We start from the raw sequence: 144,179 nt of genomic DNA on the forward strand, positions 1-144,179 counted from the left end.
ATTGCCAGTAATCCCGGATTTAACGTGAATCCTCATTAAGAATCTTCTAAATAATGTTTCCTGTAAAATAAGAAAATAAAGCATAATTGTGATCGTGCTTGCCCTGCAGTAATTTATTATTTTCATTATTGAAATTATTCGGAAGGCCATAAAATAAAAATAATTATACTACAGTTCTAAAAGAGATAAAAATGTACCTTCCATAATAATATGCTTCTTTTTTTTCAAGTACAGAAAATAAAATTAATAATATCAAAATATTTCTAAATAATATATATATATATATATATATATATATATATATAGCAGTCAGTTCAGGTGAGGTGAAGACAATTTAAGGATACAAATATGTTGAAGTGCCACTTCTTTCTTATGGAAATTTTGCATTTTTTGTGGAGCTAAACATGCCAAATAAGAAATACAAGACAAATTATTCAGTATTTTTTAAATATATATACATATATTATATTTATATATAATATAATTTTCAAAAATAATTAAATTTAATTGGAATATTTTATAAATTTTCACTGAATACGGTGCTCCCAACCTACCCAAAGACTATGACAAATGGACATTGAGAATATTTGGAAAAATTTGCTATTGCCAAATTCCATCACATAAAGAGAGTTTTGGGATTTTTTAACCAAGAAAAGGGAAAAGGGGAAGGTGGATTTTCTCTCTCTCTCTCTTTTTTTTTTTTTTTTTTTCTGGTTCATTCGATTCTAAAATTTCTTTGGTGTTAAGGGTCTGACGCATCAAACCGAAAGGCAGCCAAGGTGGTGCTATAGGAAAACGATGGGAATCTTCTTCAAAATCAATACCATTATTCCACTCAAACCTCAACCCAAGAACCCATCAATTCTCTCCCACTGCGATCCACCAATATTCACTAATAACAACAAAAAAAACAATAATTGAGAAAACAAATCTCGTAAATCTGCGATTTCCTTCCCATACTAGCAAGAAAAAAAACACAAGCAGATAATTAAAAACAAAAAAAACACACTTGGAAGAACTAAAGATTGGAGATGCTTTGCTTGAGTTGTGGATCCACATAAAATAACAGCTTCAAAATTTGCCCATTTGCATACAAAAGCTAGCTGCATCAAACCCACTTGCATATATATAATTCTACACTTAACATTTTATATATATTGATAGAATTAAGCGGGCGGAATCTTTTTCCATTCTGGGCTGCAGGTGCCTCTACAAAGCAGCAACAGTCTCGCCTTTGGTGGAGACTTCTGATGCGGTGTTGGAGGTTGCAACTTCTTTCTTAGATGCTAATGAGCACTTCTCTTTCCTCTCGTCTTGGTTCATTTGCTGTTGCCTGCACTCTAGACTGCAGAAAGCACTATCCCCTCTAAGCCAAACAACAATTAACAAAATCTTGATTAGAAACATATTTAGCGCATGAAAGAGGGAGAGGAGAGGGGAGGGGAAGGGAAGATGAATTATTAATTTTATGTTTATAAGTTATTAGATTCAAGAGTTCTTGATTATCTGAAAGAAATCTTCAAAGTTGAAAGGACTTGAAATTGATATTGAGGAAGGTTAGGTACCTATACATGTAGATGTCACGGCCAGGGACCAATCGGCGCTTGCAGAGGGAGCAAGACCTCAAGAAGTGAGCAGTCCCCAAGAAATCAGCGGAAACCCTTCTATGGGTTCCTGGTGAAACGTTGGCGGCCAAGAACCGCTGATCTAGCTGGCCACCAAATCCCGCCATCTGTTTATGGGCGATGTGAGGATCAGACGACGGTGGAGTTGATTCACAGTCTAGATCAAAGGTGATCTCTGACATGCTTGTTGTTCTCTTCATTGGACCCCTCGGTCTCTTCCCCAACAACATCTTTACGCAGCTCTCCTTCCTTTACAGCAGCTTCAGCCACTCCTTTCTTCCTTGATTGTTTTTCTTGCCAGTGAGGAAGGGGAAATTAATCTTGAGAGAGCGAGAGGAGGTGGGTGGAGAAGTGAAGGAGAAGTGGAGATTGGGAAAATAAAGGAAGAGCCAGAAACCGAGGAGTAAATCTGAGCCGTTCATTTAATTGGTAGCTTTTATTAATTTTTTTAATGTGGCAAATCCACGTCAAAACATTTTCTATTAATTTCTTTCTTTTTGGTGAATGGGGGAGGAGAGCTTTGGATACTCTCTCTTCTCCAGTGACAGCAGTCAAAATCTAATGAGGTTCATTGGCCACTCCAATGCTACCACGTCAAGGAAATAAGATTTTTATTTTTATTTTTTTGCCCCCTTGGTTGGGTAAGTTGGTATTTGTGGAGTTAAGAAAGGAGATGTACAGTTGGAACAATTCTGGTTTTGTTTAATATCTCCTTGTCACCACCACCACCACCATCATGCACATTGCTCATTGTTCTTTTGTGCCTGTCCTTCTTATGCTTACGCTTTTTTACGTTTGCACATTGACAAAAAAATTGAAGTAAATAGTGTGAGAATGTCAGCATTTTAATTTTATATTTTGAAGTAAATATTTATTTATTAAATTATATCTTTAATTATTCAAATTTATTCTTCTACTCAACATCTCTTGACTTGCTAATCAAACTCGCCTTTTCAAGATGGAGAGTAACAAGCAAACAATAATAGGAATTAAGAGTCTTAACTTTTTTTAAAAGTAGAAAATAATAGATAATTAAATAAGTTAAATTTTAATATTTTCTGAAAATTAAAATCTATAAGTTAAGTAATTTCCAACCAAACAAAACCTAAGAATTTCTATAAATGAGTTGCGTATTAATTTACTATAGAATTTTAGACGATATCTCTTCTATCTTCCTATTGTTTTACCCCCTCTCTCTCTCTCTCTCTCTATTTTGAATTAATAATCATAACCAACTATCAAATCTTTTATTCACTACTAAATACATATGTCACGACCCAAAATTTTGTTTCGCGATCGGTGTATAATTTAAGTATTCTTAAATCATGCAACCCTTATCAGAGTATCTTGAAAAAAATATATTGTCACTTACTAACCTCAAAAATAGATAAAATCCAAATAAATAAAACACTGAATAAACAACATAAATATCCCATAAGTAAACTGTAGAGTCTCTACAGATTTCAAATAAAAACTTAAATTGTTCAATAAATTAGACTAATTATTAGTCTGAGGAAACATGAATTTGGGCATATCATGAGAACAAATCAAATATTGTTCCTCTCTAGAAGATGGAATGAATATTTGGATCAGCTACAAAATTCTACTGATCTGAAACAGATAACAGACAGAGAAAATGTAGTTTGAGTTAATGCTCAGTGGATGATAATTATAACACACGACGGAATAGGAATAGGCGGACGCTAGATTAATTTCACAATAAATTTTCTATTTAATAAAATCATGTTCATGCTATCAAAATCATTAATAAAATAATTTCATAAAACATATATATATAAAAGAAATTCATTCAATAAAATTTTATGGTACAGTACACCAGGGTAATGATACCCCAAATCATCAAAAGCCAAATGATAAACGCGCTACCAGATATTAGATACCTTCCTCTTCCTTTACAGATATCAATGCATATGATACTAATACAATCCACAAATTACAATGATGCATGACTCAACAATGCAACCTAATATCATAATAGTCTACACGGTGGGGCCAGATAACAGATACAGATACTTGGCACAGTACCAATTCAAAATAGAAAATCAATTTGTACAAATCAATCAAAATCAACAAAAAAATTTGAGATAGCAAATAATAACTGATAGTGTAGTTCCAACAGTTTATTTCAATAATTTCAGAAAGTCAATAAGATCAAATCAATCTCAAATCAATTCAGTGTAACACATCGATAAAATTTATAGTAAGATATCAATCAATATAAAGACATTAAAGGCCTGTTTCCGAAATTCTAATGGCTCTAATGCAGAGATAATTAACAAAATCAATTATTTAATCAAAATCGGAATAAAATTCAATAATAAAATAAAACTCTAGAAAATCATATGTAAAATAATTATTAAAATATTGATTTAAAATTTCATTTAATAACAAATTTGATGCTAAAAATTTTTAAAAGAGACTAAAACGGTGCTATATACTATAATTATCACTCACCTGAAACCTCCAAGATAATAGTTGTATTTAATGAAAGAGAGACAATTTTAGCTAACAGATTGAATATTTGAATCTCCTTAAAAATAGAATCCAAGGTGATTAATAGAGAAGTAAGAATTTACGGATTCTCTGTGCACATCAGATTATAAATCGTAAATTTATATATATATATATATATACACACATATAACAATAATGAAAGATGATGAAAATACCTGTTGAGAGTATTTGGTAGAAAAAGGAGGTGATAAACAGACATTGAGAGTAAAGTTTAACAGAAATAGATGATTAGTATATATATATTTCAAGAGTTCTATTAAGTATAGAATGAGATAAGAGTTATCATTGAACTGGGTTGTTCATATTATAGATATATATTTAATTTCAAAAATAATATATAAATAAATAAGCAGGTCATCCAATAAAATATTTCTCTTTTTTTAGATAAATATATTAAATTATTGTTAATTAATTAAAATAAATATATAATAAATAGATAAAATATTGTGTTTCCACAACATATCTAATCAACTACAATAGAATCTCAAAAAGAGGCATAATTGAAATTAAACAACCCCACAATTTTGGCTTGCATAGAACAAATCCATATAAGCGAAAGAGATAATTACACATAATTTGAAGACCTTACAAAAATCAATTTTACATTGGAAACCCATCAAGAAAGATTCATAGACATCTATGTTTGGTCGAGGATGATTCAACCAAAAGGGATGATAAGATCCTAAAGGATTGCAAGACCTTTGTGGCAGTTGAGATGGTGATGGGGGTGGAGTGTTGTTGCATTAGTCGACCATAGGAAAGAATCACAAGAGCTTTATTAGAGCATCGCTTATTAGTGAGAATAATTTGAAATTAGGGAGAGTTGGTAGTTGGGCAAGAAGAACCGAGAAATTTTTAGTTTATTTTAATATGAATTTATATAAGTAATTGAATTGTTTTATACATTAAAATGATTGGTCAAATTAATGTTACGATTCAATAATTTATATTTTGTCATTTCATTTTGTATATTTTCAGTGCGTGACATTTAGCCTAATTCATTTTTTAACACTTCCTCTTTAAATACAACCACATGATTATCACATGTAATTAATTTGCATTTAACCTTAGATAAATTGAAATGTATAGCTTTATAAGTAACTGAAACCCACAACTCAATTAGACTCATTTTCTAATTTGTTGGATTTATGAGGAAGAGGGGTGGTGAGTAGATAGGGTTTACAAATGGAGGGGAGAGAAAGATGATATTTTAAATAAGAGTATTTTAAACTATAGTATTTTTAATGATTAACGACTATATATTTTAAATATGACAAAATTACAAATTAGTTGATAGAATCATAAACATAATAATTAATATAATTTTTATAATAATGGGAACTTTCTCTAGTGGGTGTTTTGAAATTTAACATTGATGTGGCTTGGAGAAGTGGCAATGCGAAAGCTGTGGAAGCGGTTGTCATGAGAAATCATCACGGAAGTATGATAGATGGTTCAGCCAAAGAGTTTTACTGCTCTTCTCCTTTGGTTGGAGAAGCTAGAGCAATGCTTTGAAGCAATTGGTTTAACTTGTGATATGGGTGCTAATTCAATTATCTTGGAGTAAGACTCTCCTATTCTTCTTTCACCAATGATGAATGATCATATATGCCCTGCTTGGGAGATCAAAGCAACAGTTGATGTAATAGCCGCTTTAATGATCATATATGATTTAATGATCATATATGATTTCGATTGCGAGCAATATAAGAAGAGGAGGCAATGACTAGCACCCTTTGAGCTGTGAACCTTCTATCATACAATGTTGAAGATATCTTCTAGTAGCGGCTATAAGGGAAAGAAACGAACTGGTGACTCTCTCCTTATGTGATTTGTAAAATTATTAATCAAGCATGTTAGTATCAAATATTTTATTTCAGTCGGCATTTTAAAAAAGAAAATAATAATTGGAATGGGACCAAATTTCCACAGTAGAAAAAAAAATAGTGATGAGAGTATCAACAACAGATTTTCGTCCGTCATCACTGATACTTCTTTTTTTAATGCATATCATTTAGGTGGTTGGGTGAATCCCATCCATTACAAATCATAGTATATGCAGGTCATAATAACTGTTGATACAATTTTTGAGGGTAATTGTGACAATGGCGACTGAAAGAAAAGAGCTCTTGAAAATCACAAAGGTTGCCCAGAGGCCAAAACTGAAAATCCAAACAAGTAGAAAATTAACCGAAGACAACACTTGTAATGAAATAAAAACCAGTGATTGGAATGACGACAAGCCTTAATTAGCAAAATGGAGTCCATAGAGCTTAGGTGTAATGTTATAATGAGTGGTGACTTGTGTGGTCCAGCTGAGGCCAACATTGCTTTGTCGTCTTCACCATTTGTTGAATTGAAGTATATAGCTTTATATGTGAACTGAAATATATATCTTTAAAAGCGATTAAGGCTCTGTTTGTTCATGAAAAAAAATTTTTTCGAAAATATTTTTAATATTTTTTGATGTTTAGAGCACTTGGAAAAATAAATTAGCAAAAAATATTTTTCTGATCAAAGGAAAATTAAGTCATTTTTAAGAAAAATAACTTCTATTTTTTAAAAGAGTACGTCATTTTTCGTATTTTATATTTTGAAAATCTTATAAAAATGTGAATATATTTATATATACATAAATTAAATAAATATTATTAATTTAACATTACAACCAAACAACAAAAAATATTTTCTATGGAAAATATTTTCCACATACAAATCATTTTCCGTGAAACAAATGGGGCCTAAAATCCACAACTCAATTAGATTCATTTTTCAATTTGTTGGATTTATGAGGAAGAGGGGTGAGAAGGTAGGGTTTACGGATTCAAGAAATGGAGGGGAGAGAAAGATGATACTGTAAATAAGTATTTTAAACTATAGCATTTTTAATGATTAATGACTATGTATTTTAAATTTGAAAGAATTACAAATTAGTTGATAGAATCATAAACATAATAATTAATATAGTTTTTATAATAATGGAAACCTCCTCTAGTAGGTGTTTTGAAATTTAACAATGATGTAACTTGGAGAAGTGATGATGCGAAAGCTGTGAAAGCGATTGCTGTGAGAAATCATCACGGAAGTATGATTGATGGCTTAGCCAAAGATTTTTACTACTCTTCTCCTTTGGTTGGAGGAGCTAGAGCAATGTTTAAAGCAATTGGACTAGCTGGTGATATGGGTGCTAATTCAATCATCTTGGAGTCAGACTCGTCTATTCTTCTTTCATCTACGAAGAATGATCATATATGCATGGGAGATCAAAGCAATAGTAGATGCAATAGCCACTTTAATGCCTATGTTCTCTAATGTGTCATTTTCATTAGTTAATAGAAAAGCTAATGCTTTAGTTGACTTTGTGGCAAAGCTTAAAATGAACTAGGTTTTGCCTTGTAATTGGCTTACGAATATACTCCTAGAACCACGTATGGGGGTAGATTAGGTTTTGTACGCAGCGTAGTTTAAGCCACATTGGTAGATCTAGTGAGAAATTATTTTGTTCTGACCAAATTATTTAGGATGTGAATTGAGCAGATGCAAACAGTACTTCATGTTCCATTAAAATGGCAGTGGCCAAAACTACTATATCCGTATCTGTATGCATTAGCATCCCTGCAAAAGATATGCTTCCTCCAATCGAGAACTCAAGCACTTTCACAAATTCAGACTCTATTATACATCTCATCAAATAGAATCAGTAAATTCAAAATTTTACAGCCAATAATCAATGTAAAAAATTGGGAAGAAGCAGCCATTTTCAGAAGCTATAATACTAAACACCAATGAGTGAATCTTGCTGCGACATGCAGTCATTTTCTAAAGCTAGCAAAAGCTACGTGTGCGTCAATTATTTTGGGGGGTTGGGGCTGAGAACCTCCTCTGGTCTGCCCACTTGTAGTCTAATATATATATATACCAACTAGTTACGTAATTATAATTGTAACAACCCAAAATTTTTAAATTATAAATAAAATAAAAAGGAAATATTATGTTATTAATATTATAGGATTTATTTGAATTGATTTTAAAACAAAGGAAGATAATAATAAAAATTAAATTAATAATAAATAATTTAATTTAAATTAATTTATTAAATGAGAATAAAATAATTAAAATTTCCTAGATTATATTATTTTTATCATTACTAGAATTTTATTAAACTTTAACATAATAAAATAATTTTGGACCTAATTGTAAACCTCTAAGAAGTTGAGGGACTAATAGTATAATTAGAAATTAAAAAAAAAGAAGACCCAAAAACGCCCCCCCCCCCCCCCCCCACAAAGCTCTCCTTATCTCTGCCCGACTCCCTCTTTCTCCCTCCCTTTTTCCTTCATTTTCGGCCACCACTCACGTCAACCATCACCGGCCAAGGTTACAACTACCTCCCTCAGCCGCTTCAGCACCTACCGACCCTTCCCCATCTGTTATGAATGCCGGCATAGCCTTCCACCGCCGCGAGAAAGGAGGAAGAGAGAGGTGGGAGCTTGTGCAAGGCCGCAACTTCCAAGCTTCGCCCCGACATCGTCTAGCGGTTGTTTTCGACAAGGCAAGGCCCATTCAACTCCTGGCATAGCAAGCTTCAAAACCCGACCAGCCTTGCCTCCAATGGTGGCCGGAGAGAGGAGATCCGGCAAGGAAAAGTTGAGAGAAAATGAAATGGGTTTCGCCGATTTCTGGCCACTTTTCCAGCTATCCGACCATTGGATCGGAAATCCGAGACCACTGATAGATTCAGGGTAACAAAATCTTCAAGATAGGACCTGTCCCGCTCCGATCGGACACCGTTTGAAAAAGGCAATAATCGGACGGTCCTGATCGCTTGGTGAGATTTTCAAATTTTTTCGATTTCCAAAATTTAAAAATAATTTTATGATAATTATTAACAAAATTTAGACTTAATTTAGGTGCAATCGGATCAATGATAGCTCACCGGCGCCGGAACCGCATTCTCAATCAGATCCGGCTGACCGACGGCCCGTCTCAGAACGTGATCGATATTATAGTCAATCCTAACATTTTCAGACGTTCTGGACGCGTTCCAGATGTCAGAATTGGCATAGGTAAACCCGAATTCTAAGTTGCACATTTTCGGCTGATACCGATTTAGAATAAAAAAAATACATAAAATATTCATGGATGATTAGAAAATTACAATTCCTTTTGCGATAGCTTTATAACTTTATTAAGGACTACAGAACCAAATTTTAGAATTTGTAGAGCTTGTTTGAATGGATTTTTACAAAATGTCAATCATAGGGACTAAAACATAATTTTTCAAATTCATGACTATTGTCTGATTTGGAGGGCCCATATGATGTTGATGAGATGTGATTGTGGAAATTGAGAATTTAGAAGTGTTATTTGAGCCTTTTTACATGTTGGGTAGGTCCTAGGTATAGGGGAAACTCTGTCGGATTTTCGGCACGACTTAGGGCATCTTTGGTCTTTTAGAAACTTGTATTGAGTCAAAAATATTAAACAATTGTAATGGAATTGTCAGGTGAGCCGGGACAGCCTTTCTCCTCTACGCAGCCGCCGCAGTGACCTTAGTTACGTCTGTGAGTAAAATATTAATTTTAATTGTAATTTCGATATTATTATATGTTCAAACATGCCCATGCATCACTTATAAATATGTATCTATGTAATTAAACACTAGGCACGTTTTATATTGCATTCATAATTGTTGAAGTGTCATGGATGTTATTTGTGGTAATTTGGAGCAGTGTGTGTGTGTGTGCGTAGCATGTGTGTGGTATAATATTGGATATGGACAGGACGAGTAGACACGGCTTGAGAGACACTCGCTGGGACTCGGTCCTTCGAGATAGACACAGCTTGAGAGACACTCACTGGAACCCCGCATTTAGTTTATTAAGCAAAAGTCCAGCTTGAGAGACACTCGCTGGCAGATGTTAGATTAAGAGGGCTATATAGGTGATCAGCTCTCATGTATGTATTGCTTGACAGTGTTGGGTGTGTGAATGCTCCAAATTGCCTTTTTGCTATTATGATGTGAATTGTATGAAAATTATGATGATGTTGCATTTCATTCCATATGGTGTATTAGTTTTAGATAGCTATAGAAATCATACTTAAAATTGGTATTTTACTCTCTGAGTCAAACGCTCACTTATGTTCACCATATTTTTTCAGGCTACAGGAGGAGACCTTTTTCAGAATAACCTGTTCCTTTTCTCGTAAGTTATGAAAAAAAATTACTTAACTGTATTATTATTATTATCTAAATTTATAATTTAGAACTCCACATGTACTAGTAGTAGCATTAATCATGTCAGAAACTGCATGAATTTAAATTTTTATATTAACAAATGAAAATTTTTTTATGAGTTTTAAATAGTTTGTAAATGATGTAACAGGATTGAGGTGGGCTCCCCTAATTTTAGTTTCTGATAATTACTGGGTGAAGTTGGTCAGAAATAAAATTATAATAGTTTAATTTAAATTATTTTATATGCATATTGAGCCTAAATTGTTGGCCTTGTCATGGGTTTGAGAACAGTAAAACTTACTACGGGCCTCGGAGGCTTTATGCCGGCCCAGATCCTAGTGTCGATCCGACCCATAGGTTGGGTCATGATAATAATCATTATGCACATGCCTTTGCCTGCTTATTCCCTTGCAAAACAAGTATTTTTATGACATAATTATCTCTTACAATTACAAACACTCCTATCTTAAGTGAATTTTCAATTTTCCATGTCTTTGTTTGCTATTACATTAATTCATGATTTTAAAATTAGAATTATGACTAAATTGATTTGTTGAGCTGATAAATTAATTAATGAAATTTTAAATCAATCTAAATTTATCATTGAATTACATAAGAAAGTGATTTAGTGTGACTCGGTTGATAAGCAATCAAATCAGATGATATATATATATATATATATATATATATATATATATATATATATATATATATATATATATATATATTCTTGCACAGTAATTAAGTAGAAGAATATGGGCAATGATGTGGAAAGATGATGATCTAGCTAGCCCTCCATTATAAGATATATGTAAAATCGCAAGTTACATTTTTAAAGTGCTTGCTTCTTTAATTTTGAAGATATGGAGAATATACTATAAAATACAGTAAAAATATATGCATGCATATGACTTTATTACAGTGGAAATTAAATAAATCAGGATATTTTGCTTCGAAATGTAGCATATAAATCAGCATCCATCTGGTGTTGAAGATAAGAATAAAAAATATCAATGAGATTATTCCCAGCTACTTTGATAGCTTTAGATTATTTTTCCTTCTTCTGATTGATTTGATCCAATCTTGATTAACCTGACTTAGAATAATGTTTTACTGCAGCAACTAATAGTACAGTTTCCAAGCACATTCCCTCCACGGTGAGCTAAGAAAGAGAAGAAGAGCAGTGGAAGATGACGTATAAATAAACAAAAGAAACTCAACTTGGTTTTAATTTTTAAAGCACAATGCAATCTAGGAGTTGCAAAGTGCATCAATTTGATAGGGTTAACGTTAATTATTTGATTAAGAATAGCTAGCCAGAGGGCATGTGAAGAGCTAATTTAATATCAATTTGTACCAAAACAAAGAAGAGGTAGCTGCTAACCGAGTCACCTGTGGAAATTGATTGGGCAGCTCAGCACTAAAGATTTCAAAGATCACATGCATATATATATAAGTTTTCCTTTGGTTTTGAGCCTTCTACAAAAGAAATCATACATTAGGATTGATTCAAACGTCAAGATATACTTTCTAAAGGTGCAGAATTTTGTATGACATCAATATGTGCCAAAGCCTTTGGCTCCATGCATTGCTACCCAATTCTTAACTTTATTAATTAGTCTTTGGCCCATTAATTAATTATGAGAGTTTGATCTCATTGCTTACTTAATCTTAATTTTAGTAACAATTAAGAAGTAACTCTTTAATTATATTATTGAAGAAAATTTTATATATATCATCTCTTTTTTCTCTATAAAATAATAAATTATATCCATTATTTTTTAAATTTGACATCACATAACTTTATAATAATTAAGGCTACTTTTTTTTGGTGATTTTTTTTTGCTTTATTTTATCTCTGTAACGTGTGAGCGATATTACTATTTTATCAATTAATTCTGATTAAAACTCAAACTCAATAATTTTTTAATTTGACACTTTTTTATTTTATCCGTCATCAATGCTGATTCTTACCAATTTTCTAACTTTAGTCCCAATGATATCAACAAATCAAACTGAGTATACTTAACGAATGGCCTTAATTTGTCAGCTTCTAAGTATCTCTACCATTTTCAAAGTATCTTTATTGATATTAGTCACTAATTCATTAGCCTGGGGAAAAAAATGAGTTACAAAAGCTTGAAATTAGGTGTTTCCAGCTTGGAAAGAAGGGATTCCCTTTTCTATTGTCTATTTTCCTGATGTTAATTATACTTCTCTTCGCTGCTGTGCCATTTGTGTAGCTTATTCGATGTTGATAATGACGAAGACATCAATTGACAATGCAAGCAATTTCTTTAAAATTAGGCCTACTGAATTCTGGACCCCTTGTAATCATCAACCCCTTCCAAAATTACTGGAACCCACACATAACAAGTGAACAGCTCATTTGATTAGTCCCTTAAATATCTCTTATCAATTGCTATGCAACTGTTCTCTAATATCTCTCTCTCTCTCTCTCTCTCTCTCTCTCTCTCTCTCTCTCTCTCTCTCTATATATATATATATATATATATATATATATGAACACAATAGTCTATAAGTCTTCATTACTAATAATAATTAGTCAATATAATAGTATTCAAAAGCATTGGTTGGGAGGTAAGTATTTCCACATCAGGTTGCTTAAACAACAACAGTGACTATAGTAAGAGCTTGGCACATTGGCGTCCACCGCCATCAGAAGCTAAATATATCCATGAATCTGAACCCACAATCCCCAGTATTTAATATATTATTTTTTGTTGTTTAAAAAAATTAGAAAAAATCCTGATGTCAGAGGATAGTGATCCTCCAAATCAAAATTGATTCATGTATCACAGTATATATGAAAATTGAATTTGCGTTGTAATGATTGAAGTTGGGCACTAAAGAAGGGCATGGACAAAACTATCGATGCCTGCAAAAAGGCCACACTGTCACCTTCCTCTTCCGTGGACTCCACTTAATTCTGTTTCTCCAATCCCATTTGTTGGGTGAAAAGGTTACAGCACATACTTGCGCATCATTTACAACTTCACTAATTTCAATGTCTTCTTTTTTCCTCTTTTTCTTACAAATTAATAATAAATGTTTGCTTCTCTTCTTCCTCGACGTTTGCTTCTCAGTGATTATTCGCCCTCTTAAGAGTCCAGCAAGCCCAACCAAAAGTTGCCCCGCCCATACACCTGTAATTGGGCCGACGAAGCAAAGCTCCTGTAATCGTCTATCGTTGCTCCCCGACATCTACACTTAACGTCATGATAAATAATGAATTGATGGGTTGGATGCGTGTCCACAAAAGCTAGTGAGAGGCCCATTTGATGAGGTGACATGGTTCAACTGAGCAGACTGATTAGTTTGGATGAAATCAATGTTCTTTTGGACAATCATTAAATTTGCAAATATTAGGGTAGCTCACTGGCAAAGATTGAAGACTTGGAAAACCTGCCATTTCGCTTTGTCAATCCCAAATCAAGAAAATAATTCAAAATTCAACCTAAGAATTTCTATTTACCATGCTTAGTTTTTGTTAAGCTAAAGATAGGTACAAATTTAACAAGAGGAACTGTTCTCTTACTCATAATTTCCGGGGCTAATGTCGGGCCATGACCCTTGCTCTTCCAGAAAGTTTTCACATTCCAAATACTGATGGGTCATCGTCTCCCATGTGGTGTCACCAGCTCCTTTATTTTCATGTATTGTAGGCCCAAGTTGAGATGATTCTTAGGCCAATTTTCAGCTTACGTTACTCAACTCCGAGTCTCATGCATTCGGAAGACAAATTTATTCCCTTACCATTATGTCTGATTGTGTAACATATCCCCAGTAGGCTAATTGAATTGTCTGACTTGCAGCCTATTTCCACTCAAAGAGAGGAAAGCGAAGTAATCAACAATAATAATAATAATAATAAATATTTGTATAATTCTTTAAAATTAACAAATTAAAATAATTAAATAAGATAAAAAATAATTTAATTTATTATTAATATTTTTTATAAAAATAAAATTATTTAATATTTTTTTAATTATCATAAAAAATTCACATATGGCAAATAAAAATAAATGGAAAAGTAATTACTTACAGATCTGTATTTGAGTTCTCACTCTGCGTGAGTTCTAGAAGAAACAATAAATAAGAAGAGTAGGCTTTTACCGTACCCTATTAATATTGATTTCGGGTCTCAACTCGCAACTTTCAAATCGCACATGACAGATGAGTGATGACAGCATATAGAAACATAGGCTGGATTACAGCTGATCCACTCTTTACTTTCCTAATCCGCTAATCGCAATTCCTAAGCAATCCATGTGAGCACCGACATCTCCAGCTATAATCAATTAGTACAGTGTTCTTTCTCCTACACTAGTTCCCATCCCCCACTTCTACTTTTCTACTGGTCCTCCAACCATAATGCGCCACGCAGAATTAGCAGTATTTAGTTCAATGTACTAGTTTCAAGACCGCGTAGATACACCTTCACCTGAACATTTCTCCACTCGCTATCACCGCTTTAGCTTTATTTTTGCCTTAACTTCCTATTGCTTCACTCCTATCTTCTCCTACTATTTCCCTATCAGTTTCATCATTTCCCATTTCCTTTGCTCCATTTTGTTTCAATCTCCATCTCCCCCTCTATTTATCTAGCACAAGTCTCTGTAATTCTCTGATACCAAAATCCCAATGGCTCGATCACTGTTTTTGCTCGCCCTCTGCACTCTTCCGGCACTTGTGAGCGCCGCTCGCCCCCAAAGAAACCCATTTGAAGTGGAGGGTCGTGTGTTCTGTGACACTTGCCGCGCTGGTTTCGAGACCCCCAAAACCACCTACATCGCTGGTATAAATCCGTCTCTTTCTCCTTAATCTCTTTCTTTTTAATGGATTTGTGCATTTTCTTGTCCACATCTGCAGCTTGATTGGTAGATCTGCTCACATGTCTTTACTTATACAGTGAACTTGAAGTGATAAAATTATTGTGGGAAGATTCTTAAATGATTTGCATATTTTGTTGTTTGGTATAGGTGCTAAGGTTAAAGTGGAATGCAAGGACAGGAAGACCATGGATCTTGTATACAGCAAGGAAGGAACAACCGATTCAACAGGAACATATAAAATCTATGTTGATGAGGATCATCAGGATCAGCTGTGCGATGCTATGCTAGTTAGCAGCCCCATCAAGGACTGCAAATCACCATCATCAGGGCGTGATCGTGCACGTGTTATCTTGACCAGTTACAATGGCATTGCATCAAACAAACGTTTCGCCAATGCTATGGGTTTCATGAAGGAGGAGGCCATGTCTGGTTGCGCTGAGCTTCTCAGGCAATACCAGGAGTATGAAGATTAGATTTTTAGCTTGGAGTTCCTCTGAGCCTGGTTGATTAATGATTGCTGGGGCTATTCTGTTTATCTATAATTACTTAGTGTCATTATTATCATAATCCGGATTCATATGTTGTTTTGAGTGTTTAGAGGACTATAATTTTTTCTGTTAATGGACTCTTATAATGTATTGGCTTTGAATGAATGAATGAATATGTTATGGGGGCTTTGAGCATTCTAGACATACATACTTGGGTGTTCTCAACGAGGAATAAATCAGAAACTCAGCCTTTACTTCTATCATTTTATGGTCTTGTAGAAACTCAATTTTTTGCCAAGATCAAAATTATAAGAACTGACAATGGATTAAAATTTAATATGCCTCAATTTTATGCTTCTAAAGGCATAATTCATCAAACTATTTGCGTGGAAACATCTCAATAAAATGCAATAGTGGAGAGAAAGCACCAATGCATCTTGAATGTGGCTAGAGCTTTACTTTTTTCAAGTTTTTCTACCCAAATTTTTTTTGCTAAGGAGAAATGAAAGTGGAACTGAAATCTTGATCTTTCATTAATCAATCATCTGTTATATATGTTATATATAAGTTAGTAACTAACAGAAGCTAACTTGAAAACTAACTAACAGAATCTAAAATTAATTAACAGAATAAGCTAAACTTCAACTCTTTCACTTTACGTCAGCTCAGCTCTCCTTTATGGTTCTTCTTTACATCCGATAATATCCTCCCGCAAGCTAGAGAATGCATGTCTATCATTCCCAGCTTGAAACAATAGGCAGAGGCTTTGTGAAGATGTCGGCAATTTGAGCTGCTGAAGAGATAGGTAAGAGCTTGATGATGCCTGACTGACTTTTCTCCCTAACAATGTGACAATCAAGCTCAATGTGCTTGATTCTCTCATGGAAGGTAGGATTGGCGGCTATATGTAAGGCAGATTGTTTATCACAATAAACCAAGGCTGGTTTCTTATAAGCAACTTGAAAATCATCAAATAAAAATGTTAACCATTGAAGCTCACAAGTCACAGAAGCAAGAGCACAATACTCAGCTTCAGAATATGACCGCGACACAGTGCTCTGCTTCTTTGATTTCTAGGAAATTAAAGAATCACCTAAGTAAATGTAGAAGCCAGTGACTAATCTCCTAGTATCAACACAACCTGCCCAATCAGAGTCACTAAAGCTTTTTAATTGAAGAGAAGAAGTAGCCGGAAAAATGAGCCTTTGCCTGGAGAATTCTTAATGTATTTGAGCACTTGATGGGCTGCCTGTTGATGAACAGAGGTGGGATGTGCAAGAAATTGACTGAGTTATTGTACAGCAAATGCCAAATCTAGTCTAGTAGTGGTTAAGTACAAGAGCTGCTAATTAACCTTCTATAAGCTGTACTATCAGAGAGAGATTCACCTATGTTGTCACGACCCAACCTATGGGCCGGACCGGCACTAGGACCTGGGCCAGCCTAAAGCCCCCGAGGCCCGTAGTAAGCCTTAACTATTCATTTACCCAACTCTAAGGCCCATTGGGCCCAAATTCAAGAAAACAAACGGACAGAGTCCGGCCATAAAATGGACTTTCCAACGGGGAGTTTTCGACTCACCAGACCTGTAAACACAATAAACCATCCATTGGGGAGCTCAGCTCACCCTCCACATACTCATCAACATAATAATAAATGGGAGCTCAGCTCCCTCATCCAATCCATCAAAACAGACTTAAAATATTAAGTTTACAGGTCCAACATGAATATAATATTACAGACCAAATTCAAATAATTACTGCTAACACATGCGGAAATTCTAGGAGTAAATAAAATTACACAAATATCAATAAACAACTGCAGTATAAAAGCGAGTTAACCTAATAAATATCCTCCTGTGGCCTGTAAAAATTTTTGAACAGGAGTGAGCGTTCGACTCAGAGAGTAAAATATCAATCTTAACTATACTCTCTATAACTATCTCAACTAATGCACTCGTAGAGTGAAATGCAACATAAACAACATTTTCACATCATAAGATCAAAAGGTAATTTGGAGCACTCACACACCTGTAGTATCAATCATAACATATGGGAGTGATCCCTATACGACTCTCTTAAATCCAACCCAGTGCCAATAATTACTCAAGCTCGGACTTCCACTTAATAACCAAATCGAGGGTACCAAATAATTACTCAAGCCGTGACTACCCCTCGAAGGATCGGGTCCCAGCGAATTACTCAAGCCGTGACTACCCCGTCCTATCCCTAGTCCACACCACATCACATGCACGCCAACGCACGCACACTGCTCCAAATTACCACAACAACATCCATGGCATATTAATGCTATGAATGCAACATAAATCGTGCCTAGAGTTTAACTAAATAAATATATGCATATAAGTGATGCATGGGCATGCCGAACATATAATAATATCGAAATTACAATTAAAATTAATATTTTACTCACAGACTTTGACAAAGTGGTCACCGAGGCGGCGGAGGAAGAAGGCTGTCCCGGCTCACCTGACAATTTTTATTACAATAATTTAATAAATTTGACTCAATACAAACAAAGAAAAATTCCAATACGTCCTAAGTCGTGATGAAAATCCGACAGAGTCTCCCCTATACCTAGGACCTACCCATGCTACAAAAGGGCTAAAAACACACTTCTATATCCACAATCCATATATCATCAACTCAATCACATCACACAGCCCCTCCTGGGCCTATCAAATCAATCATTCATCACAATATGTAAAATTTCAATTTAGTCCTTATAATTGATCATTTTTGCAAAACCGCTCAAATAAGCTCTAAAAATTATAAAACTCGCCCGCATGTCCTTAGAAATATTACTAAGCTATTGCAAAAAGAATCGTAATTTTCTAAACTACGAATATTTTATGGATTTTCAATCCTATTTAAGCACTAGAAAATTATGAAAAAGAAAGGTTCGGTTTACCTTTGCCGATTCTCGACTTGAACGCGCTCGGGATGCCCGACAATGGTGGGGTAGCCAAAACCTCGATCCAATTCGAGACTTTTCCGATAGCCGTCTGTTCGCCGGAAATTCACGCATCCCACAACCGCCGAATTTCCGCGAATTGAGGATACCTACACGAAGCCCAATAATAATATATAAAAATCGTGGTGTTACATTCTTCCTCCTTACGTAAAAATTCGCCTCGAATTTTACACAAGGCGTAATAAAGCACATGATTATACATTGAGCAGATAAGGGTACTTGCTACGCATGTCCCGTTCTAACTCCAGTGCACTCTTCCACCGATCGACTCCTCCACAAAACCTTAACCATAGGGATCTGCTTTGATCTCACTGTCTCACTTGGTAGTCCACTATGGCTACAGTCGCTCCTCAAATGTCAAGTTCTCTTTAGCTCTATCACATCCTCCGCAAAGACATGAGAAGGATCGGGAATGTATTTCGAGCATGGAGATGTGAAACACGGGATGAACGTGAGAGAGGTTGGGTGGTAGCTCCAACCGGTAGGCAATCGCTCCAACTCTATCAAGAACCTCAAAAGGGCCAATATACCGATGTGCCAACTTGACCTTCTTTCCAAATCTCATGACTCCATACATTGGAGAAACCTTCAGGAATACATAGTAGCCCACTGCAAACTCCACATCCATCCGTCTGGGGTCTGCATAACTTTTCTCGCCATCAAAGTCAAGCTGCTCCTCGATTAAAGGAAGTATCTCAGAAGTGTACTGCACTAGGTTTACATCATGCACCGTCGCTTACCCCATGTCTGTCCAACATAGAGGAGACCTACACTATCTTCCATATCTTGCCTCATAGGGCGCGATTCCTATGCTGGAGTGATAACTGTTGTAGTAGTCAAACTCCAACAAAGCTAGCTGATCATCCCATTGACCTCCAAAATCCAAAACACTCATGCGAAGCATGTCTTCCAGTGTTTATATTGTCCTTTCGGACTGTCCGTCTGTCTGAGGGTGGAAAGCCGTACTAAAGTTCAACTGTGTGCCAAGTGCCTCCTGCAACTTTCTCCAAAATCGAGAAGTGAACTGGGGCCCTCTGTCAGATATTATGAAAGCGGAACTCCATGCAATCTGACTCTATCTCGAATGTAGAGCCGGACATACTGTGCCACAGAGTATGTAGTCTTTACAGGTAAGAAGTGAGCTGATTTGGTCAAGCGGTCTACAATTACCCATATCGAATCATATCCTCGCGTGGTACGAGGCAACCCAGTCACAAAATCCATAGTGATCATTTTCCACTTCCATTCTGGGATAGGGAGCTCTTGCAACTTCCCTGATGGTCTCTAGTGTTCAAACTTCACCTTCTGACAAGTCAAGCACTTGGACACAAAGTCTGCTATGTCTCTCTTCATGCCATTCCACCAATAGCTATCTTTCACATCATGGTACATCTTGGTGGAACCTGGGTGGACACTGTACAGTGTGTAGTGTGCCTCTCGCATGATTTCATTCCTGAGGTTGTCCACATCGGGCACACATATCCTAGAACCTTGCACTAGGGCACCATCATTGGCAAATCCGAACTCACCACCTTCACCTTGCTGTACTCTTTCTATAATCTTCATCAATTGTTGGTCTCTGTGCTGGGAAACTCTAACTCTGTCCCTCAAGTCTGGCCTCACTGAAAAGTGAGCCAACAATACCCCCTCATCTGAAAGATCTAGGATAAACCTTGATCCATCAACTCATGTACCTCCTGAATCAACAGTCTCTTCTCTGCTGAAATGTGCGCCAAACTGCCAGAAGATTTTCTGCTTAAAGCATCTGCTACTACATTGGCCTTCCCAGGGTGGTACTGGATGGGGCAATCATAGTCTTCCAGAAGCTCCATCCATCTCCTCTGTCTCAAGTTTAAATCCCTCTGTTGGAAGATGTACTTCAAACTCTTATGGTCGGTGTATATCTCGCACACTTCACCATACAGGTAGTGTCTCCAGATTTTTAGTGCAAAGACTACAGCCGCCATTTCCAAATCATGGGTGGGATAGTTCTGCTCATGCCTCTTCAGCTGCCTTGAAGCATAAGCCACTACTTTTCCATTCCGCATCAAAACACACCCTAGGCCAACTCTAGAGGCATCACAGTACACGGTGTATCCTTCACCGCTCATAGGTAGTGTTAACACAGGGGCAGTGGTTAGACACTCCTTATCCTCATCATTATAACTGACTCTAACCAGCTCTCTTCCTGTCCTTAGCAGCTTATCCACAACCCTTGTCCTATTTTGGGTATTGTTGGTATCATTTCAACTCTTTGTACTTATTCCTTAATTTTAGTCCTATCTCATCCTTACACCTTTTCCTTCAAAGATGTCTATCCCATCATCAACTTTAACTTTCTTTTTATTTCTTAGTCTTATCTTGAATACTAGTTTCATTACTTCAAGAATTCTAACCCTATGATTTACTCCTACCAGCACATTCTTCACCTTATGTAACACTTATAATTACCCATAGAAAATTTTTTTTTTCTTGTATCCCCTTTTTTCCAACTTAACTATCAGAACATTATCATTCCCTATCAGCCTTAGTAGGAAATTGCTTATCCTGGATGAATATGAACCCCATAAACTATAAGTTCCATCTGAACTAACACGGCTGTAGGAAATATGTCATGCCTTAATTCCAAACAAGATACTTCACGTGTTCATTCTCCTTAATATAATCATATATACTGCCCATAGCTTTCTAAACTTCAACCTCAAATTACCCATCAGCAACAATTTCATCTATTGAATCTCAACCATAAATAGTACTTCCTCCAACTCATAGTTTAAAAGCGTTTGCAAGCCTTAGTAGCTAACTCAATTTAACTCCTGTCATTACTCTGTTCATCCTTTCATACTTAATACTAGGTATGCACTTACTGTCATTCTCATATCAGGAAATTATATATGAATTTGTGCCTACTAAACTCTCAATAACTAGGTCTCCTTGACTCAGTTTTTGTTCCTTATATAACCTTCTAGAACCAAAAGCACAAGCTAAACTTGAAAAGAAAGAAAATATCCTCTTATATTCAACTACACCCGATTGTCATATTATAATGTTTCACCTAAGTTTCTTGGTCTTTATCTCCAAATTTCATCATCTCCTAGCACAATTATGCTCTACCTATAAGTTATCATCTGCATAAACCCTTTACCGTACAATTTTCCTTCTTGACATAATATTTTATAATTTATTATTATTATTATTATTATTTTCCATGTTTACTCAATTCCAAAACTTAAGATTTCGGGCACCCAAACCCGTCATCCAATTCAAAGGATTTACATCCATCGTGATCTGATTATATATGATTCCTATAATGGAACTTGTATCCTTTCCAGGATACCCGAGCCAACTACTCTCTACCACACTCTACAGTCCCATCTGGGACACTATTCCATAAGTCATCATTATCAGTAATAACCTTCGATCCATTCTGAAAAGATAGGACTATATCCTAACTTGCTGCAACAAAGGTACTACATCTACCACCTTGCCAGAACCATGTCAAGTTAATGACTATTTTATCATATCATAGCTCTATAAATCATCAATTCATAGTTTCGACCTTCTCTAGATAGTAGAGTTGTACTTTATTCCATACTGATACACACAAGGTATACTATTCTCACTCTATAAGTGTCACCTTTACTTTGCAACTAGTCCGAAACCTCTGGTCTGATGGCAACTCTTGATGAAACTCTAGCTCATGCTGGGGTAACTGAGTCACTGACTCTAGTTATCACCCAACTGTGACCTTTCAATATTCTAACTCTAAACTCTTAGCCAGAGTTCCCAAGTCCCCTGCAAAGATCGAACTCTGTTCTGGCATAACTGTACCAAAACAGAAGCCATCTCAAACACCCTCATTATGGAGCACCACGGGGATGCACGCAGCTCTACACAATAATCTCATGTCGGTACTGTAATCTGCAGCTTACAGAGCAGACATCGAGAATATTGTATAGTTATTACGATACGTCCTGACAGACTAGGTCTCATAATTTCTTATCTCTCCTGAATCTTCTATTATCACAAACTTATTCTGACTGGGTCATCTACTGATGACTGCCAGTAGTGGTATCCTCATCCTTATCTAGGGCAACTGTACTTTTAAGACTCACTTTTATGTACTCGTGTCTTACACGAAATGGGCACACCATTTAAACCCATACTGACAAAAATATAACATTTCTTGGAGTACGTATCCTCATGATAGATCTCACATGTCTACTAACTCTATTTCACATTTCTGTACTCCACGAAAATCAAGACACTAAGCGAGGTAATCTTATATTCCCGAGGTATAACGTAGAATCTAGAAACAAAGAATTACAGGAAAAGACGAAACAGAATCCTATACTCCGCATGTGACTCCTAGTAGACTCTTCCCAACACTTAGATAATTTTTCCCTATGAATCTGGAGCCTAAGCTCTGATACCACATTTGTCACGACCCAACCTATGGGCCGGACCGGCACAAGGACCTGGGCCAGCCTAAAGCCCCCGAGGCTCGTAGTAAGCCTTAACTATTCATTTACCCAACTCTAAGGCCCATTGGGCCCAAATTCAAGAAAACAAACGGACAGAGTCCGGCCATAAAATGGACTTTCCAACGGGGAGTTTTCGACTCACCCGACCTGTAAACACAATAAACCATCCATTGGGGAGCTCAGCTCACCCTCCACATACTCATCAACATAATAATAAATGGGAGCTCAACTCCCTCATCCAATCCATCAAAACAGACTTAAAATATTAAGTTTACAGGTCCAACATGAATATAATATTACAGACCAAATTCAAATAATTACTGCTAACACATGCAGAAATTCTAGGAGTAAATAAAATTACACAAATATCAATAAACAACCTGCGAAGTATAAAAGCAGGTTAACCTGAATAAATATCCTTCGTGGCTGTAAAATTTTTGAACAGGAGTGAGCGTTCGACTCAGAGAGTAAAATATCAATCTTAACTATAATCTCTATAACTATCTGAACTAATGCACCCTGTAGAGTGAAATGCAACATAAACAATATTTTCACATCTTAACATCAAAAAGGTAATTTGGAGCACTCACACACCCTGTAGTATCAATCATAACATATGGGAGCTGATCCCTATCTGACTCTCTTAAATCCAACTGGTGCGGTAATTACTCAAGCTCGGACTTCCACTTAATAACCAAATCGAGGGTCCCAGCGAATTACTCAAGCCGTGACTACCCCTCGAAGGAACGGGTCCCAGCGAATTACTCAAGCCGTGACTACCCCGTCCTATCCATAGTCCACACCACATCACACGCACGCCAACGCACGCACACTGCTCCAAATTACCACAACAACATCCATGGCATATTAACAGTTATGAATGCAACATAAATCGTTCCTAGAGTTTAACTAAATAAATATATGCATATAAGTGATGCATGGGCATGCTGAACATATAATAATATCGAAATTACAATTAAAATTAATATTTTACTCACAGACTTGATGATTGGTCACCGAGGCGAAGGAAGAAGGCTGTCCCGGCTCACCTGACAATTTTTATTACAATCATTTAATAAATTTGACTCAATACAAACAAAGAAAAAGACCAATACGTCCTAAGTCATGCCGAAAATCCGACAGAGTCTCCCCTATACCTAGGACCTACCCAACCTACAAAAGGGCTCAAAACACACTTCTATATCCACAATCCATATATCCACAACTCAATCACATCACACAGCCCCTCCTGGGCCCATCAAATCAATCATTCATCACAATATGTAAAATTTCAATTTAGTCCTTATAATTGATCATTTTTGCAAAAACTGCTCAAATAAGCTCTAAAAATTATAAAACTCTGCCCCGCGGTCCTTAGAAATATTACTAAGCTATTGCAAAAAGAATCATAATTTTCTAAACTACCACGAATATTTTATGGATTTTCAATCCTATTTAAGCACTAGAAAATTATGAAAAAGAAAGGTTCGGGTTTACCTTTGCCGATTCCGACTTCGGGAACGCGCTCGGGATGCCTGACAATGGTGGGGTAGCCAAAACCTCGATCCAATTCGGAGACTTTTTCGATAGCTGGTCTGTCTGGCCGGAAATTCACAGATCCGGACAACTGTCGAATTTCCGCGAATTGAGGATACCTACACGAAGCCCAATAATAATATATAAAAAATCAGGGGTGTTACATTTGTTGCTGAAGTTTAGTTGAAGCATCCATTGGTGATTTTGCTGGCTTAGAAGCTAAGAGTCCAGCATCAGATAAAATCTCTAAGGCATACTTTCTTTGATTCACAACAATGCCCTTAGATGATCTTGCAATTTCTAAACCCAAGAAGAACTTTAGATTGCCCAAGTCTTTTATGTGAAAAGAGTCATTAAGAAACTATTTAACAAAGTCAATTTCTACCATATCATCTCCGGCTAGAATGACATTATCCACGTATACTAAAAGAGCAGTAAAAGAAGTGGATGTCTTCTTAACAAACAAAGAATAATCTAACTTTGATTGTGTGTAACCAATAGACACCAAGGCTGTTGAAAGTTTAGAAAACCACTGCCTGCTAGCCTGTTTTAAACCATATAGAGACTTGAGTAATTTGCACACTTGGTTAGGTTTAGAAGAGGAAAACCCTTGAGGCAAAACCATATACACCTCTTCATGCAAATCTCCATGCAAGAATGCATTATTCACATCCAATTGTTTAAGGAACCAATTGTGCATAGCAGTAAGAGCAAGCAAGAGTCTTACTGTTGTTATTTTTACTACAGGTGAAAAGGTGTCGAAGTAGTCAATACCGTCAGTTTGATTATAGCCCTTTGCAACTAATCTTGCCTTGTAATGTTCAATAGAACCATCTACTTTGTGTTTGATTTTATAGACCCATTTACAACCAATGGGAACCTTGCCACTTGGTAAATATGTGAGCACCCAAGTTTTGTTTTGCTCTAAAGTAAATATCTCAGCTTGCATAGCTTATTTCCAACAATCAAACTTTATAGCTTAGGAATAAGACTTTGGTTTAATTGAAGTGGTGATGGAAAGAACAAATGTCACGACCCAAAATTCTGAACCGTGACCGGCGCATAATTTAAGTATTCTTAAATCATGCAAGCCTTATCAGAGTATCTTGAATAAATATATTATCACTTACTAATCTCAAAAATAGACAAAATCCAAATAAACAAAATGCTGAATAAACATTATAAATATCCCATAGGTAAACTGCGGAGTCTCTACAGATTTTAATAAAAACTTAAACTGTTCAATAAACTAAACTAATTATTAGCCCGAGAAAACATGAATTCGGGTATACCATGAAAACAAATCAAAGTTGTCCCTCTCTAGAGAATGGACTGAATATTTGGATCAGCTGCAGAATTCTACCGATCCAAAGATAAATGCATGAGAAAATATGGTTTGAGCTAGATGCTCATGAATGATAATTATAGCACACAACGGAATAGAATGCAGACGCTTGATTAATTTCACAATAAATTTTCTATTCAATAAAATCATGCTCATGCTGTCAAAATCATTAATAAAATAACTTCACAAAACATATATATAAAAGAAATTCATTCAATAAAAATTTTATGGTACAGTGCACCAGGGTGATGATACCCCACATCACCAAAGGTCAGATGGTAAGCGCGCTACCAGATATCAGATACCTTCCTCCTCCTTCACAGATATCAATGCATATGATACTAATGCAAATCATAAACTGCAATGATGCATGACTCGACAATGCAACCTAATACCGTGATAGTCCACACGGCGGGGCCAGATAACAGAAACAGATACTGGGCACAGGTACCAATTCAAAATAGAAAATCAATTTGTACGAATCAATCAAAATCAATAAAAAATTTCAGATAGCAAATAATAACTGATAGTGCAATTCCAATAGTGTATTTCAATAGTTTCAGAGAGTCAATAAAATCAAATCAATCTCAAATCAATTCAATAAAATCAAATCAATCTCAAATCAATTCAGTAACACATCGGTAAATTTTATAATCAAATATCAATCAATATAAATACATTAAAGGCCTGTTCCCAGAATCCTAATGGGTCTAATGCAGAGATAGTTGACAAAATCAATTATTTAATCAAAATCGAGATAAAATTCAATAATAAAATAAAACTCTAGAAAATCACATATAAAATCATTGTTAAAATATTGATTTAAAATTTCAGTTAATAACAAACTTAATGCTAAGAAATTTTTAAAGGGACAAAAACGGTGCCATGTACTATAATTACCACTCACCTGGAACCTCCAAAATAATAGCTAGATTCAATAAAAGAGAGATAATTTCAACTGACAGAATGAATATTTGAATCTCCTACATACCTAAAATATAAAGAAAATATCAAATAATAATAAAATATAATAACTTTTATTTATATATATATATATATATATATATAAACGTGAACTGGGACGCTTCCAAAACTTCAATTGTTATGTGAACAGGGACGCTTCCAAAAATAAATAAATATATATATATATATAATAATTAATTATTATCTAATAATAATTATGATCAATCCAATTTAATATCAATGGTCGAAAATAAATTGTTTTAGAGTAGTTGTAACAGATCAAAAAAATAAAATAAAATTAGATTCACCCATTATTGAATAAAGAATGAGAATTCTTACATTGAAAACAGAATCGAATGTAATGAATAAGAAGTAAAAATTTAGGGATTCTCTGTTGAGAGTATTTGATAGAAAAAGGAGATGACAAACAGGTTTTGAGAGCAAAGTTTAGCAGAAGAGATGATTAGGATATATATATATTTCAAGAGTTCTATTAGGTGTAGAATGGAAATAGAGTTATTATTGAATTGGGTTGTTCAAATTGCAGATATATATTTAATTTCAAATATATATATATATATATATATATATATATATATATATATATATATATATATATATATATATATCTAAAAATAAATAAGCAGACCATCTAATAAAATATATATATATTTTTATGAATATATTAAATTATTGTTAGCTAATTAAAATAAAATAATAATAAATGTATATGGGTTTTCACATACTTCCCCCCTTAAAAAAAATTCGGTCCCCGAATTTGAATAGACAAAAATTCTAACCTGAAGAATCAAATAAGTGAGGATATTTGGCTCGCATTTCAGATTCTGCCTCCCATGTGGCCTCACTACTTGAGTGATTATGCCACAAGACTTTGACCAAAGCCACTTCCTTAGACCGGAGTTTCCTAATTTGTCGATCTAAAATCTTTACTGGTTGCTCTTCATATGACATATCATCCCTAAATTGCATGGTTTGAGGTTGTAAAACATGAGATAGATCTGGTACATACTTCCTAAGCATAGAAATATGGAAAACTGGATGTACATGTGCAAAACCAGGTGGAAGGGCTAAACGGTAAGCAACTGCTCCAATTCTCTCCAAAATTTCAAATGGACCAACAAAACGAGGGCTAAGCTTCCCTTTCTTCCCAAACCTCATGATTCCTTTCATAGGGGAAACTCTCAGAAATACATGATCACCAATCATAAATTCTACATCTTTACGCTTAGGATCAGCATAACTTCTCTGTCGACTTTGAGCAGTCAAAAGTCGATCACGAATTAGTTGAACCTTCTCTGAAGTTAATTGTATCAACTCTGGTCTAGTAAGCCTTCTTTCTCCAACTTCATCCCAACAAACCGGTGACCTACACTTTCGACCATATAATGCCTCATATGGAGCCATCTCTATTCTTGCCTGATAACTGTTATTATAAGCAAACTCCACTAAAGGCAAATGATGATCCCAATCGCCACCAAAATCCATAACGCATGCACGAAGCATGTCCTCTAATACCTGTATGGTCCTTTCTGACTGTCCATCCGTCTGAGGGTGAAAAGCAGTACTAAAGTCTACTCGTGTTCCTAAAGCTTCTTGGAATTTCTTCCAAAATCGAGAAGTAAACTAAGTACCACGATCGAGACAATGGAAACTGGAACTCCATGAAGACTAACAATCTTGTTTATGTACAACTGTGCAAGTTTAGCAAAGTCATATGTAGTCTTCACAGGAAGGAAATGAGCAGATTTTGTCAATCTGTCCACTATCACCCAGATTGCATTGTAACCACCTCGTGTACTAGGTAAACCCACAACAAAGTCCATGGCAATATGCTCCCACTTCCACTCAGGAATAGGCAACGGCTGAAGTAACCCAGATGGTCTTTGATGTTCTGCCTTAACTTGCTGACAAGTCAAACATTTAGCAACAAAGTCTGCAACATCCCTCTTCATGCCACCCCACCAATAATGCTCCCTTAAATCATGGTACATCTTAGTTGAACCTGGGTGTACTGTGTAAGCAGAATGGTGTGCCTCCTCCATAATTTCTCTTCTCAACTCATCAACATTGGGGACACAAAGTCTAGTGCCATAACGAAGAGCTCCATCATCATTCAACATGAATCCTTGAGCTTGGCCTTGATGAATATTATCTATAATCTCACACAGCTGAGAATCCCTCTTTTGAGCAGCCTTAATTCGATCAATCAAGATAGGCCTAACTCAAAAATGTGCTAAGAGTGATCCAGCTATGATTTCAAACTCTACTCCCTGATCTAGCAACTCATGTAATTCACCAATCAAAGGCCTCATCTTGGTAGATATATGGGCTAAACTACCAGAAGACTTCCTGCTTAGAGCATCAGCCACTACATTAGCTTTTCCAGGGTGATACTGTATGGTGCAATCATAATCCTTCAGCAATTCTACCCATCTTCTTTGCCTAAGATTAAGTTCACGTTGGTCAAAAATGTATTTGAGACTTTTGTGGTCAGTGAAGATTTCACAAGTCTCACCATACAGATAGTGCCTCCAGATTTTCAAGCAAAAATTACTGCAGCCATTTCCAAATCATGAGTTGGATAATTCTGCTCGTGTCTTTTCAACTGACGAGAAGCATATGCAATAACCCGTCCATGCTGCATCAAAACACATCCTAAACCAATCCTAGAAGCATCACAATATACTGCATAACCCCCTGATCCAGATGGAAGGGTTAACACTGGTGCTGTAGTTAAACGAGTCTTAAGCTCCTGAAAACTTTTTTCACAAGCCTCAGACCACTGAAATTTCACATTCTTCTGTGTCAACTTAGTTAAAGGTGCTGCAATACGAGAGAAGTCTTGAACAAACCGTCTATAATATCCTGCTAAACCCAAGAAACTACGAATCTCTGACACAATTGTGGGTCTAGGCCAATGAAGCACTGCCTCAACTTTCTTCTTATCAACGCACACCCCATCCTTAGATACTGTATGGCCTAGGAAAGCCACACTATCTAACCAAAACTCACATTTTGAGAACTTGACATATAGCTTGTGTTCTCGTAAGGTCTGAAGGACAATTCTCAAATGCTGTTCATGCTTTTCCTTACTCTTTTAGTACACTAGAATATCATCGATGAACACTATAACAAATTGATCTAAGAAAGGCTTGAAAACTCTGTTCATGGGATCCATAAAAAGCTGCCGGAGCATTGGTAAGACCAAAAGACATTACAAAAAAATTCATAATGTCCATACCTAGTCCTAAAGGCCGTCTTGAGTATGTCTTCTTTCTTGACCCTCAATTGATGATACCCAGATCAAATATCAATCTTGGAAAAATACATTGCACCTTGAAGTTGGTTAAACAGGTCATCTATGCGTGGAATAGGATACTTATTACGTACAGTTACCTTATTCAATTGCCTATAATCAATGCAGATTCTCAAAGACCCATCCTTCTTTCGTACAAATAACACAGGAGCACCCCATGGAGAAACACTAGGGCGAATAAACCCCTTATCTAGTAGGTCCTGTAGTTGCTCCTTTAACTCCTTAAGTTCTACAGGTGCCATACGATAAGGTGGCATAGATATGGGCTCAGTTCCAGGAACTAAGTCTATACCAAACTCTACCTCTCGCTCCGGGGGTAAACCTGATAAATCTTCTGGAAATACATCAGGAAACTCCTTAAACACTGTAACATTCTCCAAACCTACACCTTCTACCTGAACATCTCTAACATAAGCTAGATACCCTTAACACCTCTTTCGTAATAATCGTCTAGCACTCACTATAGAGATAAGATTACTAGAGACCATACTGCGATCTCCCTGAAATTGAATTTCTGCCTCCCTAGGAATTTTAAAGAGTACAACTTTATTATGACAATCAAATGAAACGTGATAAGTGGCTAACCAATCCATGCCTAAAATCACATCAAACTCAAACATATCCAAAGAAACAAGATCTGCAGCTAATTCCGCATCTCCAATGTGAACTATACATCCCCTATACACCATATCAGTGCCTATTGCATTCCTCATAGGTGTTGATACAGATAAAGGATACTCTAACAAAGTAGGTGGTGTACTAAATATCATGGAAAAGTGTGGAGAAACAAAGGAATGGTTGTGCCCCAGTCTTAGCCATAGGCGTCTATTCAGATGTCTGATTAATAGTTTGAGGGGGTACCTCCCTTGTTGGATCAAGGTTTGCACCATTAAGACCCTTGGCCTTAGTTCTCCTCTTACGTCTAATAGACCCAGGCACCTATTTATTTTAATAAACAAGCATTAAATTTGAAAATGTGAGCCAAATTAAGACAGGTGAAAAAGTACGAAGGACGCAGATATCTGAAGCAATGATAAACTGAAAAGACGTTAAGGATCCTATACTCCGCAAGTTTACTAGACCTCAACCGAGCTCTGATACCAACTTTGTCACGACCCAAAATTCTGAACCGTGACCGGCGCATAATTTAAGTATTCTTAAATCATGCAAGCCTTATCAGAGTATCTTCAATAAATATATTGTCACTTACTAATCTCAAAAATAGACAAAATCCAAATAAACAAAATGCTGAATAAACATTATAAATATCCCATAGGTAAACTGCGGAGTCTCTACAGATTTCAATAAAAACTTAAACTGTTCAATAAACTAAACTAATTATTAGCCCGAGAAAACATGAATTCGGGCATACCATGAAAACAAATCAAAGTTGTCCCTCTCCAGAGAATGGACTGAATATTTGGATCAGCTGCAGAATTCTACTGATCTGAAACAGATAACAGACAGAGAAAATATGGTTTGAGCTAGATGCTCAGTGAATGATAATTATAGCACACAACGGAATAGGAACAGACAAACGCTTGATTAATTTCACAATAAATTTTCTATTCAATAAAATCATGCTCATGCTGTCAAAATCATTAATAAAATAACTTCACAAAACATATATATAAAAGAAATTCATTCAATAAAAATTTTATGGTGCAGTGCACCAGGGTGATGATACCCCACATCACCAAAGGTCAGATGGTAAGCGCGCTACCAGATATCAGATACCTTCCTCCTCCTTCACAGATATCAATGCATATGATACTAATGCAAATCATAAACTGCAATGATGCATGACTCGACAATACAACCTAATACCGTGATAGTCCACACGGCGGGGCCAGATAACAGAAACAGATACTGGGCACAGGTACCAATTCAAAATAGAAAATCAATTTGTACGAATCAATCAAAATCAATAAAAAATTTCAGATAGCAAATAATAACTGATAGTGCAATTCCAATAGTGTATTTCAATAGTTTCAAAGAGTCAATAAAATCAAATCAATCTTAAATCAATTTCAAATCAATTCAGTAACACATCGGTAAATTTTATAGTTAAATATCAATCAATATAAATACATTAAAGGCCTGTTCCCAGAATCCTAATGGATCTAATGCAGAGATAGTTGGCAAAATCAATTATTTAATCAAAATCGAGATAAAATTCAATAATAAAATAAAACTCTAGAAAATCACATATAAAATCATTGTTAAAATATTGATTTAAAATTTCATTTAATAACAAACTTAATGCTAAGAAATTTTTAAAGGGACAAAAACGGTGCCATGTACTATAATTACCACTCACCTGGAACCTCCAAAATAATAGCTAGATTCAATAAAAGAGAGATAATTTCAGCTGACAGAATGAATATTTGAATCTCCTACATACCTAAAATATAAAGAAAATATCAAATAATAATAAAATATAATAACTTTTATTTATATATATATATATATTTGTGGCGGATTGGATTTGTGGTGGAGGACAGGACGCGGATTGGATTTGTGTTGGAGGACAGGACGAGGTGCATGTGGATGAACAGTTATATATATATATATATATATAATAATAATAATAATAATAATAATAATAATAATAATCAATTATTATCTAATAATAATTATGATCAATCCAATTTAATACCAATGGTCGAAAATAAATTGTTTTAGAGTAGTTGTAACAGATCAAAAAAATAAAATAAAATTAGATTCACCCATTATTGAATAAGGAATGAGAATTCTTACCTTGAAAACAGAATCGAATGTAATGAATAAGAAGTAAAATTTTAGGGATTCTCTGTTGAGAGTATTTGATAGATAAAGGAGATGACAAACAGGTTTTGAGAGCAAAGTTTAGCAGAAGAGATGATTATGGTATATATATATTTCAAGAGTTCTATTAAGTGTAGAATGGAAATAGAGTTATTATTGAATTGGGTTGTTCAAATTGCAGATATATATTTAATTTCAAATATATATATCTAAAAATAAATAAGCAGACCATCTAATAAAATATATATATATTTTTATAAATATATTAAATTATTGTTAGCTAATTAAAATAAAATAATAATAAATGTATATGGGTTTTCACAACAAAATTTTTATATGATGGAGATAAAGAAGTATAAGAAAAAAAATTGGAAAGGGGATAAAGAATACTTGGATTTTTAGCAGCTAAAGTCGAAGAGGATAAGTTGCAATGGTAGTCTTAGAGATAGGAAGGCTTCCTTCTCGTTCTGCAAGATTGTCTATGAACAATAGATGGAGTAGATGACTGTGATGAAGATGGTTGTAAGGAATTAGCAAGAGGATCAGTAAAATCATAATGGGGAAGAGTGCTATTTTGAGGCATAGGTTTTGGAAAAAAAAAAAGATAAAGAATGAGGTTGTGAATGAAATGGAAAAACCGATTCATGAAAAATCACATTTCGAGAAATGAAAATCTCTCTAGAATGAAGATCAAACAAATGTATCCTTTAGTGCCACTCTTAAAACCAAGAAACACACATTTCTTTGCTCTGGGGTCAAATTTTGATCTTTGTGCAGTAATAGTGGAGGCAAAACATAATGAGCCAAAAACTTTAAGGTTATCAAGATCAGGAATGGTGTGGTAAAGTACGTCATATGGAGATTGATTTTGATGAACAGGAGTGGGAAGTCTGTTGATCAAATAAACTGAATGCAAGATAGCATAAGACCAAAAAATTTTGGGTAAAAAAGCTTGAAAAAGTAAAGCGATAGCTACATTCAAGATGTGTTGGTGCTTTCTCTCCACTATTGCATTTTGCTGAGGTGTTTCTACGCTAGTAGTTTGATGAATTATGCCTTTAGAAGCATAAAATTGAGACATATTAAATTCTAATCCATTGTCAGTTCTTATAACTTTGATCTTGGCAGAAAATTGGGTTTCTACAAAAGCATAAAATGATTGAAGTAAAGACTGAGTTTCTGATTTATTCTTCATTAAGAACACCCATGTATGTCTAGAATGGTCATCTACAACTGTAAGAAAATATCTATGGCCATGAATGGCTGTTGCAGAGAAGGGACCCTAGATATCTACATGTAGAAGATCAAAAACTGCTGTAGTTTTGGATTTACTGATTGAAAAATGTAATTTTTTTTGCTTAGCAAGATGACAAACATCACAAACCTATTCTAAAATTGATGTAACAAAAGGATTTTTATTCTGGATGATATGTAATATAGCTTGTGATGGATGTCCAAGTCTGTAGTGCCAAAGATTGAAAGAAGGTTGAGATTCTTGGAGAATGGAAGAATTGCAGAGGTATTTATTATAGCAGATGGAAAGAGGACAGGTGTGGCAGGTTCTACCATTACATACAAACCATCTTTAACTTCAGCTAAACCAATCCTCTTCAAGGTATTCAGATCCTGGATGAGACACTTATCATATTGAAAAATTAGAGAACAATGTAAGGTAGAAGTGAGTTTGGTAACAGATATAAGGTTGAATTTAAACTCAGGAATATAAAGGACATCTGTTAAAACAAGAGAAAGAGAAAAATGAATTGTGCCAGAAAAGTTAGCTAAAATTTGACTACCATCTAGTAATTTTACAGTTATTGGTTTAATCATTTTGTAAGTAGTAAAACAAGAAAGAGAAAATGTGATGTGGTCTGTGGCTCCTGTGTCCAAGATCCATAGATTAGGATTTAAGGAACACACAAAACTAAAATGAATACCTAAGGGCTGGGCCATAGTGGAATTGAATACTGGATTGGTGCTTATTTGATTGGTGAGATGCGAGGGTTTGAGAGAATCTGGTTGTTGAATTAAAGCCAACAAACATTGACATTGCTCATGAGTAAAAGCAAAACCTGAGTTTTCAAGACTTCATTGTGGTAAAGGTTGAGTAGCAGATTTTTCATTGGAATCAAAACCTTTAGAATCTTCAGTCTGATAAGAGGAAATATTGTTGATAACAGCACCAGATGAATTCTTAAATTTGAATCCAGGTGGAAATCCATGTTTTCTATAGCATGTTTCCTCTGTATGCCTTGGTCTGCCACGATATGTGCAAACCTTATTATCATTCTGAGAACTAGATTTCCTGTTATTCACTGATTCAACAGCAGTACCTTTCCCAAACACATTCTTTTGAAAATTACTTTGCTGTGTAAGCACATTATTCTGAAAATTATTCGTTATGTTCACCAAAATTTTAGGTTCAATAAGTAATCCAGAATTCAGTTGCCTTTCTTGTTGAATCACTAAGGAAAACACCTTATTAATTGAAGGTAGAGACTCTAGCAACATAATCTGTGATTTGACTGTAGTAAACTGATCATTCAGTCCTTTTAGAAACCTAATGACATAATCATTGTGTCTATAGGTTTTGACAGTAGTAAGAGCACCACAGGAACAATGAGTGGGGCAAGAACATTGTGGAATTGGCCTGAAATTCTCTAATTCATCCCATATAATCTTTAATTGAGTGGAATAATCTGTGACAGAAAGATCACCTTGTTTAAAGGCATAAATTTCTTCTTGAAGATCAAGTATGCAAAAAATATCTCCTTGAGAGAATCTGTCTTGGAGATCCTTCCAAACTTCTATAGCAGTATCAATCCACAAGATGCTTTGTGCAATAGAATGTGATAAAGAATGAGTTATCCAAGATAATACCATAGTGTTGCATCTTTCCCAAGCTGAGTGTCACACCCTACTCCTTGTAAGATGTAACATGATCCCGTAGTATACCTAATAAATTACTGTACTTCACCTACCAATAATCTATTAAATATATTATAAGGAATTTTGGTAAAACAAATACATTTAACAATCTGGCGTGGTGATAAAAATTTAAAATTTAATTCTTTTCAAATCTAATATCTGTCATAAATCTTTTTAGGATTAATTAAGCATTTTTAAACTCTTGCGGATTTTTACAAAAATTTCGGCAAAGTGCCAGCTAAACTTTAAAAAAAATAGTTCTTCAAACCTGCAGAAAAACACTTCCAATGAATATAAAATCTACAACTCCATTTAATCAACACAACCAAGCCCAATCCACATTTCAATATAATCAAATTGAAGTTGAACTAAATCAAACACTGAAATATCTCATTCTCATAAATTCAATTTCCAAAATAAAGAAAATAATTTATCATTCATAAAACTTAGAAAAAAATTTAAATACTTACATTCATTGAAGTGACAAAATTAATATTTACATTCATTGGAGTACTAAAATTTGTATTACAAAGCTTTATGAGTAAATAAATTTCAAGATAATATTATAAAAGAGTTTATACAACTACTCAAATGAAATTAAATACATATAATTACATGATTACATCAAAATCTAATGTACAAGTGTCACACCTTACCCCTCTGTAAGGCATAACATGATCCTGTAGTATACCTAATGAATTGCAGATTCTGTCTACCGATAACTCATTAAATATACTACAAGGGATTTTAAAATAATTTTTTTACTTTTTGAAAGTGGTGAGCATTTCTAGTAGGCATTAAAAACATTTAATTGAAGTTTAAAAGTTATGTAAAATTTTTGTCCATTTTTATTTTTTCGCAAATTTTGAAAAAATTTCGGCAGAGTGCTGGCTGTAATTGAGAAAAACAAAAAATTTTCACCTGTAGAAAACACTTCCAATTATGCACTTCACTAAAATCAACCACCATCATAGCTCAATTCATCAAAATTTTTCCCAAACTCCACAATTCAAGTCAATTTTTAACTCAAATATCTTCAAAAATAATGCTAAATAATTTCATTTACATTCCATTAAAGAAAAATTGATTTACATTCATCAGTCTAAATTTACATCAGAAAATCCAAAATAATATTATTACAAGTTCTGTACAACTGCTCAAGACTAATTTACAACATGTACATACAGTCATACACATCAAAATAAATATGTACAATAAGGGTATAATGTAATACCCGACAAAAGATCCAAAGGTAGTACTATGATCCTCAACAGCTCACTCGGCTGCTTTACTAGTCTCTCTACCTGCGATAGCAATAAAAAGCCATCGCTGAGTACAATGACTTAGTGGTGCACAACATACTAAAAATACTCCTTTATGATAATTAAATCACAAATATCCAATTATAATGATGAAATCAGTAAATAGATGTAAAATACAATTTTAAATTTTAATCAAAGTATTTTCGTTTCAAAAGTCACGAAACAAACTTTATAAAAACACACAGTCATATCATGTCATCAATATAGTGTTCATCTCAATAGCCAGAGGCTTATGAGGCATACAAAGGCTAGCTAGCTCAAACTATGGGTACCCATTCAAATTTCTTCCTCTACTGATACACACCTTAACACTTCAGCCAGAGAGGGAATTCAAAACTATTTCCTTCCACTAGTCACGCTAGTGAGGCATTCAAATATATGGTCATGACACTGTAGTTTCAAAACTATTTTAATAATTTTCTAAACATTTATTTGCAATTCATCACATACCACTAAAATTTCCAACAATTTAGGTCAAAAGCATATTGTTCCATCAAATCAAAATTTTCTAATACAAATAAGTCAAAATTTATTCATTCAAACAATTTGCCAAGGAAAATTTACAGAAAAATTCTATGTTGTGCACAAACCTCGTGCGAGTCGCCTCTAGGCCTTGACTCGATGTTTCCTTTTCTTTCTCCGTATTCTTTTCAACTGAAATACACAATTTGCAGCATTTTAGTATCACAACTTATAATAAATTCAACAATAAATTTACATCTACTTATTTCTAATCCTAATATGCTTAAATTAATATTCTTTAAAATTTGTATTTCGGGGTTACTATTCATGTCAAAATATTGACTTTCTTATATTTAATAGGTATGAGAATTTCAATGACACCCACATACCACATTTTGGGTGCCTAATTTATTGGTTTTGGTTGCCCCTTCAAATTTTTTTGTCTCCTAATGACAATTTCAAATTTTTAGTTTTTATGCCCTATTTTGCACTGTTCCATTAGTTTGGTTACTATAAGAATTTGGCTTAGTGTCCTTCATCAAAGTTGTTCCTTATTGTGTTATCTTTAATTCCCTTTTTGAATCACTCCATTTGGATTTTTGTAGCCCAAGATATAGTTATTTGAATAAGGTTGGTTGGATTAGTGTTTAACCCAAAATTCTGGGCTTGTTTAGGTTCTAGCGTTTTGGATAACTAACTTTGGGTGGCAAAATGACTTGGTTATGGGCAGAATTTGGGTTGGTGTTCTTCATAAAAGTTGTAATACTATGTCATATCTTTCCAATGCCATAAAAATCAAGTCATTTTGACATATCTAGCCCAAGTTATGGCCAAATGAACAAATACTATTTATTTAGTTATTTTTGTACAGTGGCAGTGAATAATATCCAAATTTGACCTAATTATTCACTATGTTAATGTCATTTTTTAGGTATAGTTTCTAAATGAAAAATGTGTTATTTTGTGTCTATTTTTATTCTCGATTGGCCTCACACCAATTGGATTGGTAAAATTTCAGTTTTGGTCTCTCAAAGGGACTTAGGTCAAGCTGCCAGAATAGGAACCCTAACCAATCCGAATTGCAATTTTTTTCTACCAATTTAAACACATCACAAATGGTCCCAATTAAACATTTTTAACCTCAATTAGGATCAATTGCATCAATTGACTATTTTCTCTAATTTTTCTCTCAATTTCTAAAGCTCAAGAACCCTAAATTTTTTACTTGTGTAATTTAATACAATTAAATTGTATATTCTTGATCTACCTACTTAATTCACCTCAATTAATCCTTCAATTCCATCAAATTCAAGAATTTTCAATCCTCCTTAATGCTGGCCGAAATTCCCAATTGGTCCTCAATAATTATTTTGTTTGTATTTAAGTTAAATTCTAAGTTAATTGAACTAAAAACATAATTCAACAAAAGAATTCAAGTTTGATCACTAACCTCAAACTTTGATTTCCAATTCTCCAATTCCTCCCTTTTCTTCCTTACTTTTCTTGCTCAATCTTCTTCTCAAGTCACCAAAGTAAGGTTTAAGTAGCTAATTTGAGGAAATTAATAGAAATTTGGGGGTTTAAAAGCGTTGATTTAAGCTTTAATGGAGGTAAAAGAAAATTTTGAAAGAGAGGAAGAGGAGGTGACGGCTTGGGAAAAATGAAGAAGATGACATTTTTTTTGTGCATTTAAATTGCTTTTTGACTTGGCCAGTTATTTGGGGAAATTAATTTTAATTGTGACATCATATGTGATGTCGTTTGTGTGATGTAAATAAGCCATTTTTCAATTTTTTTCTTTTCCCTAAATTTTTCAATAGTTTTTTAATTTAATTCTCTATTCTGAAATTTTTATTTCTTCGATTTTATTAGACAGTTAGGTCAGGAGTCACCTCTAGGGGTGAATTAACCAATTTGCCCTTCGCCTGTTTGACCCAGTTTACAAGTAATTCAATATTTCTTTTGGATCCCTGACCTAATTACTTGACCTACTTATCAGTTCTTTTCTATGGTTTTCTCTTTTCCACTAGGTTTGCAATAGTCCTTAGGACCGTGGCGTCACAATTTATGGTTCAAAAGAAGGGTTAGGACTAACTTCGCAGTCACTTTCCGGTAAGATCACCCTTCGCTGTGACCCCCAGCTCATTTAACATTTTATGCTTTGCTTTTCTTATTTATACTTAACCTTCTAATAAGCACTATTTATTTTCGTTCAAGGCTTTTCTAGGTGTCTTAAACATGGTTCTAATCTTCTTAATTGTCCGGACCGATACCGATCATCGGAACAATGAAATATACCAGGCTATGCATATAGGGATGTTACAACAAGGGTATTCTTAGGATATACCCGAAGATAGTCCCAACGTGTCTACAAGGTCCAGCTTCAAGTGATCTCACTTAGCTGCTCTATCCTTTCTTTCACCTGTGACAGTATATAAAGCTATCGCTGAGCGGTGAACTCAGTGGTGCACAACTATAATTTAAAATGTAATACAATATACATTAACAAAATTATAACAAAAAATTTGGAAATCTTTAAACTCATCATAATTCCTAATATCAAAATGAGAGCTTCCAATAATATTAATCCTTTGTTTAAATGACCTTGAACAATAATCTCAATTTATCAAATCATAATTAAACATTTAAAATAATCCCATCAATTTATAGAAATAAATAGTAAATTTCACTAAATAAGGAAGAACATAAGAAGAATAGAGATCAACTAAATTAATTAATATCTTTTAAAACCATTATGCACAAATCTCATTTTAAAATCACCATTGCTCATTTCCAAAAATCATTCTTAATCTTACTAACTATGCAGGACTAATCCGTAAGGGCCATATTCAAAGTGATTCTCACTCCCTATGGTTGGGGAGATCGAGTCATGCACATTCCATCCATAATACCATAATAATTAAATTTCCGAAAGGGCCATCTCCAATTTAGATCTATCATCTGATGAGAGGAAGATCTAATCATCAATGTGCACGTACCATGGTAATCAAAACAAAGCTAACACCATTGTCTCCTCAACAAATGAGGGATGGGTAATAACCATGTCGAGCATTTATAGTGAGATATCAAAATAACATCATAAAATTCATTGCCCCTTTTTGTGAGCATAAACTTATAATACAACTCATTTTCAATGCCAATTTCAATAATCGATACTTTCCATGCCAATCACAATTCAAAGTAAAGTTTTTCATTTCCTATGCAAATTGCATTTCAATTATAATTTTCCAAAGCCAATTTTATTCAATCCACAATAATACTCAATAATTGTTGAAACAAAATCATAACTTAATCATTCTCCAAAACTAAACTCATTTATACCGTAAAAAATTTCAATAATTATTGAAATAAATTCAATACTTGATAAACATAATACATAAAGAAAAAAAATCATTTAATCAAATGAAATATGCAAAACATTATCAATTGAAAACTAATTGTGCACAAACCTCTTTGGTTGTCTTAATCTAATCTAATTTTTCCTCTTTCCTTGAGTAGCTCCTCTCCAACTGAAATACAAAATTTTAAAGTGTTTCAATACCCCTTCAATTATTTCTAGGAATTAATCCAACAATAATTTCATTTTTACCTACTAAATTTACCTATTAGGTCTCATAAGATGAATTCTTGTATTTATGGTTATAGGGTTACTATTCATTCTACTATTTAAGTCAAAATGTTGACTTTTTCATCTTTAATAGGTATATTAACCCTAATTGCACCCACATACTATATTTTGGGTGTCAAATTTATTGGCATTGATTTTCATTCTAAATTCAAAGCTTCCTAAGAGAAATTGATTTTTTTTTTTTCAGTTTTGGGTCACTGTTTTCTACTGTTCCATTGGTCTTGCTACAGTGAGAATTTGGTTAAATTCCTTCATCAAAGTTTTTCCTTATTGTCTTAGCTTTAATTTCCTTTTTGAATCACTCCATTTAGAGTTTTGTAGCTCAAGTTATGTCTATTTTTCTCAGGTTTGCTGGATTGGCAACAACTCAAAAATTCTGGGCAATTCTTGGTTCTGGCAGTTTTGGTGACCTAATTTTGGGTGGCAAATTGACTTAGTTATAAGGAGAATTTGAGCTTGTGTTCTTCATAAAAGTTATAGTACTATGTCATATCTTTCCAATGGTATAAAAATCAGGTCATTTGGACCTTTCTACACCAAGTTATGACCAAATGAACAAATACTGTTCATTTGGTCATTTCTGTACAGTGGCAGTGTGCCTAATCTGGGTTTGACCTAATTTTTTACTAACTTAAAGTCATTTTCAGGGCAGGGTTTCCACATAAAATTTGTGGCATTATGTGTCTAATTTCATCTCCAATTGGCCTCACACCAATTGGAGTAGCATAATTTCAATTTTAGTCCTTTAAGTGGACCATGGTCTGGCTGTCCAAAATTGGACTCTACCAACCAGCATTCTCTTTCAAAACTAACTATTCCAACACACTCTAATTGATCCCAATTGACCATTTTAAGTATAAATTAGGTCAATTTGCTTCAATTTCAAAAATGCCAAATTTTCCCCCAATTTGCCTAAGGTTAAGAACCCTAATTTTGTAATTTGCACAATTTATACAAACTCACTTCACTAACCATGCTCAACCTCTTAACACATCACAATTCATAGTTAATTCAATTAAACTCATCAAATCCATCTCTCCCCAAAAGCTGGTCGGATTCCATTAGTCACATTATCTATTATTTTTGTTTGATTGTACACAATTTCTAATTTAATTTAGATGCTTAAGCATGAATATAACGATAGAAATTGAAAATTTACTACTAACCTCTTTGGTAGAATTCTCAAGCTTCAATCTCTAATTTTCCTCTTCTTTTTCTTGCTCAAATCTCCAACTCAAGACTCAAAAAGAAGCTTTTACTAAGAAATCTAAAATTTTTATGGCTGATTTTTTTGGGTTTTGAAAAGTTTAAACTAAGCTTTAATGGAGGAGTTAAGTGAGGAAGGGAGAGAGAGAGAAAAAGGCCATGACAATGAAGAGGAAGAAGACTCTATTTTCAATTTTTTTTTTCATTTATGTGTATTTATTCTTATTTTGACTTAGTCAAATAAATAATTAAATGGTAATTATTTATGAAGTTATTTTGGCATCATCATCATGATGTTATAAGTCTTTTTAATTTAATTTTCTTTTCCTTTATTTTTTTTATAACTTCTTCAATTTAAATCTACATTTTGAAATTTTAATTTCTTACATTTTATTGGACAATTAGGCGAATTGATCAATTTGCCCCTCGTCGGTCTAATCCGGTTTACCAATAATATTGTATATCTTCCAAAATTCTGATATAATTATTTGACCTACTTCTAAACTCTTTTCTATGATTCTCTCATTTTCACTAGCTTCACAATAATTTTTAGGACTACGGTGTCACAATGCCCCATACGAAATTAGGGTTACAATTGACCTCGCAGTTACTTCCTAGTATGGTTACCCATCGCTGTGACCCCCGGCTCATTTAACCTTTTATACTTTATTTTTCTTATTTGTATTTTACCTTCTAGGAATCACTATTAATTTTTATTCAGGACTTTTCTAAGTGACTTAAATGTAGTTCTAATCTTCTTAATTGTCCAGACCGACACCGGTCATTGGAACAGTGAAATGTACAGGACTATGCATATAGGGGTGTTACACTGAGAATAATGGATATGTGCTTGCTGGCATTCTCAATGTTCCATCGATGAATTTCACTTTATTCTTAGATTGCAAAGCCATCTTCATAGCTCTTGCCCAAGAATGATAATTGGAACCAGTAAGAACTGGTGAAACATGTAACACCCCAAAATTTTAAATTTTATGAGCATTTTTGGTATTTTAATTTTATTTAAATTTTAGGAATTTTTTTTGAGATTTTTCGAATTTTAAAAATCGGGTTCGATTTTCCGAAAATATAAACTTTGATGATTTTTAAAAATTAATTTAAAGACCACGTGGCAAAACTAAAAATATATTTGGAGTCTACGTATTTTTCTGAGTTTTCTAGAATTTTTTCAAAATTTTTGGACCTCGTTTTCGGTCCCGAGGCAGAGTAAAAATTCAAAATTTTATATCTTGAATCGGACCAGCTGAATCGAACAGGACCGGATCGGACCGGTCGAATCGGACCGGCCTTTTCCTTTTTCTTCTTTCCTTCCCCGCGCGCGTCGACCTCTCTTCCTTCTCTCTCTCTTTTCTCTCTCCTCCTGCCCCTGCCGCCGGCCAGCCACCTCCCCCTGCCACCCCAGCCGACCGGCGCCGCCTCCCAGCCTCCCCAGCCAGCCAGCCGCAGCTCCAAACGGCCGGAAAACGCGCGCGAACTCCCTCCCTCGCGCGCGCGGCGTTTCGGCTTCCCCGGCCAAAATTCGGCCGATCCGGCCACCAATTGGACCGGGTCTTGTGTCTAAAATCATCTACTCGGCGAGAGCTTTCCATAGACACCAAGAACGCCGAAATCCATTGAGCGGTTTGTCCAATTTTTGCTCGGGAAGTTTTTAGCCCATTTCGACTTTTGGGCTAGATTTCTCGAAAACCGTGAATCCCACGAGAAAACCGAGAGTACCAGAGCGCTCCACACGTCGAGAGCTTCGCGGGGATATAAATTTCAAAATTTTTCGACACCGTTTTTCGGTGGGTCCCACGGAACTTCGCAGTGTTTTTCCGAGCATTAAATGAGCTTAGAAAATTCTGAAAAATTTATGTACTAACCCCCGTGTTATGGGCTTCGTGTAGGTATCCTCAATTCGCGGAAATTCGACAGTTGTCCGGGTCTGTGAATTTCCGGCCAGACAGACCCGTTACCGGAAAAGTCTCCGAATTGGATCGAGGTTTTGGCTATCCCCCCATTGTCAGACGTCCCGAGCGCGTCCCCAAAGTCGGAATCGGCAAAGGTAAACCCGAACCTTGCTTTTTCGTAATTTTCTAGTGCTTAAATAGGATTAAAAATCCATAAAATATTCGTGATAGCTTAGAAAATTATGATTCTTTTTTCAATAGCCTAGTAATATTGCTAAGGACCGCGGGGCAAAGTTTTAGAATTTTTAGAGCTTATTTGGGCAGTTTTTGCAAAAATGGTCAATTATAGGGACTAAATTGAAATTTTACATGTTGTGATGGATGATTGATTTGGTGGGCCCAGGAGGGGCTGTGTGATGTGATTGAGTTGTGGACATATGGATTGTGAATATAGAAGTGTGTTTTGAGCCCTTTTGCAGGTTGGGTAGGTCCTAGGTATAGGGGAGACTCTGCCGAATTTTCGGCACGACTTAGGACGTATTGGTCTTTTTCTTTGTTTGTATTGAGTCAAATTTATTAAATGATTATAATAAAATTGTCGTGAGCCGGACATGACCTTCTTCCTCCGCCCAGCCGCCTCAGTGACCATCGTCAAGTCTGTGAGTAAAATATTAATTTTAACTGTAATTTCGATATTATTATATGTTCAAGCATGCCCATGCATCACTTATATGCATATATTTATGTAGTTAAACTCTAGGCACGATTTATGTTGCATTGATAACTGTTAAAGTGCCATGGATGTTGTTGTGGTAATTTGGAGCAGTGTGCGTGCGTTGGCGTGCGTGTGATGTGGTGTGTACTATGGATAGGACGGGTAGTCACGGCTTGAGTTCTTCGCTGGGACCCGATCCTTCGAGGGGTAGTCACGGCTTGAGTTCTTCGCTGGGACCCTCGATTTGGTTTATTAAGCGAAAGTCCGGCTTGAGTTCTTCGCTGGCACTAGGTTGGATTTAAGAGAGCTGTATAGGGGATCAGCTCCCATATATTATGATTGATGCTACAGGGTGTGTGAGTGCTCCAAATTACCTTTTTGATGTTATGATGTGAAAATGTTGTTGATGTTGCATTTCACTCTACAGGGTGCATTAGTTTTAGATAGTTATAGAGATTATGGGTAAAATTGATATTTTACTCTCTGAGTCGAACGCTCACTCCTGTTCAAAAAATTTTCCAGGCCACAGGAGGATATTTTTTAGGTTAACCTGCTTTCTCTCTCGCAGGTCGATTACTAATGTTTGTATAAACTTGTTAAATCTTAGAATTTCCGTATGTGTTAGAAATGTTTATTTGATTTGGGTCTGTAAACTAAATTATTATTTTGGACCTGTAAACTTAATATTCTATGCATGTTTGATGGATTGGATGAGGGAGCTGAGCTTCCATTTATTTTTATGCTGATGAGTATGTGGAGGGTGAGCTGAGCTCCCCAATTGAGTATTTATTATGTTTACAGGTCGGGTGAGTCGAAAACTCCCCATTGGAAAGTCCATTTTATGGCCGGACTCTGTCCGTTTGGTTTCTTGAAATTGGGCCCAAATGGGCCTTAGAATTGGGTAAATGAACAGTTAGGCTTACTACGGGCCTCGGGGGCTTTAGGCTGGCCCAGGTCCTAGTGCCGATCCGGCCCATAGGTTGGGTCGTGACAAAACAAGCACCAAAGTTGGATTTTCATTGGGATGAAGAAAGAAAGGATTTGATGGATTGGTCAAGTGATTAGGAACTTGATTTTGTGAAGGAATGGTGGATTCAATAGCCATAGCAGAGAAGATCAGATGAACAAAGTAACTGATATCAACAAAAAAATAACTGTCGAAGAATAGATCTGAGATATGTGAATAGAGAAGAATCAAGAGAATAATAACTATTGCTCTGATACCATAACGAGAAATGAAAGTGGAACTGAAATCTTGATCTTTCATTAATCAATCATCTATTATATACAAGTCAGTAACTAACAGAAGCTAACTTGAAAACTGACTAACATAATCTAAAACTAATTAACAGAATAAGTTAAACTTCAACTCCTTCACTCCACATCAGCTCAGCTCTCCTTCATGGTTCTTCTTTATATCCGATAATGTGTTTTGAGTGTTTAGAGGACTGTTAATTTTTTTCTGTTAATGGACTCTTATAATGTATTGGCTTGAATGAATGAATGAATATGTTTGGGGGTTTTGAGCCTGTGTTTCTCTCAGGCCTTCCTATATATATATATATATATATATATATATATATATATTTCTTACATAAATTTTCTTTACTTTTATTATTTATTTTATATCTTAAATTTATAATTTTGATAAAAAATATAATTTATTAATTAAAATATTTACATAAAAATTTAATTAATAATTTTATATTTAATCTTATTGGAATATGAAAACTTAAACTTATGTATTTTTCTAAAATTGGGAAAAAGTTTAATATAAATTTACATTAATTCATTAATTAAGATTAAACAATTAAGTATTAAAAGTAATATAATTGATAAATATTTATTATTTTACAAAATATAATAACATGAATACAATTATTAAAAATAATATAAAAAAAATTACGGAATCCTGCAAAATGCAAGGCGAGTAGTGTATTCCCCATCTCTGCCGGGCGGTGCCTCCCTAAGGGGGAGAAAGCCCCCCGTCGTGTACGCTGCTCCTTATCGCATAGAAGAAGAAACGGAGTGGCTGAAATCTTTAATTAGCCCTTGGTTTTTGATATCGCGTTAAAAGTTGAAGAGCACACTGAATATATTTCATATACTGCAACAGTCTCGCATAATAAAATGTGGGCCTTTGTCCATTGCAACTTGCGGATGGTAAAAGCTGGGCTCTATTTGTGCAATTGAGAGGAAATGATGGAATAAGCATGAGGCTGGGCCTCTCTCATTTCCAGCCGTTTCAAAGGTCAAATAAGGTCGAATGAGTTGATTTGACTTTGAGAAGTTCTGTCATATTTAAGAAGTTTTATGTTATTTCAAACGTCTTAAAAAATAAATGAGATTATAATCATTTGGTAGCATTTTATAATGGTAATTAACCGGAATTGGACAAGAAAGAAGAGCAAGTGTCTAAGACGGTGGCGCAGAGAAATCCTGCAACTCCAAGTCCACATCAGTGGATTGGTCGTCCTCAGCTAATGGTCACGGGGAGAATCAGGAGAACAATGGGTGAGTATATTCTAAAACTGGGCTTTGAGAATTTTCCTTCAATTCTTTTTTTTTTTTTAATATCTTGATTGAAAAGCATTAGAGCATCCAATTTGCATGCGAGAAGCACGTGTTAATAGCAAATATGTTAGACACCAAACTCCACAAAAAGGGGCGTTAGAGTTAGGTGGTGTTAATAGACTTTGAAGAGCTGCTTTTGATTTTAATTTCTCTCAGGGTTTCATGAAGGGTGGTTGGGTTGGAGGATGGAAACTTTAGTTATGCTCAGAAGACAGCAAAATAAATTCATAAAAGAAAGGGTTGTTGACTTTTTTTTTTTTTTTTTTTTTCGATCAAGAAATAAATAATACATACGGATTAAAGATGAGACTAGACTATTGTTAAAATCAGAGTAATTTTTTTTAACATTTCAATGTTTATAAATTTGAAAAAAAGTTAAGTAACGCATAACTGACTATTTATATCATTTATATTTTTATATATTTTTTTTATTGTACATGATTTGATTCAAATTAAGCGTGAGATACATATAATTTTCTTTCTCCTTTCACCTTTTAGGACATAATAAAATTAATTAGATTACTCTGAATAACTCTGTAAAAAAAAATTTAAATTTTAAAAAATATATAAAATCTGTAAATAAAAAAAAATATATATTTAATTAATAATTTTTATAAATAAATTTAAATAATAAATATTAATATATAAAACTAAATTTTATATATTTTTTTATCAATAATAGATAGAATACATACTTAATATTTAAGAATATGATATTTTACTAAGACCCTTTATTTTATATAAAAATTATGTACATACTCTTCACATTCAATGTGAGATCCTGAAGGATCAGTTTTTGACACGCTTAACTAACTTGTGAACCTTAATCGGAGTCACGCTGAGACACTTAACTCACATTTTATTTTCAAAACAGTTTTCTCTTTTTTTGTAATGGTGGTATACATGCCTAATGCTCATCTTATATAAATATTATACACATACCTTTTATATATGATGTGAAATCTCAAAGTACAAACTAAATTCTATTTAAACCCAACATTACTACTAATTATCGAACTCAAATTCATTTTAAATTTAATAATGCATTACCTAATTCATGGAGTAGAATAATTTATATTTGGATCATGGTCAAAAAAGGAAGCTGGAAATGAGTTGAAGTTCGTTAATGTGAGTTGGAGAAAGTAGCTATTTTTTTTTTCTAAATTATTAATAAAGAATTTTCAGTTCCAACACAAAATCTTCAAATTTTATCAGATAAAAACAAACAAAAAGCAAATCTTTTTCAAAGTTCAAAACAAATAAAAAAAAAAAAGCTCGCAGAAAGATCCCATATAAACTAAAAAGCGCCTACCAGTTTCCGTCTGTTTGCCAACTGGAGAAACAACGGAACTTGTCATCGCATTGTTCCCACAGAGCATCATCGCAGCATCTACAAGACAACCACCATCGATTTCTTCTATATTCATGATTCTCACTTACGCATCTGACTAACTTAATTTCCCTCTGTTTTCTGTCCTTTTGAATTGAAAATGGACGTTTAGCTTACTACCTTCTTCCACTTCCCATCATCTTCTTCGTCACCTTTTCTCGAAATAAACTCTCCCCATTTCTTTTGACTCTCTTCTGTTCTTCGTTAACATCGTTTGCGTCTATATAATCAGGTGAGATTCTCCTACCCATTTTCTCTATTATCTGAAGTTTGCTTCTTTCTTGCTTTTCTTTATTCTTTGCTATTTCTAATTTCTGGGTTGCTGTCAGGTCTGTTTCTTTAATCTTTGTTTTCGCTTATCATGTTTTTCACACATTCGTAACTGGCTTTTATTTATGTTACATGTGAGATTTTAATACGACTTGGGCCTTGGATTCGCCACTTTTGACTACTCTGTTTGTAATAATAGAAGACATCTTCAAATACAGATCTATATTTATTGAATGGTGTTGATTTAATTTTCCATAAAAGCTTTTAGCAAGAAGCATGATTATGAGCTTGTTTGAATGGCCTCACCTTAAGTTCGTTCTTCGCACCTTTCTTTGCCTTCTTTGACCGTGAGAAAGGAATATGCTATATTCTGTTTTCTAATGCTTTCTGCTCTAGCGTAGATTTTCGTACGTGATGCCTTTCTCTTTTCACCTCTCTCAAGTATTGCTGCTTGTCAAACGGAAGAAACCCATTTGTATATTTGTGTTTCCTTGCATCATTATTCGTTTTTTTCTTGAATTTTCAGAATGGCCAGTGCTGTGTTTCACCAAACAATAGGGAATCTTCTATCCCAACAGCATCTTCACAACTCTGGGTTTCATCAAGAGTTTGGGAATGTTTCGGTGAACTTGATTTCAAAAGGTTTCAAGGTTTATACCGGATTGTCAATCTCAAGAAAGGGAGGTTATAGCTCTGGTAAGAGGAATTTTAGTGTTGTTCAAGGCTCAGCTTCTCAAACTTCAGTGGTTGATCCACTGTCAACCCCCTCAAATGACAGCAAAAATGGATTTCAAAAGAAATCAAGTAAGTCAGTTTCATTCTACTCAACGTTTCACATCCAATTATTCAAAGTACATATTTATAGCTATTATCATACCAGTTCTGAAAAGGCCTTTTCTATATGGATTTGGTGACATAAATCCTAATATGCCAATTTGCAGTAGTTGATTGCATAATCATATTAGTCCCTTTGATTTATCTCCTGATGAGCTGAAGACTAAACATAGCCCTCTATATCACTGTATCCTATTCTACTTCAGGCGAGGCAGCTCTGATACTCATTAGGCATGGTGAATCGTTATGGAATGAAAAGAACCTGTTCACGGGTTGTGTCGATGTGCCCTTAACAAAGAAAGGTGTGGAAGAGGCAATTGAAGCTGGCAAGAGAATCAGTAATATACCTGTCGACATGATATATACATCATCCCTGATTCGTGCACAGATGACTGCCATGCTTGCCATGACTCAGCACCGTCGTAGAAAGGTAATGTGGGAAATGTCTCATTAGGAAAACTAAAGGTTCAGACGTTATGTATATAGGCTCAGATCTTAGAAGCTAATAATGTCTCGATAGACATATACTAGCCATTTGCTGCCTTCTTTAATTGAAAGGAGCCTACATTACTAGTTATCAGTACAATATTTAGTTAAGCTAGCACATTTGAAAACTCATTCAGACAACATTACAGCAATGCACATAACATCTTGAACTTCATCCAAAAGTTGAGTTTTTGATGCCACTGAAAAGGTTTTCTTCAATTTCTCCTTTATTTGCTAACATATAAATGAACTGGTGACAGGTGCCAATCATTATGCACAATGAAAGTGAACAGGCAAGGGCATGGAGTCAAATTTTTAGTGAAGACACAATGAGGCAATCCATTCCAGTTATAACAGCTTGGCAATTAAATGAAAGAATGTAATCATATAGCTTTTACTCTTAACCTTTTACTTGTAATCCTTACTATATTTTATTGCATGACTTATAAATTGGTCTTCTTTGTAGGTATGGGGAATTACAAGGTCTGAATAAGCAAGAAACGGCAGATAGATTTGGCAAGGAAAAAGTTCATGAGTGGCGGCGAAGTTATGACATACCTCCACCTAATGGAGAGAGTTTAGAAATGTGTGCTGAAAGGGCTGTTGCTTATTTTAAAGATCAGGTATGCATGATTGTGCTTTTTCTTACCTATTTCTCTTATGGTTTGTTTGCCCTCAATTTAGTGTTTCACAATTGTTGGTTTTAAACATTCAAGTGATTATAAATCACTCACTAGTATCTGACTGCAGAAATGTTGCATTGCAGATTGAACCCCAGCTTTGTTCTGGGAAGCATGTAATGATTGCTGCCCATGGGAATTCATTGAGGTCCATAATTATGTATCTTGACAAATTAACTTCCCAGGAGGTGATCAGCTATTATGATATTGCAATGTTATCATCTCTATGGCTGTCTCTTCTTTTGCTTTATTACATATGAATTTAATTTTCAATTTTTTTTATCATTCTGACAGGTTATAAGTTTAGAACTATCAACTGGAATACCTATGCTTTACATATTCAAAGAGGGGAGGTTCATTAGAAAGGGAAGCCCTGCAGGACCAACTGAGGCTGGGGTCTATGCATATACTAGGGTATGTAATTTCCGATTATTTGCTGTTCTCTCTTCTCTAGAATTGCTGATTTTCAATGTCTGAAGTTTATATTTGCATACTTGTCAGCATGATATGGATGATTCAGTTCATCAATTTTACAAATGCCTCAGGATCCATTTAGTAGTTGAGAATGAAGTCTTGACTTCTCCCTGCCTCCTTCTATCGTTTTTCTGCCACCCTTCCTATTCGAGTTGTGACATTAATCTCTCTCTCTCTCTCTCTCTCTCTCTCTCTCTCTCTCTCTCTCTCTCACACACACACACACTTTGGTCTTCGTGGTGAAAAGAATGATACTGGTGATAATATCATGTTCTTATTATATGCATGACTCAGTATTAATGAACAATTTGTAATTATTATCAGAGTGTTGCCATTTTTTGCACTTTCATGACTAAATTTAGAGAGTAATTGATAACCCCCATACTTATTTTTCAAATTCTTTGAACAATAACTTGACCACATATAGGCTTGTTAGTACTTAATAGTAAATGCTCTGGCTTGAATGGTTGAAATGAAATTACTCCTGGAAATAAACAAATGGGTAACAGAATATATATGAACCATATGGTACAGACTAGATAACAGATGTGCTTGTCCTGATGATGGGAAGTCAAATTTTGTAAACTGATGCTTTTTGAAAGCGTTCACTTTCAGTGATGTAATCACACGGTTTTCTGAGTACATATTTCCTTCAAATAAGTCTTATATTGGCACTGAAATCAAAATATGCTAGAATAAGGAGGTACTCAACTCAATATGTTAGTAACTGATACTTCTGAGTTGCCATATAGCTCTTCAATAAAATTCTGCTATTTAATAAAGCAATAAACTGAAACATATACTTTGTGGAAAATTATTTTGTTTCATACCACCCACACCACGCCCCAAAAAAAAAAAAAAAAAAAAAAAAACTCTTGCCAACTGTAGCTTGGTTGGGGTTCAGTGTTATTGTCTGGAACGATGCTGTGTTGGAGGAAAAGCATTTGTAGGACTGGCACCAATCAGCTGGGACTAGAATCTAATAAGTTGAGTTATGTTACTATGCTGTAACCTAGGAAGCATGGATACAATGCAAGAATGAATAAATGACACCATATTAATGCTTCTGTATGATAATCTTTAAATAGCTGGGACACAATATATTGGATACGCTAATAAATAATATATGTTGGGATCATCTAACATTTTGCTGATTATTTTTGGCATTCACTCAGAACAACTTGATCACAGACAAATTCATGACTTGGTCGTAATTTCACTTACAATACCTTTCTATGCTTGATTTTGAACAATATTCATTCATTTACTCACCAAACGTGCATATTATTGGTTGTTCTGAGAACTATTGGATATGTGTCTGATTCCAATTGCTTTAGAAGGTTGGCTAGATCTTAGAAGTATCACGCAAAACTCAGGATAGTATTAGCATCCAAAATTAGAATGATATGAATAACGAAGTTTCTTAGTCAAACAATTAAGTTCCTTTTGTCTGTACTAGTTCTAAGCCAACTGTTCAATGCCTGGAAAAATCCCTGAGGGGGCTGTCTCCAGCCCATCCCCCAACAAGCATGCATCAGCCTGTTTTCACTGCAAGAACAACTTTCACTGTCCATTGGCAGCCAATGTTTTTCAGATTGTCTGCTACCGTAGTACAGTGGCTGTGAGGTTGTGGATTTTACATTCAAGAGAAAATAAATGGAAGCACCGACTCATTGTTGCTATGAATTTTCTTTATCCTTTTTTTTCCCTTGTTTTATCTCCTGAAAGTGTCTAAGAACAACACTAAATGCCGTCCCTTTGTTGCTGCAGAGATTAGCTCAATACAGACAGAAGTTGGATGAGATGCTGCATTAATATGTCCAAGAATCGGTAAGCTTAATTGTCTGTTTTTGATTACAACTTCAACCTGAGTTACCGATATTCACCTATTGCTTTCAAAAACTTGAATAATTTTGAATATTTACTTCTTAAGGGGGCTACCTACCATTGCATGAAAATCTTCTTGTTGGTTTCATAAATCTACACAAGAAAATGGAGGAAAGATAGTTATGTGATATCTATGGCTATTGCTCTCGACCATTGGGAGCTGATTGCTACAGCATTCGTCAATCAAGTCTTTATCGAGTCCTTGCCCATGTTCCGTTCATGGTATATGTATGTGCCTGGAAGTTCCTTGATGTTCAAAACTTGAAATTGATGGACAGAAATAAATAAGAGCATCTTCAGTATAAGATGTAGACCATTTTAACTATTACAAATTTGATAGAGTGATATGACGAGCAGCTTTCTCATTTTTGTTCATTGTTATATGTTTGATCACTATACAAGTCTGTAGGGTAATCCATCAGATGAACCAGTTAACATTATGTAATCTCAGGAGTTGTCCATTGGACTCAAAGTATGAAACAAGTGAACCAAGTTTAGAGGGCTGCAATAGGTGTAATTCAAATTGGAAGGGCCCCAAAATTTCATGGACACCATAATATGAGCCCTGAAACCTTTTTCACGTTCTGTGTTGTTCTGTTGTTGTGGCTGTGGCTGTGGCTTTGGTGTCTTGTCTGCATAACCTCAGAACCAGGCAATAAAATATTGTTTTCATACAACTATTCGTCTTGAGACGGAGTTAGCAGTACAATCTCTTCAAGTCAAAAATCACTCACAAGTCAGAAGAATTGACCAGTCCTTTCTTCTTTTCTTCTATCAGAAGAAGAAGAGTACATCTTTTGATCATTGAGAGTTTGCTTGAGCTGTCGTTTCGCATGCCAACACAATCTGTAGTTTCTTGCACAATATGTATGTGTATATATATATGTATGTATATATATATATATATATATATATATATATATATATATATATATATATATTTGAAAAAAAGAGAAAATTTCAATAAACCTCGAGACGTGAAGTTTCATTACAACAATTAAGCAAACGCTCCTAAAATCGCCTGATCTCAAGAAAAATCTGTTAGCTCTAGATTATGGCCCGTCATTCTCAGAACTCCATATTTAGTTAAGCACAGGATTTATCGAAGCTCAAACAAGAAGTTCACTGCAAAAAGTGTCAAAGAACTTATGAGCATGAATAGGACCGTTTAGCATTGAGTTCTAAGAGCCAAAAAAGTAATTTTCAGGAAAAGTATATTTTCAATATTGTTGAAAAAAGAAAATTAGAAAATTATTTTATTATTTTAATGTTATTAAAATATTTTAAATTTTATTTTAAATTAATTTTTAATACTCTCTAACTAATATGTTTGAGGAAGTATGTTTTTTAATAGCAACTCCAATAGCAATTCCAAATGGACTCATAATATGTGTTTTGAGTGCTTTTTCATAAACTCAACAAGGAAAAATCATTTGTAGAATTTCCATAATGTTATTAATACTAAATTGACAGAAACTCACGAGGTTTAAGTCTTCTAATTAGTCAGCGGGGCTAACATCAACACTATTATGTCATCATACCTTAACCAGAGTCAGACATGTGCTCGATCATTATGGGTTTTGACTTCACCGGGATGTACATTTTCTGACCCTTTTCTGCCACTGTCAGTTGCTGAAGTATTGTCCTCAAGGGAGAGGATTTCTGAATCTATCCCATTAACATCTAAACAGTCTGTTTCATCATTTTCAGAAGCATCAGAATGTGAGTCCACGCTAACATCCAAGGAAGCAGCAGATTTCAGGGCTGGTTGTGGCACTGCCGAGGGATGACTATCTCTCGTCCAAAATGAAGGCATCCTTTTGTCATCCTCCTTCATCCTCTCAGCGTATTTACTGACATCAAATCCTGAATTGTCTTTGCCCCCAAATGTGGACTCAAGTTGGTCCATATCAAATAGATCTTCCATTACTTTCATGGTGTTAGCTTCATCAGAGTAAACAAACTTGACTTTATTGTAAGTTTTAGGCTCTAGAAATGCTTTTGCCATCTGCAATAAAATACAGTATCCTGGAATCACAAACCGACACTAAAATAGCATGAAAACTATGAAAAAGAAAGACAGGCCGAAAATAAACTAACACCAGGACCCACTATTTGCAATAGACAAATTTCAATGCACAGAACAAACTGGAGTGTTTTCCCCTGAACAATGCTCAGTACACACCAAAGAGACTACTGTGCCATTCAGCTATACAATTCACATTTACTAAAACTGAACAATCTTGCAATAATGTTTACCAGGTTCAAAAGGTTATGGAAACTGGGAATGAGAAGACAGTAACAAAGATTTTACACGTTGAAGAAAGCCTCCAAGCATCATAGTGACCAACAAAAGAAAAAGGATATAAAATGTTAGGAATCTTGTTTGAAACACAAATGCTTCTAATCTAATATCCACCAAGTCTTCGGACCAAAAATCTCTGGCATGGCTACAGCAGAATTTCAATTTTAGGTTGTATTGCCACCTCATTAATTTGAAAATATCTTACCTGGAACATTCTACAATCAAGTATTTTATATTTGCAAAAGGTGCCGTAAAATTTCCATGGTTCTGATTCTCCGATAAAAATTTAAAGCATCGTTGAAAAGTGTGATAGAAACAAGATAATCATTCGTTACCGTCCAAAATGGCTCAAAGAACTTGGGTGGGTTGTACAGTACTGCCAGACCCAGCCGTTCTGGATAATGATCTTGTAAAACATGGGCTGTTTCCTTCGTCACTTTCAGTGAAATATGTGACAGATTGAAACCATGGAAATCGATCAGCCACACCATCTGCTCCTGATCAGGTGATAAATTTAAAATGGCATTCTCCATGCAATACACCAGGTACCTAATTTGTCCTTTTGTGGACTTTGTGTTCTGCAATCAAAATGAATTTGAGTTGTGAATTGAAAGCTAAGCAACATAAGAGGCTGTAGGTTTCTTTTGATTTTGGCACCTAAGAGGTGACTCCATTAGATTGTATAAAATCCCAGGCAATAAAAACATAGTAGTTTTACCCATGTTAATATTCTCACAAAGGATCACAATGACACTAACATGCTTATTTATCCATATTAACTTTGAAAAAAAAAATTCAGACCAGGGTTTTAAATAATGGAATCAGAATTGTTCTTGGTGTCATGAGATAGGACCAAATCGGCTGTTGATAATATGAATTTTTTTCAAACAAGTAAACCAAGAATTAAATTAAATACACAATATATTCAGACAATAACCACATAAAGGAACATTTTTATTGAATAATAAAACATGTCTTACTTGAAAGAGTTGGTGGTCACTAGAGGTGAGCAACCGAAAAGCGAACTAAATCGATTTAATTTAGTATTTGATTTGATTTTTTGGTTATTTGGTTCAATTTTGGTTATCATTTTAAAAAAATCGATTTTTCATTTTGTTTAATTCAATAAAAAACCAAACTTCCCCTTCCCTACTCTCATTTTCTTTTTCTCTTCTGTCTCACACATTTCTCCTTTCCTCTCAATTCTACCATTCACATAATCTCAATCCTCATGTCTTCGTTTACTTGCTTTTGCCTTCATTCTCTGGTTCTCCCTGCTCTTGTTTTGCCAATGACTCTTCCTTTCTCTTCTCTGGTCTCTTATTCTCAAATTTCTATTCTTAACAAGTTGCAGCTTCACTCCTCGCAGGTCGCTCCTTCTCCAAAATTGGCCTCTTTTCCCATTTCCCATTGAATGCACTCTCCTCTCAGTGCATCAACTCACAGTAGCCACAGAAGTAGAGTAGTCCTCTCAGTGCGTCGACCCAGAATTTGCACTTAGATTTTCAACTGTAATTTTTAAGTATTTATGTGATTAAGTCTAAATAATATAAGAAAAATGAGTTACAGATTTGTTGTGAGCATTAATTTGTTTAATGAAATTGTTTGGGAAGCCACAGTAGTCACAGCCTTGGGAGATTTGGGATACAATTGGGTTTTATTTGCTGGGATTTTCAGTTTGTTGGATTTGAAATTCTGAATTTATCTATTATTGCATGTTAGCAATTTTTTTTTCTTAAATTTTCTATAGGGTCAAATTTGGGATACAAGTTGTGACCATTAATTTGTTTAATGAAATTGTTTGCAATTTGAGTTTTGATTTTGTACTGTAATTTTTGGATGAGATTGTGGTTGAACGTTTATTTGTGAAATTCTTCTGCCTGCAATTTTGAAGGCCTGTTTTGCTGTCCTGTTGAGGGATAGGAAGTAGCAAAACCAATGAACCAAACCACATTGAAAATTTCCAGTTTGATTCGATTTCCCCTTTACCTTGGCTTGGTTTCCATAATTTTAGCTTTCAAATTTCCAATTAGCTAAATTTGGTTCGGGACCAAACCGACCTGACTGACTCCCTAGGATCACCATCAAAAGGTTAACATTTGAGATCTTGCTTTATTGAAATAAATTTGAAAAAAAAAAACCTATTTTTTTCAAAAAAGAAGAAACCAAGTGTTGTAGATTCAAGCAAATTACTCAAAAAGCACAATGATCTTGTAGTTGTAGATGTAAAAAATTTTTAGTTTTATAAAAACTTTAAAATCAAAGAAAAGCACATAAGATGATAGAAAGTTACCTTATTTTGGCTAAATTTACTGCAATCCTATCACTTGAAAATTTGAGGTCATTATCTCTACAATTTTTGGTATGAAAGAAGCTGTTGAAGATTAGGGAAACAAGCAAACTTAGAGAAAACTGGAGAGTGTTGGAAGAGTGCTCAGCTAGCTCAGAAAAGTGTAGTGGCTGTTGCACTTTATGCATCACAGGGTGCAACAGCTGTTATAGGTGATATGAATTAGATTGTTTTGCTATTTCTTTGCCTAGAAATGTTGAGATGGAATGTTGGGAATTTGCAGTCTGTCCTTCCATTCTTCCAGTTGTAGATGGCTAGATGCTGACTTATTTTACAGGTGTTCAATTATATTTCCTTTTCCTCTCCAAAAAAAAAAAAAAAAAAAAAAAAAAAAGAAGAATCCAAATTCAAAAATTCACATTCGAAATTCAATGACAAAAAATTCTTGTGTTAAGAGCAGAATCCTATGATTATTTAACCACAAAAAGTTAAATAATTCTGACATCAAGACCAGCTAAATAAATTCATTTGCTCTATATCAGAAACATGCATTGGACATTTAAAATTCTCTCTCTCTCTCTCTCTCTCTCTCTCTCTGATCCTTTTATTAGCTATGGATAAAGAGAATTATTGATATGAAACAAATTTTCTAAAAGACTTCAAGTGATAACAAACTTAAAATTACAAAAAAAGCAGAAAGGACAGCAGAAAGTGTCAGAGGAAACCTGGCAACTGGGTCTCATGACAAGAACTGTTCTCCCATGCTTGTCAATGTAATTTGTTCTGTAGATTTTCCCAGTCTCTGCTTCACGAGCAACTTCTTCCTACATTCCAAAAAATAAAATAAAATAAAAAATAGTGAAGTAGTTTAAAAAATTGCATGACAAGTAATATTAGAAGACCGGAAATTTTTTTATCAGGGCCAAAAAACCAGACAGGTTAACAGTTTTCAGTCAACCTACTAACCAAACAGTAGAACATGTTAGTAAATTAATCAAGAGAACCTTCCAAAGCTGTAATAATTTCCACCCTCACTTTTGAGTATATAAAAATTTCAAGCACTTTTATTTATGTGTTAACCCCCTAAAAGTAAGACTCTTTCAAGTTAAAATTCTTTAGCAACTATATGCAAACAAACCTTTAGTGTTCTTTCAAACCTCAATGAAGACCATTTCTGAGTGCAACATAGAACATAAAAAACAAAACCAAATATCAAAGAAGATTGTGAAGCCTCATTTTATTGCTATAGTAACCTTCAAATAAGTAAAAAATTGTTCTAAGCAGACCATGGAAGTTAAAACAGCTTTTAAGCATAAAAAATAGAGATAATGAGAATGCAGAAACATGGTAACATACCCATCGAATCTCTTCTGGTTTATATTCTGCTCTCCATTTTAAGGTTTCTTTCAGCATTTTTGTTGCTTTCTTCACGCTATAGTTTCGTGCCCTTAGATGTCTTGAGATTGATGCATCAGAACAATAAATGGACAACTTTTCTGGCAATGGCCCAACCAACCTTCTCACCTCATTAATCTGCAAACAGCCAAAAACCAAAGTTCCATGAGCTCAAAAGCTTTTATGTTCCCAGAATCAGTACCATTTGCCGCCGTAATTTATTTACAAATTATAACAAAGCCACAAAGAGAAATTAAGACAAACCAGAGAGGTATATAAATATTAGTTAGTTATACCTTTGCCTGCTGCTCTTCAGTTGTCAAAGACTTCTCAAAGCCATTTGAAGGAGACTTCTTTAGACCCTCACTCATTGCAAGTTCCCTGAAAGTCCATGGTTGAAGACATCAGAAACCCGGTGTAATATATGTTTCCATCTCAGTATCCTATGATGTGAGTGTGTGTGTGTCTATCTGCTTCTTTTTTTAAGAAAAAAAAAAAGTTGATAGTAAACAGAAATGCAAACATGGGTAGCAAAAAATTAACCATTATTATTGTCAAGGAATAATCTACAAGAAAATCATATCTTGATCTCCTAGCTTATTTCTAGATGGGTTACAAGCACAAAGTCAAAAGGACCACCACAAATAAGGTTATAACTGAAATTTGGCATGCAAATGGGGTGAATGACTTTAATGTAAAAAGCTTAGCAAAGCAATATGCATCAAATAACTCATAACTCTTTCTGCACTTGAAATGATGAGTAAGTAAATACATTGCCATCTCTTCAAGGAAAAGTTGAAATTAAGCCATATGCTTCTTACTGCTGGAAAAACATTTACCTACTACTTGGAGCAAAAAAGTCCCCAAAATTTTATGCAACTCATTTGCAATTCCATACTCCATGTGTAACCTAGAAAAATTCATCTGCAACCTCATGATCACTTAAAATTCATATTCATTAAGCTTAAATACCCTTCATTGTTTAATTATAACAATCTCTCTCTCTATCAAAATGAATTCAGGGCATTTTAAGATAAAGGGGATATTGGTATCAATTATTCATTTGTTCCAAGCATAGTCTTTAGGTGAATTCAATTTACTCTAGGTATTAATAAATAGGGTACCTGAAAATGAAAATTCGATTGGAAATGCATTCCACAGAACTCTCTCTCTCTCTCTCTCTCTCTCTCTCTCTCTCATAATGAATTCAGGGTATTTTAGGATAAAAGGGATGTTGGTATCAATTATTCATTTGTTCCAAGCAGAGTCTTTAGCTGAATTCAATGTACCCTAGGTATTAAAATATGGCATACCTGAAAATGAAAATTCAATTGGAAATGCATTCCACAGAATTTTTGCATATTATATGAATTCTTTGTTCATTTGCTTTCTAACCGTGTCAGGCAGTTACTTTAGTTGCTATGAAGAAGTAATTGGAAAATAAAACTATATTCAAATAAAACATTAGCCAATGCAGTAATAGCACAGCGGCAGTAATGACATGAAAGGTTAAGTCTGATAGTTAGCCAAAAATATTGGGGGAAAGATCTCCACAATTCCACTGTCATCATTCATTTCCATGACACTGGAAGAACAAAAGTGATATGTTTACATACGCTGCTTGATCAATCAAGTGACTATAAAAATACAGTTCCATAAAGACATTATTAAAATAAAAAGAATGGTATTGTTGTTCAATACAAGCATTTTTTTTTTTTTCTACCATTTCTCTCGGATGTTTTAGGTTCATTTTCTGTTAGAACAAAACCCACTTTGAATGAAATTATAATATTTTCAGCAAATCAAAATATAAAAGGAATTAAACAAAGACATAATTGACCCACAAAAGCATTCAAATCAAAAGGCAATCTAATCCAAACCACTAGTATTTCATGAATGATAGCCACAAGCCAATTCACTAATCTAAGCCGATGGCATTTATTAAAATCCTGATAAAAGTATGGAGTTAAAATATAAAAGAAATCATAAAAACCAATGACAAAAGATAACCCGAAATCTGTGACTCATGAATTACAGGATCCACGGAAAGAGTGGTAAAATGATGAACTAACCTGACTGATTCAACAATTGGAATGGAGCCTGAAATAGAGATGAGGTCAAACGAGAAAAGGGTAAGCTTAGAAATAGAGAATGTGAAATAGGACCCAACTATTTTGATCAAACACCATTAGTTGTTGATCCACACGCATGGGTAAATCGGTATAAGAATCCGGGAAAATGAGTAAGGTAATGGCTTGGCCTTCAGGCAATAAGTTAAAAAATATATCGATAATTTTATGGTTACGACTTTAGGACGCATCTGGAGATGCGATGCTCCTTCTCTCACCTGATTTTTTTTGGATAGTGGCGAAGAAGTCGTAAATGACCCTCCAATTGGAAGAAAAACAATGCGGTGTCTCATTGGGGTAGTTTTGACTTTAACCCTTCGTTTAAATAGAGGGAAATAAAGAGAATAAAAAAGAAAAAGAAGTAAATGAAGAAAGAAATGAAAAAAAAAAAAAATTATTCTTTAAGTAGATAATGTTTAATTTGATTTATAAGATAGGGAAAACTACTTGTAAGTGAAAGTTATAAGTAGATTTAATTTGGTTTATAAATTAAAAATTTTATTTAAAATAAATAAAAAAATCTTATTTTATTTATAATTTATTTAGTTATTTTAAAATTATTATTTAATAAAATAAAAAATTATATTATCTTAATAATTTTTAAAAATATCAATATATTCTATATTAACAATTATAATACTTAATTATATATATTTTTATAATTTTAATAAAGTAAATGCCTTTTAATTAAACACTTTAACTATTTAAGTTGTTTGTAAGTAATTTTATTAAATAATTATTTATTTATTATTAATTTAATTTATAAATTAAAAAATGTATTTTAAATAAAAAAGTTAAAAGTAACTCTCTAAATAAAAAAAATTATATAATATCACATTAATTCTATATCAATATTTAATATAAAATAATAAATAAATAATATTTAGATAAATATACAAATGTAATTATATATATATTTTTTTAAAATATAAGATAATTATAAAATTGTGAAACCTATATATATTTATTTCTTATATTTACTTATTAAATTTATACATATTTAAATATTTGTTTATTATGGATCCCTGGGTAAGGAAATGACAGAGTCAACAATCGACGGCAATGGCTGCTAACATAAACACTACATTCCTTCTGCCGTGTCCGTCGCAACAATTATGGACCTTTCCACATGGAATTGGAAGCTACTGTTGCCTCTACTCCTCTTCGGCATTCTCTTCCCTTACGAAGACTGGGTATCAACTCCATCCTGCACCATCGTGCCGACAACGGCGTACCCTAATCAAGAGTACGTCGTCGATAAAGAGGACAACACGGAGGAGGATTTGAAAGTCATGATGGTCGCTAATTTGTTGCTCTATGGTTCCGAAGCTGGCATTTTTAATCAATATTTTAGAGATTATTACCTGTCCAAGTTTTTCATGGTACTTGCTTCTTTTCTTTTCTATGGTTAATGTTTGATTAATTGATCAATTAAGGAATCACAGTTAATTTGTGACGCATTGAACGTATTGAACTAGTAAATTGATTGATTTATTTGTATTTTTCTTGTTTTTCTAATTTCATGGAACTAACCATCTGTAAATTGCTGCTGCTACTTGTCACAGAAGTCTTTTCATACATTGAAGCCTGATATGCTGCTAGTATTGGGTGATGTTTCGGCTAAAGGATTTGAGTTGACAAAAACTAAATGGGTATCTGTGCTACATCATTTTCATCGAATCATAGGACCCTTTCTTGAGCTCCCGTTCCATGTTGTTCTTGGTGATAGGGATGTTGGGGAATGTAGTAAGCTTGATGTAAGATCTGTTCAATGGCTAGCTAGGAGTTTTCCAGGTTTAGACTCAGCTGGTTGCGGTGCATTTGAAATTAGTAATGTTAGCTTTGTCTCACTTAATGCTGTTGCATTGCTTTGTGGCAATAATAAGTTACGGTTTAACGTTGAAGGGGCAATAGAATCGGAAAGCATAGATCTCCAAATGGAAACTGAAAACATATCAAAAGTGATGGATGATTCTGAAAAGTTCAGTGAACTGTCTGATAACTTTAGGTGGAGAGAGAACGCAAAGTCATCTGGATCTGGCCCTGTCCTCTTACTTCATTTTCCGTTGCACCAGACAGCAAATGGCAGCTGTAGGGAGGGCAGCATTTTTGAGAAAGTTCCTAGCTTTTTTCAACGTGGCTCAAATGCACTGCGCAGCAGGTGTGTGCATTTTGTGCCTCTGTGTTGCATTTTATTCTTTACGATGTTTTACAGCAATATCCATAGCAAGTTTTCACTTTACTAACAAGATGTTAGGATTGTTATACATGTACTAGTATAAATACAGAATTGAATTGTAGTTTTGGGTTGTGGACTGACTACAACCAGTAGAAGAACAGAAGAAAAGAGGAAGAAATAGAAGAAATTTGAGGAGGAGGAGGAGAAGAAGAAGAAGGGAAGAGACAGAGAGATCGAGGGAGGGATAGAGAGAGAGAGAGAGAGAGAGAGAGAGAGAGAGAGAGAATTTAGGGAGAATGATAGAATTCTTGTATTATTTGATTGATAATGCAAAACTACAATTCAATTCTCTATGTATACTAGTACATGTATGACAATCCTAACAGAAGATGGCTTGTTTATTTGTTGTTGACTGCAGTTGGACAGGAGCTAACAGTGTGTTATTAAACCCTCTATGTGACAGTTGAATGCCAAAATCCAAGTTATGAAACTTGGTGTGGAATGCCCCTTTATTATAAACATCCTTTTTTCAAACAAGCTATTTAGGATGTGAAGATAGTCTTTCATCAAAGGATTGGATGAAATTAGGTTGTATTTTGCAATTTAATTAATATAGTGTTGATCTTTCTGATAATGGGAATTTATAGTGTCTTCATGTACCTTTTATTTTGTCTTCTAAATTTGCTGAATATCATTTAGATTACTGGACGTTCTATTTTGTAAAATTTCCTCTTTCTTTCCTTCAGGGAATTTACTGATAGTGGACCCCATAATTTATTGCATACAATCCCACCAAATGCTTCTGAATATATTTTTCAAGCACTCAAGCCAAGGTAATTTCACATTGAATCATCTAGTCATTTTCTTGCTTTGTTTTCTTTTATATTTGTGTATGTGCACTGATTTTTTTTTTTTTTTTTAATATTGATTGTGCATATATGGAAATAGCCTCTATGCAAAAGGTTGTATACATCAACCCTCTCGAAAGCCACAAATGTGGGATATTTCGTGCCACAAATGTGGGATATTTCGTGCATTGGGTTAACCTTTATTGATTGTGTATATGTTACCCTACGAGTATTTGTTAGGACTTAGGAATCCTCTTTTGCATGATAGATAAACGCCAAGTTGTGCATATGTTACCCTAGGAGCATGATAGAGTTAGGAACAAGTGAATGTAAAATCAGATAGTGAAGTTGAAGAACTGAAACTGCATTGCAATGTCAATGGCAAAATAGCTGTTTACAATGAGTGTCTCTCAATTTTCAAATATCTGTCTTCCTCTCTCATTCTTATTTCATAACAAAGAAAATAACAACATACAAAAGATCTAGGAGACTACCTCCGAATGTCAATGGCAAAATAGCTGTTTATAATGAGTCTCTCTCAATTTTCAAATATATCTCTTCCTCTCTCATTCTTATTTCATACAAAGAAAATAACAACATACAAAAGATCTAGGATACTACTCCCACACTAGCAAAGCTAGTCTCTGCTGATAGCCGTTTTCAAAATAAGAAATTCCCTACCTCTAGTCATTGGATATCTCTTGTTTATAACTTTCTTTCTGTTACTTCTTCCCATGTGACTCAGCCTTTGCCTTTATTGCTAACAGGATCCCATTCTGATCACATTCCTCTAGCTGTACATTTTGGCATTTTCAGCTGCTTTCTCTTCATGTTCTGGAGTCTTCTTGATATTTCTCCTGTAGTATGCTCTTAATGGTTTTGGACTATGGGTTCCAATTCCTCGGCCTTTAGCTAAGATGCTATCAGACCATGTGTTAGGACTTAGAAATCTTCTTTTGCATGACAACTAAATGGCATGATTTATATGTGGTAGAGAATAAGTGGTTGATACTTGATACTACGTTCCACATACTTATCGTAGGTTTAAAAGATGCATGAAGTGATACTTATATTGTTGATGAATTGGTGCCTTATGATTTCTCAATGCCACTGGTCCCAAACTTGTTATCTTTCCATTCTCATTTATTTGCTTCATATCTGTTCTTTAGTATTTTCTATTTTTCCTGCTTTTCCTGTATGGTGATTGACTGTGGGCTCTGCCACTATTTGCAGGATTATTTTCAGCGCACACACCGATGAATTTTGCGATCACACTCACTCAGATGGGACTCGTGAGGTGACTGTTCCTGCAATGACATGGAGAGTGAGGGATAACCCTGGTTTTGTTATTGCCACTTTTCATAGTGACAGAAGACCTGTAAGTGTCAGCTACTGCTCCCTTGCTAGAGAGTCTCATGTGTTAATGGTGCATATGTCTTTTCTGATTCTATTGCTGACAATATGGCTAGTGGCAAATACACCTCTGCTTAGAAGTTTAAGATGATGAAGGGGGACTAGCTGTCCTGTATTATTTGTTGTACATTATTCAATTTATGAATTTTGTGTCAGTTACAATGATAAAGCATTTTTCTTTTTTTTACCATACAATGAGTGAAAGAGCTTATAACCATAGGGACTAATTTAAAAACCTAGTAGTTGTTGAGGAAGATAGAAAAGGGACTTCAATCCCTCGAATGAAGGTTTTGTTTACCTCTTTTCAGCAGAGCTTATTGGCCCACCTGCACCCAATATATATAAATATATGCTAATAAAAATGTTTTATCTAGTCGGTTAAATATGTTACTGAACATTGACCTCCTCCATGTTTTCTTTAAAGAGCAAAGTTTTAATCTCAAACCAAAATATGAAGCTGAAGTAGATCCAGCTGTGTTGTAACCGCGGTGATACCTATAGTTTTTACACAACTCAACAATGCTTGGTGTAAAAAATATTGCAAGGTGGACCTTTATAGTTACCGGGAGAGTCTGTGGCTCATCACAATAGTGGCCTATAACAGTAAGAGACCTGGTTTTTGATTTCTTAAGTGGGAGGAGTTTGACAGAGTTCTTTAGGAGGACATTGCCCTCTCTAGCAGCTACTGGATCCTGATGCTCTTTTGAGCAGACTTGGTCTGGACCAATTTTTCCATAAGGTAGTTTCAATATATTGCCATTTGCCTAACCTCATCCTGACAGAAAAGACGTTGCCAAGGGCTCTGTCTATTTTTGATTCGGTCAATTTTTTTTTCTGTTTTATTGCTGCTTTGGTGTGGCTCACCTGCAGTCCACATCCATTCCTGCAGATTTGTTATGTTAAAAAAATTAGAACTAAAAACTTAATAAAATTCCCTGGACATTCCAGAAATTCGCAAGTCAGCATATTAATTTTGTATTAATAACTGTGTAATTTTAGATTTAGACCAGAGTAGGTCTAGCCATACCAGCTTTCAGGACGTGCGATAGCATCCTCCGGTTATTTAGCATATCCTTGCTCATCATGCAATAGGGCAACTGCATCAGTCTGAACAATATACGTGCAACTAATATAGCATGATATTAATTGCAAAACCATCAGAATTCCCTTGAAATTTGCCATACCATTACTCCTGGAAACCCCAGTTTCCTCCGGCTGTCTTAGACAAGATATTTTAATCCGCACCATTTGGGACTTCATTAAGATTATAAGCACACATTATCCCACCGGCTTTCCCTTCTTCTATGCGACTATGAAATGGAGGTTGGAATTTATTTGCCAAATCCTGCAACGTAACCGAAGGCAGAAAATAAAGTACCATATTTAAGGGTTACGAAGAACGTTGCATCAGAAAACTAATCAAATCAGAAGAGGAAAACAATATAATTTTAGACAAATTACAAATGGAAAAATGTAAGCTTAAAAATTGGAGTTACATCGTTTTATTAATGCTACATATATGTAACAATCCTGAACAGAATGTCAACAGTAAAAAAAAGGAAAAACAGAACGTCAACAGTGAACCCTCTTGAATCCCATATGACAAAAACCCAACTTACGTGAAAATCCTCCAACCCAGTAACTTATATCATGCTAATAACTAATCAAATGTCCTGGAATGAAAATTTTGGGAGTATGAAAAAAAAATAATAATAAAACCCTCAAGCCTGAGTATGAAAAGAAAAATAAAAATAAAACAAAACCCTCAAGCCTGCACCTGATAGATGAAACTTAACAGTTAACATACAATTTCTATTATAAAGTAGGACGTACGATGTATCTTTATGTTTCTTAAATACATAATTTTCTTACTTGGTACCTGACCCATTTTCTGGGCTCATTCATCATTGTAACGGTACCAACACAATTAAGATATTTGAATTTTATTTTTTGAAGACGTAAATCTCCTTTTCAGACTATGATGGAAACTGGGAACTTATCACCTCCTACAACCAAGAAATGCGTTCCTTCTTCCATCACTTTCAGACCAACTTCATTAACTCTGCTGAAGTGCTCGCAAGGGCTCAGTTCAAATTCAATTTCAGCTCTTTCCCCTGCACTTAGTATCACACTTTTGAATCCAATCAACTGTTTCCTTGGCCTCCCATTTCCATGCCTTGGTTGTCTCACAAATAGCAATACTGGATGCTTACCGGACATCTCCCCTTGGTTCTCCACTCCAACTCTAACTGAGAACTCACTTTCCTTACAGAATTCTGTGCCCAACTCAGAGACCAATGTGGAGCGCACAGAGTCTGAGTTGTCAATTACATGCACTGTTGAAGATTGATTTAAATAGAATTTGTTTCGGGTCACAGACTTGAGTTCATAAGAGTACTTCGAGTAGCTGAGGCCATAACCAAACTCAAAAACGTTCTGGCCTTTGTAGAATCTGTATGTTCGGCCAGGATAGCCTGAAGAGGAATCAGGTCGCATCCTCATATCTGTCATTGGTACTTTGACAAATTCTTGTGGATACCAGGTCATTGGTAATCTCCCTCCTGGATAACAAGATGTGGCCAACCATCAGAACCATAAATTTCAAAAGTAACGGATTATTCATTTCTTCCAAACAAATGCAGGAGATGTGGGAGCATATCATAATATTATTATTATTATTATTATTATTATTATTATTATTATTATTACTATGTATTGCATAGGCATTGACCTGGATTGTGATCACCAAATATGATTTCTGCAAGTGCTATCCCACCAGCTTCACCAGGATAACCAGCCCAGAGAATGCTTCCAATGTTATTGTCATTCTTGGCAAAAGATACATCAACTGGACCTCCGGAAAGAAGCACTAGAATAATTGGATTCTTTGCAGATTTTGCAACATTGATGATGAGATCTTGTTGCTTCCCTGGCAGCACCAAGTCTACACGATCAAGTTCCTCCCTCTCTTGAGTTTGATCGAGTCCCATTACCAGTACCACATGGTCCGCCCCTTTTGCTATGTCAACTGCCTTGTCGATGGAAGCTGAAGAGCATTGAACTGTATCACACCCTGGGTGATAAATAGTGTTTTTGATGTAGTCTTGCAGTGCTTGCAATAGCGTTACAGATTTGCATGGAGGGCCTGCATAGTTTCCAAGAAATGTTTGTGCAGAATTGGCATTAGGGCCAATTACAGCAAGGGACATGGTCCTAGATTTTGTAAGTGGGAGGAGTCTTGCAGAGTTTTTCAAGAGGACAATGCCATTGCGAGCTGCTTCGAGGGCTAGTATCTGGTGCTCCTGGGAGCAGACCTGGTCAGGACCAATGTTGCTAAAAGGTTGTTCCGCTGGATTTCCATTGAAAAGTCCTAACCTCATTCTTACAGAGAAGAGGTTGTGAAGGGCTCTGTCTATTTCAGATTCAGGCAGTTTTTTCTGCTCCACAGCTGCTTTGGTGTGTTTTTGCAAGTATGATCCACAGTTGACATCCATGCCTGCAATTAATTGTTAAACAATGTTCAAAGACTCTGGTAAAATAAACAGTTGTTAGTTCAAAGAATTTCCTAAACAAAAGGTATTATGGACTATGTACACATCTTTTAATCCGTCTAATTAAAATGCAACTAAGATCCTTCTGAATGATCTGCAACTATTCAACTCAATAAGAAATTCTTTTAGTTCTCTCATAGAACTATGCTCTGTACCCACATCCGCATAGAATTCTCTTGTACTGGCCTCTAGCATAGCAAGTGGGAATTAAAATGCTTTGAGCATGTTAAATCATTTCCCTGCACATAATTAATCCATTCATGGAATTTTCCTTATTTTTATCACGAACTTCAAGAGGATGCAATTACACAACTTCATGTCATTTCAACTTTTAACATATTTAGAGCTTATTCATAGAAATTAAGCATTTTACTCAAGCAAAGAATTAAAATAAAAAAAAAAAAAGGTTAAACTTTTGCTAAGTGTTCCAACTCGCTCAAAAGATTTGATCATTGTTCTGCAAAACTATAAGATTGTCGATTATATAATGTGAGTTCAATGCAGTATATACACAAGATATGAGGAAAGTGAGCCCGCTAACTGTAAATATACACCCAAATTTTTGTCTTGTCACAGGGTATCAGAAGAAATAAGGCACCTGTTCCAGAACAGGTATGCCATATAAGTCGTATTACTCTTTGCAGCAATGACTACAATCTTGGTCATGAATCATGAGTCCAGCCGATCATATACCCAGCACCTAACTACACTTAGAGTATTCTATGACCAGAAAAGGGTAAAAGGGAAACCGTAATAAAAAAAAACATGAGAATCGAGAAGAAACTTCAGTCTACTCAAACAGTTACTATGATAAGAGTATGTAATAATTGCTTATTACCATAAGCTTTTGGTGGAAAACCTATGGGCTGTTTTGATGTGTGGACCCATAAGATGATAATGGTCCAAAATCTCAATTAATGAATTACAGATGTGACGCATAATCTACCAGTCCGCGCTAAAAACAGAAGCATATGTCATCTTTATGACACTAGACTATGAAAGATCAAGAGAGGTACCATACCAGCTTTAAGCACATCAACCACAGCATCTTCTGGTGATTTAGCATACCCTTGATCATCGTAGATGATGGAAACCGCGTCACAGTCAGATGTGATGTACCTGATGATTATTATTATTATTATTGTAATATTATGATAATCAACCAGTCAATAATTGCAATCAAATCCACCACTTCTTATCGTCTAAAATACCCTTCGTAAGAAAACAATTGCAATGCAAATGAAGCACTTTTTAATACCCATGAAAATCCCATTGCCCTCTAGCAGTTCTGGAAAGGAGATTGAAATCTGCGCAGCTCGGGATTCCATTAACTCTATTGTAAGCACACATGATGCCACTTGCTTTTCCTTGCTGAACACAACTCTGGAATGGTGGCTGATAGGTGTCTGCTAAATCTTGCACAGTAACCTGATTTAAAAAGTAAAATAAATAAACATATCATTATATAATATCCTTCAAACAGCTGTTCACCCATTAGCCATTCATGCACATTCACCATTGTATTACGCAAAGCATTTATTTTAAGTGTGATCCAACCGGAGCAAAATTCACATATACACATATAATTATCCACCCCATAAGATGATAACCTGTTCAGACTTCAGCAAATATTAAAACACAAGCGTGTGAATAAGAAAATCTTAAAAGTAGCTTGACTGGAGAAAAGAAGAAACCCCACCCCTACCCTTATTTTCTTCGAAATCATTTAAAATTTGTGCAAAATTCAAGGTCAGGAAAGTAACGTTGTTATTCTTTTCAAGTTGTGATTTATTCACCAATTGCTTCGTCAGGAGAAGTTAGGCAATACCCACAAAGCCAAATTAACATGAATCCAAAGCAAAAATAAAGAACATCCACCAACCCAGATGTTGGATAAAATAGATTAAGATAAAAATGGTTGAAGCCAAAAAAATGTTGGATAACATCCACCGATCCAGGAAAGGGCCAATGGGCTGCAGACTTACACGAGCATCAAACACAAAGCGGTTCACACCCTTCCAATTGTCTAAATCATAAGCAGTAAAATGCTTACAACAAGCTGAAGCTTGAAGATGCCCTTTAAGCTTCCCTCCCTGAAAAGAATCCCCCTGAACTCCTCTCACATATGAAACTGCATATTTCCCTGTCACCAAGGGATCCTCCCCAGGCGTCTCTTGCCCTCTACCCCATCTCGGGTCCCTAAATATGTTAATGTTTGGTGCCCAAAATGTCATCCCTGTAGCTTGCCCTGCATTGTACACTGCTCTTGCTTCTCTTCCAATCACCTTCACACAATAAAAAACATAACGAATCATTCATCACTGAACCAATTAATACACTTTATTAAGCCGTGAGACTTGTGTTGATAGCAAGTAACTGCTCACTTGACCTATGCGATACCATTGGTAGGCATCAAAAGAAGCGGCAGTGAGGATGACTTGAGGGAAGCTAGTGGCGGAACGGATAGTGCCTTCAAAATGAATGCCACGTCCCACATTGGCAACCCCATGTAATGCCTCGGACCACCACTCATACGCCGGGATACCGAGTCGTGGAATCGGTGGAGCTGAGCTAACGAGTTGGGAAATCTTCTCACCTAATGTGAGTCTAGAGACAAGGTCCCTGGCTCTTTGGCTGATGGGTAGTGTGGTTTTACAAAAAAGGTAGGAGCTTGTTGATGGGTTTGATGGATCACAAGAGAATGGAGGCTGAGTTGAGGCAGCTCGGAAGACAAGCAGAGCAAAGATAGTGAAGATTACGAAAGAGGGGACTTGGGGTCTCATTATGGACTTTTGGTGAGCGGCCACTAGCCAGTGGCGACTGAGAGCTTACTGAACAGAGGTTTGGTAGATCAATGCTGTTTCATCTGAAATGACGGAATTCACCTTGTGGGTATGAATGTTTTATTGGAAAATTATGGTTTTGGATAAGATAAACAATTGTTTCTTTAATTTGCACCTGTAGGGATGAATTGCAAGTTGCAACAAAAAACAAAAAGCAGCCGTAACCGAGAAAAAGAAAATTTCAAGTTGGGGTTTCACTTTCATGGATATACGAAGGAGATTCCTTTTAAGCCCAGCTTTGATTTTCATCTGCAAACAATTTCGTTTTCCATTTTGTATGTTCGTCAAAAGATGGAAATGAATTCAAGAAAGAGGTGTTGTGTTTGTGCACTGAGCAGTACGCCAGCCCATTTGAATATAGGAGCAGCTTCAATAAGTCCATATTAGAATCTATCCCACCTTTGAGGACCCAGCCCAGTTCATTAGTTGCCCTGCATTTCTGGCTAATCGCCCTTTGTCGCTGAAAGCTGTTAGCAATTTTTGCACTAAAACCAATAAATATATGTTATCATTCCTTGAATTTTCTTTTCAACCGATATTGACTATTATTGTTTTATAAATTATCTTATCCTAATGTTTACTTACTGTCCTATGAAATTGACACCATGAAATGTCGGTGATTAATGTGAGCAAGTAATCTCTCGCTTCATGTTAGATAAATGTTGGAGTGGATTTCTAAACTGCTGAGATAGTGACTAGTGCAACAAGGAGGGCAATTGGTCAAAAAACCAACTCCTCCAACGTTGAAACTCTAATCAGGTTTGCTAGCACACAAGCTTGAAATTTTGCGGTCAATTGATTACGTGACTAAAGCAAATAATTAATAAAATCCTTCTTCTTTCACTCAGAGGCATCCATGGATGATGAACAAACTAAGGGAAGATGGGATTATATGAGGAGATGGACCAATGGGGTTGTACTAAAGTTGGAGATGAGGTACAGATCGTATCAATCAGTGATCCTACCGCTAATAAACAAATAATCTAGGTGAGGAATATATAAATAGAGACTGCAATCAAAGGGAAAGAATTAAGCAGTACAAAAGCCAGCTCGTATGCGAGAGTAAGCATTATTTTTCCGAATGAATCAATACTTGGCATTTAGCAACTCTAGCTTGGATGGTTCCATCTTCATCATGTAAAACCCATCATGATTTACATGTTTGTGTCATAGACGAAAGTGAAAAGTGCAATAATATAAAAGGGGAGAACAAATGCAAATGAGGGCCGTGGCTCTCATTTTCCCGCATCATATCAAAAACCTTGAAATTGCCACTAAAAGAAGTTGATGGCACAAGAATAATCCACATCAACATATATTCAGTTATTGCAGTATCCCTGCGCCTCACACACCCTTATCAGGATCTCCTTTCTTTTACTGGATCCGTAATTATCTTATAATAATAATAATAATAATAATAATAATAATATTAATATGTAATTAAAAAATTACACGAATAGATTAAAAAAAAAAAGGAAAATAATAAAGGAAAACTAAGAAATTAAAGAAAAAAAAAGTTTACCCTTTGCCATTTATTATTTTCCATCTTTTATTTTTAATTATTAAAATGTTATAACACTGATTATTTTAAGATTTTTTAATTAATAAAAATATATATTATCAATAAATAATTTTTTTGTCATGAAAATAATGCCATGATTAGTAGGGGTGTGCAGTTTTCGGTTTAAACCGAAAAACCGAACCGATTAATTCGGTTCAATCGATTCGATTTTAAAATTTAATCGGTTCGATTCGGTTTATAATTTTGATAATTTTGGTTAAATCAGTTCGGTTCGGTTATTTTCATAAAAAATTAAAAAAAAAATCGAACCGAACCGAAATTATTAATATATATAGAAAATCAAAAAAATTGAATCAAATTGAATCGAACCGAACCGAAATCAAAGGAAACCGAACCGAACCTAAAGATTTTTGAGTTTTGATTTCTAATTTTTTTTATTTTTTTGTTTTTATTATTTAGATTTAATGTGAAAAATATGAAATTTTATAAATTTCGGTTTTATTTTCTCCTATCACTCGGTTCGATTCGATTTTTAAAATTTTTAATGTTCGGTTTTCGATTTTATCCTAATGATTAGCATGAAATGTGATGATCTTTTCATGATATTTTAAATTTAAAACATGAATTTTATTATAAATGTTATTTGAGCAAATTATTATTTTTTAAATATATTTAATACTAATATATTAAAATAACTAAATTCTAAAATTTTCTTTTTTTTTTTTGAAAAATTCCAAATTTAACCACTGCCATATATTTTAATTTGTTCCATGGCTTAAATATTTAATCTAAAAAATCACTATTATAATTAAAAAAAAAAGCCAAAATAGATCTTTAAAATAAAATATTACCTTCGGTTTTATTATTTAATGATGGCAAACTTATCATATTTAATTTATTCACAAAATCTTTTTTAATCATTTTAATGAGGAAGCCAAGCAGCCAATGCTGATTAAATAGACCATATATAACCCTTCTTACATTACAATAATATTTAATGACGTCTACATGATAACCACTTATTTTGTTGCTATGTCTATATATGTTTATTAAGATGGATTCAAATCAAATATAATTAAATTTAAAATCAATTTGATTAAATTTTAGAAAATAAACTTTAATATAATATTTTGATTTAAATCCAAATAAGTTCAAATAAATTTATGCATATATTAAGTATTTATAGTAACAACCCAAAATTTTTAAATTATAAATAAAATAAAAAGGAAATATTGTATTATTAATATTATAGGATTTATTTGAATTGATTTTAAAATAAAGGAAGATAATAATTGCCACGACCTAACCTATGGGCCGGACTGACACTAGGACCTGGGCCAGCCTAAAGCCCCCGAGGCTCGTAGTAAGGCTAACTATTCATTAACCCAAATCTAAGGCCCATTTGGGCCCAATTTCAAGAATTCAACCGAACAGAGTCCGGCCATAAAATGGACCTTTCAACGGGGAGTTTTTGACTCACCCAACCTGTAAACACAATATATATCAAGTGGGGAGCTCAGCTCACCCTCCACATACTCATAACAACATAAAAATAAATGGGAGCTTAGCTCCCTCATCCAGTCCATCAACATGCATAAAATAATAAGTTTACAGGTCCAAAATAATAATTTATATTACAGACCCAATTCAATAAATACTTCTAATAAATGCGAAAATTCTATAAGTTTATAGAATTACACAAACATGAATAGACGACCTGCGAGGGAGAAAAGCAGGTTAACTTCAAAAATATCCTCCTGTGGCCTGGCAAAATATTAAACAGGAGTGAGCGTTCGACTCAGAGAGTAAAATATCAATTTTAACCATAATCTCTATAACTATCTAAAACTAATGCATCCTGTAGAGTGAAAAGCAACATCAGCAATAATTTCATATCACAATATCAAAAAGGTAATTTGGAGTACTCACACACCCATTAATATCAATTATAATATATGGGAGCTGATCTCCTATACAGCTCTCTTAAATCCAACCTGTGCCAGCGAAGAACTCAAGCCGGACTTTCGCTTAATAAACCAAATCGGGGTCCCAGCGAAGAACTCAAGCCGTGTCTACCCCGAAGGACTGGGTCCCAGCGAAGATCTCAAGCCGTGTCTACCCGTCCTATCTATAGTCAACATTACATCACACGCACGCCAACGCACGCACACTGCTCCAAATTACCACACAACAATATCCATGGCACTTTAACAGTTATGAATGCAACATAAAACGTGCCTAGAGTTTAACTACATAGATACATACATATAAGTGATGCATGGGCATGCTTGAACATATAATAATAATGAAATTACAATTAAAATTAATATTTTACTCACAGACTTGACAATGTCCTTTGTGGCGGCTGGGCGGAGGAAGAAGGCTGTCCCGGCTCACCTGACAATTTTATTACAATCATTTAATAAATTTGACTCAATACAAACTTAAGAAAAGACCAAATACGTCCTAAGTCGTGCCAAAAATCCGGCAGAGTCTCCCCTATACCTAGAACCTATCCAACCTGCAAAAGGGCTCAAAACGCACTTCTATATTCATAATCCATATATTCACAACTCAATCACATCACACAACCCCTCCTGGGCCCATCACAACATGTAAAATTTCAATTTAGTCTTTATAATTGACTCTTTTTGCAAAAACTATCCAAATGAACTCTAAAAATTCTAAAACTTTGCCCCGCGGTCCTTAGCAATATTACTAGGCTAATGCAAAAAGAATCATAATTTTTTGAGCTATCACGAATATTTTATGGATTTTTAATCTCATTTAAGCACTAGAAAATTACGAAAAAGCAAGGTTCGGGTTTACCTATGCCGATTCCGACTTCGGGAATGCGCTCGGGACGTCTGACAGTGGTGGGGTAGCCAAAACCTCAATCCAATTCAGAGACTTTTCCAGTAATCGATTTGTCTGGCCGGAAATTCACAGAATCGGACAACTGTCGAATTTCCGAGAATTGAAGATACCTACTCGAAGCCCACAACACGGGGGTTAGTACATAAATTTTACGGAATTTTCTAAGCTCATTTAATGCTCAGAAAAATACTACGAAGTTCCGTGGGACCCCCAAAAAACGATGTCGGAAAAATTTAAAATTTATATTGCCGCGAAGCTCTCGACGAGTAGAGCGCTCTGGTACTCTCAGTTTTCTCGTAGGGTTCATGGTTTGCGAGAAATCTAGCCCAAAATTCAAAATGGGCTAAAACTTCCCGGGGAAAAATTGGACAAACCTCTCGATGGACAAAACCTTAACCATAGGGATCTGTTTTGATCTTAGCTGTCTCACTTGGTAGTCCACTATGGCTACAGGTTGCTCCTCAAACGTCAAGTTTTCTTTTAGCTCTATTACATCCGGCTGTAGTACATGAGAAGGATCAGGAATGTTTTTCTTGAGCATGGAGATGTGAAACACAGGATGAACATGAGGAAGGTTGGGTGGTAGCTCCAACCGGTAGGCAACTGCTCCAACTTTATCAGTAACCTCAAAAGGTCCAATATACCGAGGTGCCAACTTGCTCTTCTTTCCAAATCTCATGACTCCCTTCATCGGAGAAACCTTCAGGAATACGTAGTCGCCTACTGCAAACTCCACATCCCTCCGTCTGGGGTCTGCATAACTCTTCTGCCTACTGAAAGCTGTTTTCAATCGTTCCCTAATTAAAGGAACTATCTCTAAAGTGTACTGCACTAGGTCTACATCATGTACCTTCGCTTCTCCCATTTCCATCCAACACAGAGGAGACCTACACTTTCTTCCATATAGTGCCTCATAGGGTGCCATCCCTATGCTGGAATGGTAATTGTTGTTGTAGGCAAACTCCACCAAAGCTAGCTGAGCATCCCATTGACCTCCAAAATCCAAAACACTCATGCGAAGCATGTCTTCCAGTGTTTGGATTGTCCTTTCAGACTGTCCGTCTGTCTGAGGGTGGAAAGCAGTACTAAAGTTCAACTGTGTGCCAAGTGCCTCCTGCAACTTCCTCCAAAATTGAGAAGTGAACTGGGGCCCTCTGTCAGATATTATGGAAGCAGGAACTCCATGCAATCTGACTATTTCTCGAATGTAAAGTCGGGCATACTGTGCCACAGAATATGTAGTCTTCACAGGCAAGAAGTGAGCTGATTTAGTTAGGCGATCTACAATTATCCATATCGAATCATGTCCTCGCGTGGTACGAGGCAACCCAGTCACAAAATCTATAGTAATCATTTCCCACTTCCATTCTGGGATAGGGAGCTCTTGCAGCTTCCCTGACAGTCTCTGGTGTTCAAACTTCACCTTCTGACAAGTCAAGCACTTGGACACAAAGTCTGCTATGTCTTTTTTCATGCCATTCCACCAATAATTATATTTCACATCATGGTACATCTTGGTGGAGCCTGGGTGGATATTGTACAGTGTATAGTGTGCCTCTTGCATGATTTCATTTCTGAGATTGTCTACATCGGGCACACATATTCTAGAACCTTGCATAAGGGCGCCATCATTGGCAAATCCAAACTCTCCACCTTCACCTTGCTGTACTCTTTCTATGATCTTCATCAATTGTTGGTCTCTGTGCTGGGAAACTCTAACTCTGTCTCGCAAGTCTGGCCTCACTGAAAAATGAGCCAACAATACCCCCTCATCTGAAAGATCTAGGATTAAACCTTGATCCATCAACTCATGTACTTCCTGAATCAATGGTCTCTTCTCTACTGAAATGTGCGCCAAACTGCTAGAAGATTTTATGCTCAAAGCATCTGCTACTACATTGGTCTTCCCAGAGTGGTACTGGATGGTGCAATCATAGTCCTTCAGAAGCTCCATCCATCTCCTCTGTCTCAAGTTTAAATCCCTCTGTTGGAAGATGTACTTCAAACTCTTATGGTCGGTGTATATCTTGCACACTTCACCATACAGGTAGTGTTTCCAGATTTTTAGTGCAAAGACTACAGCCGCCATTTCCAAATCATGGGTGAGGTAGTTCTGCTCATGCCTCTTCAGCTGCCTTGAAGCATAAGCCACTACTTTTCCATTTTGCATCAAAACACACTCTAAGCTAACTCTGGAGGCGTCACAGTACACGGTATATCCTTCGCCACTCATCGGTAGTGTCAATACCGGGGCGGTGGTTAGACACTCCTTAAGCTTCTGGAAACTCTCCTTATAGTCATCTGTCCAAATGAATGGAATATTTTTCTGAGTTAACTTAGTTAGGGGAGCCGCTATCCTGGAAAAATCCTACACAAAACGCCTATAGTAGCCAGCTAAACCCAGAAAGCTTCGCATCTCAGTGAACACAAAATCAATTCCAAACATTTTATTCAAATGATTCGTGAGAATCCAATAAATTTCTAAAGTCATAAATTCATTCACAAAATGGCAACACAATTCATAATTAACTTCAAATTTTCACAAATCACACTAAATCAATTTTTCCACAGTTTCAAACTATTTACAATGCTTTTCAAGCAATACGTATCCATTCAAACACATTTCCATAATTGAAAACAATAATATACAAATAATCATAATTTATTTCAATTGAAAAATTCAAAAGAAATAACTGTTGTGCATAAACCTCTGATAACTGTCTCCTGGCCTTGACTCAGTGTTTCCTTCCCTTTCCCTGAGTCTTTGCTAACTAAGAAACATAATTTGAAGTGTTTTAGTACTCATTTAAACTGTCTCTAACGATAATGCTTGATAATTAATTCACTGACTTCTAATATTTGCTTAGTCAACCTAAGATGTCGACCCTCGATGCATTCTAGGTAAATTAGGTTTTAATGTTACTAATATGTCACATTCGATAGTCTTTTAGGATTGGTACACATTACCAAGTTCATTTCCGTGTATACTGAATTTTCTTGCAATTTCTTGGATTTCGGAATACTAGTTTGACCTAGCCGGACAACCTAGTTCCCTCAATTTTCGGGTTTCGGTCAAAACTACAAACTTGTAGATCTATGTCTTATGGAACTCGGGGCAAAATTTTAGGTCATTATGAGTTATGTAGACCAAGTTATGGTCGTTTTACTATTGCTGGTCAAATTGCATCAAAATTGGTCACTTTAGGTCACTTTAAGTCATTTTAGGTTCGGCCAGTTTTTGGACCCGAATTTTTGCAAGCTGTTTGACTTGCTTATGGTCATTTATGGGTTTTGGTGTCTTCATAAGACTTGTAGATATGGGTCTTAACTATTCATGGTCAAAATTTCAGGTCAATTGGACTTGTTTTGAGTGAGTTATGGCCTAAACACTAACCATTGCCCAAATGGTCAATTTTCAGGCCTCAGTGCACTTAATCCGGATTTGGTTATTTTTCAAGCTACCTTGCAAGCAGAATTTTGGCAAGCTTCCTTCATGAAAGTTGGCACATTTTGTGCCTAGTTTCACCTCCAATTGGTCTCATACCAATTGGAGCCACACACTTAAAGTTATAGGCCTAAAACACAAACTGCCTTATTGCATTTCTTTCATACACATCAAGGATCACTCCTAACACTTACCAAACTCAATATTAAAGTCAATTATGGTTGTATCATGACCTAAACATAATTCACAACACATTATAGGTCATTTTGGCAGCTTACAATTACATTCAACATATACCATAAAGTGCAAAATTTATCAACTCATTTACAACAATTTAAGCATCTAACCATAACACTTTTACATGTCCAACTTCACACCATCATACATACACTCAAACTGCCATAACCACTATTATAATTCCACATTATTATTCCATAAACCAAGCATGAATTCCAGCATTCTTCAAGAATTAACAAACTGCCACAATGGTACCTTTACATTCTATTAATTTCCAAGCTTCAAATTTCAATTTACATTTACATATACTAAGTATACATCACCCAAATAATTTCCTACACAATATACATTTAATCAATCATTTAATTCACCATTTACAAGCAAAAATAAACTGTCTTTAAAGTGTTTCCATGGCTTTCAAAAGTACACTTCCCCATTCAACATCAAACTTGAAAAATCTCTCCATAAATCAAACACCCATAACATCTTTACAAACTTTAATTAAACAATAATAAAAAACACAAACTTACCACTTTGGAAATTCTTTAAAACCTCACCAAAACTTCTTAAAATTGCTATCAAACTCTTCCTTGTGATGTGGGGATAAACTTTAATGAAGCAACCTTGGTGTTTGGAGGTGGAATGGAGGAGATGTGGGAGCTTGAATCACATGCGGCAATTGAGGATTTGGGAGCTCTTCACTACGGCAATGGTGGTTTTGAAGGTTGAAGATGAAGTGTGAGTGGAGTAATCTGCCCACTTAATGCATATTATAATCCTTAGTGGTCCACTCACATAAATTAAATCATATTATATGTTTTAATTGATAATTACTCCATTTACCCTCCATTTTTGCTATTTACATTAGGTACCCCTAAATTAATTTTTTATTATATTTTCTAAGTGTAATATTATTTATTTTTAATGGACATTTAGGTTAAAAGACAACTCAGGATGTCAAATGACCACAATGCCCCAGTTCGGGTTGCATTCCCGATTTTTCGGTAACACCGAGTTTTGTCCGTTTTTTGATTTCTCACTTTTCTGTGTACTAATTATTTAATTTTTATTTGATATTTCTAATGATATTTATACTTCAATAAATATTTATTTGAGTCCTAAAAATATTTTCAGTGGTTCCATGATCCGGAGCTAGTCAACGGTCTACGCCATGACTTCTCGGTGCGGTCACCCATCGCTAGGGTTCTCGGCTCGCTTAACTTGGTTACATTTCTTTGCTATTATTTTTTCTTTGTTTTTCTTGTATTTTCTTTTCTTGTATTTCATTATTTTATGTCTCCTCACTCATATCGAAGTGTAGTTCTAGGCATCCTAGCTGTCCGGATAATACTGGTCACTAGAATAGTAGAACGCACTACCGAACATAGGGGTGTTACAATTCTCTCCCCCTTAAATAAATTTCATCTCGAAATTTTACATGGCATTAGTCTCTGAATGGGTGCTGTCTCCTCATATCCTCTTCACGTTCCCAAGTAGCTTCCTGGCCTGAATGATGGTTCCACAGCACTTTAACCAGGTGTATCTGTTTATTCCTCAGCTGCTTCACCTTATAAGCCAGAATTTTTATGGGTTCTTCCTCATATGAAAGGTCTAGATTTACCTCAATCTCTTCAACTGATAGTACATGAGATGGGTCTAATCTGTACCTCCTTAACATGGACACATGGAAGACACTGTGTATCCTTGCTAACTCCGGAGGTAATGCCAACCAATATGCCAAAGGACCCACTCTTTCCAGAACTTCATATGGTCCGATGAAACGAGGACTCAGTTTTCCCTTCTGCCAAATCTCATAATCATCTTCCAAGGAGAAACTTTGAGGAATACTTTATCACCCACTGCATATTCAATATCTCTTCTCTTCAGATCAACATAGGACTTCTGACGGTCTGATGCAGCCTTGAGTCTATCTCTGATCAATCTGATATTTTCCTCTCACTGAACAATTTCTGGCCCAATCATCTTCCTTTCACCTACTTCATCCCAACATAAGGGAGTTTTGCACTTTCTGCCATACAAAGCTTCATATGGAGGCATCCCAATGCTTGATTGGTAGCTGTTGTTATAAGAATCAAAGGCAAGTGTGTATCCCAACTGCCTTCAAACTCAATCACACAAGCCCGTAGCATATCCTCCAATATCTGAATTACCCTTTCGCATGGCCATCCGTCTGCATGGGAGGAATCTTTGTCTTTGAAGTTTAATCTAGTTCCTAGGGCTCTCTGAAGACTACCCCAGAATCTAGAAGTAAACCTAGGATCTCTGTCAGACACAATTGATACTGGCACTCCATGCAATTTTACAATCTCATATATGTACAATCTGACCAATCTTTCCAGGCTATAATCCATCCGAACTGGCAAAAAGTGAGCAAACTTGGTCAATCTGTCAACTATAACCCATACTGCATCATGACTACTCTATGTCCTTGGAAGTCCTGTAACAAAATCCATAGTTATCCGTTCCCATTTCCACTCTGGTACTGACAAAGGATGTAACAAACCAGCTGGAACTTGATGTTCTGCCTTTACTTGCTGGCAAGTTAGGCATTTGGAAACAAATTCAGCTATATCTCTCTTCATACCCATCCACCAATAATGCTCTTTCAGCCCTCTGTACATTTTAGTTCCACCAGGGTGCATAGCAAAAGGAGACTCATGTGCTTCCTTCATAATGATTTGTCTCAATTCCACATCATTAGGAACACACACTCTATCCTGATGTAGTAATAAACCATCATCTCTCACAGAAAATTCAGGTTTCTTGCCCTGCTGGACTTCTTTCAGTAGCTTCTGATATTTTTCATCACTCTGAGCAGTCATTCTGATCTGATCAATTAACACTGGTTGTACATGCCATGTAACTACTGTCTGTCCCTCATCATCAATCTCTAAACTGGCATGCTGTGCTTTCAACTCATATACCATGGACAAAGGAAAAACTCTGAGACTTGCCATAGTCTTGCGACTTAAGGCGTCAGCCACCACATTTGCTTTTCCTGGCTGATAGTCTATTAAACAATCATAGTCTTTAATCAGTTCTAACCATCTCCTCTGCCTCAAATTCAATTCCTTCTGGGTGCCTAAGTACTTCAAGCTCTTGTGATCTGTGTAAATGTAGCATTTCTCCCCATACAAATAGTGTCTCTAGATCTTCAGAGCAAAAACAATAGCTGCTAGCTCTAAATCATGTGTTGGGTAGTTCCTCTCATGCGGTTTCAGCTGGCGTGATGCATAAGCAATGACATTCCGATCTTGCATCAGTACACAGCCTAATCCATTGTGAGAAGCATCACTATAAACTGTGTATTCTTTACCCGGAGTAGGTAAAGTGAGGACTGGAGCTTCAGTCAAACACCTCTTCAACTCATCAAAACTTTGCTGGCATTTATCTGTCCACTGAAATTTCACATCTTTCCAAAGCAGTTTGGTCAGTGGAGAAGATAACATAGAAAACCCCTTCACAAACCGATGGTAATATCCAGCTAAACCCAGAAAACTGCGAATTTCTGTGATGTTCCTGGGCGGCTTCCAATTAAGGATAGCTTCTACCTTGCTGGAATCTACCTTGATCCCTTCAGCTGACACAACATGTCCCAAAAAGGAGATTTCTTTCAGCCAAAATTCACACTTCGATAATTTGGCGTATAGCTGTTTCTCCCTTAAAGTCTGCAGTACAATCCGCAGATGTCTGTCATGCTCCTCTGCATTCCTCGAGTATATCAAAATGTCATCAATAAACACCACCACAAATTGGTTGAGATATGGTCTGAAGATAGTGTTCATCATATCCATAAAAGCAGCTGGAGCATTTGTTAACCCGAATGGCATTACTAGAAACTCATAGTGGCCATACCGAGTTCTGAAAGCAGTTTTTAAAATACTCTGCTCTTGCATCTTCAACTGATAATAACCAGATCGCAAATCAATTTTGGGGATAAAGCTGCACCCTTCAACTGATCAAACAGATCATCAATGCGAGGTAATGGATATCTGTTCTTTATTGTCACCTTATTCAATTGTCGGTAGTTAATACACAAGCGAAGAGTGCCATCTTTCTTCTTAACAAACAATACTGGTGCTCCCCAAGGTGACACACTAGGGCGGATGAAGCCCTTTTCAAGTAATTCTTGCAACTGTATCTTCAACTCCTTCAACTCTGCTGGTGCCATTCTGTATGGCGTTATGGAGATTGGATCCACACGAGCATAACATTAATTTCAAATCGCACTTCTCTTCCGAGGTAATCCCGCATTCATCAGAAACACATCCGAAAGTCATATACTGTAGGGATGTCCTTCAATGCTGGACTCCCCACTTGGGTGTCTACCACATGTGCCAAGTATGCTTCACACCCCTTTCTGATCATTTTTCTGGCTAGTGCAGCCAAAATGATGTTTGATGGCAATAACTGCCTCTCCCCATGTATTACCACATCACTATACTGAGGGAGGCCAAAAGTGACTGTCTTGACCTCTGATCAATCATAGCATGATGCCTAGCTAACCAATCCATGCCCAAGATGATATCATAATCTCTGAAGGGCATTTCAATGAAATCAGACAGAAAAAGTGTGTCCTTGGATCACTAAAGGACAATCTCTATACATTCTATTAACCCTGACCTCCTATCCTAGAGGACTTGTTACTAGCACCTCAAAGTCCATTTTTGTACATGGAACAACAATGCAATCAATGATGCTAGCACTCACATAAGAATGGGTAGAACCCGGATCAAATAACACAAACACATCTTGATTAAAAGTTGAGAAGGTACCAGCCACAATATCAGATGTCTCGGCCTCTTCTCTCTGTCTCATTGCATAGATTATGACTGGAGCACTGTCTTGCTCTGAATGTTTCACTGTGCCTTGGCTGCCTGTTGGGCTACCTCTACCCCTGCCTCTACCTCTGCTGGGTGGTTGTGAACTTCTGGTGACAGGGCTCTGAACTGACCCTTCTGCAGTAGTAGGAGGTGGTTCAACTCTGCGACTACTTGTGCAGTCCTTGGCAAAGTGTCCTGTGCCTCCACAGTTATAACAGGCTCTAATAGCCTTATAGCATATCCCACCATGATATCTTCCACAAGTTTCACATTGGCGGGAAGGGTAAGAACCTCTGGTACTCTGCTGACCAGATAGAGGAGGCTTCTGTCCTGAATATCTTCCCCTACCAGACTTCTTGCCACCTCTGCCATGTCCCCCATGATTCTTCCTCTTTCCAGTAGGACCACTGGAACTCGTTTCTCTTGATTTTCCCTCTTTCTCTGCTTCTCCGATTTCTTTTTCTCAGAACCGCCTGCACTCAATTCTTTCCAACTCTAGGGCTTGAGAAACAAGTTCAGAGAAGTTAATGTGTTTGAATCCGACCACTTGTAATCTGATACTGGGCTTCAAGCCGGTTTCAAACCTCTTGCATCTCTCCCTGCTGGTAGAAAGTAAACTCACTGCATAATGGCTCAGGCGAGAAAATTCCCTTTCAAACTCAGCCACTGATCTGCTCCCCTGTTTCAGACTTAGGAATTCTTGTAGCTTCTGGTCTACATAAGTATCGGGGATATATTTTTGTCTGAATTCCCTGAGAAAGTCATTCCATGTTAGCACTGTAAGTTCTACCAGACTGTGGGGAATGGTTTTCCACCAGTCATAAGCATCCCCCTGTAGCAAAGATACAGAGTATTCAAATCTGAGCTCCTCCGTACAATGCAGTTTCTTGAATACCCTATCCATCATCTCTAACCACTGTTCAGCTTCTAGAGGATCTACTGTCCCCTTGAACTCTGTAGCCCCATAATTTATCAATTTGTCATACTGCCTAGTAAGAGACTGTGGTTGTACCATTGGTGTCTGTATTGGGACTTGAGTAGGCACATTATCAGCCATTTGTTGGAACATTGCAGCCATCTCACGAGCGAATCGAGCAGGAATCGCGATCAGAGGGGCGTCGTTGAACCACTGACATTGTGTAGGCCTGGGGCATCCCCTTGCACCGCAGCCTCAATAGATTGATTGACTGAATGATCACCCTCTTCCATAGTCAATGCGAGGATTTTAGATCTTCTGAACAAATAACACAAGGACATTTCCTCCCGTTAGTGCATATTTATAATATAATGTACTGTATGTATCAAACAATGATATTGAGCAGTTGTACTATGAAGAAAGAATATTCAAATAATAGGTGAAAACAAAATTTAAAAACTAGCTCTGATACCACTAAAACATATCACACCCTACCCCTCTGTAAGGCATAACATGATCCCGTAGTATACCTAATGAATTACCAACTTCGTCTACTGATAATCCATTAAATACACTACAAGGGATTTTAAAACTTTTCTTACTTCTTTTATAGTGGTGAGCACTATTTACAGATGTTAAAAATGCTTTTGAACTGAAGTGATAGAACTAACACATTTAAATTATTTGGAATTTCTGTAAAAATTTTGGCAGAGTGCCATCTGTATTTTGGATAAAACAGTTCTTCAGAAAACCTATAAAAAGCACTTCAATATATTTTCAAATCTCAACTCCAACATATTTCTCAACACAACATATTTCTCAGCTCAAATTCACAGTGATTTTTCAAAGACTGAGATACAAGAAATATAATACAATTTTTACAAGTCAAAATAACTCATAAATTACTTTACAACTTCAATGTACAATTTTAATTTATAACTGCTCAAAATAAAAAACAATATATACATACAGTGTATATACATTATAGTACAAAATGCAAAATGTGGTATACTCATTATACCCTATAATCTCTCGCTGGATGTACTAGCAGCCTAGTCTGCTGCCCTGTCCATCTGTCTACCTGCGACAGCAATGAAAAGCTATCGCTGAGATAATGTCTTAGTGGTGCACAACATTAACCAAATACAACTTTAAATCACAGTTCATAAATCATATAAATGATAGATATGTAAAACCATAGTTAAATTCAAGACAATGAATGTCATAAGGAATTTAACACAATATCACAATAAATCTCAGTAATCAAAACGTAGTTAAATTCAAAAGACAGTGAATGTCAATAAGAATTTAAACTTCATTTCACAAATTATCAAAGCTCATAATAACACAATTTAGTCAAATAATTTACGAACATAGTGTTGCCAATTCATACACAACTTAAGCCATGACACAAAATTTTTGATTAATGCCGCGTTGTACACCACGACAAAGCAATCACAACCCCACTAATCGAAATCAATGAGGAAGGGAACTAGCTATATAATGAGTACTTATCCGATCACCTCAACTGGTAAACCAGAGAGGAAGAAAAATAAACGATCACGACTCCATAAATGGAGAAGGAAAATAAATGATCACAACCCCATAAATGGAGAAGGAATGATATGATACTGTCATGCTAAGTGTGAACACAAAATCAATTCCAAACATTTTATTCAAATGATTCGTGAGAATCCAATAAATTTCGAAAGTCATAAATTCATTCACAAAATGGCAACACAATTCATAATTAACTTCAAATTTTCACAAATCAAACTAAATCAATTTTTCCACAGTTTCAAACTATTTACAACGCTTTTCAAGCAATAAGTATCCATTCAAACACATTTCCATAATTGAAAACAATAATATACAAATAGTCATAATTTATTTCAATTGAAAATTTCAAAAGAAATAACTGTTGTGCACAAACCTCTGATAACTGTCTCCTGGCCTTGACTCAGTGTTTCCTTCCCTTTCCCTGAGTCTTTGCTAACTAAGAAACACAATTTGAAGTGTTTCAGCACTCATTTAAACTGTCTCTAATGATAATACTTGATCATTAATTCACTGAATTCTAATATTTGCTTAGTCAACCTAAGATGTCGACCCTCGATGCATTCTAGGTAAATTAGGTTTTAATGTTACTAATATGTCACATTCAATAGTCTTTTAGGGTTGGTACACATTACCAAGTTCATTTCCGTGTATACTGCATTTTCTTGCAATTTGCTAGATTTCGGGATACTAGTTTGACCTAGCCGGACAACCTAGTTCCCTCAGTTTTCGAGTTTCGATCAAAACTACAAACTTGTAGATCTATGTCTTATGGAACTTGGGGCAAAATTTCAGGTCATTCTAAGTTATGTAGACCAAGTTATGATCATTTTACTATTACTGATCAAAATTGGTCACTTTAGGTCACTTTAGGTCATTTTAAGTTCGGCCAGTTTTTGGACCCGAATTTGTGCAAGCTGTTTGACTTGCTTATGGTCATTTCTGGGTTTTGAAGTCTTCATAAGACTTGTAGATATGGGTCTTAACTATTCGTGGTCAAAATTTCAGGTCAATTGAACCTGTTTTGAGTGAGTTATGGCTTAACACTAACTGCTGCCCAAATGGTCAATTTTCAGGCCTCAATGCACTTAATTCAGATTTGGTCATTTTTCAAGCTACCTTGCAAGCAGAATTTTGGCAAGCTTCCTTCATGAAAGTTGGCACATTTTGTGCCTAGTTTCACCTCCAATTGGTCTCATACCAATTGGAGCCACACACTTAAAGTTATAGGCCTAAAACACAAACTGCCTTATTGCATTTCTTTCATACACATCAAGGATCACTCCTAACACTTACCAAACTCAATATTCAAGTCAATTATGGTTGTATCATGACCTAAAAATAATTCACAACACATTATAGGTCATTTTGGCAGCTTACAATTACATTCAACATACACCATAAAGTGCAGAATTTATCAACTCATTTACAACAATTTAAGCATCTAACCATAACACTTTTACATATCCAACTTCACACCATCATACATACACTCAAACTGCCATAACCACTATTACAATTCCACATTATTATTCTATAAACCAAGCATGAATTCCAGCATTCTTCAAGAATTAACAAACTGCCGCAATGGTATCTTTACATTCCATTAATTTCCAAGCTTCAAATTTCAATTTACATTTACATATACTAAGTATACATCACCCAAATAATTTCCTACACAATATACATTTAATCAATCATTTAATTCACCGTTTACAAGCAAAAATAAACTATCTTTAAAGTGTTTCCATGGCTACCAAAAGTACACTTCCCCATTCAACATCAAACTTCAAAAATCTCTCCATAAATCAAACACCTATAACATCCTTACAAACTTTAATTAAATAATAATAAAAAACACAAACTTACCACTTTGGAAATTCTTCAAAACCTCACCAAAACTTCTTAAAATTGCTATCAAACTCTTCCTTGTGATGTGGGGATAAACTTTAATGAAGCAACCTTAGTGTTTAGAGGTAGAATGGAGGAGATGTGGGAACTTGAATCACATGCGGCAATTGAGGATTTGGGAGCTCTTCACTACGGCAATGGTGGTTTTGAAGGTTGAAGATGAAGTGTGAGTGGAGTAATCTGCCCACTTAATGCATATTATAATCCTTAGTGGTCCACTCACATAAATTAAATCATATTATATGTTTTAATTGATAATTACTCCATTTACCCTCCATTTTTGCTATTTACATTAGGTACCCCTAAATTAATTTTTCATTATATTTTCTAAGTGTAATATTATTTATTTTTAATGGACATTTAGGTCAAAAGATAACTCGGGATGTCAAATGACCACAATGTCCCTGTTCGGGTTGCATTCCCGATTTTTCGGTAACACCGGGTTTTGTCCGTTTTTCGATTTCTCACTTTTCTTTGTACTAATTATTTAATTTTGCTTTGATATTTCTAATGATATTTATACTTCAATAAATATTTATTTGAGTCCTAAAAATATTTTTCAGGGTTCCCCGCAGTCCAAGGCTAGTCAACGGTCCACGCCGTGACTTCTCGGTGCGGTCACCCATTGCTAGGGTTCTCGGCTCGCTTAACTTGGTTACATTTTTTTGCTATTATTTTTCCTTTGTTTTTCTTGTATTTCATTATTTTATGTTTCCTCACTCATATCGAAGTGTAGTTCTAGGCATCCTAGCTGTCCGAACAATACTGGTCACTGGAACAGTAGAACGCACTACCGAACATAGGGGTGTTACATGTACTGTGAGTAAAATATTAATTTTAATTGTAATTTCGATATTATTAAATGTTCAAGCATGCCCATGCATCACTTATATGTATATATCTATGTAGTTAAATACTATGCACATTTTATATTGTATTCTTAATTGATGGATTGCCACGGGTGTTGTTTGTGGTAATTTAGAGCAGTATGTGTGCGTTGGCGTGCGTGTGGTATGGTGTTGGATATGGACAGGAGGGGCAGACACGGCTTGAGATCTTCGCTGGGACCCGGTCCTTCGGGGTAGACAAGGCTTGAGATCTTTGTTGGGACCCCGTATTTGGTTTATTAAGCGAAAGTCCGCCTTGAGATCTTCGCTGACAGAGACTGGATTAAGAGGGCTGTATAGGGGATTAGCTCCCATATATGTATTGTTTGACAGTGTTGGGTGTGTAAGTGCCCCAAATTGCCTTTTTGCTGTTATGATATGAAAATTATGACGATGTTGCATTTCACTCCACATAGTGCATTAGCTTTAGATAGCTATAGAGATTATGGTTAAAATTGATATTTTACTCTCTGAGTCGAACGCTCATTCATGTTCACTATATTTTTCCAGGCTACAGGAGGAGACCTTTTTCAGAATAACCTGTTCATTTTCTCGCAGATTAAGAAAAAATTACTTAACTATAATATTATTATTATCTAAATTTGTAATTTAGAACTCCGCATGTACTAGTAGTAGCATTAATCCTGTCAGGGACGGCATGAATTTAAGTTTTTGTATTAACAAATGAAAAAATTTTATGTGTTTTAAACACTTTGTAAAAGATGTAACAGGGTTGAGCTGGGCTCCCCTAATTTTAGTTTTCTGATAATTACTGAGTTAAATTGGTCCGAAATAAAATTATAACAGTTTAATTCAAATTATTTTATATGCATATTGGGCCTAAATTGTGGGCCTAGTCATTGGTTGAGGAATAGTTAGACTTACTACGGGTCTCGGGAGCTTTAGGCTGACCCTGATCCTATTGCCGGTCCGACCCATAGGTTGGGTCGTGACATTTATTATTTGAATTTATTTATATAATAAATAATTAATTAAATATAATACACATATTTTATTCATTTCATAACAGAATTTACTTTTATGATGCTATAAATAAAAATCAACAAATCCTAAGCAAAGAACTTTTAAGTAAAAATGTTTCTTTTTCTTAAAATAATAAAATACTCTCACATAAGCTTCGGAGACAAAAACAGACCATTATTAAAATTATAATAGATTTAATGGGGTTTTTATTTTTATATGATAGAAATGTGCATTGCACTTAAAAATAATAATTGTTGGATTAATTCAATCCATGACAATCATATTGAAATAATTAAATCGTATTAGACTCTGCTGAATTGAAATCCAACAAATTTCATTTTATATATATATATATATATATATATATATATATTTTTTTAAGATGTATTATATACTTTTAATATTAAAATTATTTATATATAACAACATATTTTATTTTATTTTATTTCTTTATATTTTTTTAATAAATATAGTCGTAATACTTTAAATTACTTTATAATTATTAACCATAAATTTATTACTATATTATATAATATACTTAATTATTAATTTTATACACACATATTTATATATTTTTTATGCTTAAAAAAAACCTAAAAAGCGTATTATATATTAATAATCAATTTTAAAACTTAAATACTAATTTAAATATATATTTTCATAAAAAATAATTATATAAAATTATTTTAAAAATTAAAATTTATTTAAAATTTTATTGAATTAAAATAAAAGCATCAAAAATCAAACTGAAATATTTAAAAATTAAATTATAATTACATCAAATTTTTGATTTGATTTTAATTCAACCAAAACTAAAACCACACCTTTAAATATTGTTGTTAATGCTGAAATAATATCATTAATACTAAAAAAAAATTCGTGATTAAAAGATTTTCTAAAAAATGGTGATTAAAGATCAAGTTCAAGTTTTTCATAACTTAAGGATTACATTCATCTACACAAAAGAAAATGTGAATTAGCTAGAAATTTTTTTTTTTAAAAAAAAATGGCTCGGAATTCTTTTAAGACTTAATTTGGAATGATAAATTCTAAATTAAATAAAAAATAAAATAAAACAATAATGTTAATGTGATCATCCAAAGTAAGCAAGCCAAATGGACCATGAGGTTTCGTTCGTTCCCAGTAGCTAGCACGTGCATTTTACCTGAAACGAGAAATGGACCCCACCCATTGTTTTGTTTTTTCCAAATTGAACAACAAACGCGAACCCAGTGGGCCCCCAATTAACCAACACAGACAAAGCAAGTGAAGGGACAACGACCACAGAGAAAGAGCAAAGGGTAAGGAGAAAGAAGGCGGTGGACGATAACCTTTCACCAACCAAACCACTAACCATCGTTAGACTATTACTAACATCTAGTTAAAAGGCAAGATGGCCGCCGTTTAAACTCATTTATGATCCGTCAGCAGACGACAAGCACGTGGTGCAACCGCAAGCCGCCATGCGTTTGAAAATTGTGATGTCAGCCAAGCACGTGGACTCTCTATATCGTAGATACTGGACTAGGTAGCAGCTTCTGGCCCCACTTTTTATTTATTTACTACTATAGTCCAGCGTTGTTGCTTGTTACAAGGCTGTGGTAGTCAAACCGTACCCGAGTCAACAAAACGGTTCTCTAGTGCTATACTGTGTTACTGTATAAATCATTTCTCTTGTTCAAATAAGTTAAGCTATATTTAAATATGCACACTCACATTATATAAAATTTAAAAAAAATTATTACTTATTAATTTTTTATTTATTGAGTATATATTAAATGCGTATAAAAAAAATCTTTTTCTCATTATCTGTAAATTTTTTGAAAAGAGAGACAGTTCATAGAATTCTAACACTTAAATGGACCCCATGTCCATCTGCTTGACGTGGCTTTTTGCCGAAAAATGATCGAATCTATTTTTATTATTATTATTTTTTTATTTTTATCCAAACCAAACCCACAGGCTATAGCCCGCCGATTCCGTCAATTTTCTTTATCCATGACTGGGCTGTGGGTTCCACTCGTGTAGGTCCCTGCCCTTGCCCATTGGCCATTATAAGTAGGACTCGAAAAAAGGCTTTCATTGCTCTTTTGGCGAAGCTCGTTCTAGGTACTTCTTTTTTCCGATTCTCTCTTTATTTTAACATCGATACCCTTTCTCTCCTTCCTCGTGTCTGTAACCGTGCTGAAATGAAATAAATTTTCTGACCTCGGATCATTGTTTTCCTGTTTGTTTGTCGGTAAATTATCAGGAAATCGCTTTCCTTTTCCGTTCTCTTGGCTTTTGTTTGATCATTTGCTCCTAATGAATGATCATCCTTTCTTTTCAGGTCTATTCATCTACCAAAATTCGAAGGTAATATATTTTCATTTTATATTTGGGAGACATATTCTTCCAGTTTTTTCTTCCCGATTGAATTACCGTTTCTTTCATTTTTTTTTGGCGGGGGTGTTTTTTGTAAGCTTTCCCTCCTGTTTTGGTTAATCATGCTTCACTGTTACGTTTCTGAAAGATTATGGTAAATTGCTCAGCTACGAAGTGCGATGGTGATTCTCTTTTCTTTTCTTGGTAGGTTAATGGCTCACTTTCACAATGATGATCTCGAATACGTTGGCGATGATTATTACGACATCGTTGATTTCGAAGATAACCCTCTCCTCGAACCCGAACCTCGAAGAGACGCCGATTTGGATTCCATAGACTCGGACTTTGAAGACGATCCCGAGTCGGTATGCTGCCATTCACCGACAAAGGATTGATGCATTCGTTATTTATTTTAATATAATAAGTGATGATGTTTTTGGATTTCAGAGTAAACCAAAGACTGATACCTCTGCTTTGGAGGCTAGAAATGGGAAGGACATACAGGGAATTCCCTGGGAGAGACTTAATTTCACTAGAGATAATTACCGCGAGACTAGATTAAAGCAGTACAGGAACTACGAGAACCTCTCTCGCTCTCGTGAAGAGCTTGACAAGGTTAATTTGCTTAAGTTTATCACCTTTTAGTCTGAACTCCTTCGTTTTATTAGCCTAATTTAATCTTGTTCCAGCGATACCAAGTTATTGATTTTGTAAATATGTTCTATTCGCAGGAGTGCTTGCAAGTAGAGAAAGGAAAGACCTTTTACGACTTCCAGTTCAACACAAGGATTGTCAAATCCACAATCGTGCATTTTCAGGTAGAAACTTTTGGCTCTGTTCCATCATTCTCTTTATATTTTATTCGTCATCCCAACCAAAAACCCATCTAGTTAGAAAACGCATGCGTCTCGTTTTGATGTTTAAATTTTAAATTTCTTGGTTCTAGAAATTTATTTTCAGCGGAGTTCTCTCCTTTTATTTTATCTTTTTGTTTATTATTATTTTTCTTTTCCCTTTCTCTTTGTTTCTTCTGTTGGTCCTACTTGTGTTACCTTTTGTGGTCCACGCTTTTGATGCATAAGACATTTCATAATCGCTGTGCACAAGTGCCTGATTTCATAATCGGAGTGCCTGACACGCGATCCATTTTAAATTTTTTCCTTACAAAAAATACCAATCAATGTTAATCTTCCGGAGTCCGTATGCTGATGTTGCATCTTAGTGGTATCTCTCATATTCTGTGATCTTTGTTTATGCACATATCATTAGTTTATAGTTTTGCAGGTCTAGTCAATTTGTTATTGGCTTATTGTCCATATGATCATATCTTTTTTATGTGATTATAGCTCTGTGCCTGAACTTTTTGGAGGTATGATGTTTGATATTGATCCCTTTCATATGTTAAAATTATCTGAATGCATTCAACTAATGAACAACTGGCTTAAGTTTCCAGATTAAGTTATGGTCCAGTGAGGTCGTTATACCAATTACTCTTCTGGCCTGCATGGTGGCGACTTAAATCTTTCTGGATATATGAGCATATCTTTTGAAAATTGACTTCATTGATTATGAACTTCTCAATTCTGGACAGACTCTTGGCTTTTGGACGGGGAACTTGGTTCTTTTTTTTTTTATAAATTTTACGGTGTTCCCAACACAGGCTTCAAGTTGGGTTTGTATTCACTAACCCTTTTTGCGCAGATTTCTGAGGGATGCTTACTTTAACGCACTGGTAAACAGTTTCTCAAAATTTAATCAAATTGAAATATCAATTTTACAAGGTAAAATCTGATTCTAAGTTGTAGATATGGATGCATGGCAATCCTGTTTAAGTAACTCGTAGTTGAGTGTGTTTGTTGAGAGACTCTGAAAGCCATAGGTGCGTAATAGATGCATTTAACACAACAGATGCACCAACAAACATACACCCAACCCCCTCCCCCCCCCTCCAGACAAGCTGTTTGTAGAAAGTTCATTTGAGTTCAGCATATATAACTCTCTTTAAGATGATTTCTAGATATCAAGCTAAAAAGTTGAGGGGAGACTAGAACGTATAAAATCATGTTATCCTGCTAGCTTGCTTAATATTCTGTTAAATCATGCATGTTTAACTATCGTTGCATGGGTTCACTGTAAGTTGATCATTCTGATATTTTTCTGGTCTACTGTGAATGTGAAGCTCTGGTCTATTGACCTACTATTTATCTTTATGCTTGTGATTTCTATCGGCCAATGTATACTTTCCTTTCCTTTGACTGTTAAATATATTATACTGTCTTTAACCCCTCTGTGGCATTTAGGATTGCTATTGCTTTTTATTTCAGCCTTTTAAGCAGGGTGGAAGTTATATCTGAGCAGCCGGCGCGATTATGGATACTTTGTTTATATGGTATGATAGGAAAATGTTTGAGCATTTAATAGGCCTCTGTCCCGATGCCTGTAATAAAGTAGCGTTAATTTGTCATCTCAAGGGGCCTTATTAACTCGAAATCTGCATTTCTACTTGCCGTTTGCTATACTGATATTGGTTCCATCAGTTGCATCTATAGCTTTGCTGTAGTCATCATTCTTAATTTTGTGGATTTTTTTTTTGTTCACTTGATTTATTATCAGCTCATATCATTTATGTGGTGTTTTGTCCTTCTGTGCCCATTATTTCTCATTTAGTACACGTGTTATGCCTACAATGCACAACAAATCATAATTTAAAAGTAAGAAAGCTGATATTTACTTTTTTTTTGGGTTGGTATTATTATAGGAATATGCTAGTAAGTGGCACAGCAACAGAAATAATTCACCTTAGTCCTTATTGTTCTCAAACAGTCTTCAGTTGTAATCTTTATTTCCTACTCTCTTTTAAAAGGCTTGGTCTCAATCGCATCTCTTAATATCTAGGGAGTCTTTCTCTTCATTTGATAGTTTTATGCTTTCATCTCTGTTGAGATGATTTGTTTGACAGATGGACAAGTTCTGATTTCTGAATTTATTATTTCTTATTTGGTTATTTATGTTCTTTCGTATTTGGGGTGTCTTGCACTTTGCAGCTGAGGAATCTGCTATGGGCAACATCCAAGCATGATGTGTACCTTACTCAAAATTACTCTGTAATGCATTGGTCATCATTACTGAGTAGAGGCAATGAAGTGCTCAATGCGGCTAAACCAATTGTTCCTACCCTGGTATGCATCTTGAGGATCCTAGGCTTAGCATGATCTTCATTGTAAAATTGCTATACTTTCCTGTCTGAAACAATTTTGGGTTTTTGTTTCCCCTTCTGTCAGAAACACCCAGGGTTGTTGTCAGAGTCAGTCTCAAGAGTGCAAATTAGCACCATGGCTGTGAAAGAAAACTTGTTAGTTGCTGGTGGTTTTCAGGGAGAACTTATTTGCAAGGTCTGGAAGTGGCTTGATATATGCATACCATGATAAATATTGAACATGACATTTTGTTTTCTCTCATTTACTACTATTTTTTTTTTTTTTGGGCCAGTACTTGAATCAACCTGGAGTTGCATTCTGTACAAAAATAACAACAGCTGAAAATGCCATTACCAATGCAGTGGACATATACCATAACCAAAGGTAAGGAACCTATTTAGATAATAAATTGTTAAATCATTCATCATTTCTCCAAGACGAACAACTGAACCTTTTATTTCCAGTGGCTCAACGAGGATTACGACTGCAAACAATGATGCTCTAGTTAGAATTTTTGATGCTGAAAGTTTTACTTGCCTAAATCGTTTCTCCTTTGATTGGTCTGTAAATGTGAGTGCCCTCTATGAGAAACATTTGTTGCAAATTGATTTTGGACTTCATTGTCTCACATGTGATGGTTACACTATTGTTGGTTGGTTGATTTTTTCTTCTCAGAACACCGCGGTTAGCCCAGATGGTAAATTGCTTGCAGTCCTTGGTGACAGTACAGAGTGCTTGATCGTTGATGCCCATTCTGGGAAGTTAACTGGGAATATGAAAGGTCATTTGGACTATTCTTTTGCATTGGCATGGCATCCTGACGGACGAATTTTGGCCACTGGGAATCAAGATACTACATGTAGGCTATGGGATACAAGGAATCTATCCAAGTCCTTGGCCGTGTTGAAAGGGAATATGGGTGCGATAAGAGCTCTGAGGTTCACTTCAGATGGCAGGTTTTTGGCTATGGCTGAGCCTGCAGACTTTGTTCATGTATTTGATACAGAGTCGGAGTATGTCGAGTGCCAGGAGATTGACATTTTTGGGGAGATTGCTGGTATATCCTTCAGCCCTGATGCAGCAGCTCTCTTTGTAGGGGTTGCTGATAGGACTTATGGTGGCTTGTTAGAATTTAACAGGAGGCATTACAACTCGTATTTGGATTGTGTTTTCTAATGTAAGCACATATAAAAGCTACCTCGTGTGTGTATATTAAAGTTTCTTGTTCAATTTCTGTTTGAAGCTTGGGCAGAAATAAGAGAAATAATAACTTTCAGAAGCTATTTCTGTGAGGTGATTTTTTGAAGCTGGCAGAAATAAGAGAATTTTTGGTTTTGTAAAGCACGTGAGATTGCTGTACATATCAGGGAAACTTTGTGGCTTTAATTAACTATTAATCTTTAGTGATTTTCCTTATCTATTCTACTTATGCTCTCATGATATGTTAAAACTTGCATGTTACTGGCTGCAGTATTTTTTTTTAGTTTATAATTATTATGGGCAAGAAACCTCCTGGAGGGGTTTTTGGGGAGGGAACTTGGGAGTTGGGAGCGTGATATGTTGTCATGCAAGGTATATGCATAGAGAAATTTGTAACAATTGGGTTCTATCATTTAATTGTGGTTGATTCTTGGCGACTTGGGGCGCTTCAAAGTTGAAACTTAATTACTCTCTCTCTCTCTCTCTCTCTCTCTCTCTCTCTCTGCGCTTTCACTTGGAAATGATTACCGGTTGCGAGTTCCTGAATTCATGCGCCTAATCCATATGTGAATGCTGTACCGGGTGTGAATGCTGTTGCAGTAACTATTTAGCTTCCTTGAGTCACTTTTATTGAACTGCTTTATGAGGATATCAGGTTCCTACAGGTGTGCCTTCTATCATGGTCTACTTGTTAACAGATAAGCTGTAGTTCTTTTTTATCTTATTTTTTTCAGAGCTAGAATTGGAAAGCTTGATATTCTATATTTCTGTTAAAGTAGGCAATTTTTTTTTGCTCAACCTAAATGAGTAAAATCTGTTACAAGGGAAATCCACCAAGCAGGAAAGATGGTCGTGCGCATGGAAGAAACACGAAGTATATTAAATATTAAGAAGTTTCCCAGTTTTGCACGGCATTGAAATCTCTGACCAAGTCGAGTATGTAAGAGAATAAAATGAAGGGATTTGGTACTCCGTCATGAAAAATGATCCAACGACGTGTCAAGTATAACAAGTAACAGGAGAAAGGAACATGTATTCTTCTGATGTTGGTCCCATGAAACTTAATGAAGGTAGGTAGGCGTTGTTTTCTTATTATTGTAGTTTAGAAATGTTAGTTGGAACAGAACATTATCTTACTGAGAAGAATTTCAAATTGTTGTAATGCGAGATTTGATGGTTTGTTGTTTCGTATAAAAAAGAAGGAAGATTGGAAGCGAAAATTTCAATCGACGCCAGAGAAAATGAAGTAAAAGCAATGCCTCTGGACCATTATTGGTGGTGGTGGGCAATGTACGAGTCTTGGATAGGCCAAGGCCACCCAATTGCGTTAGTACTTACCGCCATAAGAGGATTTCTTCATGCCATATTGCTTTTTATCATTTTGCCAAGTCCCTTTTTTCTTCTTAAATTTTCAACTTTTTCCATATATATAGAGTAAAGCATGCTTGCATTGCAAGTAAATTCATCGGCCCTAAATGCTTAAAGAAAAAGCAAATTAAGAAATAAATAAAGAAAAAGAAAGAAGGCTACAACTGGTTGACATGTTCAATTCGGAGAGATTTTTTCAACAGGAAAAAGCAAATTAAGCTTACCACGAGTATGAAATTTCCTTGAATCATCTTACTTCGGCTATGAGCTTTCATCGCTAAAATTATAATCAAGCTGGACTTTTCTCGCCAAACTATGGATAGTCTCTTCTAAGGTGTCTGATGATATTCTTATGGAGATTTGGGACTTTATAATTCCATGATTTCAGGATATTGGAAGATAGGGAAATTACACAGTAGGGAATGAGTTGTTTATGAAAATAACACCTTTTGATTGATGCAATTGGCTTGTTGCTTCAGTTAAAAATATAAACAAAATAAATAAATTTTCAGCCATTTTCATTATGTTTTTCTCCCTAGATTTAGGCTTTTATGTTCCCCGTTACTTAGAAATACAAATGCTGGTGTTATTGATGAATTCATTTTGCATGGAATTGACTGAAGATTAACTAAGGCAGCCTTCTATATACTTTTGGATATCTCATCTCCAGTAAGTGCTCTCCCTGAGATGAAGTTAATTTTCAGATAATAGTGAAAACCTTGGAGTTCACGTTGTGTTAAGAATGCCTTCCCGAGATTTCTTTTATTTTCTATTTTTCAGTGTTGAAATGTATTTTTTTTTTTTAAAGATAAATAAGGGTGTCAGTACACAATTCAAGCTGAAGGCAAGGCTAATATACAGCCTAAAGCAATTAGCAATCTAATTTACTGAAAATTCCACGTTAAAAGGATATATAGTAAAATGGAAATGTATAAATAATTGAATTATAATATTAAATTAATTAATTATTTTAATGCGTTAAGTAATTTAAATATTTATATAATTTTATATTAAAATAAATAATATGTAATTTGCTTAACATAATCTCCAAAAACCCAATACAAAGCCCAAGCCTATATCCTATCAAGTCGACAAACCCCGGCAAGTAGAGCTCTCAGAAGACTACATCACACTCTCACAAAGTCCAACATCTCACAGAAACACAACCAAAGCAAGAGAAAAGTATAGATCCCAGATGATTTGTTGAGAAACGGGTACAAAAATCTTTAGATAAGAATCATAATGAGTAGATAAATAACAATACACCTGTAATATATAAGGAAAAACAGCAGAAAGCAAGAATTACATGAAATTTATTGCTCTTCAATGTTTTTGAAATGCTTATTAACGTCTGTGATTGTGAAAAAATATTCTAAAAAAATGGAGTATTCATGAACTTGTAGTAGACGACAAGGACAATCATAAGGCTGGAATAATTGATTTGCTCTCTTTCTCTGCAACATTCCAACAGACCTCCAATACCTTATATTTAATTACTCTTTTTTTAGGTCAAGCTTGTCAAAAGTTGTACTCCTCCCATTTCAATTGTCCAATCCAACCAAACCTCTTTTGACATTGATTAACTCAATAATATAACTTATCCCTTCTCCCTTTCTTTACAGAATTCTTTAAGATATCCTACAAGAAAAATTAAAACCAAAGTGGACAGAAAACGGAAGAGTAAAAACCAGTGAGAGTGCACCCAGAAAAGCGACACAGAAGAAGATCAGTAGCTTGAATGTCATGTGCAGTGTCGTGAAAAAGATAAATTTGTGAATATCCTCACAAAATCAAATGAAAAATCTTGGCTATAATGACATCAAACTGCTCTGAAAATGACTATTTTTTTGTTTCCTTCCTAAAATTTCTTTGGCTCTTGTCATAGAAATCACCGTTCCTATCCCTCCTGCCCTTGACAGCCAACTTGTGGTTTAGGAGGCCAAGACATGTTGCCTTTTCTTCACCAACACCATTGCTTTGAACATTATTTTCACGCCAGAGGCCCACTACCCACATCACAGCTAAGATAATAGACCAAAGATGAACCAAATATGAGCTTAGCTTGCCAGTTCTTTTTTTTTTTTTTATTTATTTTATTTTTTATCTTCCATATAAAGGAATTTCATTAAGAAATCAAGTTGGAGGTTCAATCATTGTCCTGCCTCGCTTTTAATTCAGCTGATTTGATTGCCAAATAACTCTTTTTTTTATATATATTGTTTTTAATTTGGCTTTAAGAGGAATTAATCTAATTAAAATTTTATATCTTCAAAAATTAATTCTGGTCCTATTAAATTTAAAACTCGATTAATGGTAAATAGTCATTTCAGTAATGTAATATGATTGCAATGTTATAATTATGATTTTATTTTGGCCTAATCACACAAAATTCAAATATTTAATCTACACATTTTACTTTTAAAAATTTAAACCAAATTGATTAGAATGACTTCCAATTTTATCCAACTAATCTAATTGATCAATTAATAATAATAATAACAATAATTTATTTATTAAAATTATTTTTTTTTCTCTTTTCATTCTCTCTTTTTTAATCAATTTTCTGCTTCCTTTATTCATTAAAATCATACTTTAAATTTTTCATAAATAAAAAAAATTAATTTAAATTTTAATAATCAATTGAATGAGTTAGGAAAAAAATTTCACTTAATTTATAAAATTAATGGTCTATTGGGCAATACTAATTATTATAGTGACTATTAATTATTAATTATTTTATTAATTATTAAATATTAATAAATAGTAATTAAATATTTATATAGTGATTTAAAATGTGAGTGTTAAGTAAAAATAATTATTAAATTAATTATTAAATGTAAAACATATGATATTAATTTTTTAATTTTAAATAAAATATTAAATATTATTTTAAAAATTAATAGAATTTAAATTTTAATTATTAAAATTAAAAAATTTTAATTAAATTATCTATCGATGTAAAGATTTTGACTTTTTTTATGTAATTAATTTAAATTATCTATGAATAGGGCAAATTATTGGAAATTAAAAAAAATGTAAAATAGTTAATGATTTGAATTAAATGTCACGTTATTCATAACTCTAATTAAATGCCGGTTTTTCTAATTTTGACGAGATTGAAATCTAATCAATGAATGATTGAAAAAATGTCAAGATTGGTGATCGGTTATCCATTTAAGCGTTTGATCTAATTCTCAGAAGACCAGTAAAATGTTGAACATTTTGACCATTAACACGATCAAATTCTAATTATTTTTTTCAATAATAAATATAAAAAAAATTAAAAAAAAGTCATAAAAACAAAATTATTAACCAGATAATTGAAAATTTAACAATTGAACCTCTAATCAAGCTAAGACAATCGATTTGAGTTGGAAGTATCCTTAATTAAGAAGAAAAGTCTGATGAATTAATGGGTTGCCGCTTGAAAAATTAAATCCAAGATTAATCTAAAAGAGCCAGCCTTGGTTATTTTGTCTTTTGTTAGGTCGTTGCCGTTGGTGAGACCAGGTCCAGCCGTCCAGGCACAATGTTAAACCTTTGGTTGGCCATTTATGAGCCGGCATAACCTGCCAATTCCCAACGCCATACCCTCTTCATGTTCAGGTTTGGGTGTAATTGAAAGCTCAATAATACAACTGATTCAAACTTGCGAGCCAACTTAATTGCGCCTGCAAATCGGATTGTTTATAAGCTAATGAGTTAGCTCATTGAATAACTTCTTACTCTTTATAAATTCATTAATTGAACTCATTAGGTTGAGTTTTGGTTAATTTGCATTAATTATTATATTAATTTTATTTGCAATTATTTCATAAAATAATAATGAATCACAATTATTATATACTTAAATTATATGAAAATGTTAAATGATTAATATATTTTTCAATTTTCAAATGGCATTTAGATTATTATTATTATTATTATCTCTGCAAAATGTTATTGCATTAATATGATGCACCAATTATTGAGGTGTAAGTTGATATATCTTTAATATTTGATTTTACTCTTATATATGTGGTTCGTTTTGTAAATTAAAAATGTATTTTACAGGCATAAATTTTGAGAGTTACATAGATTAAAAAGAAAAAAAAAATATATTTTTTTTTCTTATATTGAAAATGCAATTTTTAACTCTTAAAACTCGTCCCCTTTTATTTTTTTTTTTATCATTTTTTTTTCCTTACGTATCCTCTTTGGGCAATCACAGTAAATTTCTCACTAATAACTACCTCATATCTATTTATTTATTTTTAAAATAAATTCTCATATCTTTATTTATTTATAATATATTTATATTTTTCTTTAAATTTGTATTTATTAAAAATAAATATGAGATTTTGTTTCTAATTAATATTGAAGTTATGTTTTCACCTCTAAGCAAGATTTTGTTTCTTTTAGTATTTGATAAGTTTTTGGGTTGATCAAAATATAATATAAATTGTTATGACATAAGCTCCTGAGAGGATAATGTTGCAGAATTTTTTTATTATTATTTAAAATGAAAAAAAATTAATTATTATTCTAAAAATTATTTTCCTGTTCAATATTTTCTTTCTATAGGAGTTTTTAATTATTTATTTTTATTTTTTTAATCTTAAGAGAAAATTAGATAAATTTCAACAACCATTCTTGAACTTATGTAGTTGTAACAGTACAGTTTTTGAATTTAAAATGTAACATAAAATCTCATAAACTTTCAAATTTTATATAGTAAAATCTCTATGACTTTTAATTATTAATTTTTCAGTTAGAAACTGATATAAATAGCTCCAACATGACACTTAGTCAACATTTATCTCTTATGCAAAGTGTAAAATTATTCTTTTTACGTATAAAAAATTATTCTGTCTATAAAGAGAAAAATGATTCAATTTACACATTGCTTGAGAGAAAAAAAGAAAAATACTGACTAAGCTCAATGCTGGAACTGTAAAGGTCAGCGTATAACTGAAAAACTGGTAATTGAAGGTTATAGAGATTTTGCTGTAACATCCATAAATTTCAAATAATTATATATATATATATTATTCTAACTCTGGTATTGTTGTCACGACCCAACCTATGGGCCGGACCGGCACTAGGACCTGGGCCAGCCTAAAGCCCCCGAGGCCCGTAGTAAGCCTTAACTATTCATTTACCCAACTCTAAGGCCCATTTGGGCCCAATTTCAAGAAACCAACCGAACAGAGTCCGGCCATAAAATGGACCTACCAACGGGGAGTTTCTGACTCACCCGACCTGTAAACACAATAAACAATCCATTGGGGAGCTCAGCTCACCCTCCACATACTCATATCATCTTAATGATAAATGGGAGCTCAGCTCCCTCATCCAGTCCATCAAACATGCATATAATAATTTTACAGGTCCACAATAATAATTTACTTTACAGACCCAAATCAAATAAACATTTCTAACACATGCGAAAATTCTAGGAGTAAATAAAATTACACAAATATTGATAAACAACCTGCGAGGAAAGGAAGCAGGTTAACCTCAAAAATATCCTCCTGTGACCTGGAAAAATATTGAACAGGAGTGAGCGTTCGACTCAGAGAGTAAAATATCAATTTTAACCATAATCTCTATAACTATCTAAAACTAATGCACCCTGTAGAGTGAAATGCAACATTAACAACATTTTCACATCATAACATCAAAAAGGTAATTTGGAGCACTCACGCACTCTGTAACATCAATCATAATATATGGGAGCTGATCCCTATCTGACTCTCTTAAATCCAACTCGTGCAGTGAAGAACTCAGCTCGGACTTCCACTTAATAACCAAATCGGGGTCCCAGCGAAGAACTCAAGCCGTGTCTACCCCGAAGGACCGGGTCCCAGCGAAGATCTCAAGCCGTGTCTACCCGTCCTATCCATAGTCCACACCACATCACACGCACGCACACTGCTCCAAATTACCACAACAACATCCATGGCACGCTAACAGTTATGAATGCAACATAAATCGTGCCTAGAGTTTAACTACATAAATATATGCATATAAGTGATGCATGGGCATGCTTGAACATATAATAATATCGAAATTACAATTAAAATTAATATTTTACTCACAGACTTGACGGTGGTCACTGAGGCGGCTGGGCGGAGGAAGAAGGCTGTCCTGGCTCACCTGACAATTTTATTACAATCATTTAATAAATTTGACTCAATACAAACAAAGAAAAGACCAAATACGTCCTAAGTCGTGCCGAAAATCCGGCAGAGTCTCCCCTATACCTAGGACCTACCCAACCTGCAAAAGGGCTCAAAACACACTTCTATATTCACAATCCATATGTCCACAACTCAATCACATCACACAGCCCCTCCTGGGCCCATCAAATCAGTCATCCATCACAATATGTAAAATTTCAATTTAGTCCTTATAATTGATCATTTTTGCAAAAACTACCCAAACAAGCTCTAAAAATTCTAAAACTTTGCCCCGCGGTCCTTAGCAATATTACTAGGCTATTACAAAAAGAATCATAATTTTCTAAGCTACCACGAATATTTTATGGATTTTTAATCCTATTTAAGCACTAGAAAATTACGAAAAAATAAGGTTCGGGTTTATTTTTGCCGATTCCGACTTCGGGGACGCGCTCGGGACGTCTGACAATGGGGGGGTAGCCAAAACCTCAGTCCAATTCGGAGACTTTTCCGGTAACGGGTTTGTCTGGCCCGAAATTTGCAGAACCGGTCAAATGTCGAATTTCCGTGAATTGAGGATACCTACACGAAGCCCATAACACGGGGGTTAATACATAAATTTTTCAGAATTTTCTAAGCTCATTTAATGCTCGGAAAAACACTGCGAAGTTCCGTGGGACCCACCGAAAAACGGTGTCGGAAAAATTCGAAATTTATGTCGCCGCGAAGCTCTTGACGAGTGGAGCGCTCGGGTACTCTCGATTTTCTCGTGGGGTTTACGGTTTGTGAGAAATTTAGCCCAAAAGTCGAAATGAGCTAAAAAATTCTCGAGCAAAAATTGGACAAACCGCTCAATGGATTTCGGCGTGCTTGGTGTCTATGGAAAGCTCTCGCCGAGTAGATGATTTTAGACACAAGACCCGGTCCAATTGGTGGCCGGATCGACCGGATTTTGGCCGAGGAAGGCGAAACATCGCGCCGAGGAGAGTCGCGCCGATTTCCGCCGTTTGGGGCGACACTACCGGTGGCCGGGAGGTCGGGTGGCGCGGCCTACCGGTGGGGTGGGAGGTGGTGGCGGCCGGCAAGGGCGGGAGAGAAAACGGGAGGAAGAGAGAAGGGGGAAGGGACGCGCGCGGGAGGAAGAAAAAGGGAAGGGAGCCGGTCCGATTCGATCGGTCCGATCCGATCCGATTCGATTAGGCCGGTTCGATTCGAAATACAAAATTTTGAATTTTTTACTCTGCCTCGAGACCGAAAACGAGGTCCAAAAATTCCGAAAAAATTTCAGAAAACTCAAAAAAATACGTAGACTCCAAATATATTTTTAGTTTTACCACGTGGTCTTTAAATTAATTTTTAAAATTCATCAAAGTTTATATTTTCGAAAAATCGAACCCGATTTTTAAAATCTGAAAAATCTCAAAAAAATTCCTAAAATTTAAATAAAATTAAAATACCAAAAATGCTCATAAATTTAAAATTTTTGGGGTGTTACATTCTTCCCCCCTTACAGAAAATTCGTCCTCGAATTTTACACAAGGCAGAATAAAGCACATGATTATACATTGAACAGATAAGGGTACTTGCTACGCATGTCCCGTTCTGACTCCTAGGTGCACTCTTCCACTGACTGACTCCTCCACAAAACCTTAACCATAGGGATCTGTTTGGATCTCAGCTGTCTCACTTGGTAGTCCACTATGGCTACAGGCTGCTCCTCAAATGTCAAGTTCTCTTTTAGCTCTATCACATCCTTTGTAGTACATGAGAAGGATCTGGAATGTATTTCCTGAGCATGGAGATGTGAAACACGGGATGAACGTGAGAAAGGTTGGGTGGTAGCTCCAACCGGTAGGCAACTGCTCCAACTCTATCCGTAACCTCAAAAGGTCCGATATACCGAGGTGCCAACTTGCCCTTCTTTCCAAATCTCATAACTCCCTTCATTGGAGAAACCTTCAGGAATATATAGTCGCCTACTGCATATTCCACATCCCTCCGTCTGGGGTCTACATAACTCTTCTGCCTACTGAAAGCTGTTTTCAATCGTTCCCTGATTAAGGGAACCATCTCTGATGTGTACTGCACTAGGGCTACATCATGCACCTTCGCTTCCCCCATTTCCGTCCAACACAGAGGAGACCTACACTTTCTTCCATATAGTGCCTCATAGGGTGCCATCCCTATGCTGGAGTGATAACTGTTGTTGTAGGCAAACTCCACCAAAGCTAACTGCTCATCCCATTGACCTCCAAAATCCAAAACACTCATGCGAAGCATGTCTTCCAGTGTTTGGATTGTCCTTTCGGACTGTCCGTCTGTCTGAGGGTGGAAAGCCGCATCAAGTTCAATCAGGTGCCAAGTGCCTCCTGCAACTTTCTCCAAAACCGAGAAGTGAACTAGGGCCCTCTGTCAGATATTATGGAAGCTGGAACTCTATGCAATCTGACGATTTCTCAAATGTAGAGTCGGGCGTACTGTGCCACAGAATATGTAGTCTTCACAGGTAAGAAGTGAGCTGATTTGGTTAGACGGTCTACAATTACCCATATCGAATCATATCCTCGCGTGGTACGAGGCAACCCAGTCACAAAATCCATAGTAATCATTTTCCACTTCCATTCTGGGATAGGGAGCTCTTGCAGCTTCCCTGACGGTCTCTGGTGTTCAAACTTCATCTTCTGACAAGTCAAGCACTTGGACACAAAGTCTGCTATGTCTCTCTTCATACCATTCCACCAGTAGCTATCTTTCACATCATGGTACATCTTGGTGGAATCTGGGTGGACACTATACAGTGTATAGTGTGCCTCTCGCATGATTTCGTCTTTGAGATTGTCCACATCGGGCACACATATCCTAGAACCTTGCACTAGGGCGCCATTATTGGCAAACCCGAACTCACCACCTTCACCTTGCTGTACTCTTTCTATGATCTTCATCAATTGTTGGTCTCTATGCTGGGAAACTCTAACTCTGTCCCTCAAATCTGGCCTCACTGAAAAATGAGCCAACAGTACCCCCTCATCTGAAAGATCTAGGATTAAACCTTGATCCATCAACTCATGTATTTCCTGAATCAACGGTCTCTTCTCTGCTGAAATGTGCGCCAAACTGCCAGAAGATTTTTGCTCAAAGCATCTGCTACTACATTGGCCTTCCCAGGGTGGTACTGGATGGTGCAATCATAATCTTTCAAAAGCTCCATCCATCTCCTCTGTCTCAAGTTTAAGTCCCTCTGTTGGAAGATGTACTTCAAACTCTTATGATCGGTGTATATCTCGCACACTTCACCATACAGGTAGTGTCTCCAGATTTTTAGTGCAAAGATTACAGTCGCCATTTCCAAATCATGGGTGGGGTAGTTCTGCTCATGCCTTTTCAGCTGTCTTGAAGCATAAGCCACTACTTTTCCACTCTGCATCAAAACACACCCTAAGCCAACTCTGGAGGCGTCACAGTACACAGTGTATCCTTCACCACTCATAGGTAGTGTCAACATAGGGGCGGTGGTTAGACACTCCTTAAGCTTCTGGAAGCTCTTCTCATAGTCATCTGTCCAAATGAATGGAACATTCTTCCGAGTTAACTTAGTTAGGGGAGCCGCTATCCTGGAAAAATCTTGCACAAAACGCCTATAGTAGCCAGCTAAACCCAGAAAACTTCGCACCTCGGATCATTGTAGGCCTAAGCCAATCGATTCTGACTTCAATTTTCTTGGGATCCACTTGAATACCTTTTCTTGAAACCACGTGTCCCAAGAATGAGATGCTTTCTAGCCAAAATTCACATTTTGAAAATTTAGCATATAGCTGGTGCTCCCTCAAAGTCTGCAACACCATCCTCAAGTGCCACACATGCTCTTCCTCGGTCCGAGAGTATATCAAAATGTCATCTATGAATACGATGACAAAACGGTCCAAAAATGGCTTGAACACTCTGTTCATCAAGTCCATGAAGGCTGCTGGTGCATTAGTGAGTCCAAAAGACATCACCAAGAACTCATAATGACCATATCTTGTCCTGAAAGCCATTTTGGACACGTCCTCATTCCTGATTCTCAATTGATGGTAGCCTGATCGCAGGTCTATTTTGGAAAAGAATCTAGCCCCTTGGAGCTGATCAAACAAATCATCGATCCGAGGAAGTGGATACTTGTTCTTCAAAGTCACCTTGTTCAGCTGTCTGTAGTCGATACACAACCTCAATGACCCATCCTTCTTTCTCACAAATAGAACAGAAGCGCCCCAAGGTGAAGTTTTCGGACGTATAAAACCCTTGTCCAAAACCTCCTGTAGTTGCTCCTTTAACTCTTTCAGTTCTGCTGGTGCCATCCTGTAAGGTGGCATGGATATGGGGTTTATACCCGGCACAACATCAATGCAAAACTCTATTTCCCTTCCTGGTGGCAACCCTGGAAGCTCCTCTGGGAAGACATCCATAAATTCTCTGACAACAGGAACATTTTCCATGCTGACACCTTCTACAGATGTATATCTCACCAATGCCAAATACCCTTGGCATCCACGCCTCAACATTTTTCTGGCACTAATTGCTGACACCAAGTTATATGGAGCTACGCTCCTAGCACCATCAAAGCTAAACTCTTCCACACCAGGTATGTGGAAATACACCTTTTTGTTCCTGCAGTCTAAGGTGGCATAATGAGTTGCCAACCAATCCATCTCCAAAATTACATCAAAGTCCATTACTGGTAGAGGAACCAAGTCTGCTGGGAGGATCTTTCCATCCACTACTACTGGGCTACCCGGAAAAACCATATCTACATCTATGTTGTCACTAAGTGGGGTAGCTACTGACAAAGGGCACTCTAAAGTTGTAGGGTTTCTAGCCAACCTCATGGCAAACACAGGGGAGACAAATGAGTGCGTAGCACCCGGATCTATCAAAACACGAGCCTCATAAGAACAGACCAGAAGAATACCTGCCACAACTGCATTTGAAGCCTGAGCATCCTGGTGGTCTTCAAATCCACGTCCCCCTTGTCCTCGGCCCTGTTGGCCACTGAACTGACTGCCTGCCATGCTGGAAGCACCCGGATACAACTGGCGAGGAACATTTGCAACAGAACCCTGTGACCCCATCTGTGGCTCGCTGAACACGGGGCATTCCCTAGCAAAGTGACCTGGTTGGCCACACCTGAAGCATACTCCTGAACCCATCAAACAAGGTCCTGAATGTCCTCTTCCACACTGTGCACAAGGTGCCAAAGAGGATCCTGAACCAGAGCCAGAACTGCTGTACCCTGAACTGTTACCACTGCTGGATCCGTACCCTGGTCTGAACCCTCGGGATTTGTGTCTAAAACCACTCCTCTTATTCCTGCTTCTTCCTCTGTAAGTAGTTTGGCCACCACTATCCGTAGTACCCATGTGGGGAACACCTGAAGAACCCTCTGCTCTGTTTTTCTTTGCTCTTCCGCTGTCATCCACAGCATAGCTAATCTCAATCTGTCTGGCTCGATCAACCACCACATCAAAAGACTGATCAGACATCATGGCCAGGTTCGCATACCTCCTGTCAAGCCCCTTTAGGAATCTCTTCACCTTCATAGTTTCTGTAGCTACTGCTGTAGGGGCATATCTGCTCAATTCCAGAAATTCTGGAGCATATTCATCTACAGACCTGCCATTCTGTCTTAAGGCCTCAAAGGCCCACTGCTTTTGATCCCTAAAGCTTTCTGGCACAAATCGATTGATGAAAATTTCCACAAACTGAGCCCATGTCAAACCCTCCATCCGGGGTAACACGTAGTCATTCATCCATTGTCTAGGCATAGGCCCCATGACATGCTGCATACACTCTATCAGTCTTCTATCACCAATCGTAATTACTTCTGCTGTCTGCAAGAATCCAAAAACCGATATGCATCGTCTGACACATCATAAGTACCAGGCACCAACTTCTTAAAATTGATGATCTGTTTGTAAGGTTCTCCTCTTGGTGCGGTGGACTGCTGCTGCTCTGGAGGGTAGACCATATACTAAGCCATCATGTCGATGGTTCTCTGCAACCCAGCTAGAGTAGCTGCCATTGGGTCCATGGGACCCTGTGCCATGAAAGATCGTTTCTGAGCGTGGCGTTGCTCTTCTACTTGAGCTCTAGGCCTCCTACCCCGCCTCCTGGCAGCGCCTCATCTGCCGATACCTCGTCAGCACATCTCGTTCAGTCTGTGGCAGCTCTCCTGCTTCTATGCATTTTCCTGAAATTCAGCAGTATTAGCCCACAAAATTCAAAACTGCACATTACACAGCTCTATAGACTCATATTTATACACAATATATAGAGCAGAAACTAGAAGCAAAGATGACAATGCAAGACGAATGTGGACCCTATTTTTCCGCATGTGACTCTTAGTAGACTCTTCCCAACACTTTAGACAACATTCCCTAAGAATCTGTAGCCTAAGCTCTGATACCACATTTGTCACAACCCAACCTATGGGCCAGACCGGCACTAGGACCTGGGCCAGCCTAAAGCCCCCGAGGCCCGTAGTAAGCCTTAACTATTCATTTACCCAACTCTAAGGCCCATTTGGGCCCAATTTCAAGAAACCAACCGGACAGAGTCCGGCCATAAAATGGACCTACCAACGGGGAGTTTCTGACTCACCCGACCTGTAAACACAATAAACAATCCATTGGGGAGCTCAGCTCACCCTCCACATACTCATATCATCTTAATAATAAATGGGAGCTCAGCTCCCTCATCCAGTCCATCAAACATGCATATAATAATTTTACAGGTCCACAATAATAATTTAGTTTATAGACCCAAATCAAATAAACATTTCTAACACATGCGAAAATTCTAGGAGTAAATAAAATTACACAAATATTGATAAACAACCTGCGAGGAAAGGAAGCAGGTTAACCTCAAAAATATCCTCCTGTGGCCTGAAAAAATATTGAACAGGAGTGAGCGTTCGACTCAGAGAGTAAAATATCAATTTTAACCATAATCTCTATAACTATCTAAAACTAATGCACCCTGTAGAGTGAAATGCAACATTAACAACATTTTCACATCATAACATCAAAAAGGTAATTTGGAACACTCACGCACCCTGTAACATCAATCATAATATATGGGAGCTGATCCCCTATACAGCTCTCTTAAATCCAACCTGGTGCCAGCGAAGAACTCAGCTCGGACTTCCACTTAATAACCAAATCGGGGTCCCAGCGAAGAACTCAAGCCGTGTCTACCCCAAGGACCGGTCCCAAATGAAGATCTCAAGCCGTGTCTACCCGTCCTATCCATAGTCCACACCACATCACACGCACGCACACTGCTCCAAATTACCACAACAACATCCATGGCACGCTAACAGTTATGAATGCAACATAAATCGTGCCTAGAGTTTAACTATATAAATATATGCATATAAGTGATGCATGGGCATGCTTGAACATATAATAATATCGAAATTACAATTAAAATTAATATTTTATTCACAGACTTGACGGTGATCACTGAGGCGGCTGGGCGGAGGAAGAAGGCTGTCCCGGCTCACCTGATAATTTTATTACAATCATTTAATAAATTTGACTCAATACAAACAAAGAAAAGACCAAATACGTCCTAAGTCGTGCCGAAAATCCGGCAGAATCTCCCATATACCTAGGACCTACCCAACCTGCAAAAGGGCTTAAAACACACTTCTATATTCACAATCCATATGTCCACAACTCAATCAAATCACACAGCCCCTCCTGGGCCCATCAAATCAGTCATCCATGACAATATGTAAAATTTCAATTTAGTCCTTATAATTGATCATTTTTGCAAAAACTACCCAAACAAGCTCTAAAAATTCTAAAACTTTGCCCCGCGGTCCTTAGCAATATTACTAGGCTATTGCAAAAAGAATCATAATTTTCTGAGCTACCACGAATATTTTATGGATTTTTAATCCTATTTAAGCACTTGAAAATTACGAAAAAGCAAGGTTCGGGTTTACCTTTGCCGATTCCGACTTCGGGGACGCGCTCGGGACATTTGACAATGGGGGGGTAGCCAAAACCTCAGTCCAATTCGGAGACTTTTCCGGTAACGGGTTTGTCTGGCCCGAAATTTACAGACCCGGTCAACTGTCGAATTTCCACGAATTGAGGATACCTACACGAAGCCCATAACACGGGGGTTAGTACATAAATTTTTCAGAATTTTCTAAGCTCATTTAATGCTTGGAAAAACACTGCGAAGTTCCGTGGGACCCATCGAAAAACGGTGTCGGAAAAATTTGAAATTTATGTCGCCGCGAAGCTCTCGACGAGTGGAGCGCTCGGGTACTCTCGGTTTTCTCGTGGGGTTTACGGTTTGTGAGAAATTTAGCCCAAAAGTCGAAATGGGCTAAAAACTTCCCGAGCAAAAATTGGACAAACCGCTCGATGGATTTCGGCGTTCTTGGTGTCTATGGAAAGCTCTCGCCGAGTAGATGATTTTAGATACAAGACCTGATCCAATTGGTGGCCGGATCGGCCGGATTTTGGCCGGGGAAGTCGAAACGCCGCGCGCGCGAGGGAGGGAATTACCATGCGGTTCACCGCTTAGCTACTGGCCGGGAGGTCGGGTGGCGGCCTACTGGGTGGCAAAGGTGGAGGAGAGAGAAAACGAGAGGAAGAGAGAAGGGGGAAGGGACGCGCGCGGGAGGAAGAAAAAGGGAATGGAGCCGGTCCGATTCGTCCGGTCCGGTCCGGTTCGATTCGGCCGGTTCGATTCGAAATACAAAATTTTGAATTTTTACTCTGCCTCGGGACCGAAAACGAGGTCCAAAAATTCTGAAAAAATTTCAGAAAACTCAGAAAAATACGTAGACTCCAAATATATTTTTAGTTTTGCCACGTGGTCTTTAAATTAATTTTTAAAATTCATCAAAGTTTATATTTTCGGAAAATCGAACCCGATTTTTAAAATCCAAAAAATTTCAAAAAAATTCCTAAAATTTAAATAAAATTAAAATACCAAAAATGCTCATAAATTTAAAATTTTTTGGGTGTTACAATTGTGGACTTTGCGTATGTACTTTCATTTTATAAAAATTCGATCGTCGCCCGGATCTGCAATTTCAGGCCGAGCATTGTTAATAATATGCCCTAGAGCATATCATTTAGTATGTATCTTGTACATGTTTTTATTAATAAAAGGCATTTTCACTTTTTCGTTTATATAATATATTTATGTGTAATAGAAAAGGTCCATTGATATTTTATTAGAAATATTATTCTTAAGTTGTTAAGAATATGAGTGACAGTATTTCTAGTACAAAGTATCATAAATAGGTTCACAATTGAGGATACTTCATAATAAGGACATGACTTATCCAGAAAGATTGTATTCATGTTTGTTCCCAAGTTATTTATATGAGATATAAATAAGATGGAATGGTGAGTCTCATGCTATATGACAAACATGATAGGCACTTATAAATGATAAGTAGGCCGAACCAGTAACACTTATGACAAGCACATGGAGTTTACTCTTATCAATGTTTTGTCATAAATCATATCAGTGCATATAATCTTTAGACTTGAGATAGCACAGTTATCTTGTATATAGGTAGTTTGAGTTTGATACTGCTTTCATATTTGTACTGTGTATGGGTATATGGGCATGTGTTGGCTCCTACTAGTTATATATGGAGGTAGGTGTTAATCAATATGGAATCTGTTCCTCTAAGTAAATAGAGATAAAATCCTATGTTCATTTAATTGTTCTTGATGTTTCAAGTTCCTGGCCAGGACAGATAGATTTATTCAGAAAAGAGTTTCTGATGAGAAAATCTTTTAATCAATAACTAAAATTAAAAGAGAACATAATATTCATAGCAAATGGGTTTTGACATAAACCATGACTCTAGCTTGAGTTGGGATTTTATAACAAAGAGATTCTAGTGCATGGTAACATATGATTATAGGTTCATTTAAGGTAAACCTTATTACTAATTGGGTGGCCATGGTATGCTATGCTAGGTGTTAACCATGGTCTATGAGGTGCATAAAATGATTTAGATAAATCATTTGTGATAAGAAAGAGTTCTGATGATATTAAGAGTTGACATCATGTCTCATTGCCAATTATTGATGAGCCTAGTAAGTCACACACATACACAAGTAATTACCTAATTAAATATGATTTAATTAATTAATTAAAGAGTTTAATTGATTAATTAAATAGGTTTGGTTTGTAATTAGATTGCAAAGTCCCTAGCATGACTTGAAACCAAATCTAGGTTATTGGATATACAGTATAAGTTAAATTTATATTTAAAGTGTTTAAATATGAATTTAATTAATGAGAAATTAATTAATAAAGATTAATTAATTAATTTATATTTGATATAAATTGATTAGAAGAAAAGAAATAATTATTTTGGATTGAAAACTCAAAATTAAGACACATGGGCATTTTGATCATTTCACAGGGTGACATGTGGCACCATGAGATGGTGACACATGTCACTACACATAAGCTTGCCAAATGTCTTTTAATCATGTAAGATGATTAAAATTAAGATTAAATATATGTTTGACACTTGGCACAATGTGATTAGGTCAATTAAACCTAGAGCCAATCAGAATGTAACATGTGACACGGGTTTTAAGTGGTGACCTAGCTATATAAGGGAAATGATGAAAAGAAAAATTACCTAGCTGCTATTTGTTTCATTGTGGCCGCCCCAAAAGCACCTCTCCCTTTCATCTTCTTCATCTCTCATAAATTCAAAGAGATTAACCAACAATCTCTTGAATTAAAAATACTAGAAATCATTTCTAGTGTCCTGTTTACATCTTTAATATCTTAAAAGGCAAAACTTGATTTTCTAATTAATAGAAAAAAACTTTAGAAGCTGTTCAAAGGCTGCCATAGGTGTTCTTGATGTGGACAAGCTAGAGAGACAACATCTGGTGTCCTGAAGACGCATATGAAAGGCACAAATACACTGCAGTGCATCAAGAGGTTAGTTTATTTGTTCTTGATTTAATCTAGGTTCTAAAATTAATCTGATTAATTCTAAAATCTTAAATGACAAATACAGATCCAAAAACATATTAAAAGAGTTTTAATATGTTATTTATCATTGAAATCAAATAGATAAAAATAAATATTGCATGATGCATGTGACCCTAGGTGAAAATTTTGAATTCAATGGTATAAACTTGTGTTTTTCACGCTTTCGTTCATTTAAGCAGATAAGCTGTTAGAACTATTTCAGAATCGGGTCAAGATTTTAGCTACCACACCGTTGTCAAACGTCTCGAGCGCGTTCCCGGGGTCAGAATCGACATAGGTAAACCCAAACTTTACTTTTTCTTAATTATCTAGTGCTTGAATTGGATTAAAAATCCATAGAATATTCGTGGTAACTTAGAAAATTATAATTCCTTTTGTATTAGCTTAGTAATATTGCTAATGACCGCGGGGCAAAGTTCTAGAATTTTTGAAGCTCATTTGGATAGTTTTTGCAAAATGATTAATTATAAGGACTAAACTGTAATTTTTTATATTATGATTGTTGACTGTTTGGATGGGCCCAGGAGGGGCTATATGATGTGATTGAGTTGTGAGTGTGTGGTTTGTAGATATAGAAGTGCGTTTTAAGCCATTTTGCAAGTTAGGTAGGTCCTAGGTATAGGGGAGACTCTGTCGGATTTTCGGCATGACTTACGATATTTTTAATCTTTTCTTAATTTGTATTGAGTCATACATATTAAATAATTGTAATAAAAATTATCAGGTGATCCGGGACAGCCTTTCTCCTCTGCATAGTCGCCGAAGTGACCTCGGTTCAAGTTTGTGAGTAAAATATTAATTTTAATTGTAATTTCGATATTGTTATATGTTCAAGCATGCCCATGCATCACTTATAAATATGTATTTATGTAGTTAAACACTAGGCACGTTTTATATTGCATTCATAATTGTTGAAGTGCCATGAATATTGTTTGTGGTAATTTGGAGCAGTGTGTGTGCGTGGCGTGCGTGTGTTATGATATTAGATATGGACAGGATGGATAGACACGTCTTGAGAGACACTCACTGGGACTCAGTCCTTCGGGATAGACACGGCTTGAGAGACACTCGCTGGGACCTCGCATTTGGTTTATTAAGCGAAAGTTCGGCTTGAGAGACATTTGCTGGTAAAGGTTGGATTAAGAGGGCTGTATAGGGGATCAGCTCCCATATATGTATTGCTTGACAGTGTTGGGTGTGTGAGTGCTCCAAATTGCCTTTTTGCTGTTATGATATGAAAATTATGACGATATTGCATTTCACTCCACAGGGTGCATTAACTTTATATAGCTATAGAGATTATGGTTAAAATTGATATTTTACTCTCTGAATTGAACGCTCACTCCTGTTCATCTATTTTTCCATGTGAGGATTATTTATTGTGGCTAACCTGCTCTTTTTCTTCGCAGATTCATTAATAGTATTTAATGTATTTTGTATAATTGAGTTAAATTTTAGACTCCGCATGTATTATAAGTACTTATTTTTATTTTGGGCATGTATTATAAAAGTTTTGTTGAACCTGTAAAATTATTAACTGTATGCATGATGGGATTGGATGAGAGAGCTGAGCTCCTATTTGAATTATGACATTTTAATTATGTGGAGGATGAGCTGAGCTCCCCAATTTATTATATATTGTGTTTACAGGTCGGGCCAGTCAAAAACTCTCCGTTGAATGGTCTATTTTATAGTCGGACTCTGTCAGGTTGAATTCTTGAAATTAGGCCCAAATGGGCCTTAGAGTTGGGTTGAGGAACAGCTAAGCTTACTACGGGCCTCGAGGGCTTTAGACTGGCCTAGGTCCTAGTGCCGGTTCGGCGCATTGGTTGGGTCGTGACATTTACTGTGTAAAATTTAAAAGTTGATGGGGTTTTATGTTATATTTTTAAGTTGAGAAACTATAATGTTACAACTAAATAAGTTCGTGATAGTTATCAAATTATAGAGAAAATTAGACTACACTTGCTTATTAATAATTTATCAAATTTTATATATATAAAAAAAGAATATGCAATTTTTAAGAAAAAGAATTGTAAGAAATTGAATATTTATATTATTTGATGTAACTACTTAATTTGATTTTTTAGATTTTTTTTAATTTAGTTGTAATATATTGTTATAAACTATTTATTATGAAATTGTTTATATTATTAATAAGTAATGAATTTTCAAATAATACTAATTTTTTAAAAATATATTATAATGAGTCAAATTATTCAAATTCAAGACTTAGAAATTATTCAAATTCAAGACTTACATAAAAGTATCGAGGCAAAACTTATTTTAGAAAATGAAATTTAAATAAATTTACTTAAAATTTAATTAATTTATATAATAAAATTTAATTCATTTACAACGATAGAAGATCAAATTTTAAAGCACATTAAAATAATACATATTTTTTTTATAAAATATCAATTTTTATAATTATAAAAAATATAAATTTTATATAATTATAATATAGGGAGAGAGAGCAGGCACCTAATAATAGCAGCGCGTTTTACACGGCAAAAAGAGGACTAACGGCTGCAGGATGCCCTCCATCAAAGGTAATGGACACGTGGCGAAAGAGCAGAAGTTGTTGCATTGGAAAGAAAACAGCAGCGTGATTTTGACTAGGGGGAGGCTGACTGAAACCGCGTGAAAAAAGTTTCCTAAATGGCAAAGGGTTCCACCGAACGCTCGTGTCTGTTCTGCACCGACAATTTCTCCTCTGGACGCACCAATTTCTCTTGATACGTTCCCAGTCTTTCTTTATCTTCATAATATCACATGATCACAATTTGCGAATGCGTAAATGAATTGAACAAATTTTTTTTTTTTTAATTTTTTAAACATAAATTTCATTGAAAGCCTCAAAAATGGCGTGTGAATTTCCAATCTTGTGCATTTATTGCTGCGTCTTCCCATTGTTTCCTTCATATTTTTGTAGTGCCCAAGTCAGACCGAACGTGAATATAATCAATTAAAAACAACTATTTGAAAAAAAATAAATAAATTAAAAACAACTAAAAAACTGGCTTAACATTAAAGCTAATTCAAAATTTTGCTAGATTCAGAGACTCAACGCTGTGCATTACTCAAGCATCCGGATCCGGATTACGTGTGTCGGGTCTGATTCCGTGCCTACATAACCCGATATTCAATCTGCTCAACTACAACTCAACTAAGCAAACGCTCTTTGGGTTTAGTTTCGTAATTCCTCTGTATCCCCGAAGAATAACATTCACGCATTGGTATGCAGCGTGTTTGTCACACCCTCCCAAATTAAACCACGTGCAACGTTTGTAGTCCAACACTTGAATGTTGCGATGCCCGCGAGTGGGTCAATATTCCTCAAATCACTCGGAAAAAATCAAAGGCATGTTCTGCGTAGATTGTACGAATGATTAGCAATACATTAGATTTGAATCAATCACGTGAGCTTATTTTACTGCAACGTAAAAACTGGCGATAACCGTTGTAAACAGGATAGTGAAGGTCCTACCACCACATGCCACACATTTAAAGTCAAATAAATCTTCTTTTCAAGCTCAATTGCAATTAATTAAATAAATATAATAATTTTCATTAGAAATATATTTAAATGTAATTTACATTTTTTTTTCATTTTTCATACAGTTGAATTTGTTATTGTTCTCATAAATTATTCTTAATGTTAAGCATATTTCTTTATGAAAATTATTTAAGAAAATTGAGTTCGTACAATAATAAATTTTAAATTTTTATAAATATATTCATAAGTTTTTAGAGACGTTAACTTGGCAGCCCAATTTCTATGAAAACAAACGAGGCATATTTTAAATTTGATTAGCACAAAGAGATCAAATTAGAATGGACCATCAAAAAGATATATATTTTTTTAATTTTGTTAATAGAAAATTAAAAGTATAGAAGCTCAAATTTAAATTTTTTATATTTAATACGTACGGATATTGATGGAGTCATGAATTTCAACTAAAAGGGTATAATTAATTAGAAATACATATCACATTTAAAAATAAATATATAGAGTAAAATACATATAAATATATAAAATTATTATTATAAAAATATAACACAATACAAATAAAGTCAAAAAAAAAAGAGAAAAATTAATACCCATCTAAAATAGGTCGAACTTAATAAATAAATAAATAATCAGCAGTCGGCAATTGGCAGTCAATTTAATAACATCACAACTGTGCTCAGTCTTGGTTCACCATTGGGCACAACCTTATCCCCAAATTAAATTTCATATTTTTTAAGTATTTTAAGCACAAGTAGATTGAGACTGCAAATATTAAAAAAAAAAGAAATTTAAATAAAAAAGAAAAAGAGTTTTTTTTTTTTTTTTTTTCTAAAGATAATATCCAACAAGAAAGTGTGAAAGGAAAAAACAGTGTCAACGAGATAAATTTAACGCCAACTCTACAACTGCCCACGGCCACTTGACGGTTGTGGTTCACACGTGTCGTTCCCTGAATAAGATTATCTTCACGTGTCAGCAATAGACGGCTCATTTTCTGTGATTGAAAATGTTATACGTCAGCTACGAGCGCAGCCTGGCTGGATGCTGATTAGTAGAAGGAGAGGACATTGAAAATTATTGAATAATAATTAAATTTAGGTTAGAAAGAGAAATTTGTAATAAACGACGTGGTTAATTGAGATAATCAAGGCCCCACCCTCTTTATATAATGGCAAGGGAGCTTATGGTATTAAATAGAGAGGGTGAGTGTTGCACGCTAACAAAAAAAAAGAGAGAAAAAAAAAAGGGAAAGTGTTTTGAGAGATTTTTAACTGCTAGTTTTGGTTTTCTTTATTTTGTGAAATCCCCCCCTCTGATTCTCCCCGCTTCTCTGAATCCCTTTCTGTTAATCATCTGTCTTTCAGGTTCTGATTTTCGGGTTTGTTTTTGAGAAAATTTTATAAAGAAATGAGTACAAAGCAAACTTAAGAAGGATTTCTCGAAAGCCAGGTGTTTTCAGAATCGAGATCCAGGTTTTTTTTTTAAATAATTTTTCCCAAGTTTTTCTCTTTATTTTCTTGTATTTTCAGCTGTTTTTTTTTTTTTTTTTCTTAGCTGAATCAGCTTGGAGGGTTATTTTTTGGTCCCTCAAGGTTGGTTATTAGGCCTTTCAATCGTTTAGGGGTTGTCTAATTTTAAACCTCTTTGATCTTTCTTTCTTTCTAAAAAAAACCTGTTCTTGAACTTGTTCAAGTACGGGTGGGTTGTTTTTTAAATCTTGATTTTTAATAATCCTAGTTGAAAATTTTAGCTTCTGAAGCATGGCAGCTATGACGGATTTACACAGTAGCAGACATCCTCAGTCAGCCCCCTTTGGGGGTGAGCTAATGGAAGCACTTGAGCCTTTTATGAAAAGTGCTTCCTCTTCAACTACGCCTTCTCCTCCTCCTTCTCCTTCTTCTTACCCTCCTTTTTCCTCTTCTTTACCCCCTCTTCCCTCTACTTCTTACAATTACCTATCCTTTTCTTCTTCTTCTTCTTCTTCTTCTTCTGCCTCTCAACAGCAGGCCTTTTTGTACCCTGATAGTTGCTCCACGTTGACTACCCTTCCATTTTCGACAGGGTTCTCGATCCAAGACTTCACTGGTCTTCAGCATTCAATTGGGCTCAATCAGCTTACCCCCACCCAGATTCATCAGATCCAGACTCAGGTTCACCTACAGAACCAAAATAGTTTCCCTTTTCAGAATAACCAGAATCAGAATCAACATACCCTCAATTTTTTAGGTCCCAAATCCATCCCCATGAAGCAAGTAGGCTCACGAAAACCCACCAAACTCTACAGAGGAGTAAGGCAGCGACATTGGGGTAAATGGGTGGCCGAGATTAGACTTCCCAAGAACCGTACCCGACTCTGGCTCGGTACTTTCGACACAGCCGAGGAGGCGGCCTTAGCTTATGACAAGGCAGCTTACAGGCTCCGAGGTGACTTCGCGAGGCTTAACTTCCCCACCTTACGCCACCAAGGGTCCCACATCGAAGGCAAGTTTGGCGAATACAAGCCTCTCCATTCCTCAGTTGATGCGAAGCTGCAAGCTATCTGTCAAAGCTTAGCGGAATCGCAGAAACAAGGAGGAAAAGCTGAGAAGCAATCTCCGAACAAGAAGAAAGCCCAGGTGGGGACCACTCCGGTGATAGCAGCGGCTAAGGAAGACGAGTCACGGCAGGAAGTTACTCTGGTTAAGTGTAGCAAGGTTGAGACACCTTCCTCCGTGTTGACACAGAGCGAAGGGTCAGGCGGATCTTCTCCTTTGTCAGATCTCACGTTTCTGGATTTGGAAGAGGCACCGTTGGATGTTGATTCTGGAAATTTCAATTTGCAGAAGTGCCCATCTTATGAAATTGATTGGGCTTCTCTTCTATCCTAGATTAGTGATGTTATCTGTTATCTTTGTTTTTGTTTTCTCTGACGTCTTAGGTTTAGGTATTTGGTGGCTGCAATGAAGTTTTTGGCAGTTGCAGTGCCAGGGCATAAGTTTTCAATGTCTGTAGTAGTACTATTAGGGTAAATAAGGTTGATGTTCATGTGAATCTATCTGCCTCCATGGTTAGCTGTTCTTTTTATCTCTGGCTTAGCCATGGAGAATTTGTACTTGTTGGTGTTCATATTAGTATTGTAATAGTATTCCATTGCTAGAAACTTCTTTATTATATTTTCAATGTATAATTCGACTTTTCCTTCTGCTGGTATGTTTAAAAAAAAGGTATGTGTAATTGTTTCTTGGATATTGTTATGATAATTTATGAAGATCTGAAAATTGCTCAACACTTGAATAGGAAAATAATGTTTGGATGATGATTTTGATATTTCTTTCGAGCAATTCATCTAATTTTTTATGATGTGAGATTGTGATCGAAAGAATAGTCTCTGGCTGATAGCAGAATGGTATAATCAATAATTCAATTAAAAAAAAAAATCATCTATAGTTGAGCGGATTACATGCCCTGCAAAGCGTTAGGCGGTGGCAGGCAACATCAATCCTCTAGATTAAAAATGTGATTCATGTAGCCCTATCGTAGCTTTTGTGCAATGAACACGACCCAGGCTCAAATTTGCCTCGGATTATAAACAACACATTATTTCTTATTTCATCAATAAAATATAGTGTTATAATCACACAAATATATTCTGAAATTGCTGCAAGGTGTCTATTCTTGAAGCGAGATTCTGTGAGGGGTGAGGAGGAAGAGCATCGTTCATGGCAGACAACATCATTCATGTAAGGCGAGGGGAGTCTCCTCTTGGACCTCTGTAGTGCAGTTCGCATCGTTGTTCTAGATGGGAAGGCTTGAGATTATGAACTGGAGGCCCATGTTAATGGTGAAAAGAAAAGAAGTAAGGAGGGGAATTGAAGGAAGCGCTTGGTGCTCTATGACTGTTTTAGCAAAGGACACTAAAATGCAAAATTTTAAGTATTTTCTGGATTCAATTTCTTTTTTTTTTTTTAATTTTTTGATTTAAAATTAAACTGAGTAGAATAAATTATTTTTTTATATATTTAAAAACACACTTATACAGAATAAATTAAATTTTTATATATATGTAAAATTAAATTAAATTAAATTAAATTTCTAAATTAAAGTAGTTTGATTCAGCTCCACAAACCCACACTTTCTACAATCATTTTATGTGACCAAACTATTGTACACGCAAATCAATTGTATTCACATGATTTGCCTCTGTTTTCACCAGAAAGAATGGCAAAATTTTCCCTCAGACAAATGTTGTCTTGTCTTGTCCTAGTGCTGAAATCTTGTCTTCTTCTTTTCAACCTTACCAACAATATCTCGTTTAAGCTGCTAGAAATTATAAAAAAAAAAAAAAAGTCCTCACTTCGAAAGCTTCAAAGTGCAATGAATCACATTAATTCAAGGATTTGGTAATGGTACCCACATGTTATACTGGTGTAGTGCCACATTCCATTTATATTATAAGCAAGAAATCCGAGGATGTTTCAAAGGTCAGGAGAGTTGTAAGAAGCTGCTGCCTTCTTTTTTCTTTTAGATAAAATTAAGAATATTTGATATGGAGATGAAAAGTGTTGGCATTTCTCATCTCTGATCCCTTCCCTCAAAAGAACAAAAATGGAAATGAGTGACGATTTTTAGAGATCAGCAGCCTCTCCCTTTATTCTTATTCTTTCTTCACATAATACAAAGGTAAAAAGAAAAAAAAGCCATGTTCACGCCAAGGAGACCTGAAAGAAAGGTCGAAAAGAGATTCCTGAAAAGGTCCCAAGGTGCTAGATCATCCAATAATCCAATTTTTACCCAACTTATATAATCAATCTGTTCATTCTTTCTTTCTTTTTGGGTTTTTATTCAATTCTTCTAATTCATCAAGAACAACTTGATAAGATAAATTCAATTAGGGTTAGGAATTAGAATTAGAATATATACTTTTGAGAATTATCTAACGAGCAATTGTGAGAGGCCAAAGTTTGTAAATATAAAAGCTAAATTTGTGTGCTGTGACCCAGAAAGTCGAGTGTGCGTGTGTGAAGATTAAAGAATAATTATGTTATGACGATATCATTATAGATTATTATAATATAAATGATTTAAGTTAAAATACATTTATATATATGTAGTAAATGAAAAATATAATAACAATAGCGGAGGGTTTACAATCCAGCAATTGGGATACAAGAAGCTATGACTATTACGAGCTAGCCAATCCGCTGCCTAGTTGGTAGACCTTCTAACAACATTAACAATAGTTGATGAAACAAAAGCAAAATAATTATTAATATCTCCCAGTATAGCAAACCCATATTTTGGTGGCAACTGAGAGCTTCTCTTAGCACTACTGCTTCTCCTACTGACGCTGATGACAAATGAAGTCAAAAGTTATGCCCATCAATCACTTGCCCACAGTTATTTCTAATTGCTTCCCAAGCTTGTTAGAGCATTCCAAGCAACATCAGTGTTGAATTTAATGAGTCCAGGGAAGGGGGTGGGGATGGCGTTCAGTTTCCTCTTTGTGGAGATTGGCTGATGAGGAAAGGGAGTTGGCTCTCATCTCCACAAAAAGTTTTGAACTTTAGGAGGAAATTCTTTGCTTCATCCTTATGGCTATTGACCGACTAGAGAAATCCAAAAATGGCCTAATATTTCCTACAATATTCAAGTCATAAATTCGACAATTCGGCTTTTGTTGGGCTTGATGAACAAGTTATTCATTAATTTTAAGGAGCCCAGTTGAGTCTTCAAATGTAATGATAAGGGTACAAAAACCACCTCTTTTGATTTTGAACTAGAGGCCTATCGCCAAGTTAGACCAGCTAATGGCCGAGCGGTCCAAAATCAAATCAATTTGACTGAGAATCGAAATTAGATTAATCAAAATAAAATTTAAATCAGATTAAAATTAATCAGTTCAATTCTAAACTAAAATAAAAAAAATTTCTCTTTTTTTATTTTTTTTTTAAATGAGAAAAAAAATATTTAACCATCAAATTTGATTATAATCATAATCTGATCAAAACTAAAACCAAAACTAAAGGCCCTGCAATTGGTCCCTCTAAAATTTAAAGCAAAACCAATGCTTCCGGTCAACCCGGTAGCCATGTCTAACCCAAGTTATTCCATGCTACGCCAGAAGCAGCAGCCTTGTTTCCTGGAAGTACAAGGAGTCCTAGGTGAATCTCTAAGCAATGCCAATGGCATTACCTCGATCACAAACGATATGAATTACATTAATAGGTAGGCCAGATGTTCATATTCCTTGCATCTGGATGACTCAGTTCAGGTTGGATTTTGCATGGTCTGGATTTTCTGTCAGCTCAAGAAGTCTCAACACAGACGAAATTCATAAGCTAAGCATGGCCATGCATTTCGAGACTACTACCCAATACCCTTCCACCCAACAACCAAGCAAAGGGAATCTACTGTTTACCTTAATGTGGCCTGTTCTTAGACCATTTGGTAACTGAATTCTCACACAACATCAACACGGATAGAAGGGAGACATGAGCGCCCTCATTTATCCCAAAGACAACAAATGAAATCCAAAATCATCAGAAAAAATTTCTTGATTGTTTCTTCATTCTCACTAAGAATTCTTTGTGAGTTCTTGGATAATAAAACAATGAAAAGCCCCCTTTCACACAGAATCTCATAGATATTCGCATAAACCCCTAGACATTTCATTGCAACTACAAAATGAACTATGAAATAATTCTAATTCATGGATCATACATCACGAATCTTGACAGAGTTAGTTGTGATCGAAAGTAGCCCGCCAACTCAAAATGCTGTCGTTCACCCCAATTCTATTTGAGAAGCCAGTTACTGACAAACCAAACAGAATACAGCAGCAACCGACACCAATTAGATGTGCTATCAACTAAATTTACCGATTTCCATCTTCTTCTTTATTGCCCTTTGACCATGATAAATAAATGAATCCAGTATTCCAGAAACAGTGAAAACACCTAAGCACAGGAACAATTACAAATAAATGACACATTAAATCAAGACGTAAGAAACATATAATCAAAGTAGTTGGGAAAAAATACAAGGCTTTGTTGGCCTATTTTGCAACCAAATTGTAAATGGACTTGGATACAAAAAAAAAAAAGCATTCCAAAACCAAATAAAACAAGCATAACATCTTGTAAATGAAGTTCCACTTTTCTGGTTGTATACAAAAAGGTTTTCCACAAACCATATACTATCTTATATATTATCCACCCACAAAATCTTACTCCATTTTGGATCAAATGATAATGACCATAGCTACAAAATCTTATATACCAAATTTGCAGTAGATCAGTCAGTAATGGCCAACAGTCATTAAGAATTTATGGTCAAAACCATGTCTATCAAGCTAGGTTTGTAGGATATAGGCCATATAAAGTGGCACAACTCAATTATTTCCATTGAGAGAGAAGGGGAGAGACATAGTCCCAATAATCGATGAGAATAACTCAAACTGTGGTACAGAAAGATAGGCTATGCTAATAAAATGATGATGCAAGAGTTCAGGGGACGGTTTGTTACCTCCAACAATAGCACAAACATTTGTTAGAAAGTGCAAAAATGACAAATGCTCCTCAGTGAAAGTCACCTGCAAAAGGCAAACCAGATGGAAAAATCAGACAAAAAAAAAACCTATAATCAAGCAGACAGTTCCAATAGTCACCATGCATTCTTGATGCTATAAAATTTAAACTTTAGTTGCTTGGCATGAGTATGAAACCTTAATTGGAGAAAGGTCATAAACGAAGAAAACTCCAGGCAGGGATTGAAGGAAACCCACTTCTGCACCTCTAAAATGTTCAGTCACAGAAAACTGGAAAAGAAACATTCCAATCGTCATATCACTTCACATCTAATATATAAAAGAATTTCAAACTGAAAACTTGTTTGAAATGCTCCACACGGACCACACCTGGTTTGACTGAATTGTGTGCCCACCGACATCTGTGTATACAGTAGGTACAACCTGCAAAATAAAGACCATTTCAGTGAAAATCCAAAGGTAAAGATCAATTTTCCTCAATTATTTGTCCACACTCCACATTGAACGAGTAAGTGATAGAAAGTAACTACATATGCATTCATCCAGGACAATGACCTTGATAAAATACTGGTACATTCCACTTGGAGTTTCTTGTGTCCAGTGCACACTGAAAGTTGAAAAAGAATTAGAGAATGCCAATATAAAGTGTCATATTAGGTTAAGAATATAAACAGTACACACTTAAAGCAAAATAGATAGATTTAGAAAACAGATTGCAAGGATAGAGAATCACCCATCAAGAGGATTTACAACACCAGGAAAATATTCTCCAAAAGCTAGCCTATTAATCTTGTGACTTATCTGCATCACAGTCAAATTAGTCATATGGCTTGTCCAACAAAACATGATAACTAGATTACAACCAATTTAATAATTTCTTTTTTATTTTTTATTTTTTGCACAATTTCCAGTAATAGATGTCTAATCTCCTGGTAGGCTAAGAGTATAGATTATCTCTTACATTAAAGCTGTCCTTTTGAAATGCCTGCAGATCGTGCACATGAACATTTGATTGTTGAAAACTCTTGCCAGGTGCAAAGTGAAAATTACCAGCCACCTTATTAACTTCCAAAAACCCATAAATATTGCATCCTTCACCTTCCTCATCCTTAATCTTTTGTAGAAAACCTTCCCTTTTGCACTGAACATCAATATACTTGTCACTTTCATCCGATCATGTTCTCCCAAATATAATCTAGGAGGAGCACGACCACATCTAATCTAAAAGTTGCATAGCTCCAGAAAACAAAACAAATTGAAAAACAGGCCAACCGACCTGGTCAATCATATCCGGATTTGACAGTGCCCAACCTTTTTTTCGATATGCTTCACGAACTTCCTCACAAGAATTGCAACAATCCTCATCTGACTGCAATAGATAAGAAAATATCAGAAAGCACTGCAGACAAAATAAAGTATACTTGTGACACAAGCCACAAAGATCGTTGCTTTTCTTTTTCTTTGAGAGGTAGAACAGTATGAAAATGTTAGAATGCTGAGCCGATCAGTAGACAATTTGATGTGGCATCACACTTATTTTTCTCACAGAAATGCCAGAATGATAAGCTTACCATTTCAGCACCATAACATGAGCCACAATATGTCTCATTATGCTCAAGCCTACCACCATGTCTCTGCAAAGGCTTTTCAATCTGCACCAAGTCGAAATAGTAACAAATGACATGAGGAGAGACAGAGTGAAGAAAAATATAGTTTCATAAAACCTATATGTTAGATGAGAACTTTTGGGATCAGTGAGAAGTAGTGAATTTATAAAAGTTGCCTGAAGATCAATAATAACAATGCTCCTTCTGAAAGAAACTGACCTGCTTTACCTTAAAATCTCTAATTTACTATTTGCAACTCCTAAGATCAGATAAAATATAAAGATGATGCATGAAGCAGCAAAATTGAATAAAACAGACAACGTTTGAAGACCTGTCAATGAAATCTATCAGCTATATCTTTCATTCTAGGACACAGTAACCCAGACACAAAACATTAGATGACAAATTTACAGTGAACCACTTGTTCTACAGCCACATCTTAATGTCCATTTTCTAAAATGAATTATCTACACCACCAAAACACAATTATTTTTTTGTGAGAATTATTTATTTTCATCCCTAATTATCTCTTTGCTTCTCACATTATTCAAGAAAAAAAATTATATCCATAGGCTTGAGTAGAGACGAGTTCATCCTTGAGTGAGATTCTAAGTCTCACTTCAATCATAAGAAAAGTTAAAATTAAAACCAGTTCAGACAAAGACAAGTTTTGATACTTGCATACATAATCTCACATCATCATGATAACAACTTCATGATACAATGGATTTGCAATCAGATACATCCCACAAGGAAAGTACATGCTTTCTAAAACATTTAAAGGTAAACTGAAAGAAACTCAATTCAATTATTTTCATCCCTAATTATCTCTTTGCTTCTCACATTATTCAAGAAAAAAATATATATCCGTAGGCTCGAGTAGAGACGAGTTCATCCTTGAGTGAGATTCTAAGTCTCACTTCAATCATAAGACAAGTTAAGATTAAACCCAGTTCTGACAAAGACAAGTTTTGATACTTGCACACATAATCTCACATCATCATGATAACAACTTGATGATATAATGGATTTGCAATCAGATACATCCTACAAGGAAAGTACATGCTTTCTAAAACATTTAAAGGTAAACTGAAAGAAACTCAATTCAATACATGATAAACAACATGGTTACTAACAGAGATTTTCAGCGATATTGTATCACTAACCTTAGGAGCACCAATACCATCTTGCCGTGCTTCTATTACATTGCCATGAGAATCTATTCTTTTCTTGATAATATCATGTTTCTGCAAGATAAACAAGAAATCTTCAGAAATAGCTCTTTTAAACTTTGTAAGAACTAGGTCAAAACTCATAAGAATCATGCTCTGCATATTCATGAATTTAGAAAAGTAATCCCTAATTAACAACGAAAACAATGAAGTGAGAGATTGTGATTCCCTGTGATACATACAACATCAAGATGCTGCTCTCCGCTGATATCCATGGCATCAAGGCTGAGAATGGAACATGGAAGGGCTGGAAAAGTGATGTCAAACTGCACTTTCAGGTATCAACAGGGTTGCAGATCTATTACTTAGAGAATAGAGTTGCAATGAATGTAATATATAGCATACAATGTAGAAAAATCTTTTAGGAAAGATACAATCTAGTTGAATTTAAAAAAAAAAATGATTTAAAGAATTGATGCTCTCAAAAGCTATTCACTTTTAGACAAAAAAAATCACAAATTTTTTTAAGTATGATAAATTTAGCAAAATGTATAAGAAATCCAAATAAGAAAATTCTAAGGAACAGAGTATTTTGATCATTATAATAGTAAAGCAATATCCATCAATTAGAAGCTAATTGATGCTTGTTATTTGTTAAATTAAGGCATTACATTGATACGCAAAGTTTCTCCTCTTGAAGTATCCACTACAAGCTTTGTTTCAGTTACAGCATGGAGATACAATCCTGCAAAAAGAAGAAATTCTATAAGACACTTAGGTAATTTCTTGAGAAAAGAAACAAAAATTCCATATATCATTGCTAAACTTATAACTGTTAACCATTATGGTGAAAGTAAAAGAGCAATTAGGTCAACAACACTAGTAAATGGGATAAACTAAAATTCTACCAATATTGCAATCCTTAATTGCAGGTTATTAGAATAAACCAGCTATATATGGCTATGAGTGTTTAGCAGTGTAGAAAAAACATGTTCACAATATTAGTACTGCAGAAATAAGGATTTTAAGATAGATGTGAGAAAAAACATGGACAGAATAAGAAGTGAATGCATTTGTAAGATGGTGGAAGTGGAATTCAAAGAAAAGTTTAGAGAAGCGAGATTGAGATAGTTTGGACATGTGCATTGTAAACCAGAAAATGCACCAATAGGGAAGATTGAGGCATTAGCACACTGAGGTGATGCATGTACAGGATTTCCTTTGCATTCAAATAAATTTGTAGTGAATTTTCAAGATGATTTTCAAATAAGCTCGATATTCAGTGTTTGGGATCTATTTGATTTTCATGGATTTGATGGAGATGACAATAAGCCTACGCCTAAGGATTGGGTTGACCAGGAACAGATGAAGTATATAATGGTGGTTGACGAAATTCTAGTAAAATTTTCATTGCATGCTAAATCCAACAATAGCAGTAAAAGTATATAATGGTTTTTTTTTTATATTTAGTTACATTCTTTTGAAAACTCATCAATATTTTACCAAAAATAGGGCATAACGAGCTGGATACTGGTACTATTTTGAAAAAATTAGGAAAAGAAATTTAAAAACCAAAAGGAGGAAGGAGGGGGGCGCGGCTCGGACGTTGGGTTGGGGGTTGGTGGTGGGTGGTGTGGTGGAACTTAAGAGATTAAAGTTTTTGATAAGGGAACAGATAAAAAATTTATTGTCCAAATCCATATGCTATCATTTACTGCTTATACTCCAGTTCTACAAGATACAAGTCTATAAGCAATTTGCATCCATCAGTAATCAATTAATGTCGAAAAAGCTTGTGTTAACAAGCCAAAGCAAGGAAATCTCAAAGGACAGCATAAAGCCCAGCTAGCTCAAGAATAAGAGCTCCACATGTAATTGCATATTCTTTTAAGGAAAAAAACCTAAATTTTCAATTCAGCATAATTGCAAAAGCAGAATATTCAACCCAAAAGAATAGGGAAAATATTGCCCATCATAAAAAGACACAACCTTTCCTCTAATTCCCAATTATTAACTAAATTTCGGAATCAACAACAAACTAGCTTGAGTTATTGCTTACAACAACTATACAGATCCAATTCATAGAAAATAAACAAAAACAAATATAATTCAAAAACATAATAAAAAGACATAAAACCCTAGTTAATCAACGAACGTACTGAGCTCGGAGATGAAGAGGAGAAGCATGACGATAGATGATGCGATAGTTATAATGCCACCGGAGAGTGTGCGGCTATAGAAATCCTCATTAATTTTAGGATAGGCATCCAAATTCCTAAGCTTGCCGATTATGCTCTCCATCTTCCACAGAGATTAAGGATTAAAGAAAAAAAAATGAAATCGAGAAATGAATAGGGATAAAAATATATATATAAAATCTAATTATGGAAGGATTTTTTGAAAATTGACCTAAGACAATCTGGTTATAGTTTCAACTTTTATGGAGGCGGTAGCTTACTGTTGAGCGCTGACCTGCGCCTTTCTTATTTCTTTTCCTTTCTGTTCTTTTCTTTTCTTTTCTTCTTCCAATTGGATTCGTTGCCTTGCCGGTGCAGAATGGACTCTTCTGCGGTTGTAATTTCGCTTTTAAGTAAGGGATTGGGGAGTGAATGCTTGACTACGTGACCGAACCAAATCAGATTAAGTGAGTAATTACTTTACAACATTTTTACAATTTTCGTACGTTTGTTTATATTTATATTAATACTATTTTACCAAATTAATTCTTTTTTGTAAATAATTTGGGGAATAAAAAACCAAATGAATCAACCCTAATAGTTTATATGAATGCATGACAGCAGCACTAGACCATAAGTTGGACTTGGAGTCTATTGATACTTTCTTTACCTGTTTTCATAATTTCCAAGATAATGCTTTTTATATTTAATTATTACCCTTCAGTGCAAGAAAGAATTGTAAAATTGCCAATGGTTTTTTTTTTTTTTTCTTCCGAAAGATAGAATATTTCATTTAAGCCATCAAAGTGGCAGAGAATCAGTGACAAAGTTACATTGTAAGAGAGGACTGCATCTAAAGGAAGTATCATGCAGATACTTAGTTACAATTGCACGAGCAGCTTGATTTGCAGTCCTCCTAATAAAGGAAAAAGTGATCTCCTCAAAAACTTTAGCAATCTCTAGGATGTCAAGAATGATTCCCTGAATAGAGAGAGGAGGCTGCTGGTGTCCTTTGAGAGTTTCAATAACTGTTAATGAATCGCCTTCTATCACAATCTTGGTGAGGCCCTTAACCTTAGCAAATTTGATTGCTTCCGTGCAATCATACTCTCCAGGACTAAGGGTTCCTGTATGGCCGTCCATAGCCTGCAACGCCAATCCATTATATGCCTAAGAAGATTACGATTACGTCCGATAAAAGCCCCTGCTCCCCTTTTATTCTTTTTGTCTACAGCCGCATCAAAATTCAGCTTGACTATTGGATCAGGTGGAGCTTGCCAAGAGAAGATATGAGGGATAGGCATAGGAACTGGAGCAGACGCAGTCTCAGTGGCATGAAGAAAGTCCTCTCGATGGTGTGTGGCAACCGCAATGACCTCCTTATTGATAGCTTTGAGATTGTTGTCTAAAGACTGGAGCATTCCTGCATTTCCACAAATTCCATAAAATGAAAGCTGATTGCTGGATGAACTCGTGCCCATTAGTCCAGCAATCAATCATACAGCGATGAACCAACAAAGTTGATCGAAGTCTTAGAGAATAATGTAGCCACACAGACATGGCCCTCAGGCAAGAAAAAAAAAGGGGTGATGGTAATTGATGTTGCTGAGGCTAAAGACCGATTGGGTCAGGCCACAATAAACTCACACGCAGGCCCATAGGAGGGCCTCTTGGGTTAGCTTATTAATAGTTAAATTAAACAAGGCCATCTAGGATAAGTCTTAAATTAAATCAAGTTACACTCTCTTGCTATATTAGAATTCATTGTTTGTTGATTTATTAATTATCACCCAAGACACAAGTGGGCTGAAGAATTTCCCATTTCTATCATGTGCTTGAAATTTGATGGGGCCATCATAACATCAAATCCAAGTAGGGCTATTTTTCCATGCCATACACTTCAAAAATGATTAGAACTTGGATTCATAAACGTGAAATTCTCCAGGGGACAAGGCATGTCTTTTTTTTTTTGGGAGGGGCTATATATGCACGTGATATTCTGCTAAAGGAATACAATTTTACAACATTTCAGCTTTTTCTACCCACCACTACCCGTCTCATCACAACATGCTTCCCATAAATCCAATCTATCATTGACAAAATTTTGGGGCAAATCAAACCATAATTTTGCTTTACCTTGACAAATTCACTTTCAATTATCAGTTGGATTTGAGAGGAATATTTATGTGTTCAATGAGAAAATGATTGTGACTATATACTTTTAATTTTTAGTTGGTTTTTTTTTTTTTTGGTTCTATCAACTTGACTTTTGTAAATATTGTAGCACTAATTTATAATTTTAAAGATAAAATAGTCATTTTTTTATTTTATTTATATATTTTATAAATTTGATAACTCAAATATACTTATAGATTTATACTTGAATTTTGTTAACATTAAATTTAAAAAGTGCATTACATAATTAAAAAAATATTACTCTTTAGAACACCTTTCGTATTTGCTCTTGTTGTAGTGTTGTACAGTGTATTTTTATTCTATACTATTTTTTAAGTTAATTCATTTTACATCATATTTTTTTTTATATATAATTACAGTCAAAATTACTCTTTCATTGTCAGATTGTGGGATGTTACAAAATTCATGTTGAGGAAGTCAAAAATTGAATGTCATCAAAAAATGATACATAGCACACGAGAAAGAATTATTGGTGAAGATGAGTAACGCTATTGTCAATCTTTTCTTCAGGTAACCAAAACTAACCCTTAAGCAAGCTTGATGGCAAGAGCTTCTCTTAGAGTTTGATTTCCACTTTGAGTAGGTGATGGAGAAGACCAATGGTGTGGCAAACGCATCGAGCAGAAAAACGGAGTTGACTGTATGCATTGCGGCTACCTACCTCGCTACGAGAGCAAAATCAAGGTTTAACCAGCGAGCGAAGTACTACATAATTGCCCATCATTATTAAAAGCCAGTCCACAGCCCTGCTAGTAGATTTCTTCTTTACAGACAACTAAGTGCACTAATTTATCAAAATATAATGATTGTCCCTATCAATAAGAGAAATAACCTCAATTATATTCATTACTTGTCGCTTTTACAATTTTGCTATGATGATATATGTTATTGATGGAGTTGTGTTTGTATTGCATATATTATTACTTTTACTATTCCTAACGACAGTGAAAATACACCTCTCTTTTTTAAAAAAAAAATATTTAATAAATTATAATTTAATCTCTAAAATTTAATAAAACTCATAATTTAGTCTTTATTTTTTTAAATTAAATAATTTAATTTTTAAATTTTGATAAAATTTATAATTTAATTTTATTTATTTAATTAACTATTAATTGTAATAAAATTGATTAAAATACGCTTAATTTTATATTTTCTAATTAAAATAGTTTAATCTCTAAAATTTTGTATTATAAATCAAATAGTTCATTGATCTAGATTTTATAAATAAAATATTCTCTTAATTTAAACTATTTTATTTATTATACAAAATATTGGAACTAAATTATTTAAGTTATGAAATAAATAGATTTAAGGATATTTTTATATTTCTCCTATAATTAACAACAAATTAAATAAAATAATTAAATTATAAATTTTGTTAAACTTTAAAAATTAAATAATTTAATTTTAAAAGTATAAAAATTAATGTATAAATTTTGTTAAATTTTAATGACTAATTTTTTTTATATAAAAACTGTAACACCCTTGATTTTTTATATATTATTATTGGGCTTCATGTAGGTATCCTCAATTCGAGGAAATTCGACAGTTGTCCGGATCTGTGAATTTCCGGCCAGACAGACCAACTACCGGAAAAGTCTTCGAATTGGATCGAGGTTTTGGCTACCCCACCATTGTCAGGCATCCCGAGCGCGTTCCCGAAGTCAGAATCGGCAAAGGTAAATCCGAACCTTGTTTTTTCGTAATTTTCTAGTGCTTAAATAGGATTAAAAATCCATAAAATATTCGTGGTAGCTTAGAAAATTACGATTCTTTTTGCAATAGCTTAGTAATATTTCTAAGGACCGCAAGGTAGTTTTATAATTTTTAGAGCTTATTTGAGCAGTTTTTGCAAAAATGATCAATTATAAGGACTAAATTGAAATTTTACATATTGTGATGAATGATTGATTTGATGGGCCCAGGAGGGGCTGTGTGATGTGATTGAGTTGTGGATATATGGATTGTGGATATAGAAGTGTGTTTTGAGCCCTTTTGCAGGTTGGGTAGGTCCTAGGTATAGGGGAGAGTCTGCCGGATTTTCGGCACGACTTAGGACGTATTGGGTCTTTTCTTGATTTGTATTGGGTCATTTGTATTAAATAATTGTAATATAATTGTCGTGAGCGATGACAGCCTTCTTCCTCCGCCCACCGCCACGGTGATTGCCAAGTCTGCGTGAGTAAAATATTAATTTTAATTGTAATTTCGATATTATTATATGTTCAACATGCCCATGCATCACTTATATGCATATATTTATGTAGTTAAACTCTAGGCACGATTTATGATGCATTGATAAATGTTAAAGTGCCATGATGTTGTTGTGATAATTTGGAGCAGTGTGCGTGCGTTGGCGTGCGTGTGATGTGGTGTGGACTATGGATAGGACGGGTAGTCACGGCTTGAGTTCTTCGCTGGGACCCGATCCTTCGAGGGGTAGTCACGGCTTGAGTTCTTCGCTGGGACCCTCGATTTGGTTTATTAAGTGAAAGTCCGGCTTGAGTTCTTCAGGCACGGGTTGGATTTAAGAGAGTCAGATAGGATCAGCTCCCATATGTTATGATTGATGCTACAGGGTGCGTGAGTGCTCCAAATTACCTTTTTGATGTTATGATGTGAAAATGTTGTTGATGTTGCATTTCACTCTACAGGGTGCATTAGTTTTAGATAGTTATAGGGATTATGGTTAAAATTGATATTTTACTCTCTGAGTCGAACGCTCACTCCTGTTCAAAATTTTTTACAGGCCACAGGAGGATATTTTTTTGAGGTTAACCTGCTTTCTCCCTCGCAGGTCAATTATTACTGTTTGTATAAACTTGTTAAATCTTAGAATTTTCGCATGTGTTAGAAATGTTTATTTGATTTGGGTCTGTAAACTAAATTATTATTTTGGGACCTGTAAACTTAATATGCTATGCATGTTTGATGGATTGGATGAGGGAGCTGAGCTCCCATTTATTATTATGTTGATGAGTATGTGGAGGGTGAGCTGAGCTCCCCAATTGACTATATATTGCGTTTACAGGTCGGGTGAGTCGAAAACTCCCCGTTGGTAAGTCCATTTTATGGCCGGACTCTGTCCGTTTGTTTTCTTGATATTGGGCCCAAATGGGCCTTAGAGTTGGGTAAATGAATAGTTAAGGCTTACTACGGGCCTCGGGGGCTTTAGGCTGGCCCAGGTCCTAGTGCCGGTCCGGCCCATAGGTTGGGTCGTGACAAATGTGGTATCAGAGCTTAGGCTCCAGATTCATAGGGAAAAATTATCTAAGTGTTGGAAAGAGTCTACTAGGAGTCACATGCGGAGTATAGGATTCTGTTTCGTCTTTTCCTGTAATTCTTTGTTTCTAGATTCTACGTTATACCTCGGGAAATATAAGATTACCTCAGTTAGTGTCTTGATTTTTGTGGAGTACACAGAAATGTGAAATAGAGTTAGTAGACATGTGAGGTCTATCATGAGGATACGTACTCCAAGAAATGTTATATTTTTGTCAGTATGGGTTTAAATGGTGTGCCCATTTCGTGTAAGGCACGAGTACATAAAAGTGAGTTTTAAAAGTACAGTTGCCCTAGATAAGGATGAGGATACCACTACTGGCAGTCATCAGTAGATGACCCTGTCAGAATAAGTTTGTGATAATAGAAGATTCAGGAGAGATAAGAAATTAGGAGACCTAGTCTGTCAGGACGTATCGTAGTAACTATACAATGTTCTCGATGTCTGCTCTGTAAGTCGCAGACATGCATCGACATGAGATTATTGTGTAGAGCTGCGTACTTCCCTGTAGTGCTTATGATGAGGATGTTGCAGGCAGTCTCTGTTTTGGTACAGTAATGCCAGAACAGAGTTCTATATCTGCAAAGGAGTTGGGAACTCCTGGTTAGGGATCTAGAGCTAGAATATCGAAGGTCACAGTTGGGTGGTAACTAGAGTCAGTGACCCAGTTACCCTAGCATGAGCTAGAGTTACAGTAAGAGTTGCAAAGTAAAGGTGACACCTATAGAGTGAGACCATCTAGTCTTCGGTATGGAATTTTGGATGGTTTTTGCAGTATGACAAACATTTTGCTTAGAGCTTAGTGAGAATAGTATACCTTGTGTGTATCAGTATGGAATAAAGTACAACCCTACTACCTAGAGAAGGTCGAAACTATGAATATATGATTTACAGAGCTATGATATGATAAGAGAGACATTAGATTGACATGGTTTTGGGCAAGGTGGTAAATGTAGTACCTTTGTTGCAGCAAGTTAGGGTTTAATCCTATCTTTTCAGAAGGGACCGAAAGTTATTACTAATAATGGTGACCCACAAAATAGTGCCCCAGATGGGACTGTAGAGTGTGGTAGAGAGTAGTTGGCTCGGGTATCCTGGAGAGGATACAAGTTCCATTATAGGAATCATATATAATCAGATCACGATGGATGTAAATCCTTTGAATTGGATGACGGATTTGGGTGCCCGAAATCTTAAGTTTTGGAATTGAGTAAACATGGAAAATAATAATAATAATAATAAAAATAATAATAAATAAAATTACTGCAGAATCGCCTCGAGGTAGTAAGGGTATTATGTAAGCTAAAGGATAAGAATAGAAATCATACGATAAAGGTATGATCGCAATTTCTGAGTTCCTTTCTCGACTTCATATTGTTCAAACAAGAGTCTAATCTAATTATAATAGTGTCAAGAGTAATAAATTAGCGAAGATAAATCACGTAAGGCCGAGATAGAGAAAGTGTAGAATGAAAATTGGGATAATTGATTACAATGCAATATAATCTAAGTGCCAGTGGGAGTACTAGCTAGAGTGGTCAAAGGACCAAATCTGAGTAGCACAGACATATGATAACGCGATAGAGACTCTGAAAGATATAGTTAGCAAGTACAGCTATTATGTTAGGAAGAAGAATGGAACCAGGGATAGAATAGTCAAGTTCTATTTTGGGTAAGACAAAGGAAATAAATGAAAGGACAACCTAAAGAGCGCATAATAAAAGGAACAAAGTTAAGATATAGGATAGGCTAAGTGTTATTCTTGGCAAGGAGAATGACAAGGATGGAAAATCCAAAATGGGACCACATTAGTGAGAAAAGTGATGGAGGTATGGAATACAATAATAATGAGTAAATGTTAGAAGGTGTGCGATGGTATTGGACTACCTAAATAGGTAGAGAAAGAGAAGTTAGTAAGCGATAAGTTGAATAAAAGTCACCTAAGGGATCAAATAGGTATGATGAGAGGAAAAGAATGATAGATAATGATACATAGGTTTTAGGTTAGACTTTTGAGATAGTGAGAAGGTAGTTAGAGGTTCGTTATGAATGTCAGGCAAACATTTTTAGTGTGATCAACAGAATCACTTTGTAGTGAAGCAATAACGACAGGACAATAGTAGGGGTAGAACGATGAATATGAGCCCCATAAACTATAATAGATATGAATCATAGGTCGAGTATAAGTAAAATTAATAAATTATAAAATATTATGTCAGGAAGGACAATGGTACGATAAAGGGTTCATACAAATGATATCTTATAGGTAAAGGACAATTATGCTAGGAGATGATGAAATTTGAAGAGAAAAACTAAGAAACATAGGTTAAACATTATTATATGGAGCTCCTATCCATCCAGGATGAGCAATTTCCTACTAAGGCTGGTAGGGAATGATAATGTTCTGATAGTTAAGTTGGGAAAGGGGTTACAAAAACGAATTTTCTATGGTTAATTATAAGTGTTACAAAAGGTGAAGAATGTGCTGGTAGGAGAAAATCGTAAGGTTAGAATCCCCGAAGTAATGGAACTAGTAATCAAGATAAGACTAAGAAATAAAAAGAAAGTTAAAGTTGATGATGGGATAGACATCTTTGAAGGAAAAGGTGTAAGGATGAGATAGGACTAAAATTAAGGAATAAGTACAGCAGGTTAAAAAGATACCAACAATACCAAAAATAGGAAAAGGGAAGTGGATAAGATGCAAAGGACAGGAAGAGAGCTCGATAGAGTCAGTTATAATGATGAGGATAAGGAGTGTCTAACCACTACCCCTGTGTTAACACTACCTATGAGCGGTGAAGGATACACCGTGTACTGTGACGCCTTCAGAGTTGGCCTAGGGTGTGTTTTGATGCGGAATGGAAAAGTAGTGGCTTATGCTTCAAGGCAACTGAAGAGGCATGAGCAGAACTATTCCACCCATGATTTGGAAATGGCGGCTGTAATCTTTGCACTAAAGATCTGGAGACACTATCTGTATGGTAAAGTGTGCGAGATATACACCGACCACAAGAGCTTGAAGTACATCTTCCAACAGAGGGATTTGAACTTGAGACAGAGGAGATGGATGGAGCTTCTGAAAGACTATGATTGCACCATCCAGTACCACCCTGGAAAGGCCAATGTTGTGGCAGATGCCTTGAGCAGAAAATCTTCTGGCAGTTTAGCGCACATTTCAGTAGAGAAGAGACCATTGATTCAGGAGGTACATGAGTTGATGGATCAAGGTTTAATCCTAGATCTTTCAGATGAGGGGGTATTGTTGGCTCACTTTTCAGTGAGGCCAGACTTGAGGGACAGAGTTAGAGTTTCCTAGCACAGAGATCAACAATTGATGAAGATTATAGAAAGAGTACAGCAAGGTGAAGGTGGTGAGTTTGGATTTGCCAATGATGGCGCCCTAGTGCAAGGTTCTAGGATATGTGTGCCCGATGTGGATAACCTCAGGAATGAAATCATGCGAGAGGCACACTACACACTGTACAGTGTCCACCCAGGTTCCACCAAGATGTACCATGATGTGAAAGATAGCTACTAGTGGAATGGTATGAAGAGAGACATAGCAGACTTTGTGTCCAAGTGCTTGACTTGTCAAAAGGTGAAGTTTGAACACCAGAGACCGTCAGGGAAGTTGCAAGAGCTCCCTATCCCAGAATAGAAGTGGGAAATGATCACTATGGATTTTGTGACTGGGTTGCCTCGTACCACGCGAGGATATGACTCGATATGGGTAATTGTAGACCGTCTGACCAAATCAGCTCACTTCTTGCCTGTAAAGACTACCTACTCTGTGGCATAGTATGCCCGGCTCTACATTCGAGAAATAGTCAGATTGCATGGAGTTCCGGCTTCCATAATATCTGACAGAGGGCCCCAGTTCACTTCTCGGTTTTGGAGAAATTTGCAGGAGGCACTTGGCACACAGTTGAACTTCAGTACGGCTTTCCACCTCGCATGCACGGACAAATGAAAGGACAATCCAAACATCGAAGACATGCTTCGCATGAGTGTCTTGGATTTTGGAGGTCACCGGGATGAGCGGCTAGCTTTGGTGGAGTTTGCCTACAACAACGATTATCACTCCAAAGATAGGGATGGCACCCTATGAGGCATTATATGGAAGAAAGTGTAGGTCTCCTCTGTGTTGGACAGAAATGGGGAAGCGAAGGTGCATGATGTAGACCTAGTGCAAGACACTTTGAGGTAGTTCCTTTAATCGAGGAACGATCAAAAACAAATTTTCAAGAGGCGTAAGAGTTATGCAGACCCCAGACGAAGGGATGTGGAGTTTGCAGTGGGCGACTATGTATTTCTAAAGGTTTCTCCAATGAAGGGAGTCATGAGATTTGGAAAGAAGGGCAAGTTGGCACCTCGGTATATTGGACCTTTTGAGGTTACGGATAGAGTTGGAGCAGTTGCCTACCGGTTGGAGCTACCACTCAACCTTTCTCACGTTCATCCCGTGTTTCACATCTCTATGCTCAGGAAATACATTCCCGATCCTTCTCATGTACTACAGTCGGATGTAATAGAACTTGACATTTGAGGAGCAACCTGTAGCCATAGTGGACTACCAAGTGAGACAACTAAGATCAAAACAGATCCCTATGGTTAAGGTTTTGTGGAGGAGCCAGTCAGTGGAAGAGTGCACTGGAGTCGAACGGGACATGCGTAGCAAGTACCCTTTATCCTGCTCAATGTGTAATCATGTACTTTATTCTGCCTTGTGTAAAATTCGAGGACGAATTTTCTGTAAGGGGGGAAGAATGTAACACCCTTGATTTTTTATATATTATTATTGGGCTTCGTGTAGGTATCCTCAATTCGAGGAAATTCGACAGTTGTCCGGATCTGTGAATTTCCGGCCAGACAGACTAACTACCGGAAAAGTCTTTGAATTGGATCGAGGTTTTGGCTACCCCACCATTGTCAGGCATCCCGAGCGTTCTCAAGTCGAATCGCAAAGGTAAATCCAACCTTGTTTTTTCGTAATTTTCTAGTGCTTAAATAGGATTAAAAATCCATAAAATATTCGTGGTAGCTTAGAAAATTACGATTCTTTTGCAATAGCTTAGTAATATTTCTAAGGACCATGCAAGTAGTTTTATAATTTTTAGAGCTTATTTGAGCGCTTTTTGCAAAAATGATCAATTTTAAGGAGTAATTTGATATTTTACATTTTGTGATGAATGATTGATTTGATGGGCCCAGGAGGGGCTGTGTGATGTGATTGAGTTGTGGATATATGGATTGTGGATATAGAAGTG

The 144,179-nt window shown here is 35.5% G+C and overlaps 10 protein-coding genes across 22 annotated transcripts; 5 read left to right on the forward strand and 5 right to left on the reverse strand.

The window, feature by feature from the left end:
- Positions 1-1,009: 1,009 nt before the first annotated feature.
- Positions 1,010-2,034, reverse strand: LOC110648957 (FCS-Like Zinc finger 6). The gene is made up of 2 exons (XM_021803330.2): positions 1,566-2,034; positions 1,010-1,366 (listed from the first exon to the last, which is right to left on the reverse strand). Exons 1-2 carry the CDS (start codon positions 1,853-1,855, stop codon positions 1,210-1,212), a joined length of 447 nt encoding a protein of 148 aa, XP_021659022.2. The 5' UTR covers positions 1,856-2,034; the 3' UTR covers positions 1,010-1,209.
- Positions 2,035-14,917: 12,883 nt separating this feature from the next.
- On the forward strand, positions 14,918-15,937 carry LOC110648964 (protein DOWNSTREAM OF FLC). Its single transcript, XM_021803341.2, has 2 exons — positions 14,918-15,217; positions 15,402-15,937. Exons 1-2 carry the CDS (start codon positions 15,064-15,066, stop codon positions 15,725-15,727), a joined length of 480 nt encoding a protein of 159 aa, XP_021659033.2. The 5' UTR covers positions 14,918-15,063; the 3' UTR covers positions 15,728-15,937.
- Positions 15,938-35,276: 19,339 nt separating this feature from the next.
- Positions 35,277-36,071, reverse strand: LOC110648962 (uncharacterized). Its single transcript, XM_021803340.2, has one exon. It carries the CDS (start codon positions 36,069-36,071, stop codon positions 35,277-35,279), a length of 795 nt encoding a protein of 264 aa, XP_021659032.2.
- An 11,665-nt stretch (positions 36,072-47,736) lies between these two features.
- LOC110648959 (2,3-bisphosphoglycerate-dependent phosphoglycerate mutase 1) lies at positions 47,737-54,347 on the forward strand. Of its 3 annotated transcripts, none has more exons than XM_058137412.1 (9): positions 47,737-47,891; positions 50,138-50,415; positions 50,652-50,875; positions 51,192-51,310; positions 51,398-51,554; positions 51,698-51,799; positions 51,906-52,025; positions 53,856-53,915; positions 54,019-54,347. In XM_058137412.1, the coding sequence occupies exons 2-8, from the start codon at positions 50,139-50,141 to the stop codon at positions 53,898-53,900; spliced, it is 1,044 nt and encodes a 347-aa protein (XP_057993395.1). In that variant the 5' UTR covers positions 47,737-47,891; position 50,138; the 3' UTR covers positions 53,901-53,915; positions 54,019-54,347. The 3 variants fall into 3 exon arrangements, with proteins under 3 accessions (XP_057993395.1, XP_021659027.2, XP_021659028.2); XM_021803335.2 differs by lacking the exon at positions 47,737-47,891 and adding an exon at positions 49,210-49,573; XM_021803336.2 differs by lacking the exon at positions 47,737-47,891 and adding an exon at positions 49,855-50,018.
- LOC110648958 (uncharacterized) lies at positions 54,268-62,244 on the reverse strand. Of its 5 annotated transcripts, none has more exons than XM_021803333.2 (7): positions 62,035-62,244; positions 60,259-60,343; positions 59,924-60,100; positions 59,293-59,391; positions 56,613-56,855; positions 55,514-55,980; positions 54,268-54,818 (listed from the first exon to the last, which is right to left on the reverse strand). In XM_021803333.2, the coding sequence occupies exons 2-6, from the start codon at positions 60,331-60,333 to the stop codon at positions 55,525-55,527; spliced, it is 1,050 nt and encodes a 349-aa protein (XP_021659025.2). In that variant the 5' UTR covers positions 60,334-60,343; positions 62,035-62,244; the 3' UTR covers positions 54,268-54,818; positions 55,514-55,524. The 5 variants fall into 5 exon arrangements, with proteins under 5 accessions (XP_021659025.2, XP_021659026.2, XP_021659024.2 ...); XM_021803334.2 differs by having other exon boundaries at positions 54,268-54,827; XM_021803332.2 differs by lacking the exon at positions 54,268-54,818 and adding an exon at positions 54,913-55,097.
- Positions 62,245-63,107: 863 nt separating this feature from the next.
- Positions 63,108-66,714, forward strand: LOC110648961 (uncharacterized). Its single transcript, XM_058138712.1, has 4 exons — positions 63,108-63,473; positions 63,657-64,252; positions 65,017-65,103; positions 66,352-66,714. Exons 1-4 carry the CDS (start codon positions 63,207-63,209, stop codon positions 66,620-66,622), a joined length of 1,221 nt encoding a protein of 406 aa, XP_057994695.1. The 5' UTR covers positions 63,108-63,206; the 3' UTR covers positions 66,623-66,714.
- Positions 66,715-68,316: 1,602 nt separating this feature from the next.
- Positions 68,317-73,310, reverse strand: LOC110648960 (probable beta-D-xylosidase 7). The gene is made up of 6 exons (XM_021803337.2): positions 72,467-73,310; positions 72,068-72,367; positions 71,341-71,510; positions 71,104-71,201; positions 69,263-70,027; positions 68,317-69,092 (listed from the first exon to the last, which is right to left on the reverse strand). The coding sequence occupies exons 1-6, from the start codon at positions 72,863-72,865 to the stop codon at positions 68,503-68,505; spliced, it is 2,322 nt and encodes a 773-aa protein (XP_021659029.2). The 5' UTR covers positions 72,866-73,310; the 3' UTR covers positions 68,317-68,502.
- Positions 73,311-94,118: 20,808 nt separating this feature from the next.
- LOC110637611 (uncharacterized WD repeat-containing protein C2A9.03) lies at positions 94,119-99,091 on the forward strand. 6 transcript variants are annotated; one of them, XM_021787807.2, is made up of 10 exons: positions 94,119-94,214; positions 94,435-94,460; positions 94,678-94,834; positions 94,917-95,084; positions 95,201-95,287; positions 97,514-97,648; positions 97,751-97,861; positions 97,959-98,050; positions 98,131-98,236; positions 98,342-99,091. In XM_021787807.2, the coding sequence occupies exons 3-10, from the start codon at positions 94,682-94,684 to the stop codon at positions 98,840-98,842; spliced, it is 1,353 nt and encodes a 450-aa protein (XP_021643499.2). In that variant the 5' UTR covers positions 94,119-94,214; positions 94,435-94,460; positions 94,678-94,681; the 3' UTR covers positions 98,843-99,091. The 6 variants fall into 6 exon arrangements, with proteins under 6 accessions (XP_021643499.2, XP_057993533.1, XP_021643498.2 ...); XM_058137550.1 differs by having other exon boundaries at positions 94,198-94,214; positions 94,357-94,460; XM_021787806.2 differs by lacking the exon at positions 94,119-94,214 and adding an exon at positions 94,217-94,344.
- A 23,040-nt stretch (positions 99,092-122,131) lies between these two features.
- LOC110634453 (ethylene-responsive transcription factor RAP2-4) lies at positions 122,132-124,127 on the forward strand. The gene has a single exon (XM_021783458.2). The coding sequence runs from the start codon at positions 122,707-122,709 to the stop codon at positions 123,811-123,813; it is 1,107 nt and encodes a 368-aa protein (XP_021639150.2). The 5' UTR covers positions 122,132-122,706; the 3' UTR covers positions 123,814-124,127.
- Positions 124,128-127,464: 3,337 nt separating this feature from the next.
- LOC110634443 (uncharacterized) lies at positions 127,465-133,907 on the reverse strand. 2 transcript variants are annotated; one of them, XM_021783442.2, is made up of 14 exons: positions 133,660-133,902; positions 133,410-133,551; positions 131,922-131,995; positions 131,493-131,576; positions 131,245-131,325; positions 130,043-130,123; positions 129,748-129,840; positions 129,433-129,612; positions 129,205-129,272; positions 129,027-129,078; positions 128,841-128,894; positions 128,649-128,741; positions 128,450-128,516; positions 127,465-127,881 (listed from the first exon to the last, which is right to left on the reverse strand). In XM_021783442.2, the coding sequence occupies exons 2-14, from the start codon at positions 133,549-133,551 to the stop codon at positions 127,790-127,792; spliced, it is 1,161 nt and encodes a 386-aa protein (XP_021639134.2). In that variant the 5' UTR covers positions 133,660-133,902; the 3' UTR covers positions 127,465-127,789. The 2 variants fall into 2 exon arrangements, with proteins under 2 accessions (XP_021639134.2, XP_021639142.2); XM_021783450.2 differs by lacking the exon at positions 131,493-131,576 and having other exon boundaries at positions 133,660-133,907.
- Between the last annotated feature and the right edge of the window lie 10,272 nt (positions 133,908-144,179).

Source organism: Hevea brasiliensis, chromosome 16 (assembly GCF_030052815.1).
Source record: "Hevea brasiliensis isolate MT/VB/25A 57/8 chromosome 16, ASM3005281v1, whole genome shotgun sequence".
In the NCBI taxonomy this organism is placed as follows: Eukaryota; Viridiplantae; Streptophyta; class Magnoliopsida; order Malpighiales; family Euphorbiaceae; genus Hevea; species Hevea brasiliensis.

Coding starts and splice junctions, on each gene's coding strand:
- LOC110648957 (XM_021803330.2), bottom strand. CDS start 1,855: ATGTTGTTGGGGAAGAGACCGAGGGGTCCAATGAAGAGAACAACAAGC. Junction 1,367..1,565: donor CGTGACATCTACATGTATAG/GTACCTAACCTT, acceptor TGTTTGGCTTAG/AGGGGATAGTGCTTTCTGCA.
- LOC110648964 (XM_021803341.2), top strand. CDS start 15,064: ATGGCTCGATCACTGTTTTTGCTCGCCCTCTGCACTCTTCCGGCACTT. Junction 15,218..15,401: donor CAAAACCACCTACATCGCTG/GTATAAATCCGT, acceptor TGTTTGGTATAG/GTGCTAAGGTTAAAGTGGAA.
- LOC110648962 (XM_021803340.2), bottom strand. CDS start 36,071: ATGGTATTATCTTGGATAACTCATTCTTTATCACATTCTATTGCACAA.
- LOC110648959 (XM_058137412.1), top strand. CDS start 50,139: ATGGCCAGTGCTGTGTTTCACCAAACAATAGGGAATCTTCTATCCCAA. Junction 51,311..51,397: donor TGGCAATTAAATGAAAGAAT/GTAATCATATAG, acceptor TCTTCTTTGTAG/GTATGGGGAATTACAAGGTC. Junction 51,800..51,905: donor ACAAATTAACTTCCCAGGAG/GTGATCAGCTAT, acceptor TCATTCTGACAG/GTTATAAGTTTAGAACTATC.
- LOC110648958 (XM_021803333.2), bottom strand. CDS start 60,333: ATGAGTGAGGGTCTAAAGAAGTCTCCTTCAAATGGCTTTGAGAAGTCT. Junction 59,392..59,923: donor AACCAGAAGAGATTCGATGG/GTATGTTACCAT, acceptor TTTGGAATGTAG/GAAGAAGTTGCTCGTGAAGC. Junction 55,981..56,612: donor TCTTTGAGCCATTTTGGACG/GTAACGAATGAT, acceptor ATTTTATTGCAG/ATGGCAAAAGCATTTCTAGA.
- LOC110648961 (XM_058138712.1), top strand. CDS start 63,207: ATGGACCTTTCCACATGGAATTGGAAGCTACTGTTGCCTCTACTCCTC. Junction 63,474..63,656: donor ACCTGTCCAAGTTTTTCATG/GTACTTGCTTCT, acceptor TACTTGTCACAG/AAGTCTTTTCATACATTGAA. Junction 64,253..65,016: donor TCAAATGCACTGCGCAGCAG/GTGTGTGCATTT, acceptor TCTTTCCTTCAG/GGAATTTACTGATAGTGGAC.
- LOC110648960 (XM_021803337.2), bottom strand. CDS start 72,865: ATGAGACCCCAAGTCCCCTCTTTCGTAATCTTCACTATCTTTGCTCTG. Junction 71,202..71,340: donor GGGCAATGGGATTTTCATGG/GTATTAAAAAGT, acceptor AATAATCATCAG/GTACATCACATCTGACTGTG. Junction 69,093..69,262: donor ATTTGGTGATCACAATCCAG/GTCAATGCCTAT, acceptor CTTGTTATCCAG/GAGGGAGATTACCAATGACC.
- LOC110637611 (XM_058137550.1), top strand. CDS start 94,414: ATGATCATCCTTTCTTTTCAGGTCTATTCATCTACCAAAATTCGAAG. Junction 98,051..98,130: donor GACATATACCATAACCAAAG/GTAAGGAACCTA, acceptor TTTTATTTCCAG/TGGCTCAACGAGGATTACGA. Junction 98,237..98,341: donor CCTTTGATTGGTCTGTAAAT/GTGAGTGCCCTC, acceptor TTTTCTTCTCAG/AACACCGCGGTTAGCCCAGA.
- LOC110634453 (XM_021783458.2), top strand. CDS start 122,707: ATGGCAGCTATGACGGATTTACACAGTAGCAGACATCCTCAGTCAGCC.
- LOC110634443 (XM_021783442.2), bottom strand. CDS start 133,551: ATGGAGAGCATAATCGGCAAGCTTAGGAATTTGGATGCCTATCCTAAA. Junction 129,613..129,747: donor ATCCGGATATGATTGACCAG/GTCGGTTGGCCT, acceptor ATTGATGTTCAG/TGCAAAAGGGAAGGTTTTCT. Junction 128,517..128,648: donor ATGACCTTTCTCCAATTAAG/GTTTCATACTCA, acceptor TGCCTTTTGCAG/GTGACTTTCACTGAGGAGCA.